This window comes from Eucyclogobius newberryi, unplaced genomic scaffold, assembly GCF_026437365.1.
Source record: "Eucyclogobius newberryi isolate DKJ021-1_F unplaced genomic scaffold, fEucNew1.0.hap1 SCAF_16, whole genome shotgun sequence".
NCBI classification, from domain to species: domain Eukaryota; kingdom Metazoa; phylum Chordata; class Actinopteri; order Gobiiformes; family Gobiidae; genus Eucyclogobius; species Eucyclogobius newberryi.
The window spans coordinates 22,397,459-22,507,857 of record NW_027315790.1 but is presented as its reverse complement, the minus strand read 5'-3'; the positions used below and the strand labels follow the sequence as shown (position 1 = coordinate 22,507,857).

The following is a 110,399-nucleotide window of genomic DNA, read 5'->3' as shown; positions in this document are numbered from 1 at the left end:
CACAATAATTGTAACACTAAAATTTGATATCGTGACATCCTTATATAACACAAACACAAACTAATACAAGCATTATCATCAGATTAGTTTTATTTATAGGTTAAAGGTGTACAAGGAATGAAACAACTTCTAAACTGGCATGTATATTAACTATATAGTATAACCTTTTAATAAACTATAATATTGTTACCCTTAATTAAGCATGACCAAAGACTCAATTCATAATAAACTAATGATTTTGTAAGAATGATTCAGGCTTAGTAAATACATGATTCATATCTGAATTCTTAACTCCTTAATTAAGTAGTTTCTTTGACTGAATCGTTCTTAATAAACTATTTGTTCATTTAGACATAAGTCTTCTTCTCATGCTTTATCAAGGCTAATTAAGTTGTAGTGTTTATAAAGTGGTACTATATTACTATTATATTTTATAATGTCTTTGCATATTATCCTCACAAGGTCACTTGAGCTGAGTCACTTGAACTAAAATAAGTAACTTACTGATTATTGCAATATAATGTATAGTAATTATAGATTGCATTAAACATTTGGTTCAAGTTAAATTTGGGTGATATTGACAAAAATTAATATCGCAATATTTCTTTGCATCGTGTTGCTAACATTATTTTAACAATGCACCAGGAATGTGCTCTAATGTGTCTGCAAATGTCTTGTTTGCGGTTCAGATATCGCACAAAACATGAATGGACACTAGACGTCTGTGTCTCCTTCAAAATCAATTTGAATCGTTCATTTAATTTTAGACGATACACTCAAGATTCTAATTTTGCACAACAACAATTGCGATATCGTACATTTTTCAATACAGTGCTCTTTTTTATTCTGCAGATTTGCTAAAAGATGGATCATTCCGACTCGATGGTATGCACCGTTAATTGTAATAGCCCTAATATGCTAATCATTTGACTAGTTTAACGGTTGCAGATATCGGCTCATCCCTTTCATAAACAATTGTGGCACCTTTCACTATTTTGGTCCGGCGTGTCATATTTCTGGAGTCGCTGACATGTTCACAGACACAGTGCTCTCTATGTCAGCTCGTCTCTGCTGCTTCCACCCCTCCCCCAAACACGTCTCTCCCCTTTTCTGTCCCCCTCGCTCGCCCCGTCCTGCCTGCTAGCTCTATTTCAAGCCTGTGTGCCGCGGAGAGAGAGAGAGAGAGAGAGAGAAGAGAGAGAGAGAAGAGAGAGAAGAGAGAGAGAGAAAGAGAGAGAGAGAGAGAGAGAGAGAGAGAGTGTGTGAGATAAAAAGAGAAGGAGAATGAGAGAAGGGAAGGGGAGGGGAAAGCAGACAGAAATTTTGAGTTCAAGTACACGTGCAGAAAATAGGCTCAATAGTAGAGAGAGGAAGCCAGGAACAGGAACGACAAGGGGTTTGGTAGTCAAAGCTCTTTCTTTGCTCAGGCTTTGAATTCAAGGGTTAACAACACAAAAGCGCCAGTACAGAGAGGAGGAAGAGGAAAAAAATGTATTCCTCTGGTGGCCCCTCCTCTGCTCGCTTGCCTCTGCACGGTGCCACAGTCCTCCTCTCTCCCTCCCTCCTGGACATTTCTCCACGATCCCCCCGTCCGTATCGCTCGCTCTCCCTCGCTCCGAGCTTTATCCCCTCCCACCACTTGGTACATGCTCCTTCCTTCTCCTCACGCGTTCTTACAATCTACTCGTTTGGAGACACAGCCAGCCAGGGAGAGAGTATAGCCAGATACATAGTCGTCGTCGCCTCCTCCGCCGCCGCCGCGCTCATTTAAATTTTACTACTACGCTTACTCCTACTACTACTACTACTACTACTCGTTTACATCTGCGCCCTTCAATGCCAATTGCTCCCACTTTCCAGAACGAACCAAAAACGTGGCGTTCCGTGGCAAATATCCAAGGCGTGGATCGTTTCCCTGAGCTAGAACGCGCTTTTTTTTTCCGTAAAGACACTTTTTTCGCCCAGTTTTTTTGCCAATCGAAAACTTCTCAGATTTTTTTCTTTCTTTTCTTTTTTTTTTTTTTAAACTCAAATCGTATGTGCAGCCACGAGCGCGGGATGAATAGTGTAATGTCGAAGTGTGTATGATAGATGGACAGATCAGGAGGAAGAAAAGAGAGAAGGTGAGAAACGAGAGAGCATGGTCTGCACGAAAAAAAGGACGTGAGAGGTAGGAGAAAGACTACCGGCTATTGGGAGGGGAGAGAGAGACCTGAAAAGGGGGGACCACAAGGGGATTGACTTAGGAAGGAGGGACGATGGATAGGAACGTGCAAAATCGCGGGAAAATGCAAAAAAAAAAAACTGACTCCAAAATGACCCAAATCTCAACTTGGATTGACAACTTTTTTGCCCGTTTTCATTTGAGTTTTTCGACACTTGTGTGTAAGTATACTTCCATGTCATAACGCTTTTACATCCTTTAGTCTTATCTCCGCTCTCTCTCTCCCCGCTCCTTACCCTTCCCTTATGCCTTTGCTGTTTGATCGCCCACTTCATTTTTAAACAGTTTGAAAAATGTGTTCTCTTGGTGGCTAATCCCCCTCATCGTGTTCATCTCTTGTCTGTCTGTTCCCCCACATAGCTCCTCTTTATCTTTGGTTTATCGCTGTTTCCCTCTTTTGCCTCTCCTTCAAGGATTACCCTGCTCAGATTTTGCTTTTGGGAAAGGGATCGGCCAACAGCACCTAATTTCGGGGGGCCCAGCGCACGGGAGACAAGAAGAAGGGTGTGTGTACCGATAGTCGTGTGTGTGCGTGTCTTTCTGCATGTATGTGTCTATGAAGGGGAGTGATTTGTGAGTTAAAGCAGCCGGCAGTGGTCAGTCCGTGCAGCGCATGCGCCCTTTTCCCCTCTGCGTCCTCATTCATAGACTAACTTGGACGAATGCACGTCCGTCGAAATGCGTCAAAAAGCACGACCGAACTTTATGTGAGTACCGCTCTTGCTGAACTTTTCAATCGCTTGCCGTTTTTCCGCCCGCAAAACGGTTCTCTACCTCTTTTTTTCTATTCGATTTTCCATCCGTTCATCCGGGTATCCCCAAGCTCTGTAAGTCTGCCAGTCAGACACACGATTTGATTTGCACACAAAAAATCCATTAATTGTAAAAAGGATTGAAAAAGTAGCTCAAGAAGGTTGTCATATTCAACAAGTTTATTCATTTAGGTTGTTTGCATTCTTTCTCTCCTATAGTTAAAATCTAATATTTTTTGTTTATGTCTTTTTGTTAACTAAAATCAATTATTTTAATACATTACTGTTGAATAATACAACCAGACCTTTTCCATTGTCTAAATACCTCTAAGTTGCACCAGTCTTTCATATCTCGCTGGCTTTACCTTACAGTCCCTCGACGTATCTGCCTTCTCTGTGTTTGTCTATTTACATAGCATCCTCTTATCTCTGCTAACATTTTCTCTAACACTTTCCACAGTTGTTATCGACAGTAGAATCCTGAGATTGCTCAGTAATGTTGCTTCGGAGGATGTTACATTTGCGTTTCTCCGTTGCTCATTTTTAATTAATGTGAGATTATTGTACGTAGGCAGCAAACGGATCGTTTGTGCTTCGTTTTGGCATGGATGTCTAGTTATTTTACAAAACTGTGGGGGCTGGTTATTAGAAGTTGTATTAACAAGAGCATAATAATATTCAAAATTGGCCGCATTCATTTGTGTACGTTCCAATGGGTTATTCAAAGATTTATAGGATGTGACATGACATACAGTATGTGTGTGGGCGGGATTTATTGTATTTTTGATAAACGATGGGGGGAGGTTAGCCTTTGTTTAGTAGCGTCCTACGCTCAACCTTTCTGTGACCTCCGCTGTACTTCTCAAGAAAATAAAAGGGAGACGTTTGATGTCAAATTCATGCTTGTGCTGGCAGTCTGGACGTGCAGCAGAAGACACAAGGGAAAGAGTAGACGAGAGAGGATCATTCCTACAAGCTCCCAGTGTGAACCAATTTGCTTTTTAATCCTGACGTTTGCCCCATGACGTGCTTGAGTGCTCGTCCTGAAGGAATTGTGTGGTGCCTTACTGTTGGACCCTTAGGTTTTGAAATATTACTCAGACAGACCTGGTGTGTGTTACGTAATCTTACATAACTGAGGCGGCAGCTCAGCAGGCTCGTGATCAGCCTATATGGGTCTGCTTATGGTTTGAACTCACTGGCAGGGTCAACACACTTGTGAATACCTGGGTCTTAAAGGGGAAGGGCCCCAAGAGTGGAGAGAGACACATAAGACTCAACACATGGAGCCAAGTTCGAAAGCTGCAAGGCTCAGAGGAGGAGAGCTGGAGCTTGCAAATGGTGGGTTGAAGATCGCCATGGTTTTAATAGAGTGACTACGGCCGGGCAGTCGATTGTAAACTAACCCAAGAGCCATTTTAATTGTCACTGTTTTAAAATCATAAAACGGCAATTATTAATGACCTCTGCAAACACATCGCTATCCCTGTCGTTTGTGCCTCTACAAACATGCTCTGAAATGCATGAGGTTGATAGTTCTCTCTCAAATGTTAATGCTGCAAGTATGTGTTTGAAATATAATTATTTTCTGTAATAAAATATGTTTTTATATCACTTTATAATAACTTCTTTATTAATTCATAATGAACCAATAGTTAATAAAACATGATTCTGTCTTAGGAACTACTTAATGAAGGGCTTAGGGTATTAATTAAGAAGCTACAAAGTCTGAATTAAGATGTCACAACAAAACATTTTAGAATTATTGTCATTGTTAGAAGTACCATCACATTATTACAAAGTTTCATGGTTATTACTACCGAGAAAAACAGAAGTGACACTTTTAATTCACTTTTATTCATATTGTTGCAGTTTTATGAAAGCAACCTTTCTGTAAAATAAATGGTCAACAGCCAAATGAAGGAGCACATTACGTATAGGTTTATTTAAGCGTGAATATAATAACTAATTTTTGGCTTCTAATTCACAAATTTATATTTTCTGGTTCTTACAAATATATTGTGACCTACATAATCACACATGGCCTGAATTATTTGTTATAAAGTATTATATCAGCATCAAGTCTTTCTTCATGCTTTATTAATGATTTATTAAATGTAGTTAGTACAAAGTGTTACCAATTAATTTTAATTAATTTTTTTAAGATGAAAGAAATAAAGTAACTTATGACTGCACCTTGTCTTGTACCACATTAAACCTTTGTTGAGGTCTTCACTTTCGATGATTATTTTGAGGCATTTTCTTTGAATTTATCTCGGCATGGGGTCAGTTATGTTTTGAAATAATGTCTCCTTTTTTAGGAATTGTGCTTCAGACATGCTCCAAAATCAAGGGAGTTTGTTGCATTTAAACAATAATAAAATGTAGCATTAGTGAGTCAATTAATTCTAAGTATAGTAAAAGTTTAAATCAGTGTTTTCCTCAGCTGAACTTCCAGTGCAAATATGTGACCTCATTCTTAACAAAATTGTTTTAATCCACCCTCTAATCTAATTCCTATGCGCTCGCTAACCTGCGTTTATCTGGTTATCAGACTGTTATTGACATTCAGGGCATCATAGTGAAAGAGAGAGCCGTTCCCATGATTCCCAACCAGCGCCGCAGATCTCCTATGTTCCTCATTCATAATTGATGACATTCAACCGCAGCATACATTAATGGCTCAGACAGACCTCAGGAATCCCTATGCAAGCTGCTTTTGTGCGCTGCTCAATTTGTTGTTTTCCTGCTGCAAAGAGACAAACAAAACCAGGGAATTACAGCTGTTAGTTGTATTAAAAAACATATAATTGGAGATAGACCGTTACAGCTGCAAGTTGATATCTGCAATTTTTAGACAATATCTGATGATTAGCTGTGGCAAGAGAATTACAACCCTTTTTTTTTGTCAAAGGCGAGAAAAGGTTCTTTTAGCTTTAGTAAAAGTCACCAGCATTTGAGGATGCTGTACTTAAACTGAACTGTTTTGTTTGTGATCTTGGAGGCATGAAGTAAATCACCGAATCAAATTTGCTTCAAAAGCTGTTTTAAATAATTATACGTTCTATTGCAGAGCAGTTAGCCTTGGATGCACAGTAAATATAGGGAATTAAAAAAGAGAGTTATTAAGTGAAGGTGGACTGATTGTCTAATTAGCAGGTATAATGATAATGTTGTTTAGAATATATGCAAAACTGTAATTGTAAAAATGTGTCTTGTAAACTTCCAAATGGTATAAAGCTTTTTTAGAATAATTTAACATTTCTGTTCAATTTGCATAATATTAATACAGAATACCGAATATCTGTATTGAGGTACTAAAAAATAATCTTCACATACATTTTAGTCCATATCAATTCTTTCCTTACAGTGATAAGATCATGGTAAAGGTGATTTAAAAAATGGGACTGCAGCCAGGAAATATAATTAAAACCTGAAGTCAAACACAAATTAAAGAGGAAATATGTGCTTCTGTTTTCCAGATGAATTGAACAAGTCGTGTTTCTTCAATAAAGATCCAAGTGGACTCAGGTAAGATTATTTTATTTACTTATTTATTGTAGATTATGTTAATTTTAGTGTTTTTGTTGAATTCAAAAGCATGGTCCAATTTTAGTGACATTTTCAGCAGAAATAATGGACAAAATAATTTAAAAATAAATAAATAAATATTTTCTCAATTTTGTCATTTGGCCGCTTATTGTTACAAGAAACTTTTGTAAATGATTTTAAAACTGAAATTTAGGGAACTTTATATAGATTGCTCCAAGAAATGTCAAAAATGTTCATAGCATTTTTAGAATGCTTTTGATTTAATGCAAAGCCAAAACAGTTGGCCCAAAATACATTCAGTTTTGCTAAAATATTTTGTCCAATTTACTTCAAACCACATTTTCATCCTTTTGTCGTTTGGATTTGAGGAATGTGTTTTGACATCTTTTTGAGGCATTACAATTATTGAATAGTGCATCAAAATGCATTAGATTTGACTTACTGACACCTGCATAACCTCTTGATTTCTATATCTTTGCTTAACGGTAGTGCCATTAGAAACACTTGGTCTGCCATTTTAGTCTGTGGCTCAATAAAAACATCAATGCACCATCAGCTTAATTGAATCACTGCTCTCTGACTCATTGTGTTGTGATTAAAGTCTGTGGTATGTGTCTGAATGGGAGAATTACCTGCATTTCTCCCACTCATTCTTGGTCATGTTTCAGTCCATTCATTGTACTTTGGCTCGTTCGGGCTGCAGCGTTTCCTGGTAAGCGACACGTGATGGGGTCAGTGGAGGTTCACGTTGGATTTATCAGATGAATTTCAAAAGTGCGGTTCTGAAAATTGGCCTCTATGTCTCTTTTTTTCTTTCAAAGCCTGACTTCACAGTGCTGCCTTTGTGCTTGTGTCACCCTGCGGGCCCTGTTTGACGTTTTAAGGTACAACTTAAAACAATGAATAATAAAATGATAATAATAGCAACGTCTATAGAGTCAAATGTTGCATTCAAGAAATTAAGAATTGACTAATAAAATATGGTAAAAATAAAAAATGAATTTGTCTCGGTATGTACTCAGATATTTATACAAAGAATTACAGATGGTCGGAAATAGTGCAGACAGTGAAGAGTGCGGGAACAGCAACAACAAAACATTGAACACTGAATACAAAACGGCATGATATGTACATAATAAAATATAAACTTATGTAGTGCAATAAAAAGTGAACAGTGCAGTGAGTGCACGGTGCTCTTGTGGTCCTTATTGACCGTAGTCTCCTGCCTGAGGGGAGTTGCTCAAATAGTCCGTGTCCAGGGTGAGAAGAGGCTGTGATCCGACCTGCTCGTCCCAGAGCCCTGGAGACCTACAGGTCCTGCAGAGATGGAAGTCTGCAGCCGATCACCTTCTCAGCAGAGTGCACAATGCGCTGTAGTCTCTTTTTGTCCCTGGCTGTGGCTCCAGCGTACCATACTCCAAGATGAAAGAGTTGAGGATGCACTCAATGATGGCCGTGTAGAACTCCACCATCATCTGCGCTGGCAGCTTTGCTTTCCTCAGGTGTCGCAGGAAGTACATCCCCTGATGGGCTTTCTTGATGAGGGAGTTGATGGCTCCCACCTGAGGTCCTGGGTGATGGTGGTGCTGAGGAAGCGGAATGATTCACGGTGGTAATGGGGGATTCTGTCTTCTGGGCATTGAGCTCCAGGTTGTTACTGCTGCATCAGGACACCAGCCGGTCTACCTCCCTCCTGTAGACAGACTCATCCCCGTCCGAGATGAGCCCAATGAGGCCGGTGCTGTCTGCAAACTAGATTACTTTTACAGAGTCGTGGCTGGAGGTGCAGCAGCATGTGTACAGGGAGAAGAGCAAAGGAGAAAGTACACAGCCCTGTGGAGATCTTGTGCTGATAGTCCATCTGTCTGAGACATTCTTCCCCAGCCGCACGCACCGCCTCTGATTCGTCAAGAAGTCAGTGATCCACTCGCAGGTGGAGTCAGGCACGTTGAGCTGGAAGAGCCTGTCCTGGAGCAGATCAGGGAGGATGGTGTTGAATGCAAGTCCACAAACAGGATCCTGCCGTAGGTTCCCGGGGAGTCCAGATGCTGCGAGATGAAGTGGAGTGCCATGTTGATGGCGTCGTCCACCGACCTGTTGGTTCTGTAGACGAACTGCAGAAGGTCCAGCAGGGAGGAGGTGGGGAAGGACCAGGCGCTCAAATGACTTCATGACTTCAGACGTCAGCGCCACAGGTCTGTGTGCTCAGGATCCAGTGATCCGGGGATTCTTGGGGACAGGCACAATGATGGACGACTTGAAGCAGGCAGGGACATGGCATGACTCCAGGGAGGTGTTAAAAATGTCTGTGAAGATGGGGATCAGTTCTTCGGCACAGTGCCCCAGGGTGGTGGCAGAGACACCGTCTCGTCCAGCAGCTTTTCGGGGTTGGATTTCTGAAAGAGCCTGCTCACATCCGGGGTTGTGCCACTGTAGTTGGTTTAACTTGATATTTTGATCCAAGATTGAGATGTTTTGGCATTTTGAAATTTGGTCAGTAAGCGTATTAGGGCTGGGCGAGACTGCAAAAATTAAAAAATACCACTTTGGTTCTCTCATAGTTATCAAGCACCGTTTTCAATTTGATTTTTGGGAAAAACTAATAATTATGGCTTTTAACAATACGATTCAGAAACATAAGACATTTTTAAAGAAATGTCAGAAAAGTTAAGCTATAGCGAAGTTTCAGCCTGTAAGACCACCCCTGCTGTCTCACCTACCTTCATCGCCCTGCTCGGCTCTTATGGGCTCAGCAGCTGCCAGTCACCGCTCAGCCTGCTTGTTTTAAACTCCGCCTCCTCTACGCCATTCAACAGTTCAGCTCGCGCAACCCTCCACCCCAGCACCACCTTTTCAGAGTTTAATTTTTCTTTCAGGTTTGATTTTTTCCACCACCACTGTCTAGGCTCCGGGGGGAAGATACCTCTTATATCTTGCTCTGCACCTCTTGCACCAAACCTATAATATATATATATATATATATATATATATATATATATATATATATATATATATATATATATATATATATATATATATATATATATATATATATATATATATATATATATATATATATATATATATATATCTTCTTTCGCATATGCTAAGTAAGTATGGATGACAACATTCATTACTGAGGCCTGTTAAATATGAATATTATTTTGGTTCAAATTAGAGATCGACCAATGTATATATCAATTAATTGTCTCATGATTTATAGATAAAACAATATTTATTTAGGGTTATTATTTATTGTGTATACCTTTTTCTTTGCACTGAAGAATTCGTTTTTTTGTAATATAATAAACTTCTGTGGCTTGTTATAGAGCTACTGTATATTTAATTTTGCAGCTCATGTTTTTAACAAAAAAATGTTTAAAGAGTGTTTTGGAGATTTTTTGCTTTAACATTATTGTATCAGTGGCATGAAGCACTTCAAAATTTGATGTTGTTACAAGCCTGGCTGATTCCGATACTGATTGTTTAGAAACCAAACCAATAAACTCTGCCAATGCTTTTGATAATCTCTCCTTAAACATAAGATTTCAAATTAGAACAAAGTTTTCCACAATCCTACACTGCAAACCCACATGAAAGCTGTGTAGTCACATTTTGTGCACTGCCCTCTTTGTATCAAAATGTTCAAATAAAGCTAGATATCTTTCCTTTTGTCAGGTGTTTAGCCAATCCAACATATCGACTTAAATGCTTGAGTTTAAGGCCGATAGCTGTCCAAATATCGACTCGGTGTATTAGCCAACCAGTAACTTATTCTCTGTCCTAACCCTGTCTCCAGATGTGTTGTTTTATCACCAGTGTTTATCCTGGTGCAGCTGTTCTCATGTCCGTTGCCGCAGTAACAGCAGATTGGCACGGCAGGGGTTGACGTTTGGGACCGGAGGTATGTGTCCGGGTCGGCGCGGAGAATTCCTCAGCCCTGCGCCAGTAGGTCACGGCTCGGTCTGCCACTGGTTTTAGCAAGTACACTGCCCTCCTCAACCCTGCCATCCACACTCTGGGCCCAAACCCAGGCCCACACTCTGGGCCCAAACCCAGGCCCAAACCCACTTCAAGATGTGTCTGTGTCAAATTTTAGCGTGACATTCGACTGTAATAATTGGCCTGGACAATAATTGTAATAAGAAATTATTACAATTTTATAGCAAATAAATATAGCTTTCGATCTTAATTGAATCAACTTAAACAGGATAGTCTTTGAAACAAGGTCATTTAATGCAAAAAAATTTCAAATTTATTCCTCCAATGTCGGAACATGGCTACAATCCTCTTTATCATCTTTCACTACGGATGTCAATTTATTCGGTTGATTGATAATTGTGATTGATCAGGTCACAATATAATCGTAAGAACGTGAGAAAACGCAGCAACAATAAAAGTAAATTCTGTTTAGTCCATACACCAAAATAGTTCCATACTTTCTTTTCACTGCTAACCTGCCGACATTTTCTCCTAATAACCCCAAACCCTCAATAAACATGCTCTAAAGAAGGATGTAGAGAATTTCATCTTCTAAAAGTCCTGCTATTATCCCACCGTGACATTTATAATCGTGAATAATAGTCAAATCTGTTAATCCCGGCACCCTCTCTGCCCTCCTCTCGCTCTCTCTCACCCCCCAAGTGCGCCCTCTTTCTTCCTCTCTTCCTCCCTCCGTCTCGCCTGTGATCGTTTCATCCTTTGTTCTGTTTTGCTCTTGTCTCTTCGAGTTAATATGTCAGTCGTTCTCCGAGACACGCCGTCTATTTGGCTGTCCTACTTTGCTCGTGTTTGTTCGCCGTGTCTTTATTAGTTTGATGTACTTTGTGTTCTTTGTATTCCTCTTAAAATATTCATGCCTTTGGGTGTACCTTCTCTCCCGTTTTTTTTTCCATATTTGCTTCATCACAGTCGTTGAGCTGATAAAGTCGTATGTGCGAATGGTGCAGTGCAGGGGCATGCTATAACAATGAGATGTCGTTTATGTATTATTTATAGAGTCTGTTCCCAGTCGGCCCTTTGTAGCTGATATCTGTATTTGCGAACGTTTAGAGCACTACGTTCTCTCTGATAGGCAGCGTCCTGGGTCGGAGACAGATGGGCCAATTTGCCACGCTCTTAACCCTTTTCACAGGTGTAATGCGTGCACAATTAAATTAACTGAAAGATTATAATCATGAGAATTTTGAAAAGCAAAAATACGTCATTTCAATTCAAACGTCAGTACAAAAATCAACCTGCTCAACCAAGGCCTTATACTCTGCTGTTTAAGTCACGCAGTGATTTGTTTTGTCATGGTGTCAATAATCGTGAGTAATCGTAAAATTGTTATGTTTCTTCTAACGTTAAACGTACTAAAACTAAAATCTCATACTGTGACATCCTAAGTCACTCATGTGTAAAAATCATTTGAGAGAGCCTCCGTTTATTATTCTGCATCTGAATACGTTTTGCAACTAATTAAAACGAACAGATTGTTTGCTGTTTGTTGCGAGATTATTTGTCTCAGTTTTACGACTTGGCTAATTTAAATGCAGTCTTCATCTGGATGTTTGGTGTTAAATCAACAAGATAGTTTGTTTACTGTAACACTGGCTGTCTTTATAATGCTTTTCTTCATTTTCAATGTTCTAGTTTCATGCACGACCACAAAGGAGCACTTTCTTTTATTCCATTTGGAGAAAATAAAGTCCACGAAGATTGTTTCAGATCAGAGATATTCTAAGACTCGTACGGCAGTAAACTTTAACTGACTCCTCATCTGAATGACATCATCTTAATGCTCTTTTATTCAACAATTACATTTTGTTTGAAAGTTACATGATAGAGAATGTCGTAAATGTCTTGGATTGATGATTTCCGACTCAATCCGTTCGCTCCGTGCCTCTTTCACTGCCGAACAGAATGAAAATCCAAAACATACATTTTTTAAAACACTACTCAACACATCAGAAGCTGTCAGCTCGCTACAGCTCATCTCTGCAGCATACTTTGACATAGCGCACATTCATGCAGAGGCTAAACCTCCCGAAATGGATGGCAGTGCCCGCGCCGCTCTGCCACAGACCGAGACAGTGAAGTGAGGTGAGCCGTGAGTAATGCCAACCGCTGATGATGTCACTGCTGCGGCTGAACCCTGCTTTTGAGACGTCGGGGGCGCTGCCAGGACAAGCACTCGTGGGTACGGCATGCCAAAATGCATTACGTATGAGGAGGTGGAGAGGCAGATCGCTGCAGCTCAGAGGGACGAGCGAGGAGACGGGGGGAGGTGTTGTCAGATTAAAAAAGGACTCGGCGATGTTTGTCTCCCCCTGGTCTTTTTTTAGCTGCAGTCTGTAGCACTGCCGCAAGTATCTCCCACTCTCTGTCTGTCCTCCCAGGCCCTCAGCGGGTCCAGCTCCCTCTCCTCTTTAGTTAAAACACAAAGACTTGTCGCATCAAAAGGAAGGAGATTCGATCGCTCTGGGATTACAGAGAAAATGATTAGCCCTTTTAATCATCTGCTATTTTCATACTTAATTATCGACTCAAAACATTTGAGTTTAACATTGCAGATATCTTCTCTGACCCGGAAACTTTTGATTGTCGCATCGACCTTGAGACTGATGTTGTTTCCCTTTTATTGCAAAGTAATTACAAAAAGATTAGGACAAATGTTAGTTAATTTCACTTGGAGTCGACTGCACTTTGTTGCCCTGGGTAATGCCTCTATGGCCCTCTTTATATCTTGTTTCTCCCGGGTCACTGTCTGTCAGCTTCACTTGTGCTGTGAAATTGCCAAAGGTGAAAATGATAGTGTGAGTTCAACATGGGTGAAATGAGTGACAGTGATGCGGCTAAAGACTGCTGAGCTCAACGATTCACACGGGAGTCGCTTGAATGTCCCAAAGATGGCCTCAGATGCCCTCATACTCCTGAATTTCACCTGGTCTACCTGAAGTATGACGTAGTGTAGAAGCTAAACTAATACCAACACGTTAACATACGGTAATATCACAGGTACCCACTGTTTTAGATTGATTTTTAGATCTGTCTTTAGTTTGGTTTTCCCGTGCCTTCTTGTCTGCAGTCATTTTCCAGATTAGTTTGGCACAAGGTTTATAAAAATGACTCCATCCTGTTCTAAAAAATTGGCACAGTTGATAAAAAAGGAAGCCCAGTTGAAGGGGATTTTGTTGTGGATTAATTTTGTAGTTGGCAGAAAAGTATATTTATGGTGGAGAATTAATTAATACATTTTATTTTTATCTATAACTACAGTAAAATACTTGCCTGGCCAGGGGAGTCCACACAATTTTACTTTACTGCACAAAGATGTCTGGTCTAGAACCGGATTATGTCTCCACAATTCCCAGTAGGCGTGATTGACAGGCGGATTAACCAATCAGCGAAATGCATGGTCCAGTTGTGTCGAAACAACCATGGCGGCTTATGAGAAAAAAGGAAGCAAAGAAAAAAAGTACACAGGATTGAGGAGTGAAGCACTAAACTGTAAATTTTAGGTAAAATAAATTATACATTTTGTTCTTAATGTTCCGATGATATTCAAGAGGAGATGTTTTTACATTTGAGAGACACGTTTTACAAATGAGTGGCTGTGATTGAATTGTGAGTTTCGCTCTACATTCTGGCTCCTGAAAGTATGAGGGACTGGAAAACCAGGCAAGTAAATTATCCTTACCCACATACTATGCGTACTAAATACAATGTCTCATTTTCCAGCAAATATTTAGATTTTTGCGGCAAAAAAAACAGTAATGATGTGGCAGCATTCACAGTCCACCTGTGAGTACTGTAATGGAAAGCTGCTCAATGGCTTGTTCACAAATATAATCCTTGGCCTAAATTCTGTTTCCATTTGTCAATTCATAAAACATTCATTTTGGGCTGTTGCTCTGTGTATACAAACTCACTTTTATTGAGTTGCATGGACATTTTACCCGTGATTGCTTAAAGGGGTGCACTTTGTAACTTTACTGGTGGGGGTCCACTCATTTATAAAAATATAAATGAGGAGCGCTGCGTGGGTACTGAAAGTCCAGAAAAAGGTAAAATTAAAACAAATAAAAAAGTAAATTTGTCCTCAAAGTTGTTGCTCAGCTCTCAAGATCTCCACTGATATTGCGTGCTTAAATTTTCACTATATAAATAATCTGTCGTCACATAGACCAGCACATATCAATCAGTGGCTTATGTTTACGAGTTGTTCCACTCTTCACTGCGCCGAGGAAGAAACGAAATATTGTCAAATGTTGAACAAAAAATGGTTACGTTAACACAATAGACAATGTGCGATCAGATCAGAGTTTTTTGTAACTTGATTGACAGCGCTACTAAGAATGTCTCTCAGTAGGACATTGAACTTGATCTATTTACTCAATAACGGGTGTTTCTAAAATAATATCTTATATTATCTTATAACATATTGCTCGCCTCTCCCCAGATCTGACCTGTAACTTGAAACCAGCACGTCTCCATGGTGATACATTAACCGAATGCCATACATTACACAGTCCACATTCTGCTCTTAAAAAACCTTCCCCTTCCCCTAACCTTCCCCTTCCCCTAATAACCTTCCCCTATAGATCTTTATATAAAACAGCAGTATGCCCTTATACATAATAACTACTTTAACACTAATGAAATATTCTTTTTAAAAGTAAAGTGACTTTGAAATTGCTCTGAACTCTTAGTGAATAAATGCACAATATGTAACTTGTAATATTAAGTGATGTTCAACATCTCCACTCCAGTCCCACTTGGACACCAAGGCTAAATTGTTTTGGGAGCATCGCTGTCACTTACTCCCCTCTCCATCCTCTTTAGCCTGTACAATATAACAGCTTATGTTTGCTTACACAGACACGGCACTCCAGCACTAACTCGGGTCTTTATTATTATTGAGATGTCTGAAGTGCAGGAACCTTGAGCAGTCGGCACAAGTAGTGTTTGTTTTGGCTGCTATTACTTTAAAGTCTCATTCACTCTCTCTGCTCCCAAATGGCTCTTGATGCTGTGATCTTGCAGATGAGCAGTCAGACCTCGTCAAAGCATTCGCTCCTTGAAGCAAAAATATTTCATAACTTAAGCAGAAATTACAGCACAAAAAGTTAATTGTAGCATCAATTAAGAACTCGCTTGAATATGAATGTAAAATGAAGAAATGACTTATTTTGCAAATATGCAGACTCTAGTTTATCTTGTAAGCGTAAAGGGTCGCCTTAGCATAATTCATTATCAGAGAAATTCCTATTCGGTTTTGTGTCTTACAATAATACACATTTTGTTTTTTTTGGACTGATTTTAGAACTTGAAATGAATTATTGTACTTTCACAAACAATTCTCAAGGAAAGTTTTAAAGTATATAGTGATAATAATAAAATCTATGCTGTGTGCATGGATGAAATAACAATATAACGACTGACATTTCGCATCATGTTAATCTAATCTTGTGTTGCCTATGTCTCTGTTTACTGACAATTTCCGGTTTGAATTTTGACCCTTTAAGGCTTCTGTAGTGGAGCTCAAACTAAACCAAAATATCAGGCTTTTGATAAATGTTCATAATTAATGATGTGATATAATAACTGTAGGCCTGCACACATATTAAGCATCTGTAATGAAGATACGTAGCTGTAGAGATATAAAAAGACCAGATTGACATCGATAGAGTGGGAATCCATTGCCTTCTGTATGCATTGCGCTGCTCAAAAAAATATTCTCAACAATTGACATTTGAAACCAGATGAATTCCCCATTGGCTTCTCCATCACAGTCTAGACCAATATATACTCAAGCGCTGGATCATTTTTCATTATATGTGCGGATAACCAGAGGTATAGCGTTTCTAAACAATCTCAAAATCTCTGATGCCAGCCATGCTGGCAGGCCACGAGATACTTCAGCCTGGAGACTGAAAGTAGTGAAAGGAAATAATTGTGTAAATCACATAGAACAGCTGTAAATAAGAGTGTTATTATAAGAGGTTTTTTTTTTTTTGTGAGTAAGTTATCTGATTTTATTATTATACTTTTGTTTCTAATCTGTGTTGCAACGGTGGAATTTTCCTATTGAGGACAAATAAAGGTTCTCTTAATTTATCTGGTGTCTCAACACTTCGATAGTTGCTGCTTTGTATACTTCACTGCTACGTATTTATTAATATAAATAATAATAATTTACAGTCAATGGTAGAAAAGTTTGAAATGTGTCATTTGGACAATGAAATCAAGACGTTTCAGTTGCTGGAGCCATTATCTATTTTTTCTGCCATGGATCTCCGTTGGATAAACGTCGGCTACTGAACTCAATCTAACTCATTTTCAACTCACAGTATTATGCAAGTTTTAAAATAAATGATGATATTATCCTGATTTCTACATAATGAAACTGAACTATCCAGTTAATCCCACCAATAGAATGAGTGAAATAAGAAACTGGCAGTATAAAAGAAAAATAAACTGTGGTTGTGTGGTTCAGGGATTAGGGCTGCACTCCTCTTTTTTCCTGCTTTCTTTTCAAATAAATTAAAATGGGAAAATATATCTTAAAGGCGCAATGGACGATTTTTCGGCGATTTGCGGAAGTGCGCATGCGCAGGCGGAAGTGCGCATGCTCACTCTCCCGTGCGGACTGATACAACACACACGTGCGTTTGTTTATTAGCGCAACGGATCGTATCGCATCTCTCGTCTCCCGTAGATTTCCGTCTACTTCTGCGTCAGCTCGAACTGTCTTTCTCCATCTTCATTTTGCCCCGTACACTGAGGGAACTAAATTATGATAGATCCATGCGCTTAGACACGCGGAAACGTGGGGACGAGCCACACGCGGCTGCAGGTGAGCGGTAGGTGCGTTTTATGATTGATACGTGGCAGGACTAATCGGCAGTCCACGCCACGAGGAAATAAGATTTAGATTTGTGCCAAAAAAAATGGTCCTTTCAACCTTTAAGATAATTCAAAATTCAGTTCTAAACAAAATATTTTGGTGCTTAGTTCCTGTAAATTCAATGGACATTTTATTTTTAATTCAATAGTATCTTTGGTAAATTGTTCTAATCGTTGAAAGGCAAGTGCAAACCTGAATTGTCAAGAGAAAGCAATTGTTAGAAAAGTAGAGACCTTTTGACTTGAAAATTAGATTCTGTGAAACAGTATGATATTATATTGGCTATATTCTATTGCAGTGATATTGTCTTGATTTGGACACCACTAAAATAACGGATACAAAAACAAACAAAAGACTCTCTGCTTATTTGGTTTTAACACCTAATACGTTTATTTTTCTGAAACGTGGCGCCTCTAGAATTGAGTTATAAAAGCACACAGAAACATGATGTAACTCGGTGCAACACGGGCTCGTTCTGCCCCCACTCCTCTTCAGAACAGCAGGATTCCTGCTCAGGCAACCATACGTCTCTTTTTATCTCCTCTGCAAGGCTTTTACCATTCGTTTTAACCATCGCTGGACTTATGTGGCTGAGGTTTGGAGCAGTGGACAGGAGCAGGTTCCTCTCCAATTTACACCATTGTATTGTGTTGCATTGTATTGGTGGGAACTCAAAGTAGTACCTTTGTCCACTGCAGCAAATCACAAACACCTGGCACCACATCATAGAATGTATTTAGCTTTGAAAAGGTCCATGTTAACAACAGTACTGAATGGGGACAAAGATCTATGCCTTAACGGTGCACTGCATAACTTTTCTGGGGGAGGGTATGACACCTGCTTATTTAGAATTTATTTCATAGTTTGCGTCTGCTTGCCTCAATGGAGATATATATGTTTAATGCCATACTTTGAAACATTAAAGGCAAAGCAATCCATGGATACAAGCAGGTGGCTCGACAAGAAAACTGTACAGTGCATTTTACATAATTTTTAAATTTTTTTACTTTATTTCATTTATTTCATTTTATTTACAATGACAGTGCATAGTTACACACAGCTGCAAAGCATACTGAGTGTAGCTATAGTGCTAATTCTCTCTAAACAATGGTTGTCAAAAAATCAATACCCAGATACTAATTGATACTAAAACTATTAGTTGTAGTAGTAAACTAGACTATAAACTAGCACTCAATGTAGACTTTAATATATGAGGGCTAAAGAACCACAATAACATGCAATAAACCAGGACAAAAACAGGCATCGACCAGGACTGAACCAGACTAACCCATCAATCACTCACCTGACCCGCCAGCCCCGCCCACATTCTGTTAGAATGCGTAAGGGTCTGGAATCCGAGTCAGAGCCATTGAAGTCGTCGATCCTCAATTTACCTATCCAATCCCAGGCGGAGATACGGAAGTAGCTTTTCACCCCCGTTCCAAAACATTCAAGATGGCGGACCCGGAGTGTTTACTTCTGCTCTCGCTTCGGTTTGAACAATCAGGAAAGTCCGCCCTACTTGCCATGATGAACGTTAGATGCGGTTATGCGAAGGGCGTCATCGCGATTCAGGAAACATTTTCTGCGTTCGGGGACGGATAACGCGGAACACGCCTTGTTGACATGGGCTATGTAATATCCGGTTAAGCGTGTCGCGTTTTTTGCGTCACTTCTGGGTTTATGTGATTTGAGTTGTCTCTGCTCTCTAAACTCGGCCCTAGAAATTGAAATGCAGCGGTCAAGCCCCAGACCCACACACAGTTTTGATAAGTAGTCTGCCAAAACGTGTTGGGAATGGCTGGTCAGGCAAATCAATCACTCACATAACACAATCATTGGTTATTTAGGCTTGGGAGAAGAGTCTCGCCTATAACTGTGGTCATGTGGTCCTCCGGAACTCAGAAATATTAGAACTCGACTCAACAAAAGTTGATGCCCAACTTCCACCTTCTGTGTGGAAACTGACGACACTACATTTATGGGTTTATATAATAAATAAATATATTAACTTATTAGAACAAGGAATTTGCTCAAAAGATAACTGACTCTATTGTTTAGTTAATTACGATATAATTCCTAAACAAATAACGTTTTGCTTTTGAGGAGGCAAGTAATAAGATAAGATAAGATAAGATAATCCTTTATTGTCCCACATGGGGAAATTCCCAAATCATCTTTCTGATAAGCTCTTTTAAATGCTGTTAAAAAGTAGACAATTATTTTATTATCGGTGACATCAAAATCCAGGTTTTCCGAGAAGTATGAACAAAAACCTGAGTACCTGAAGACCAAATTAATGCAGCTTAAGAACACAATGACACTATGGAAATGCACTGGGCAGAGCTTCAATTGGACAGCAAACCATTTTCTCGGAAGGCTTTATTGGACAGGACAGTTTTTTAGTGTGAAACTGGGGTGAGAGAAGGAAGAACCTGCAGCAAATTGTCAGAACCAGGATTTGAACCCTCAGCGCTGTGGCCGGCCGCACATGGAGGTACACGTGCTGCTGCCCACTCGATCAACACCTACTGCAAACCTAGTTATGAGCTTATTTCTCAGCCACCAGCGTCTTTTACTCCGACAAAGCCGAAAACTAAACAGTGGTTCCCTGCCCTACATGATACAAACACTGGTCCACGGTGCAACACCCCACTCTCTACAATACCTCTGGTCTCTCCTCCTCTCTTTCTCCTTCACTTGCAGCTCAATATTGATCTGAATTAATTTGTTTCCTATTGATCCACCTCTCCACCCACTGCCGCATTGAGCATAACACCCAAGGACAGGCACGTTCCCGAACATGTCGACACCGTGCCAAAAAACAATGAACTTGAGATATACTTTGTATACAAACCCAAGGTAAGGCGTAAGGCGAGGCAAGAATTAACAGCACATACATTCCTTGGTTTTAGCTTCTTGTTTATTGAATTGAATTGGTAATTGCCATTTTTTAGGAAGGATTTCAGGAGCATAAACTACAGACATTTAATTTTTCTTTAAAAAATGTCTTTATGGTTTTATCCATTGTTTACTGACAGACGATAGTCTGTGGACTCCCAAATAATTGACCATTTCTCAAGACTCAATCTGTCTTTTGATAAAAAAAAATAAAAATAAAAGATATTTTCTAATCCATTTCAAGCATCTTAATTATTCACCATGATGAATACGTAGTTTTAGATGAACCTCCTGGTTCATGGAACCAAATAAAACGCTCAAATAAAATGCTCTACAATTAGAAGCTGACAGTGTACAACTGTCTTATTTTGACCCTACGAGCTGCTTTTGCAATATATCTGTTCTGGGACAAAACAATTTTTACTTTATTACATGAAAAAAATCGGGTACAGCCACTTGAACTTTAAGACTGGGATGTACCGCATCACAACACTGCTAAAACTTAACTGTCACAAACTATGGCATGCTAATATCAAAATATATTCAGTTGTTTCAGGGACAGTGCATATTATAAACATGTTCTTAAATATGTCAGTATTAGCCAAAAGGCTATTTATCATCTGTAGTCCCATGACAGCTGTTAAAGTATAAAAAACTTTGGACAAGTGCCAGTTATATCCTACTAACCAGCATGTCCATAATTCTCTACTTTTCTTAATTTTCTTTTTTTATGGCCTTCTTATATAAAGCTAGAGGTTTCTTGTTAATGTGATCACTGTATATGAAAAAGTCTTGATCATATCTCATATTTTTCAAATTGCTGCACAGATGGCAAGGTGCTATTTTTAGTATTTTCAGTCCAAGTCTGTTAAGTTTCCCATTCATCTGGTTTGTACTTCTTAAATTTAAAAGTTCAACCAAGCATGCTATATTTATACAAGCCATGCCGTTGGCCTTACAAATGTTCTTTATTTTTAATTTTCGGTCCTCGCTCGAGGCATGAACACAAAAAAAACTTTATCTGTGAGACGTTGGCAGCTCTTCAGCAGGATTAGCTCAGTATTTTCCTCATTTATTTGGCAACTTCTTCATCGCAGATTTGGAGTCACCCTTTGATGCGTTTTCGTGACTGTTTTTTGATCTTGAGTAAACGGTCACATCTCTCAGATCCGGGGGCAGGTGCATCGAGTTGCCATGACAGCAGACTGTTTGTCCTGCCCTCTGACCCTCTTTCAGGACATGCTGTGCTCACTGCATTCAAAGGGCCGAGTTGCCACTGGGAAAGGTTGCTTTTCCAATGAGTAATGTAATAAGTTGATTATTGTGATATTATTGTGATTGATGCAAGCCCAAATTTAGACTTTTTTTTTTTCCTCCAGACATAGTTTGACAATAAATGTCTGTGACAAGTTGGCCACTGTCCAGGGTGTACCCCGCCTAAGGCCCGAAGTCACTGGGATAGGCTCCAGTCACTCGCGACCCCGAAAGGGAACAAGCGGTAGAAAATGGATGGATGGACATAGTTTGACAATAAATGTGAATTATATTAGGGTCATCAGTGATGTCACTGGGTTTCCCCATACATCATATCGATCCGATAAAGCATTTTTCAGGTATTTGTCCGTCTGATGCACTGAGTGAAAATTAAAATAGAGTGCAGTTAAATTAAAACAATGGCTGTATGTTTGCACAATCATGCAACAAATAGGCAATGTTATATTCCAGATAAAATAAATCTAGTTATTATTTTTACAAAAATCAAAAACCGAATCAGTGCTCTGCTGTATCATTTATGACCTGAAAATGTATTTTATGCTGTTAATAATGCATAATTCATCATATTGTCTCTGACATTCTCGGCTGTATACGGCACCATTATCTGGCACTTTGGTCTTTTCACTCTGCTGTTTGAGCTTGTGTAGCATGGGCATATCCTTTCAGTGTTTGAGCTGAGTGCTGCAGCGCTCATCACAGAGCTGTCCATTACCAATTCATTATCTGATAGTAGTTGTGCCTTAACGAGCCCTGTGTGGTTTGAGCGGTGAACGGCACTGTCAGTCCGTTAGGCCTGGACCAAAGCCCAGACAAGACAGAATCTGGGTGGATATTTCCTTCGGTATTTTATGTGTTAGTAGTATTTTTGATATTTTTCATGGCCTACTGTCTTAAAGTTATCCTTCCCAAACGTAGAAAAGTCTTAATTGCTCATTTACCACTACTTTGCTACTTCTTGATCTTCACATACAGACTCTTATATAAAGATATGAATTCCGTATGTTCATTATATCATACTTAACACGCGTGAGATTCATCTGTGTCTCACTCTGAATTTAGTTCTTCACATGAATCAATCTGGTAAGGTTCTTGCCAAAAGCCGTAGGGACAGTGTTCATAAAAGCACAGTCCTCTTTTTCATCCACAACTGTACAAAGTGCCATTGTGTGGACGTTTATGAAAAACAAAATAGTCGGTATTTCTCCTAAAAGAGGCCCAAGTACAGCCGTCGGCGTCGCCATGCTTGTTCTGGTTCGGCTTGTTTTGACTTCCGGCCAAACCACAATGCTGCTCTGTGATTGGTTCCAGTCCTGCCTTTGGGCCCTAAATGCCATGTGATTGGCCCGTTTACCACTGGTGCAAACTGCAAATGAATCAGCGGGAGCAAACAAGATGGATTCTCGAGTTTGTGAACACACAAATATAGCGAGAATTCATCTTGCTGGCGGTTACTTAACATTTATTTCCTCTGCTTTCAGAAATGCCAGCCCTTTGACAAAACCTGCCATGGACAAACTTTTTTTGTCAAGGTAAGTGTTTCGGCAACATCTGTCCCACCCAAACATGCTCTAAATCTGCAGCACAGCTCAAACAAAGAATTTTCATAGCCTTTGTGAAAACAGTCCGCACCTCTCTTCGCTTTAATTCAAACCTCTGTGAGACCAGGTTGTACTTATCGATGGCCAAATGGAGTGAAATTGCCATAGCCCCGCTGCTATAAACGGACGGCTTCCTAAATGTTAGCTCTCAAAGAGTCAAAGCTGCTTGTAAAGAAAAGTCATCATGCATGTTATTCAACATAATTGCATATGGAATCTCACATAACTGTTCACATCATTATTATCCACTCTAGTTGCTCTCAGAGGAGCCAAGTATAAGTATAAAGTATAGTATATTAGACAAACAAAAGGGGCAGAGCCTGGCACTGTCACCCACAGAGTCAGCAACAGGAAAGACTCAAAAACACATTATGCAGAATAATTGCATTATGCGCCCTTGTTACATATAATAGTCCTTTATTTAAGAGTGAGTTGTTAACGTTGCTGTATAGAGAGCAAGCACACTTTCCGAGTTACATATGTAGCCCACCCACACATGCAATCACAACTCTTGTCTCCACGCATTTGGTTTTCAAACCACTCTTTTTCACAAGAGTATTTACTTTTTAATTGCCCTTTGGTTTTTACTTATGATGTAAAACGTATTGGTCACTTTTTTCTACTATTATTTGCTTTTCTAATGTTCCTGCTTGATAATAACTATGTAAGGAATACACTGATCAAACAATGTAGTTTGAAAGTCAAATCATTTTTGAGGGGGTGTATTTGCTTAAACAAGGCAAGAGAAAGCTTCATCACATTATGTTTTGTACAAATACTGCATCATTTTACACTATCATTTAAATCTTGCATTTAGCTATAAATCTAATTTAACCCAGAATGAAACTATATATCAGATGAAAATTGTCCTTTATTTTAATCGTAGCCGTTCATGACAATTTTACTACATAATTGCTACTCCCACATTGCTTGCCTGTATGTATATACAGGCCATGCACGATTGGGCCCACTCACAGCCCAATAGCCACGGACTACAGTGCTCTAGCAACCAGTGGGCATCGTGCCAAACCACAGAGGTAGTTCCTATGGTAACTCTCTCTGCCTTTTTGTAAATAAGGTACGAAAAAAAAGGAAAAAAAGAAAAGAAAAATGGGGTATTGTGAGAAACACACACTCCAGATTCAGCCTCGGGAGCTCTAGTAATTTATGGTTTCGCGAGGAACAAATAGTAACCCTGGCCTTGCACCAAATTGTTATCGGACTGGAGAGGGCCATTAGAGAGGATGGGGAGTCCGGGTCGAAGCCCTCAAAGACCTGTTCACTGTCGGCTGGAGAAGAGCGCGGAGATGAATGAGGTTTTAGTCTAGTCCCATGTTTGTAAGTAATCATAGCATTAGCAGATGGTACTACAACATTAAAAAGCTGTGCATGTATTTTCAAAACATGTAACCACTAGCACAACAACCGAGAAATAAATACAGTACTTATACAAGAAAATAATTGCTCATTTCTAGATTGTATTTTTAGCTTTACATTAGCAAAGTTTGAGGTGTCTAGTTGAAAGTTCAAGGCTTTTTATGACATACAGTAAGACTTAAAATGGAAGTAAACCAAGTTGTAAACCAAGTACTAAACCAAGTAGTAAAGCAAGTGGACTATAAAAAAACTAATCATTGTATTCTAATCTTGAGTAAACAGACTCTAAAACACATAAAGATTATTGACACATAACAAAACAAAAGTGTAATCCTTTTATTTTCCTTTCATTTTAATACATTAGAACTGTTCCAATATTACTTATTATGAGATAAACAGCCCCATAGATAACACTAGGTGTACTTTTTTGGAGTTCTAACTGAATTTAAATTACTTAATTTAGCTTCTAAAATGGTCATTTAATTTTTTTTAAATGTATTTAATATTATTTTTTAGTTCTTCCCATTTTATTTTGACCTGAATAATCACAATGATCAATTTACTGAATAATCTTGACGTCCCTAGTAACCAGTAACCAGTAATATCAATGTTTATTTCAATGAAATGTTTTTCAAATTAGACATCATAAATACATAGAATTTTATAAACATAGACATATTTTTATGGAAATAACTGAGCACCTCTTGATTACATGTTTAGCTTTAAATGAGCCAAGTCTGAGTTGTCTAGTTGAAAGCTGATGGCATTTTATGATATAAGATAAGACTTAAAATAGTAGTAAACCAAACAGTTGAGTATTTTGTGTTGGTGAAATTAGACATAAAGAAGTTGCTGTAGTTCCCTGAATCAACGAGACAAATTAATCAAATTGTGGTTTTCATTGGTCTAAAAACCAGTGTTTGATAAAACACAATTTAATATGCAGTGGACCTTGGCTGCGGCGAACCGCATTCTGGACTCCGTATTCTTGTGGAGCTGGAACCAAGCACTTGATTCAAAGGCGCGGTTAACAGTTTATTAGCTGTCACCGGGCAGATTTCGCTGCTCTGTGCCCCGGCATTGTTTGGATGCTGCCGGAGACTGTGTGCGTCACGTTTTACCAAGACGAAGACTGGTGGAGAGCCCCTCACAACTCTGCGCCCAAACAATCTAGTGCAAAAGTGGTCCATTCAGGCTCGCGTTTGATTAGACCACACGTAATTATCACTCTGGTGTTCCCTGCTGCAGAAGGCAATTTAGTTTCCTCTTTCACAGTTTTTTCTTGTGGAGAAACAGAAATTGGCTTTGGATTTAGATTTTGCTTATTTGAAATGGTATTTTTTGTATACTGTAATTAATTAATTCCTACTTATATTTATTCAATAATAAGCAAAGCTTCTGCAGCCAATCTAGACTTTTATAGTGATCCAATTTTTCTTTTCAAATGTGTGGTGTTTTATCAGTACAAAGCCTTCCTAAGAACATTTTGCAACATTCAACAAATATTAGTTTTTGGAGATTTAATTGCTCAAGCAGTCAATATAAGACGCCTTAAGCGCAATAGCAAACATTTATAGCATTGTCTTCCCTTCATTCATATGACAGATTTATTCATTTATTTTCCAGTCAAACTGAAATTTTTTGTTGCGCCATAAAAATTTTGATAAAACTACAATATTTTCACTCCGCACAAACTTTCATAATTATACTGTACAAGCATAAATCCAGTCTTGTCGCTCTCTGAGACCTACGCACTCTGCGACTATTATTAGCCCCTTAATAAATAATGCATGTGTTAGTGCTATGTTAAGTTAGCGTGGTGTTCAGTAAATAGGCCGCGGTCTCCTTCCTCTGTGTCGTGGTCAGGCTGACATTTAAGTCGCTGGATGAGATTTATTGTTTTTGTGCTTTTCCATTCGTCCTTATTACGTTACTTTTGACATTTATATCATTTATATATAAGTTTAATTCAGCAGGTATAAGTTGTTTCTTTGGACTTATTACCACGTTGAAATGAGACGTTAAGGGTTAAAGAGGAAATATTCTGCACCGCACTCTCTGGCGCACCCTTTTAGCCCTGCTCCCCTTTGGTTTACAAACATTTTGGTCATTTTTGGCTACGAATAGCGGATTATTTCAGCATGATTAATTTGTTTTCGCTCTTTCAAGTGCTCCCACTGTAATCCTTCACGCCGAGGAGCTGTACCTGACCAGACACCAGACAGGGGCGCACAAGGGGCACACCTCCTCCTCCGCACTCCCATGAAAACCAGAGAGCTAACCAGGCAGACAGGATTGGCACAGTTCTGGCATTGGCACAACCATGCCGCATTCAAGCGTGAGGCGACTGCAAATGTAGACTGGGTTTTTGAAATGGGAGCAGAGGAATCAACAAGATAAAAAGCCCAGACTTAGGAGTTGGTGCGAGGAGGAAAAGGGGGGAAGCAAAGTTGTAAAAGATTCTCGGGAGTGAAATGGTCAGACAGGAAGGACAAATGAGAGGCACTTAGAGACAGACAGGAGGAGAAGCCAAACTAAATGAACGTGAGGCGGAGGGAGGGCTGAGAGCCAGAGGGCAGCAGGGCCAGTCCAACTGAATAGCTTTGCATTTGGAAGTGGGCCAAGCTGTTTTATACCATTAGACGGACAACGTTGACACCTACGTCAAAGTTGTCTTATGCTCAGATTAAGATGCTATTTTTTGACGATTTGATTTTGAAGTAACAAAACAGTCTTAAAGGCGGTATGGACGATTTTTTGGCGTTTTGAGAACGCAGGCGGAAGTGCGCATGCGCACTCCCCCGTGCGGACCGATACAACACACACATGCGTTTGTTTATTAGCGCAACGGAGCGCATCGCATCGCTCGTCTCCCGTAGATTTCTGTCCACTTCTGCGTCAGCTCGAACTGTCTTTCTCCGTCTTCATTTTGCCCCGTACACTGAGGGAACTATATTATGATAGATCCATGCGCTTAGGCATGAGGAAACGTGGGGACGGGCCTGACGCGGCTGCAGGTGAGCGGTAGGTGCGTTTTATGATTGATACGTGGCAGGACAAATGATTTATCCACGCCACGAGGAAATATGACAAAAAAATTTGCTGAAAAAAATCGTCCATACCACCTTTAAGAAATGCTTTACCCAGATTGCTTGGAACTTTTACTCGAGAACTCTTCGTGGTTTGGACTTTTACTTTCTGATTAATATTATTTTGTTTAATCTGCTGAAATGCCACAATACTAAAATGTCAAACTCAATTCTATACTAAGAAAAAAGCCACTTGATACTAATCTTAATCGTGATTAATAATAATTCATCAGGCCAATTAAACAACAATATTTAGAAAAGCCTATAGTTTGAACAGGTGAGTTTAAGGCTGTAATTTTGATACCACAATGATCATTTTATAAAATGTTTATACAATAGAATTGAATTTTCAACACAAAAAAGTATTTTTTTATATCTTTAACTATCAGACAGTGGAACCAATTGCAGTACAGTGTAAAATTACCTGTATCTTACTTGAAACTTGTGTCAACATCAAGCTAAATTATGCTGTAATTTTCACTCTTCAAATTTTCACATTTTTGTAATCTTTTTATGAACTCATTTGGTAATTTTAGCAAGCCATGAAATATATTTAATATATGTTAATAATGTGCTAGGTTAGTTGTTATTGTTGTGTGCTTTCTATTGTGCGCACCTTCAAATGGAAAGTAACAGTAGCTAAATTTGCTGCGGATCATCTTTTCTTTTGTAAGATTAAGACATTTGTACATTGACAAATAAAGACTAAACTAAACTAGTAATTTTTCTCCTATATATGTAATTGCATTACCAATTTAAGTGTGATACTATTTTAGTACTGTTAAGTGTTCTTGATTCTTCCGCCCATCTCATTACTGTGAGGTTTTATATCATGAGGCAGATTTTTATTTTAGGTATTCCTCGTTCTTGGCTCGTCAAGTGGATCTGCAGAAGATTATTCACACATGCACATACTTGCCCCTGGTTATCATACACGTTTTCCCTGCAGATTGAAGAGAAGCATTAATGGTATCAATTTCTTAAGCTTTTTCATTGGACACCAAAATATTCCATACAGGTCTAATTTATAATTCTACATTGATAGAATCAGCCTCGTAGTTTAACATTGACCTCGCCTTTTCAGTGGATTCATTGCCGCAGTTCTTTCTCTTTTTTTCTGCTCTGTTTGGCTGCACCACACAACATTTTTTTCTTTTAGTACTGGTCCCAGCAGGGGAAGGGTTAGTCATATTTGGCGAAAATCCGACACCCCTCCTCTGAACCATAGTGTTTTTGGATCGTCCACAGTTGTCGAGGGCTCTAACGCTGTGTTTTTGGTGCATTGACCGTGTGAATAGGAAGCCTAGCAACTGGACTTGCACGGCATCTACTGAGTAATCAATGAGTCCTTGAAGCACACAGGAGCAGTGTCAAAACACAACCATTGACTGCTAACAACAGCCAATTTGCTGCTTTTTTTTGCTGCCAGAGATCACCTTCGCTGGATGTGTGGACTGTGTGTAGGCGCCCCATCACTTATAAAGCATAATGAGCGAGATCGACTGGATAGTGCAATGACTCCAAATTGTCATCCAATTACTTTGCCATTAGCTGCTGTTTTGTGACGCCGAAACTATGACACAATGCAGCAACTTCAGCATCACCTCAAATGCACCCAATTAGAAAGAGTGGATCCGATACAATGACCCACACACCTACGAAACACACAGAAGTGTGTTGCTATCTACAATATAATATAGACTAAGATTAAGATAGAGATTTAAGAGTAATAAGCACACTAACCTTTTTATATCTTTTCCAACAATAGTCCCTCCTATTTTGTTTAACTAACACGAAACCAATTCAAACCACTCATTTAACAATTTTAAACCATTCATTTAAACACCTTTCTGTCTTAAGAAAAAAAAATGCATTTATTTATTTATTTGCGTGTGTGTGTGTGCGCGTGTGTGTGTGTGTGCCTGCCTGTCTGCCTGCGTGCGTGCTTGCGTGTGCGTGTCGAAACTGTCGAGAGCCAGATTTGAACTCGTGTGGGACAGTGAGTTCTATCCACTCGACCACAAGCGGCACTACTTACTTATTCTATACACCCGGACCACACAAGATCTTAATTTGAAGTCAATCTAAATCAGACCATAGTATCATCCATAACAGTTGTTCAGAGTATACCCAGATCTAAACCTGGTCCAAGTAGGGACTAGAATAAACCAGGTCCAAAATAAGACTAAACTAGGTCCAAAATGATATACTAAACCTGTTCCAAGATGATACTTAACCAGTAAATGTAAAAGAATACTAAACAAGGTATAAATTATACTAAACCAGGCCCAAAACACCAGGTCCAAAATCATACTAAACCAGGTCTAAAATAAAACTAAACCAGGTCAAAAAATATACTAAACCAGGTCAAAAAATATACTAAACCAGGTCAAAAAAAAACAGATCCAAAATCATACTAAACCAGGTCTAAAATAAAACTAGACCAGGTCAAAAAATATACTAAACCAGGTCCAAAAAAAACAGGTCCAATATCATACTAAACTAGGTCAAAAAATATACTAAACCAGGTCAAAAAATATACTAAACCAGGTCCAATATCATACTAAACCAGGTCAAAAAATATACTAAACCAGGTCAAAAAATATACTAAACCAGGTCCAAAAAAACAGGTCCAAAATCATACTAAACCAGGTCTAAAATAAAACTAAATCAGGTCTAAAATTATACTAAACCAGCTCCAAGATGATACTATACCAGGTCTAAAATAAAACTAAACCAGGTCTAAAATTATACTAAACCAGGTCCAAAATTATTCTAAACCAGGTCCAGATAAACAGGTCCAAAATCATACTAAACCAAGTCTAAAATAAAACTAAACCAGGTCTAAAATTAAACTAAACCAGGTCTAAAATTATACTAAACCAGGTCAAAAAATGTACTAAAACATGTCCAAAATTATACTAAACCAGGTCCAAGATGATACTAAACCAGGAGTAAAACAATACTAAACGAGGTCTAAAATAAAACTAAACCAGGTCTAAAATTATACTAAACCAGGTCAAAAAATATACTAAACCAGGTCTAAAGTAAGACTAAACCAGGTCTAAAATGATACTAAACCAGGTAAGGTCTAAAATGAAACTAAACTAGGTCTAAAATGAGACTGTGTCAAAAAATATACTAAACCAGGTCTAAAGTAAGACTAAACCAGGTCTAAAATGATACTAAACCAGGTCAAGTCTAAAATTAAACTAAACCAGGTCTAAAATGAGACTAAACCAGGTCTAAAATGAAACTAAATCAGGTCTAAAATGAAACTAAATCAGGTCTAAAATGAAACTAACCCAGGTCTAAAATGGGACTAAACCAGGTCTAAAATGATACTAAACAAGGTCTAAAATGAGACTAAACCAGGTCTAAAATTAAACTAAATCAGGTCTAAAATGAAACTAAATCAGGTCTAAAATGAAACTAACCCAGGTCTAAAATGGGACTAAACCAGGTCTAAAATGATACTAAACAAGGTCTAAAATGAGACTAAACTAGGTCTAAAATGAGACTAAACTAGGTCTTAAATTAGACTAAAACTTGGTAAATCTAATTCTAAATAGTGATTAACTCAAAGGAGGATAAAAATCTGAACTGGTCTCATCTTGGTAACATCTAACAGACCACATAAATCCACTCCTCTTCAGAGTGTGCCCTTGTGTCGTGTTGTTCTGGACTCCACAGGGGGCTTCACACACGCGGCTCCATCAGCTCACTGCTCAAAGGACCTGAGGGCACTGACGTCTCTCTCACGATGTCCCTTTGTTAGTCAACACTGGCTAATGATCCGGAGCTGAGGTCAGGAGAGCATCTTAAAGACACCACTTGGCTATTCGACGAGTGGCGTTGAGGACTCTTATGGCTAATAACCAATACATATATGACACTATACGAAGGCAGAGTGCGATGACTCACATGGTGCGGTGTATACACTTGTTAGCATGTGTTAAATGCCGCGCCTTAAAGCGAACATATTATACATAATACACTTTAATAACCTTGTAACAACTGTATTTCCCAATAGCTTACTGTAGTTGGATTCATGCATGTTTGAGTTACTCCTGTATTGTCCTGCAACTGAGGCACGAGTGATTGGAAAGTTCCTGTTTTCACTTACCCACTATCACCGCCCATATCCTTGTACTTAGTTTGAGATTATTTGAAACATCAAGACTCTTAAATGGTACATGACGAGTTCTTAAATGTCACGTAGCCATTTTTCAAAAGCAAAACATGTAAATGACAATCTGCTGCTTGTTACAGTGAAATGTCACTATGAAGAGGTTCAGCTGCTTTGAACTGGAAGTCAGTGGACCTGTTTCTATTATTCAGCCATTTTAGATAAATTTTGTGGTTTACAATGAACAAAATGTGAACTGATGATCTACAAAAGTTCAACACCTGAAAAAAGCATAATGTAAAAAAAGGAGTGGTTCTCACTCGTTTCTCACCAAGTACCACCTAAGGAAATGGTTGACTTTGGTTTAAAATGAGACTAATCAAGATGTGAAATCAGACTAAACCATCTATAAGGTAGTATTAAAGGATGACAAAAACACGATACATTTATCTCTAAATAAAACCGTAGAAAGCACCATGTACAAGAAACACTGTAATAGAGATTATATAACCCAAACACATAAGGTTAAAAGTCATTTCCAAGCCTCGATAAAAGGGTCCAATGTAAAACATTTTTCTGCAGCAAGCTAGAAGGAAGATGGTATCCATAAACAAGATAATCCAAAAAGAGATAGAATGAGGACAATTTATAATACCATACAAACTAGAAATATTTCAGTCGTCATAATAATACCGTACTCAAATCTGGAATCAGTAAAGAATTGTGTTTATTCTTGCATTAGGCTTATGTGTACGCCTGATTCCCCTCCTTTAAGTCTGTGTCTTGGTATAGAAATAGATCTATACAATTGCAAGAAAAAGCATTAAATATTCATGCGTTATTTTTGCCTTGATGTTTTTCTTATGTCAGGTCATACAGTATTTATTATATTTATGTATTTGAGAGCGTAATGGAGGCTGCCAACAGTTAAAACATTGATTGTAAAGCTGCCATTCAAGACAAATAGCACAAAAATGCTTCTGTCTTTTATTTTTTCCACATCAAATGATGTGGATTTAAATGAAAATACTTGAAATCGTTGTTTTTTTCCACATATGTTTCATACATCTAAGATAAAACAGTATTCTATTGTGCCTAATTAACTCTTTTCTTTTAATACTACACTTTTCCGTTGTGGAAATCATAATTCCTAGCATTTCGATACTGAATTAGCTCTTGATTATGGTGGTTTTAGTACGCTTAAGCCGTGTTAAGTGCAATAGACTGGGAGAAAGGGAGATTGGAGTGTGTCTTGGAGACGGTGAGGAGCGTTGAGGCGGTGGCAGAGGAGGTAGAAGTAGGTCACGCACACGCCTACAGTGAGCAGCGCAGGTTAGTCGCCTTTGTGTTCAGAGACAGGGAAGGTCTGAGGGGTGGGTCGAAGTGCCGCCAGTGTCCACAAGGGGGAGACAAGTCTGCAATAAGCCAACTGAATTATACTGACTTTTCCCTTTAAAGCCTGTTATATATGTTAATTATTATTCATGGAGAAGTAAGTGATAGGATGCTGCTCATGGTGCTATATTTAGACGACGCTGCTGCAGAAGAGAACATGGAACTCATTTTTTGGACGCTTTTTGAGATTTACAGATTGTATAAACAAAATGTTAGTTTTTTGAGTTTTTGATGGCTCTTTATTTTATATATAGTTGTAAAATAATGCAATTGAGCCCTAGTCGTATCAAAAGGAAATCAAATCAAATCAAATCAATTTATTTTTGTAAGGCCCAAAATCACAACAACAGTTGCCTCTGAGGGCCACAGGGAGAAATGAATCAACAATGTCTGTGGTGGCGAGGGACGATGTCCCAGGGTCCTCTGTCCTTAGACTCTCCTTCTCGGCCAGGAAAAACTACAAAAAAAACCTCTTTGGGAAAAAAGCGTAGAAACCTGGAGGAGTTCCAGTGAAGGAGAGATCCGACTCTCACAGACGGACAGACGGACACGAGGAGACTGGAGCTGGACCCACTCTTCAGGCAGATGAGGGACCGACTGAGGCGAACTGGACCCACTCTTCAGGCAGATGAGGGACCGACTGAGGCGAACTGGACCCACTCTTCTGGCAGAAGAGGGACCGTCTGAGGCGAGCTGGACCCACTCTTCAGGCAGATGAGGGACCGTCGGAGGCGAGCTGGACCCACTCTTCAGGCAGATGAGGGACCGTCTGAGGCGAGCTGGACCCACTCTTCAGGCAGATGAGGGACCGTCTGAGGCGAACTGGAAATGGGATTCATTCTCTACCAAAATGCAGTGCGTGAATACAATAAGTTTGGTAATGTAGACATGCATTGTGGAGCCAGTGAGACAGAGTCAAACTTGTGGAAATGAAGTTGCATTTTAGCTTTATAAATCTTGCTTAATCGTCGCTCAATAGTTTAGACGTGAAGGGCATCCGACGTAAAATCAGCCTGATGCCGATAACGTGCAATTTTTATTCAATTGATTTATTGCAACAAATCAATTATTGAAATAATTACCGGTAATTGAAAATAATTTTGTAATCGAATAATCGTTTTATGCTATACACAGACTCCAGAACATGCCTCGTGCTTAGCAAAGACGTTTAATGAATTACCAAACTGACACAAGGAATGTATGCATTTAGTGACAAAAAAACGGTTTTGTTGCAGTTATACTCTATGAAGATATTTTCATCTCTTTAGCTTCATTTTGGTCAAATTCTATTCAAAATCTCATATTCATGGGCCTTTCCCACTCCAAACAACTATTAGATCAATTGAAAGAATAATCGCTTGCAGCCCTAGTTGCAATTATTGAAACAAAAAATTAAAAGAAGAAGCCAAATGACAAAAAATCTGCTGTAATGTAAGGTCAGTCATGTTTTATCCATTTACTTTGTTTAGTTCTTCTGTGCTATAACTTTCCATCAAACTTTCGGTTCAAGATAAAGTTCCACGCTCATATCTTACTCCTTCTTCAAAGTAACCGAGGTCAGTCTGAAGTCGATTCCAGTGAGGAGATCCAGCTGTTTGAAATGTATAAATGTAGGTGTAGCGTAAGTGAGCTGAATGTCTGGATGAAGAGGAGACCCCGGCGATGACCCCCGTCTGTGCTCTGCAGTGTGAGGTAGTTGGTTGTATGGTTTCGCATAATAAACAACCTGGAGATAACTGTACAACCTTCTAGCTTTCCCTGCGGAGGCACGTGCTCTTCTGTGGAAATGTCTCCATCGCGGCGGGGTAAGTACAAAGACATTTTAGACGATGCTTTGAAACTGTCAAAGTTTTCCGTGTGTCTTTTCAGTGCCTGCAACTAGCGATTCATTTAGTAGTGGACTAGTCAAACTATTATTTCGATTGTACATTAAGACTTTTAAAATACAATATCAATCAAATAAAGGTTGAAATGTGATGACTGAATGCTTCTAGATAGAGAATATTCACAAATAAAGTGTAATATTGATGAAAATCTTAACTTGTTTATATTTTTTTACATTTTGATTTAATAATGTCGCTGTCCTTGTTGTAAAAATTCTATTTGCATGTGTTTTAGAAACTGTATAGTGCGAAGCCGACTGATTCATCTTTTTAGCCCGATAAAGTCTTGAGATGTTTTTTTAAGAAAATAAATTATTGAAGCGCATATATATCTTCCAAGGCACTATCATGCAATGGTTATAAGTTAAAGTGCCGACACACAGATTCAAGGGTCATATTCATCTTATTCTTATTACACCTTATTACAACGGAACTGCCGATCTGTGGCAAAAAAAGGGAAAAGTGGGCTGGGCAGAATAAGGTGAATAGTTAAGGGGTGAATGTATTTTTGGCTTTTACACTTTAAAAAAATATATATAATCTGAAATGGGGTTGAGAAGTAAGGGAAGACATTCACCATTTATCTCACAACTCTGAGGCCAAGCATAGACTATTACACAATCATGTTTATTTTTATAAACCTCAAAACTGTTAAGTATTTCTTACTTAGCCTTTAGGAAGTTGTAGTTTTACTGTATAGCCCAATAATGTCCCTTAAAACAGTTGTTCCCAACCTTTTTTGTATCGAGTCATATAAAATATCATAGGGGACTTAAAAACTGTGGATTTATGCAGAATCTGAGTGAAGCAAAACAAAACCTAAACTAAATATATCTTTGACTTATGTTTTTTTCCAAATGTGTCACAGAATTAAACAAACCTGATTGCACGGTTCTGTTCGAGTTTGACTCCAGGCGTAACCGAGGAAGTGTGTATTCCTAGTATTGAAATGTATTGAAATGTGTATTCTGGATCAGGCAACCAAAATCCTCAGTAAATATTTTAGATGATATTAAATTTCACTTTCACTCCCTGGTAAGTGCTCTCGTACCTCCCTTTATCCCTGGTTTGGAGACACTTACTTCACCAAAACCACTATGTCCTCGCTTTACACATTTTATGTTAAAGCATTCATTTTCCCCACCTCATTAGAATGTTTGCGCTTTATTGTATACTCTAGAAACTTGATCCTTTTAAGACTTTTACAACAACAATAAAAAGGTTGACACGGAGACTCTGTGCAGTAAATATCCGAAATAGACAGTAACATTGACATCTTCATTTTTGCCCGACTTCAAACCCTCCACACCTGAATTTCTAATGCGCTGCTGCAGTTGGTCTCGGTCTAATCCAGGCATCGATGCACGCACCTTGCTCTGCAGTGCTCTTTGATTTATTTTATCTGATTCGGCCCAACGCGGTATGCGGCCAAATGTCAATAGTGAATTTCAGCTTTTCTTTGTGCAGAATTTATCTCATTATTAAGATATGTTTCTGCTAAGCCGCTGGTTTAGTGTTTAGTATCTTTATTTAGTTCTTATACTGCTGTACTACCAGAAAGTACTAGAAAAGTAACCATTTATTATATGGCTGGATATATGGATCTATTTAACAAGTGTCTGTGTGCTGACAGTTATTAATCTGCGCAGTTTAACTCATTTGTGACATTATTGCTTACAACTACATTCAAAACTATTATATTTGAATTAATAGGGAGTTGGCAACAGAGAGCAAAAGAAATGCCAGGTACATTTTCTTGTAAATCTAGCCACATTGCTTGCTGTTGACGTGTCCTAGAGCAAGACACTTTACCTTCTCTCTTATGTCTCCATACGATGGTGTCATCAGTGTGTTTTTGAATGACAATTGTCCGCAGAGGTAGACACGTGTGCTGCAGAAGCGCACACATTTTAGACTGAATTGCTCTTTTAATTGCATCGTGTATCAATGGCACGATGCACCTTGAATCCATTCCGTGCGTCTGAAGTCTTGGCTGATATTGACCCAGACTATAGCAGCAGTAGCATTATAGAGCTCTGTCTGTATTGAACTTCACCGCCTCCCCCTTTCTCGTCCCCCTCCTCCTCTCGATCAACCCCCCCCCCAACACACACACACACATTTCCCCCCACTCCCCACCCCCGTCCCCGGTGTGTCTCGCTAGTGGCTCAGCAGACACTGGGTATCCGCATTGCGTTGCAGCGCTCCAGCCGCGAGGAGGGGGAAAGGAAAAGAGCAGATATCAGCAATCTGGCCCAGCGCTGCTCTTTTCTCAGGCACACAAAGAAACGGCTGCCCTGAGCGTGAGACCAGAGGCAGACAGGCAGACCACCACCAGCCACTGTTTGAAACCGCCATACAACAGCACTGTCTGGATAGGCTTTTAATTAGCGTGCCAATTATGACAGACAGTTCACTCATTTATGTTTTCGTTCACTGAGATATGTCTGCAGAAAATTGTGAAGTGAATAAACTGTCCAAACTAATCAAGGCATACTAGGCACATTCAATCTAATAAAGAGTAATTCATATTGTCACATCAATAATCGTAGTTGTTTGTTTAACTACTTCAAATTCATTGCAGTTAATACATTTTCCTCCTCAAGTGTGCTTCAAGTTGCGACTTCCCTTTCTGACAAAACCCTCTGCATTTATCTGTGACAGTTTAATGCTTGTCCTTGATGGCATATTCTTTCAGATGCATTTTTGTTTGTCTATATTGCTTTTGATCCTGATTTTAGTCTGGAATCACGTAATCCATTGTAGCCGTCATTTTGCCCATGTTTAGTTAAAACTGCGTCATAATTTTGAGGCTCCATCTTCCTGGTTTGATCAAATTACATTTTTTGTCAAATATATCCAAACATCGCCTGCTATATTATTGATAACCTCACATTCTACATGGTTATTAAATTGCCTACATTTAAATGCAGCAGTGTTAGTTTTGATCCTTTGTAAAAGAATATCTCATCCCCCTCATTCGCTGCCTCTGTCTTTGTCGCGCGCTGCTACCTCTCCTCTCCAGATGAGTTCAAACAAACAGTCGAGTTTAGGCACACACAACAACGACACACACATACACACACACACACACACACCACGTAGACTGCAAGAGCGGGGCTAGACGGGACGTCACGCCTGGAGAGGGTGGTTCGATGGGGCTGCGAGAGAGGCGGTCGAGGGGGAGGAGGGGGGAGACTGATAATGTTGGGAAAAAAGAGCAAAGTGGAGATGCAGCGCGCTTGCATAAGTGTCTGTGCGATGTATGTAGGTGACACAGATTTATGAGTGGTGCTTCTGGAGGGGGAGAAAGGGGGAGGGCTGTCGGTACAACGCCAGAAAACGGGATCAATGCGTGTCTTTTTTTTAATGTCCGTTTTAGTTGCAATCACAGTCGCCTACCTGCTTCATGGAGAGGTAGTAGTAGTAGTAGAAGTATTGTGAGCTGATTGGTCGAGGTAGAATGGACCAGCAGCGACGAACACAGAGCTAGGGACAGCCGCCGAGAGAGGGATGAGGACACAAAAAAGGAAAGAGAGAGACAGAGGGGAAGGGAGCAGCTTTAGCGTTGGGCGGCGTGTACAAAGGCTGAAGTGATGTGGCAGGATAGGGCTGATCACGCTCGCCTTGGTCTGGATTAATTGTGGCTCGTCTCTCGGGAGAAAGCTGATCGATAACTTGCCGTAAGAGTGCCGTTTGGGTGTGTTTGCTTTCTGCACTTGTTGTTTGCATGTGCACATCGGTACAGCATAGTCCATGTACCGAAGTAAATTGCTCTGGCTAATGGTGAGTTTAGGCTGACTGACCAGGCCAGATAACAAAGCGAATCAGTCCACGTCCTCCTCCACATCTGGGTCATGTTTATGAATTGTGGCACACTTTACTTTTTACAAAGTGCCACCTCATTTTGCCTACAGCTCTTGAGTTTCGTTTTCCTCTTTGTCTGCTGCTTGAGACAAACAGCGGCTGAAACTGGGACAGAGGGAAGTATCAGAGACAAAGCTTGTGTTTGCGTCGTTGTGTGTGGCATGTTCCTCTGCATGTGTGCGCACCTGGACATTCTTGTTCTGGTGGCTGCAGTGGAGGACGAGGATGTAAATGGAGTTTGGAGCTGTTTATTGCGGATGAACTCGCCTCAGCCTCTGCAGCATTAGGCTGTGACATTTATTCTGTCTGGGGAAGAGTAAATCAGTGCTGCTCCCTTAAGGCTGAACATCTTTGTGGTGAGGCTGATTGCATAATCCTGAGCTCACACGGCCTGTAGGAAATATAAGACGACAGTGTCATCTGCTGCTTCAGGCACAGCTGTGTGTCACCACAAATACATGTGTATCTGAACTCAGTGACCGCCACAGCTTGGTGCTCACATAAGCAGCGCTCGCCTCCTTACCCTAAATCCAAATCTCAATACTGTACATTTTAGGATTAGAGTGAGGCTCGGGTGCTCTGTGTCTGCCAGCAGAGGGCATACTTTAGATTTCTCCTCAGATGTGCTCTGAAGAGCACTGGCAACATTTGCAGAGAAGACTCTGAAAGAGTCCTAAAAATGTAACGCAGCTAAACAGAGAACCTGCTGCTGACTTATATAAATGAAGTTGTAGCGTGTTGTCTAATGTGTTTGTGCTTCTTTCACAGGATGACGTTATCTGGTCCTGGTCTGCAGCCGCGTCGAGACTGAACATTTTTTGAGACTGCACCAGCGTCTTGAACAATGGTAACAAAGAAAACTGACTGGTTCGTTTATTTTATCCTCTGTTTGAAGTATAGTACATCTGTTTGTAGACACTGTATGTGAGTTGGCAGGCTTCATACTGTATTGATATATCAGTAATTGATCTTGGTCTTAATGCGTGTATGGACAGCGGCGTATTTGAATCGGTTATGACATGTTTCGGGAGCAGATTCGGGAGTCCCACCGTGTGCCTCATTGTCCCTGAGACCCTTAACCTGTGATGATGAGCTGGTCACAGGTGAGGTCCTTGGGAACACTGTCGCATGCACCACATCGAGACCATCAAAAACATCTGCGCACTGACAGGAGCGCCGTTAACCGCACAAAAGACTGTCTACATTACTTAATATGACTTTTTTTACTTAATAATGTTTTTATGTTTATCAGTATTACCATTTCAATACTTTTTTCAAGCTAACTTTTATCAGTGCAGTTAGTAAAATTGCACTCAACAAGTTACAACATATAGAAGTACTAATAAAATATAGTCAAAACTACTGAAAAATTTCCCTGCAGTATTTTGGGCGAGAGAATGACTTTGCAGACTGGTGAAATAGACGTCATGAGCGGATCTTGAGCTAAGTTTCCAGACGTCACGGCGGCACTGCGGAGCTCGAAAGGGGGCAGTACCTTCTGGCTGCCTTTGTGCCCAATAACACACGCCTCATTAATAAGACAGCCAAAGGTCGTGACCCCGAAAAACGATTCACTCAAGACTTTTTAAATCCGCTCGCAGGCGCAGAACATTATTGGATTGAGAATGACTCTTTTGGCAAGATTTTTGTAACTAATGTTTAATCAATTTAGACCAAGTATTCAAAGAGCTGTTGCATGTATAAAGTATATTTTCATTTCTATTTATTTTTGTTTTTACTTTCAATAAAATTACGCTTGACCAGACCCAGAAATTCTTCTCAGTATTTTGCATGATTTAGAGTCATTAGGATTAAGAGTCATTAGTTTGAATTCAAATGATGGGAAACCTTTTCTTGCAGATTGATATAGTGAATAAACAAAGATATTTTGGATTGATTTAAGAAGTTTTTTTCCCAGATCTTTTTCAGATTTTATTTTTTCACACTCTTGCGTGTACTGAATCTCTAAACTGTACTGCAACAACATTTTCCCTCTGTTTTTATTTGTGGCTTGAGCTTAATAAAGAGACTTGAAACCTCAGTTTGCAGATGACTTGTAAAATCGTTGACAAAGTGCCGGCTGTTTGGGTCTCTGGTGCTGTCTAGTCCCTGGCTCTGGTCCCGACTCCTTCCTCCAGTGTTTGTTCATCCCAGGACATTTGAACATTTGACAGCGATTGTGCGGGAGACGGACCCAGTCGCATTAGTATCCCGCTCGCTCCTGCTGCTGAAAAACACATTAACGGGCTGCATCAGGAGCGCTGTCTGGTAACCATGGAGAAGATCTGCGAGGGCGGGGGCACGAGGTGGGACGGGGGGAGGTGGGAGGACGATGGGGGGGAGGCGGGGGAGACAGGGGCAGTGGGTTCACCTCAGAGTCTCAGTGGACCTGCCTTTCTCAAACCACTCATTTTCACAAAATGGTCATTTACTCTGCACCACAGCCTGTTCTGTCCTTCCTTTTAATGAAGATTTGCCAGGTTTTTAAAACACTGTAAACATTAAATGTGCACACAAAAAGTTCTCCTAAAAATTGCATGGATATTTATTATGAAATCTATACCAACAATACAATATATTTGCAAAAGTCATATAATGAATATTACATACAAGTACATCAGATTCTGTTTAACCTGGGCCTTATACAATGTAGGTTTGATAACGTTACAATACAAAGCACATACATTTCAGGTTTCAATGCTTGGTGACGTTACATTGATTTACATTATTTCCTGTCGACTAACCTAACCTTAATGTAAATCTCAACCTTAATCTTACACATATCTTAACTTTAAATCATGCTGTTGATCTAATAATAAAGGACATGCGTGCCTGAATTTATATACAGTGTCTAGACCCCACAAAGTGATAAATGCCTGCCCACTACTTAAATATATTACACAATCCTCACAAGTACAAGGATCAGATTTATAATCTCAGTTCTGTGCAGGACATTTGTTGCTCTTTCTATTGAGACAATGTTTTCAGAGATCTTAAGCCTACCAACACAATACATATGATGGGATGTGTGTGGAGTTCCCGAGAACAAGACTTCTGTGACACGCCCTGACAATGTCCCCTGCATTCTGCTCTGGTCCTGCTCTGTAGCACTCAGTGATGGATGCTCTCCGCTCAGACTCATGACTGCAGTGGAGCCTCCACAGGCCAGAGGCAGACGTCTAGAGCAGCACAGCAGCACTGCATCCTCTGCGGAGTTTCAAGGAAGAATGAGATGATTGTGTTCTCCATGTTCTGGCATGGGTTTCACTAACATTATTTTAGTTTAGTCAATAAGTGGTGCTTGTCATAATAATTGCACACCTAACTTCTTGAACAACCGTTTAATTTAAATAAGACAAAATACAAACAAATTAAACTAAATATAATAATATAGTTAACATAAAACATAAAATATAAAAAATGAAGGAATAATAGAATATATTATGATATGCACTGTGTAACAATCCAGCCGACAGGTGGCTTCCCTGTTCAGGGGAGAACTAAAGCCGCGCAGTTCTTGTTTCCATCCGGTTTCTTTTCATCACGAACAACCGGAAGTGGCTGCAAATTCAAACAATCATTTCACATTCAGAATAAACGCGATTTTTGTAATCCACACCTCTGGGATTTCATACACCAGCAATTTACGAAGCCATCCGGTAAGTATTGTTAAACATTTTACGGTAAGATATGGACTGGCGTCTTGCAGTACTTATTTAGCAAACCTCAGTTATCGCCATCTCCGTTTATTTTGGAAGCGTCTACTCCCTGAAAATATCATAGACTAATGCTTTTATTCAGCCTTATTTTTATCCTTGTAAATGCAACGTAAATACACACTAGTCGTGTAATTTCGCATAATATTTACAGATTTTTCAATCGCTTCCAAATTATTAACATTAGCTGTTAGTACAGTGTACCATTTGGTCTTCGCTTGAATGTTGTGGACATTGTACATGTGGCTGCTAGACTCCCATTCCCGCCATTAGGGGGCTGCAATCCAGAAAATAGACACCGCCCAGAATGATAACATTTTTGTGATAATACTTCCATTCATGTCCATTATATGTTAATATTTGTATGTATTTATTATAACTCTATTATACAATTGTAGGTAATTCGTTTTTAATGCAGCGTTAACAACATATTTCTGTGTAAAGTCTGATTTACAAAAAATAAATAAACCCAATAAAGTGCCTGGTGGAGTGAGACATTGACATTGCACACAAAGTAACCTCTTCATACTGTCAAACTCCTGTATATTACAATGATTAACTGTGTCTTCTCTCACAGGCGCTAAACCGCTTGTGAAAGACAGAAATATGGGGGACAACGTGACTGATCAAGGAGAAGCCTTCACTGAGGATGGAGAATTGAGTGAAGACAACTCTGAGTCTGAGATGAAGAAGTCCATAGGTCTGAAGGAGCTGCAGGTTTGTGTGACGGACATAAACCTAGTACAGCCTGATGGGACCAATGGAGCATCAGTGAAACGAGGGCGAGGGAGGCCAAAGGGCTCGGCAAATAAGTCTAGCATAAATGGAGACACTAATCCCAAGAAGAAGGGTCGTCCAAAAGGTTCCACCGTAAAGGCTGCTGCAGGAGACCTGAATGGTGGTTCAGCCAGAATATCACCAGGACGTCCCAAAAGAGCAGCAACGCGCGAGATAGACTTCAGTGAAGACGAGAGTGTTGACAGCTTTTCTCCGCCCCGAAAGAGAGGTCGACCAAAGGGATCCAAGAAGCCCAAACATGACACAGAAACGAGCAGTGACAATGACGAGGCTCAGAGTACACCTAAGAGAGGGAGAGGGAGACCATCGAAAAGTCCAGCAAAAGGAAAACGGGGAAGGCCCAAAAAAATAACCCAGGATGGAGCAAAGACACAAAAACCAGCTGCAGATGGCATGCAGCGCTCTCATAAAAGGGCAGGCCGACCGAAGGGCTCCCGAAACAAACCAGCAATCACAGTGAGAGTGGAAAGTACCAGTGGCCGCCCCTCTCGAGTTCATGTTGCGCCTGACAAACTTAAAATCTCCCTCCCCAGAAAATACCCGGGGAAGCGTGGTCGCCCAAAGAAAAGCAACAGAGGTCGACCAAGGAAGACTCCTCTGCCCCCAGAGGAGGAGCTGTACCAGCCCCGAGTGTGGAAAGCATTGGGGCGACCGCGAAAGTATCCCAAAGAGGAGCGCCCCGAGCAAGCACCTGCTCCCGAGACCCCTCGCAGGAGCCGCGGGAGACCACGGAAGTCTGAGTCTAAGAAGGGCGCTCATTTGAGAAAGCTTGACAGCGACGGGTCGCCAAAAAAGCCAGGGATTTCTCCTAAAGCTGCAAAAGAGCAAGATGGTTCCAGGAGAAAGAGAGGCCGTCCCAAAGGCTCTTTCAAAAACAAAGCCCTCAGCGACAGTTCAGAGAAAATCTCCCCTGATTCAGATCACAGCCTGGAGTCGGCACCCCCAGAAGAGGACCTTTCAAATGACAAGGACGACACAGTTGTGGAGTAAAGACTTTTGCACATTTTTAATATTGGCTCAAAGAGTAGTGTAGAGGCTCTTATCACTTAATTTTAAATGTGCTTTAGTCTTTGTTACTCTCATTGTGTAAATTTGAGGCCTTGATGATGAACGCTTTAAAAGGCCATTGTTTCATGATAGTGTTTATTTTCATATGTAGTGTCCTGTTTTAATGTTCTTAAGCTCCATGTTCAAATCATAATGAAAAAGGTGTGGATTAGAGGATGAAAATTGCATGTTTTGCCTTAGTTGCCAAAGCTTTGAATGTAATGTTTTTTATTAACCATTTTTATGTCTAATGAAAAACACAGCTCAAAAACTTTGAATTGCAGTACTGACTGTTTTCTCCTAACCATGTCTTCTTTAGGTTTTGTATTAAGGTTTGTATTTTTTACTTTGTTTTAAAATGGATGCCCTGTATTTCATTATGTCATTGTTGTATTGTTTTGTTTTCTTTTGGTACAACTAAACTATGTTTAGGACTGAGAGACTTGATTGTTTCATCCATCATGCCTCCACAGATGAATTTAAAGTGGCCATGTTTGGATTCTATAATTTGCACATGAAAAAATGACTTGTGAGATTCGATTCCTGACTTGAAATAAAATGTTAAGCTTGTCATACAGTCTACCAAATGGTTTCCTTCTACTTTTGAAGCTTTTTTATAAAAAATAAATAAAGTGTGACCCATTCATTTTATTTATACTGGGAAACTTCAATGACAAAAGTTCTCTTTTTCATGGGTACCCTGTTAAAAAAACACAACACAAATTAAACAACAAACACTAAAACATAAAACAATCAATAAAAGTAGCCAATACATAAAAACGTTAATACACACAATATGAGATACAATTATACAAAACAAGTGCATTTGCACTGTGGGTGGACCCAGTGTCTAGGTTTTCTAAAAAAGAAAATTGACATTACAATCTATAATTCTTTTTTATTCAAATCAATGTCAATACCGCAAGTTTAAATTATGTTGATAAAATCTATCGCCGGAACGTTTGTACCAGACAATAAGGAGCATCAGGCACGCGCCCTCTGCTGGTGATAACAGCGTACAGCACCTGTACTCCCAGACCTACTTGTAGTTAGAAAATGGTGAAACGAAAGTCCTAATATTTATTTAATCAATGCAGAAGAAGAACACTTATTATGGGCCTAACTCAATCTGAGTAGTCTATAGACGTATATGCTTGTTTGTCAAAAATGGCCTTTGAAGGATTTAAAAAATGCAACATATGGGCTGATACTATCATGTTGTAAATTGGCTGCAGGTTGTGATTACAGCTTTATGTAGCCTGTGTAAACACACTTTACATTTTGACCTTTCAAAAACATATCCGAGTAACTTTAAGAACGTGTTTTAGTTCCTAAAACACAAGGACAATGTGGGGAACGTGCGGACTCGTTACGTAAGGACGTTTCCGGTGCTTGGTGTACGTCAGTGGCACCTGGGCACACCTGCGGAGCCTGTCCCACAGGCGAAGCCCGACGAGACTGAAATGATCGCATGTGATCGAAGTTACGGACTTACCGTGTGACATGCGGCATAAACACAGGTATGTGTCGCGTTTTACTCTTCCCTGTGTGTTTTGTTTGACTTTGACTCGGGCAAACTGCGGTATTTATGAAGTAAATAGGCCGAGACTCGGTGCAGAGGCCTGATCTATGAGCAGGACTTTGCCAGGCGCTTTGTCCGTCTCGCTGTTGTGTCACACACGCAGTGCAAGGTTCAATACGCGCTCTCCATTTAGAAGTATTCAAGTTGAAATCTCCACAGTTGCATTGTAAACTTTATGAAGACATTTTGCACCATTTAGAGCTACGCAAAGTCAAGGTAGAAAAACAAGTGAAACTTTGTCTTGACATCTCAGAAAATAGGGTACATTAAACTAGATTTAGATTGTAAAAATATAAAATGTAGACAATTTTGGTTATAAATAGTGTGTAAAATGGTCAGTCAATGAAGTATAAACTCTCAAATACCCTTTGAAAATAAGGTTGTACAGAACTGAGCAAAAAGCTATTGTTGCGTGTTTGTTTTGCATTTCCTGTGCAAAGTAGTTTGTCCCTCGATGGCCCCGCGCCTGAAGAATGATCAGAGTTATTTACTTACATTGGGGGGAAAGACGGTCTGTAGTAAGGGCATCTGTAGTAAATCCTGATGTCTAATCCCAAAACAACTGCGCAGCAAAGCTCCACTGCCTCATTGTGTTGAGCTCTTTAAAGCTGCACTGTGTAACTTTTGTGACTGCGGGTTTGCCACCTGCTTGTCTACATTGAAATGTTGGAATTTTCCACCATGTGGCAACAAAATTATCTAAATCACTGAAAAAAGGCAGGTGACGTTCAGGCCAAGTTACAGGTCAGATCTGTGGAGAGGCGACACGGTGCAGTTGACTAAATGCAAGACAGATAAGTTTAATGCCACGCTGTAAAATTTCAGACAAATCTATAACTTCTCCATGGACAAATGTCCCCAAGTGGACAATAAAGTGTATTGTAGTGTGTAAGAAAAGGATGTGGTCTTCTCTGCTCTGAACTTTATGTTTCTTTCATCAACCAGTTTTAGATCAATGTTGTAGTGTACAAAGAACAAAAATGTATCATCTACATGTGTGTTATAGCTTAATAAATACCCATATAAAGCATGTTATGTAGCCTTGTTCCTAATATTTAAGTCTGTCACAATAACACACGATATACTGTGTATTGCTTAGGAAAATATCACAATAAACCATAATATTTAAACTACTTTATGCCACTGACACAAGGCTGGATATTCCCAGTGAACCATTTTCTAATGTACAATATACCTTAAAAAAACATGAGCAACAAAAATAAAGCTGTTGGCATGAGTCATAAAAGACAGTTATTCCACATTCCACAGCTCAAATCTTATCATTCTAGAAAAAAATACAACGCTCTCTACTAATGCAAAGAAAAGGTACACGTGAATCATGATCGCTCTTGACCTAAAACAATGTAGTAGATCTAGTAGCTAATTATTGAGCGATTGTGTTACTTGTTGCCTATTTGTCTACTTTGCCACAGATTCTCCACCGGAAAACTATAGATGCTGAAGAATCATTTGAATCAAACATGTCTGACTCAAAGCCCGAGGAGGTGAGGCCCGCACCTGTCGCAGAGCATCAAACTGAAAGAAGAGAAAAGTTGGAGGGCATGAAACCAATCGACACTGTTGAAAAGGACGTCGAGGACAATTGTGAAGAACAAGAGGAGGAAGAGGGTGTGTGTGCCGCCATGGAGCCGTGCACCCTGCCGTGGCCTGGCGACAGGAAACCCCAGATGGATCAAGACGAGGGCAACTGGTCTGAGAAATGCACCTCTGAGCCTGAAGATGGCGACACCGGGATCAGCGGCAGCCAGGACATTTTGGAACAGCAGAGCCATGGAGAAGAGGATGGCATCGGGAACAAGGCCAAATGGAGAGAGAGCATGCCAGAGGGCGAGAGGTGGAGGAGCGACGAACTCCGACTCAACGGCGATAAAGGCGGAGGCTCCCTGGCTGATGATGAAGAGGAGGAGGAGGAGGAGGACTGGGGGGCAGAGAAAGAGGGGCCCGGGTTCTCCCCACAGGTCACCATAGTCCGGATGTCCAGTAAAGATCTGCAGGAGGAGGAACAGCGGCCACTGTTCCAGGAGGCACAGGGCTACGGCGAGTATTATCCTCCAGAGCATTCGGTGCAGTACCACGAGCAGCCACAACACAACGACGACGACAAGATCTGTGAGTAACGTCCGGGCGGAGCTGGTGGTGGAGTTTCAATGGTCATTATTACTATTATGGCTGCGGTCCATCACTGAAGCGGTGTTAGTGACAAAACATTGAGAATTACCGATGAAGTGTAGGCTCAAGTTTGATTTGAATTACCTTATTTTCCGAACTATGAGTTGCACTTTTTTTCATAGTTTTGGCCTGAGTGCGACTTATACTTATGTACTTATACTCCGGAGCGACTTATATGTGATATTATTTGTTATTTTCACACTTGCAACTGCATTTCATACTCCAGTGTGACTTATATATGTTTTTTTCTTCTCTATTATGCATTTTTTGGCTGGTGCAACTTATAGTCTGGAAAATACGAGGACCACATCGATTTGGTATATACAAATTGCAAGACTGCTTGCAAGATATTTTGTCTCAAGTGAACATTAAGCAACTGACTGAAAATATTGAGTCACAAACAGATGCAGATTATGTTCACCGCGGCCGACTAAAAGCACAAACACAAACGGGTTGAGTGAACGAGCTCCCCACCGCGCCTCAGGGAAAGTAACGAATAACAAAACCCACTGCCTTATGTTACTGTAACGAGTAGAACTTTCCAGTAATTGTACTTTTTTGAGTAGATGTTGTGTTTGCAATTGAGTCAGATGTTAGTACGTACTTGTAATTATTATGTAACACTTAAAAACCACGTGAGTGCAACTGTCTCACTGCTTTATCTTCTTTTCACAGTAACAAACACTCAAAACGACACTGCATCCTCTTCTGTGATTGGACAGAGCTCAGAGAATGTGTAAAAAACAACAAAAAACATTTATGATAATATTTTCCTTAATGAAGCAGACAATGATTATCTCGTCATCGTGGTGAAGATGGTTCCGATTTAGACTGACAAAAGTCATACAGATCTGTAAACTATGCAGCATAAATAATGTGATCGATTCGATTGATAAATGAGTCCATCCACTCCTCAGTCTCACTAAAAGCCTCGTCCCATTGATCGACTCCTTTTCACAAAGCTCTTCTCTCTGATCCTGCTCTTAATTTGGCACAAGGAAGCAAAAGCTCATGAATCATGGGTTGATTTTCTGGTTACAATCATTTCCTCTTTAGTTTTCTGACCCATTTTTTAGAGCTAATATTGTTTTGAATCAATCACTTGGAGCTGTTTATGTTGAATGAGATGTAATTAGTCGAGTACAAGAATGCCTTTATTACACAGTGGTCTGGGTGACTCGCACTCTCACCTCACAGCATGAAGGTTGCGGGTTCGACTTCAGGGCCAGACCGGACACTTTTAAAGCTGATGTTTGTCAAATGCTCTGAACAGAATAAACGAGAGAGTCATTCTTTATTATTTTGCTTGCACCGGCCTTTTAAACGTCACTCTTGTCCCTCCTCAGACCTGTGCGAGGACGTCTGTGGGGAGAAGCTGAAGCTGGTCCTGTCGACTGTGGCCGGGGCGCTTCTGTTCCCGCTGCTGGTGTGGGGCGGGTACGAACTGCTGCCCTTCGAGTCTCCGGTGCTCGTGAGCGCCCCCCTCAGGGTGGTCTACACTCTGCGCTGCTCCATGTTTGCCATGATTCCCATCATTCTTGGTGAGAATGTTTTGAAAGTTCAGTTAGAACAAGTTGTAGGTAGTGTGTTTTTGGAGGGATCCATGCACGTTTGAGTTGTTTTTACACTCCTGCTTTCAAGACGCCATTGCCCCAAAAAATAAGATTTCCCCTACCCGTAGACACGCACACTTCTCTTAACACTCAGATTTTTTTCTTACTGAGTGATACACATGGGATTCTGCAGTGTCACGTAGCCATTTTAGTTCAAAAGAAAGTAAAATAATCTGCAGCTCTCTGTTGTCGGCATGTAAATCTAAAAATGATTATCCATGGGGTGTTGCTATAGCAGGTAAAAGCATAATATGTCTTCTTTAAATGTACTACCGGTGTTTAAATAATCTAAAAGGGAGCACATATCCTTGATGCTTCTACACACTTGGCCTGACCTTTAACCTCTGTGAGCAGGCGTGCTGGTGCAGGGCGTGGCACGGCTGCGGTACAGCTCGCTGCGCCCGCTGTACGAGGGCCGACTGGAGACGAGGCAAGTGGCTGTCCACGCACACTTCGTCAGCGAGTCTGTGGGTCTGTTCCTCTTCTACTTCGTGCAGCTCGCCGTCATGGCAACCTACGTGAGCCAAAACCTGGTCAAACTGGTGCCGCTGCTCACCATCATCTTTGCTTTTGGGAGGCAAGTACACAAATTCTCCATGCATGAGTACACAAATGCAAATATGTATTAATATACAAAATGTTTAACGATTATACATCTTCTTTTAAACAATATCAGGACAGATTTTTGTTCCTAAATGAAGAGGTACAAGCCTTCAAATAATTATAATTTTAAAAATGTATAAAAGACTGAATGACCGGCTTCACCCTTTGACAAATGTATGTATATACTTGTGTTTTGATCCTAAATGAGGCTCTTTCCTGTGGCAGGCTGATCTACTGGCTGTGCCTGTCGCTCCGCAGCAGTATCCGAGGCTTTGGCTTCAGTTTCTCCTTCGCTCCTGTGCTGCTGATGCTCGGGCTGAACCTGTACTACGTGTGCTCGTCTCCAGGGCAAGGCGCCGTGTTCGACCTGGGGCCGCCGCCGACCGAGGCCCCGCCCAAACAGCGCTGGTGGCAAGGCTGAAAACTCTCCAATGAGAAATGTTATTATAAAAGACGAGACACAAGTTTGTGTCACTACCATTTTATACCATTTAAATTCATAATCCAACGCCAAAGTCCATTTACCAGTAGGTTTATATCTTTGGTATTCATCTTTAATCTCCAAGAATGAAAGAAAGAGCTTTCTGTAAATAAAATTATTTAATTTTATGGAATTGTATGTATATTGTAAAAACACTGAGTGGTTTAATGAATTTTGTATTAAGGGATTGTGTTTGGAGAAGCTGACGAGGGCCACATAGATTCTGTAAAATTATGAATTTATAACTTTTTGGTGTGACCGACTTTTACTTTGTTCTATATACATCATTTTAATGCCACACACTAATACTCCATATAAAATCTGTGCTTATTTCACAGTAAAAACCTGTTTTCTTCTCTTTCGCTCCCGTCTCCTCCTGACCTGATGCCTTCACTGCTGGGAAACTTAAGCTCTATGTGTCTCATACAAAGACCTTTCAGTTGTATTTTGCATTGTGGGCTGGTTTTATGATGATTTTAGCCTGTACAAACTGTCAGAGATTTCACATAAGTTTACTTGTATTTTGTTAAAAATGTAAAAATCCATCAAATGCTGTAAAATCTTTCACTGATCATTATTTTGTTTACAGCAGTAAAGTACTCAAGCCTTGGAGATTTTGTAGGCTCTTTTGTATAAAAGGTACAAAAGAAATATATATTTTGGGCCTGTAATAAAGTTTTGTTTCTAAATAACAATGTTGTTGATTGAGTCTGAAGTATAATATTACCACTAAAGTGCGGTCAATAACATCTCATAGCTCCTGTTCTAATAGCACTATTTTCCAGTTTCTTACAGGGAGGGAAATCCAAACATCAAAATGGGATCTCAAATAGTGTAACAAACCTGATGCATTGGAAAGTCTGACACAAACGCACAAATTGTTGAAAATATTTGTGTAGATTTTGATAATGTCCTTATTCAGTGACCAATGAACAATGGATCTGTGTAATTTCTCAACTTAAACATTAAACAACATTATTAGAGCCCAAGCACAAATGCATTTCATATTGTGAATTATCAGTTTTTTTCATTTTGAGAGATCTGCAGCCAATTCTCTGTCACTGGTTTGGCATTCAGAGGAATAACTGTGGCCATGTTTTGTGTTTAAAGATTAGACATCTGATTAAAAGTCTAATTTTGTTCATTCATTCGAGTCGTCTCATTTATGTTCAGGAACAAAAGTTTGATTGGAGTTGATTTTTTTTCGCCCAGACAGAGTCTACACTGTATAAGAACTAAATGATTCCACTGGTAAAATCTGCAGCAGCTACTTCTAACCTGACGGCGGTCACGTCTGAGCGTCTAAATTTAGATCTTTAATTATCACTGAATTTGTGTGAAGTGAACCTGTGGCATAAAAAAGAAAACAAAAACTTCCAAACGGCTTTAACTTTAGAAATGAAAAGATAATGAAGTAGAGATGAATCCAAAAAAATCTTGAAATATTGTGCACTGGCTCTAAACTAGATGAAAAGAAATAAGGACATTTTAACTGATGCAATCTTTAAATGAAGAAAATTAGGATAAACACTCAGTTTTGTCACTCAGTTTGTCTATTTAATATATAAAATACGATAAAACATACGCAAAAAGGATAAGGTTTCAAGGGACTTGGATACTTTGGTACAACAAACACTTTTTTGTAAAAGCGGTATAGAATTTCAATAACATATCAGTGCATACTTTGTATATGAAAATATACACAAACTGTATCATTCTCAAAAACAAAAGAATATTTCTTTACAACAAAACCCAAAGCAGACTAGCTCAACACAATATATTAGCTATAAATTTAATCTTTAGTATCCATATGCTACATTATTCTGAGTTGACACTCATTTGTGATGCATGTCCTTTGTGTCTGGAACAAACAGGAGTTGATGGAACCTGTAGCTCATGCATTTACATTATTCAATTAATATGAATTATCATTTTCAGTTGTTTCACGTTTTATAAATATATTCTATATCTTAATTAAAACTGCAGCATTTAACTGGTATTTCCTTCATTGCATTTGCTAATACCACAATAATTGATCGTGCAATTTTCAGCAAGTTGTTTCAAAAAAGGAAACCAGTACTATGTTTATGACCAGAGAAATAAAAAGGTTGGCTTTCCTACACAAAAATCGCAATAAAATAAAAGCTCCATAATAGTAATAATTATATCATTATAGTAATAGACAATGGAACCGTCACCAGCACAACTTAATCCAAAAATAGTGAGTTTCTAAAAAACATTGTACACGACGAGTAACAGGGTGCAGGTTCATGTCTCAAAGATTGTCATGTGACTAAACTAGAGCTTGGACAGAGAACCATTGTACAATAAATCTGCCTCTAACAGCAGCCACCGCGCTGTCCTTTCAGTCAAGCACCAGCAGTTTTATGAGATTACAATTTCAGTTTGATTTGAGAGAAAATATGGCCAATGAAGTGGACTTAACATTATTAGCTGAGTCCAAGTCAAATGAGAGCGCTAGATGCATGTTAGACATAAGATGAAAGATTAAATTACACAACACGACAACGGACGGAAAGGTGACTTTTCTTTAAATGTGGAAAAAACACTGGTGTTTGAAGAGTGTCTGACTCAAAGCAATAAAAAGTCTGAAATAGGGATTGGATCCTAAAACCCATTTAAAAAACTAGAGCTGCACATAATGGTCATATATGTATATGCATAAATCCAAGAATTTAGTTTTAATTCATCATCTGCCAAAAAACGCATTTGTTTCATTTCCAAATCAATTCCTCAAGTCACAGAAGATCTAGTTTGTTTTTTCAGCTTTTCACAAATTACTAGTTAATACAATTTTCTTAGTGTGAACATTTAACTGTTCCTGAAACAAATACAAGATTTCACTCAAGTTTGGCAAATAGGATTATAGTTAGTAAATTAACTCAAAAGAACGCCTGATGTGAGCTCGAGTCCCAGTCTGGACGCGTTTGCTTTATTATGTCACTGCTCGTTTCCTCTGTTTATGATAGACTTCCTGTCAATGACTGTGGTGGTGAAATTATGAATGGCATGATTATCAATGATAATGCATTTAGGTGCTTGTCTGAGTAATTTTTTTTTGCTTGTTGTGCCCATCCCAAGTTCCAAAAGACACCGTCCACAACATCAGAGTGTCCATGCTCGGCTTCCTCTCTCTTCATTACATAGATTTAAACGTTGTATTCATATCCATATATAAAAATACTGTCAACAGTCTGCACCCAGAAAACATCAAGAAAAATTGGGAGAAAATTTCCATTAGTTGACTATTACAACTACTCACACACACATGAAATGGCAAAAATAAACAGCACTTTTTCTAAGCCAAACTCTTGACTTACTTTAAAAAACAAAAAGGCAAAAACTATGTGTGCTCATGTGACAAGTCTTAACCGATTAAACTAAGTGTATCTTTATAACTAGACTAAAAGTGAGTGGCAGTGTCTTATTATTTATTCGTGTCTGTTACAATGGACATAGTTTACCGTTAACCGTAAGCTTTGAAAAACATGTGGCATAATAGAGTAGTATGACAACACCACGACCGAGTAGGTCTCCGTGAGAAGAGTGTACACGACCATCCACGATAGCATAAAATAGATTCACGGAGAAAACGTCACTGTAACCAGGCGTCAAGTCCGGCACCGATAACTCCAAAAACATATCAAATTCACACTCATATATGCAAACAGATCCACTGAGATCAACACATTGCTTGTTTTTAGGGATACCTAGCAAAGTCTATGCAAATATTATATCCATATGTACATACACGTCGCTGAAAGCCGCTGCTGTACTTAGTCGCCCCGTAACTTAAAGCGGTAGAAATATAGAAAATGTCTTCTTCTGATCACTTTATACGCCGAAAGAGTAGATAGAGAGCTAAAGAGGACATCAAAGCTTTTGTATAAGGAGTGGTTTATACAAAGTCCTACAGCTGGACATCTACTGGACTGTCGAAACAGATTTTCAAAGTACTAACAGATAAAAGGTTAACACGTGGACTGAAAGAACAAAATACTACCCAAAGAAGCCAAATTTAGGCTTGAGAAAACCCACTACGCCTATCACTGCATGGCATCTACTCCTGGTACTAATCTGGACTTCAGGGATCCTTGCAAAAAGTTCAAGAAGAGTTCAAAAAGTCAAAGGACGGGAAGTGCAGCCGCGCTGAAAACAGCAGGGGGCGCTCGAAAGCCTTGAAATAGTCTTGATCCTGATCTTTTCTGTGACGTCTGGTGTGATGCTTTGTCCCTGTGCCACAAGAGGCATCTGGCATATTTTTGTGTTTTTTTTCAGAGGTTTTGATATTGGCACTCCATAGCTGCTGGGGTGGTCGCGTTTGTCAAATCCAAGTGTTTTTTAGTGCTGAATATAACATGTTTCAGTCTTAGAACCACGTAAAGGCATCTCCGAAAGTGCCATAGGTAAGTGACTTATGGATGGATCTTGATAGATGCTGGATTTTTGAAGAGAAAATGGCAGCGTAAGTGGCATTAAAGTCCAGTTATGTAGCCACTTGTAACTCCAGTGCAGCAATGCAAATACACGGTGTTGCGAAACCATGTATAACCTTGTCATAGTTTGTTCAAAGTCATGACCTATTGAAAAGAATGTTTAAGCTGAAGAAAATCTACTGTTTCTTCGTCCGTCTGAAGCAATCCTCCCAGACTACAATTTTGTTTGTATATTTTTTAAATAGTTTTGGCAAAGTCTGCAGCTAAATTGTATGATCAGGACATGTGATGATAGTGTTGGATGGCAGTGGTGAGGTGAGTGCCGTGAGTGCGCAAGTGTCTCCAAAAACAAAACAACACCACTTGAAATGGGGCGCCTCTATGTGGCCCATGCGTCCAGTCTCATGCGCTTCACGTTGCTTCCTTCTTGCTCCTGCTCGCTGGCCGCCCTGATGAGCAGGTCGGCTGGGTTAATGCTTGCTGTGCCGCTGCCCCCGCCTCCGCCCCCTCCTCCCCCGGTGTCGTCCCGGTCGCTTCCCTCGAAGGAGCTGGCGTTGCTGCTCACGCTGTCCGCCGGGGAGCGTCCGGTGGGGGGTTCGAGGCAGAGCAGAGAGCCAGGGTACTGAGGCGGGGCGCTGAGTATGGCCCCGCTTGTTGACACTGGTGTGGAGGACGGAGGGGGGCAGGGCGTGCTCCTGTCCCGGCCCGGAGACACAGGCTCAGACTTGATGCTCACGCCGGCGCTGGTGTTCACCGTCAGCATGGCGCCTTGAGGTAAATGGGTCACGGGCCTGAAAATGCATGGTGAAGAAGAGAAAATATAAAACTAAATTTTAAAATGGGAATTTAAACAAATTATGTACAGTATTGTGCAAAGGTTTAAGACACGATCATGTTTTAGATCCTAGTGAGTGCCTTAAACACTCATCTAGAATTGAAAACAGCAGTCTCTTTGAAAGATGAGACATTCAGACCAGCCACAAGAGGTCAGTATAGAGATGAAACATTAGTTCCATTGTCTCTGGAGGGCGTTTATGTTCTCAAAGTGCATTATCAGGTTTAGCTGCACACATCACTGACTTGTGTGTTTAAGGATGAAGAGGCAGGCAGGGTAAAGAACCTGGGAGATGAGAGGAAATATACTCAAAACCACCAACAACAAATGTGCCATTAGATTTTTCCTCACTTGTAAAATTGTATGCATTCCTTCAAAACATTTTTGAAACCTTTTGAATAAACCTTTTGCACAATACTGTAAACAGACAAGACTGGAGCAAATGCAAACCAAACACTAAACATATCACAGCACCAACAGGGCAAAGCCACATATTCCCCAACAACAGTTCAAAGTCTGTTCAAAGCAGAAACATTTTCCAGTGAATCGACAGGACAGCCCAGGAAGCATGAGTCATGTGTGAATGGATCAAAATAAGTATTTTGATGGCGTGGAGGAATGCATTATATTTATTGGGTTGGTTGTGGTGGAAAGAAACAGGTCTGTTGTCCGCAGACGGCACATGCTTAAAGGAGCAGCCAAAGCGCACAGACAAACAGGAAACAGGAAGTGAGATACAGTACCGGCCCAACCACTCATCTCTACCCAAGAGCAGGTTGGACGTAGAGCCAACGCTGTGGGGACAAAACAAAAGGTTGGAGTCCAAACCAGAGGAGGGAATGTGCATTATTGTGACAACCACAATAATGCTGTCCTGGTGTGTGTATAAACAGATATTATACTTAAGAGACATGCAGACAGGCGACAATTCTTTTTTAAAGCAGTGGGAATTTTGTCTAACAGCATTAATTTAAATGTCAAAAATAAAAAAAGAAGTATGAGTACAGATCGAACGAGAGTGAAAATACTTCATAGTTTTCAGTCAACCAAAGCTCAGTCAGAGTTTTTCCCCACACACTGGACCAAAGAGATAAACACAATCACAAGCTGCTGTATGTAAGCTGCTGTAAATTACTATTACTATGTGTATGAATGTCAATGTAATAATTGTAGTGTCAATTTAGAGTGATGCAGTAACTAGATAACAAAATGAAAGAGGATCTTATTTTAAAACTTCATGAAAACAAAGTCCTCAGATCCGTTAATTAAAGTGCCCTGTTTTTTTGTTACAATCACAAACTTTCCACTAATCCAAATCTAAAATGTGTTGTATCTCAGCAACAGCTTTAGGCTCATTCTCTCTCTTTTTTAACACAGTCCACTACAAACAAGGGACATTGGACACACGCACACTGGGGCTGTTCACCTCAGATTGGCTGCCAGGCTGGACACCTGGCTGCACAGATCGCTGCTCTGTTTGTCCACGCCCCACATGCTGTGGACAAGAGAGAGAGACACTTCACCAAAAAACTACATTTACTTGACCAGTCGCCTGATAATATCTACTGTACCAACTTCAACAGGGCTCAGAGAGGCATCTTGTCATTTAGATTAGGGCTGATAATGTCTACAGTTGTCATGAAGTCATTTAGACACCAGACTCGACATCACAAACACTCACGTTAACGTGCTGCTGTTCTGTGCAATGGTGCATTAACAACTATTAATTACCTCTTTGGGCTAATTGCACTCATTAATCCATTAAAGGAAATAACACAACTAAAGCAGTGTATCAGGGCCATATGTTAAACATGTCTCTAGAGGAAAAAAATCTCAAAATCTTTACTTATATCTCATTAAACACTTGCATAAAGTGTATAATCTTTGATGTTGTGGAGCTGATCTGCAACTATGTAAAACACTCCCTTTGTTTTCCTCTAAAACTCTAGCTGAAGTCATGGCAGGCTGAGATGGTGAGATGCTGTGGTTACTACAGAGGAGAAGAGGTGAAGTGCTTGCATTTAAGATTATGACATGAGACCATGCAAGCTGACAGGTGGTCAGGAGTGGTCAGGGGTGGCACAGAGGGCTTGAGTTTAAATCAAGGTATAATGTTCTCTTTGGGACAGAAAAGTAAAGTAAACAGAAGGTTGTTCCACTTACACCAGGTTGCTGAGAGATGCCAAGTTGATCTGCTGTTGTTGTTGAGCGGTTATCTGCTGCGGTTGTTGCTGTTGCTGAGGTGGTTGCTGAGAGATGGTCTGCTGTTGTTGCCACGTCGACACGCTGCTTGGTAACAGACCCCCAGGTGATGCCAGAGCATGAAGCGCAGTGATATCCGCACTGGTCAGCTGGTACTCTGCAGGAGGGCAATGGATTCAGGGTAATTGAACATAACTACATTTTGATTTACACTATATTTGATACATTGGTACCTTGCTCATTAAGCACACAAACAAATCCCTGTATAAACTGTAATAACAAGTAACACACAGTATATCAACCTGTACAAACATTTAACACACAGTACAAGCCTGTACCAGCCTGTACTAACATGTACCACACAGCACCAGCCTGTGCTAACACGCAACACAAAGTATCAGCCTGTACTAACATGTTACACACTGTACCAGCCTGTACTAACATGTAACGCACAGTATCCACCCATAATAACATGTAACACACAGTATCCACCCATAATAACATGTAACACACAGTATCCACCCATAACATGATCACACAGTACCAGCCTGTACTAACATGTAACGCACAGTAGCCACCCATAATAACATGTAACACACAGTATCCACCCGTAATAACATGTAACACAGTCTCAAACCGTACTAACACGTAACACACAGTACCAGCCTACATTAACATGTAACACACAGTATTAGCCTGTACTAACGTGTAACAGACATTAATATCCACCCGTAATAACATGTAACACACATTGTCCACCCGTAATAACATGTAACACACATTATTCACCCATAATAATATATAACACACATTATTCACCCATAATAACATGTAACACACGGTATCAACCCGTAATAACATGTAACACACACGATTCACCCATAATAACACACAGTACCAGCCTGTATTAATATGTAACACACAGTACCAGCCTGTATTAACATGTAACACACAGTATTAGCCTGTGCTAACATGTAACACAAAGTCTCAACCTGTACTAACATGTAACACACACGATTCACACACGATTCACCCATAATAACATGTAACACACAGTTTATACCCGTAATAACATGCAACACAGAGTATCAACCTGTATGTTGATAATGCGTGTAACACACATTATCAATCCGTACTAATGTTTAACACACAGTATCTACCAGTAATAACATGTAACACACAGTATTCATCTGTAATCATATTTAACACACAAAATCTCTCAGCAATAACATGTCAACTGATAATAGCATGTAACAACCTGTAATAACATGTAACGCACTGTATAACAACCTGTAAAAGCATGTTGCTTCTTACGTTAAATTTAACCCAAAGTACAATGTAATGACATGTTATCACATGTTATTTTGTTAAGTTATTGTAGGCATTGTACTAGAAGGTACAATCTAGCAAGCATTGTAATGTAAAACCAATATGGACATAACTGTTTAAAGGAGACTCTAGATTCCGGTGTACATCTCACCTGTGTTGTAGGCGGTGGGCATAGCGGAGAAGGGCAGTCCTTGGGCCAGCAGACTGGGCGTGGTCACAGAAACAACAGGCGTGGTGAGGGTCTGTGCCACCTGAGCTCCTGCCGCCAGCCGCTGAGCATTCTGCCAAAAATCATAAAACCCTGTTAAAGGAATAGCTACAAAACTGTTTTAATGAGTCCTGAAGTCCACAGATGACTGTGCCGAGTGCGACATGCTGGGAGTGATGAGATGTAGTGACAGTTTGTAAATCACAACGTGGAGGATTTACCAATAACCAGGAGGTTCTTGATGACATGCATCAAAAACGCTTTATCTTTATTTGAACAATGCATCTTAAGGGCGGATTACATTGAAGGCATTTGAGTTTGTGTAATTTTAATTTGATTTCTTTTTGTACTAAAAATGTTAAAATCAAAGTGTTGAGAAGATGAATAAGTAATATAATAGATTAATAAACAATTAGGTCAAATATTTATAATGCCTGGACTGCTTTTGTTATACAATATAATATACAACTGTTATACAACAATACATAAAATCTGTAATGAGGTTTTGTTGTGGAAACAGCCATGATAAAGAAAATGCATTCAAGAACGACCCGTTTAATTCATTCAAGTTATCTTTAAAGAAGGCGAAATTATTCACAGTAGCATGGTTTTGGGATCTTTTTAAGGTTAAATCTAACTGTTCACGGTTCAAACTATTTGGATGGCACAACATTTGGCAAACAAAGAAACTTGTAAATTATATTAAAGACGCAACAAGGTGTTATGGCTGCACATCTGTGGCACATAATAAAATATATTAACAGTTTTTTGTTAAAGGGATATTAAGGTTATGTGAACAAAAGGCTAAAAGATGCGATCATTTCAGTTCTGAATTACTGCTCCCTCTTGTGATGATTTTCAGAGGAAACATTGGCCTGGGTTATGACTGTAACATTGGATTTGGAGTGAGAGAAGATTGAGCGCAGAGTAGGGCCAGATTCAATTAAGTGCCTTTGTGGAGACGCAAGGAGGAGCGGTGCGAGAGAGGGCATGGAAATGAATCAGTCGAAGCTGGAAAATGAGATTCTGGCTGTTACTTTGAGAAGTATTGTAGAAATATGACAGAGTGGTGATGGCTCCAGCTATGAGAACAAGTCAACTTTTTGGGAGGTTGTACTTTCACAGCAGACTTTGGTTGGCTACAAGGTTTTGTTTCTTTCTTGATTGCATCAATTAATTATGGTCACTAGTGGTTCTAGAGAGTGTAAAAAGTGAATAGGTAATCTGCATTTGCGAGCACAAAATAATAAATGATTAACTGATATAAGAATGACATGCTTTTTATAACATTATCAGAGGTTAGGGTTGATAGATTTTGTTATTCCATGGACACAGATGTCTTCTATTTTACATTTGGATTGTGATTGGTCTTGCAGCTAGTTGTGGGGGATACTGACCAAAATTAATATATATAATATTCAGACATTATTATTCTCACAATGCATCAGGCAGGTGTTCAAATGTGCCTGTAAATGTCTAGGCAGAGGTTCAAGTATAACACAAAACATGAATGGTCCAAAATATCACTTTAAACCCTGATTTGGGAGATCAGTTATCTTTGCTGTCCTATTTATTGGTTTAAATTATAGACAATAAATATTATATATATTATATTATATAAACACTCGATGTTCGCAATTGTGATATTAACCATTTTTCAATGTATCTCCCATATCTACTTACAGCCTGTAGCTGGCTTTAGTTATAAAAATGCCTTTAATGTAATATCAGATTTGAACACATCTCTTTAACGTTTGGGAGAAGTGACAATGGGGATTGGATCAGTAAACCAGGTGGTGATGCACCCATGCTTTAGTGGCATCTTCAGATAACTCCAGGATCAGGGTTCAGGGGATACCGGCTGTACATAGTAGTGCTAAATACAGATGGACAGGCTCCGGGTAACAGTACTTTGTAGTAAGCTTTGGGCAGTAGTGGAGGAACAATAAAGTAAAGTAAGTCACCCAAGTCTCTGCTGTTTAGAAACAGACAAGTTAATGTACCTTAATTTATTCTATAATGAATACATGTTTTTTTCTTACAAATTAAAAAATGAGTAAACTGAAATATTTGGTAATATGGAAATAGCAGTTCCCAAAAGACAAACCACAAAAGCTTCAGGTTGTTTAAGTTTATTTTTTTTACAAAAGCATATTTCTTTACCATAGAGGTTTGTTAGTTTACTGTATCTCAACTGCCCACCAGGAGCCCATCCATCTACAACTACCATGTACAACCTTCACCAACATCCTGTATACTGTAGGCACTGCACGCGAGGTTCATCTCAATATCTGAATCATAAATCACAACTAAAACACATATTCTGTTTAAAATGCAACAATTATGAGCCCTGATCTTCATGCAGTTGAGTTTCAAACCAAAAAAACGATCCTGAGAAATGTTTGTGGCACAAGACCAGAACAATGAGCACTGCAGTGGGACCATGCTGCTAAAATGTGTGACCAGTGACTGTCCTGGACCCATGCGAGAGACTGAAGAATTCACCTCGTTTACCAACTCCAGCTCTTCCTCTGTCTGTGGAGGGGGCAACACAAGGGTTAAGCTCTGAGTGGTGGGGTACAACAGCAAGAAAAATTATCTAAATCTATTAAAATAACTAGTTAGTTTTGGCCTTCATTCATTCAGTAAACAGGACACAGAGGTTATCAGACACATCATATGTCAGTGGGAACTGGGGATTAATCAAAAAAGTCACTATGTGGTTAAGTAAACAAAGCTCTGAATGAAAAGTATTCTTTCTACATCTGAAATCATGAAATTTGCCCAGTAAATCCAATATACAATATGATGCTTACAGTATGTGCAAGGTTGAGTGTAGGAAAGAACTTATTGGATTCTGTGCTTGCCGCATGTTTCTATGGTGACACTGGACTGGGGAGCTTAATTAAATAATTCCTATTGAATAATGTACATTATAGAGTGAAAATGTCAGTTAACGTCCCATTCAATCGTGATGCTGTCTTTTCTTACAGGAGCACTATGCACAGGCTATACACAGTTTAAAAAAAAAGATTTTTAAGAATACCGTTTCAAAAAATGTAAGAACTTATTGTAATTGTAAGTAAAAAACTTAATAAATACCCATAAAATTGTGATAGACTTTTTGAGGGCCATAATTTCAGTTAAATTAATTGATCAACTTTGAATCCTTTTTAGGAGATCTAACCTGTAACTTCACCTGGTGGCATGTCTTCGTGGAGATAGATAAGTTTGATGTCATACGGTGAAACATTCTAGGGCAAAGCCTCAAGCGGGTCATAGTGTACCTTTAACCAATCTAAATAGTTTTTAACACATTTTAGAGAATAAAATAAGCTAATCATCACCATCTGTTCAGCATATCATTAGATAAGGAGGGACAATTAGACTGTGGAGGGCACCGTAGTCCTATCTACATATGAAAAACACTGCATTGAATGTTAAATGATATCCATTTCCAATTTAGGATTGCTCCATTGAAATTTCAGAGGTTTTGTTGATCCAGTAGTATGTTTTAACATGACAATAAAAGTCTTGTGTACAGGTTTGAACAGTTGTGAGAGCAGACCGTGGCTCTCTCCAGCACTCACCATCTGCATGAGGCTCTTCCCGCCCTGTGATGTGATGACTCTCAGGTCTGGTTTGCGGCTGTTGGCCATCTGCGGGCTCGGAGGTGGAGGTGGGGACTTAGCCGGGACTACTTTCCCCAGACTGTTGCCGTTGGAGACGGTGAGCAGGCCCGGCGAGGCCCTGGCGCTGGTGTATCCATTAGCTGCAGGGGAGACAAAGGTGTGATCGCTCGGAAATCAATTAAATCTCACAAGTGAATGAAGCAGACAGAGGGGAGCAGACAATGGAGGCTAAAATAATCAGAGCTGGGGCTGTCTGGCTGCGTGTAGAGCTATTTTGAGACACTGAAGAAGATTCAGGAAAAGTCAAAAAGGGATTAAAATAAATCTTCTCTATGAAGAATTCAATGTCAAGGTCCTTCCTGTTTATTACAGGAATCTGACACTAGTCTAGTTCCTCTTTTACATTTTCTACTTTTGATGATTATTTTACTTTTTTTATACAATCTGTAATCTGCCTCCTATTTCAGTGTTTTGTAAATCAATTTTATTTATTTCGAGTGGGTTTTGTAAGTGGTAAGAAGACAACACCCGCTTGCGTCTCCTTGTTGCTACATTAAGCACTTATAAAATCATTTTGTTTTCCTTCAGATCCTTGTTGAACGATAGGGCGAGCTGGAACGTTATACAGAACACGGGCCCTTTCTTGTCCGAGCGTAACATAACAAGAGCCAAGTGCGAAGACAAAACGGCTCTTTAATGTGGCTATATACTAAGTGTCGGCAATACTGCGACTATCTTTTGTTTTTACTGGTGGTGGCTTCCCCTGATTCATTTCAAGCTGAATCCCAGATGGTGCAGAGGAGGAGAGAGAAAGGATTTAGCCGAGCGAGCACATGTGGTGTTGAATAAAGAAAGAGTGTAAAGATTTAAAAGAGTACTTACGAACTGGGCTAGGGCACCCTCCGTTTGAATTATTCAGATCGCCGCCAAGAAGAGCTCCTATTGAAGAGAGGACATGAGTAATACCGTTGTGTAGTGAAGTGCCATCTCAAAGCTTTTTAATGCACTGCCAAGGGGCTTTATTATCGAAAACGACAAACGCACTCTACCATCTATTACTTCAAATCCACTGTTTCATATCTCAAAGTCAATGGGTAATTAGTGTAATGTACGTGCGAGTAAGTGAGGATCATTATCATCAGCTGTATGGATAATTTAAGAAGAAGAACTGTGCAACGAACAAGATTAAGATTCACTCATTTCGAATAGAGAATGATCAGTTTGTGTCTTTTGAATTGAGAGGTCCACAGTCAATCCTCCGTCAGTAAAAGCATAAGGTTTGGAAGAGTTCAGACTTTATAGGGTGGAATTAGACCATTTTCTGATAAATGGCATAACAATTAAAGTCTGTATTGTTTATGTGCAGGAAATTACTTTTGAAATATATTTTTCTTTGTTTTTAGTAAAACAGAATTCAATTATGTGGACCTTTAGTCGGATAATAGTGTCGACCATCATTTTATTTTTATTAGTCAACAAATTTTAGAGGGATTTTAAAGGACTACTGGGGATCTAGAGAAATAACACCTAAAAAACCTTTTTTGGAGTTTGGATGCTTTGGAGAGCATTGTGAGTTTTAACTACATTTTTACTGATAAATACAGACATTTTTATGTTTAAATATGTGTAATTGTGTAATCTCCTGTAATCCTGTGGTCTTTTTAGTGCACTTTGGGTACAGCTAAATATTCTCATCACAGAGATACCTAATAAGTCTGAGAGCTTTTGCCAGCTTTTACCACACCACAGGGCCTTTTAAGCATATCTTTGGTCGAACAAGAATGAGTTTAGTCAAATACAGCCAACAACGACAGCCAACAACGTGTAAAAATTGTGATACATTTTTTGTGGTCTAGCCCCAGTGTGGAGGAGGCAATCTACAAATGTCACACAGTAGATTAGTCCAGAGCAGAGGAATGTTACAGGTCCTGAGGGAAAAAAGGCTCATAATGATTAGGAGATACATGCAACGTCTGTGTTTTAAACTGAATCATAACCTTGACATGTTTGAAATCTCAGTTTGTTTTTTGTGGTGCTCACTTTGTAGAATTGTATGTTAATATGTTATGTGGCTGGCTGGGAGTAGTATCGCTGAGCAGCTTTGACATTATATTCTACGCAGTGAGAATATGTATATTTTTGTAATGAATGTACATTTCTTTGTTTGAAAAGCGCTTTATAGCCTTTGATTGAATGAACATGACTGCAGTTTATTGTATGCCTACTCTATTGACACCATAGCCAATATAGTATTTTAATTTATGCTGGAGCTTTAGTCATATTGCTGGGTTTCAGAAGATAAAACATAATTTTATAGGCCTGTTCTAGTTGTTTGGGTTTTTTCCAACCAATTTTGGCGTTCTGTGACCCGCCCCAGCCCGCCCCACACCCTGGCATCAACTTGCCATAAAAAATATTACGTATTGAAATGCAGTGTAGTTTTGTGCTGCCCGGTGGTCTAGTGGTTAAATCACAGCACACATATGCCTGGCTCCAAGTGCAGCCGGCCGCTGTGAGTTTGATTCTTGACTCCGACTATTTACTGCATGTCCTCCCTTCTCACTCAACCCCATTTCACAATACTTTTCAGTAAATACAGCCTATCGGCACAAAATCACATTTGACTATGACATTTGACTATGACATTTTAAATAATGGCACAATTTTCTGAAGCTTTTGTGAAGTATTTGACTTTTGTTTATTCATGTGAAACTTTCTGCTAGTTTTCTCCAGCAGTTTTAAATACTGATACTTGGCAGTGACATCACACTGGGGGAACAGCATGTAAAAGAGTTTTCGCATTGTAGGAACTGTAATGTAATTTGAGAGGGACTTGTTTAACAGCCCACCTGTCATAGTTATTAGCTATTAGCTATTGTTGGGTTTCAGAGGACAGAGGAGAGAGATCACAACATTCTATGGACCAATCTTATGTTCTACAGACGGGAGGCAGCTAAAATGAAAATATTTTGCAGGAGCTAGTCAATCGTAAAAATTACCCAATTCAACATTATTATTAGTTTAGACTATAGAGTATTCAATTCTTTGAGTATTTAATGGCAAAGTACAATGTAATCAATCAATAGGAAAAGCTGGTTCATGCCTTCCATCTGGTAGTGGCTGTGTTCACGTTCTAGACTTTATTTATGTGATAATCTCAGATGGTGTGGCAATGGGAGATTTACAGTTTTTTTTAATTTGTATTATTTTTTCTGCTGGCCAAGAGGACATTGAACTCTGTGCCCTTTTTGATTTCATGCGGATGGGCCCTGATATATGAGATATGAATCATAACGCTGGTCAATTCCACAACTGCATTCTGACTTGACCGGTTCCAGCTCAGCGTTTAAACTAAACTAGAAGGCTTTGAAGTCATGTGAACGCAGCCCATTAAAGTCTAACTTGAGTGACAGCGCTTCAGTATCAAAGGGATTGTAGACAGTTGCGACGTCAGAAGTAATGGCCCCTGTTCTAGGACCTGAACCACTGAACAGCCCGTTAAAACCAATGACACGACTGACGAAATGCCAGTTCCAGTTCCGTGGACGACGCCACGCGCTCACCTGCGCTGGCCGGTCGCTGCGGCAACCCGGGCGACACTGTGTTCCTCTGGTGAGACGGCTGCTGCGGCGACAGGAGGTGGGTGTCCGTGAGCGATGACGATGTCACATAGGAGGAGGTAGTTACCAGGGCGTTGCCAGTGTTACTGAACTGCAGCGTGCTCGGGTTCGACGTCTGAACCGTCACCGGCATCGTGAACGTCTGGGGCGGAGCTGCCGACTGCTGCGGGAGAGACAAGTGTTAAATCACAATAAGTAAAACAACAACAGGAAATGTAATCTTTACCAGTAGATTTTTATCATCTCTTCTTTTCCACAAACAATATGTAAGAGACTTATTGGATTAAAATATTCAAGCAATAAGAATGTAGGGCTGTGCAAATAATCAAGTTTAAAAATGTGATTTAAATTATATTGAATTGGCCCAAATTATAATATGAATTACTGTTTACTGCCAATTTAAGTAATTCTGCAACTATACCTCATTAACAGCATTGTATCTCAATAATGATAGTGAGACAATATAACTTTAATCCAATATAAATGTATTAAAACATGTCTTTAAACGTATAAGTTGAGGTTTAAAAATTGCAGGAACATCATCATATGCCCTTATTTGAGAGATCACAGCATAACCATTTTTATTTTTGCAGCATTTTTGCAACAAACAATATACTCACTATTCAAATGTTGCATATCTTGAAAACAACATTCACATTATCTGAATTTCGAAACATTGCCCACCTCTAACTGTCATACGGACCTAAAATTTAAGTTTCAAGCCTTATTAACGGTACGGTGGCTCTATAAAGGCTGTGATTGTCGCATTTAATTAAGCAGCACTATAAGAACATTTACTAAACTTGGACCACCAGTATTATTTTAGAAGTTTTATAGTATTATTTTACTGTTCATGCTCATAATTGTTGGAATCCATTGTCAACCAATCATATTCAAACTAGCACTGATGAAGAAACTATTGTTTATTGTCTAGGGAAGTTGTTGCATGAAGTTAGGTTGGTTTAAAATGAGTCAACTGATGTGGTTGGTACAGTCTAGTTTAGTCTAGAGTTGGTCTTGACGAAACAATCACACAGTTTTGAATATGTTGTTATTGAAGTTTAAATTCTGAGAAATGTGATCTACAGAAATGTGTGAAAAAAAACAACTTTTTGAGGAACAAACTCACAGCAGTTTCCTGTTAATACTCCATATTCACAGACAAAAAAAACATATGTTATATCAGATTATACACTACTGGATCTAATATGGAGTCTTACATTGAGACTGTTTAAAAAATAATAATAGCCCTTGTTCTTTTGAGTCATGTAGCCAACATCAACAAACAATCCAAAGCGTCATCTTTAACAATATGACAAAAGAATTACATAACGATTTACACAAAACCACAATAAATATCAATGCGCGAGGTTAACACAGGGATAGTATCATTGATTTGGATGTTGATGCATGTTTAATAGATGATTTGTTTCACTGTGACTCACCCCGTAGCGTTTGAAGAGAACGTCCAGGTCCTCTGTGGTCTTTCTAAACTTGTCGTCGTTCAGTGGACTTTGATCGATCGAGTCTTCTCCGTCGGGCTCAGGGCTGTCGCACCCGTTAAACCCTTTCTTTCTCAAAGTCTGTGAAAATGAACAAAGACAGTTGGAATTAGAGTTTGAAAGACTTCCAGTAAACAACATTTCTAGATTACGTTTGTTTTAGACTTTTGTTCTTTCGTATTAAATTTAAGTCTAAACTAATATTTGAATGCAAAAGTAGTTTTTCCGTCCGCGTGGCAGTCAATATGTGTATCTCAATGGTTTGAAATAGATGTTTAAACAAACAAAACAAGTCTTTATCATGTTTTAATAGTCAAATGTTATGATCTAGTCTTGTACTCTATCAAAGCTGGAAACTGAAAATAAAATGTCAGAAAGGAAAAGCTATATTATGATGATTTTACTGTATAATTTGCAATATCTATAGTAGCAGTTTCACCTCTATGATGTCGGCATTGGTCCGGCTCTCGTGCGGCTCGTTGTACTCGGTGTATTTGAGCAGCACTTTGTCCATATCGGTGCTGGCGTACTGGAACAACTTGTTGGCATGGTTGAAAATGATGAGGGCGATTTCACAGTCACACAACACGCTGAGCTCGTAGGCTTTCTTCATCAAGCCGAACTTTCTCTTCGTGAATGTGACCTAAAGCACAGCGGACGACACAGTGGGGAACTTTATTAAACAGTGGTCATGAAGATGCATTTGAAGCAGATTGAGAGGCAGTTTGGTGAAAAATATTAGGTCAATCCAACAGAAATGTGTTAAAAAATGTCTTTAAACATATTAGTTGAGGTTTAATTGTCAGGCAAATGTGAAATGTCTGTAAAATGAATCACAAACGTTCTGAAATATCACCCTTATTTGAAAGTTTATTAAAATGTCTTAATTTTTACTTTTAATCAGCTCTTTTTGCAGCTTTTTTGTTTTTGTTTTTAACAATTAAAATGACTCAATATTCAAATATACTCAATATTCAAATTTTGCGTATCTAAATTTCGATATATTGCCCACTTCTAAAGGCATCAGTGTTGTAATGATAATGACTGAACATCTCTGTTCGTTTTAATCTTTAACAATAGACAGAGACAAACTCACAGCACAACTGGTTTAAACTGCGTCTTGGACCACAGATTTACTTTTGTCTCCAAACAGTGTAAGTGTCAGTTCATGCCATTTTTGTCACGCTTAATGCCTTTTTTATTGTAACTTTGCAATATCCAATGTAATTATGAAGGACTGGAGTACTTGGTTAAATCAGATTCAGCTGCTGCTCTCATACAAACAGTTTGGAAGGAGAGACGCTGGTTTTAATCACTGACACCAAGTCATGCTGTGAACGAGGTGGCAGCCTCACGCCGAGAGGAGAGAAACAAATGACACTGGAAAAGGCAAATCCGGAGGACAAAGTGCTTTAGAGACATGAGGCGCATCACTGCAGAAAAATCAATCTGAATGTTTGAATAAAGGGCCCAGAAATGTCAGAATGTGTGAATGTCCAGATCTCTAAAAGTGTACAGACAGGCAAGTTTATTTCACAAAATCAAATTTTTGAGTAATCCCATGCTTTTTCAATGTTGACTGCCGTGAAACAGCAAAGGATCATTTAATGTGATGGTGCAAGAAACAAGTGCATTGTTAGATCAGAAAGTCAGAATATAATACATACAGTACATAGTTAGAATATTTTTGAAGTCTGTGATAAAACGGTCAACATTGGCACTACTTTATTACATCCTCATCACAGAGTTTGGTCTTATAAACCATGACAACCTCAGAGGAAGAATGTGTGGCCACCAAAAAATAATTTCTCCTATTCCTTGGAGCCTGTTGTAAAACATATATTGAGACAGACAATTTCACTGTGTTTTAATGTAAGTGCAATGAGCAGGTGGATTTAAAAAAAATATGGGATTGAGATGTGTGTTTACAAAAATGTCTGTGAAAGTTTGTTACTGCTCTTAGTAAAACCAAGCCTGTTTTCAATCTCTTTTCAGCGTCAAAACTATATTTTTTGTTTGATTATATAAAATGTTTCATCAAATTATTATCTTCATTATTAGATCATATATTTGTCAATTTGAATAGTCATTCATTTTGAATAACATTAATTGTTGCTGTTGCAACAATGCTTTCTGATATACTTCATACAAAATGAAGGTTATTCTTCACAATACTTGATTAAATAATAAGTCTGTTTTCAACGCCTCATAAAGAAACGGTTTATGAGTTATAGTTAAAATAGATTTTGGTACTAACAACCAATGATTCTACAAACAGTAGTATTAGTATTAGTAGTACTATTAGTAGTAGTGCTAGTATTCGTAGTAGTTCACAATAAACAATAACTGACCTGCTTGTTTCTTTCGTCCGTGATTCGTTGGATCTGGATCTTTTTCCTGCCCATGGTGCTTTCAGTTGCGAAGCTAAACGCTGAAGTCAATCGAGTGAAGAAGAAATGGCTTTCCCAGCGGTGAAAGGGAAAAGTGTAGACCTCTAAAACCTCTTCAGAGCGGTCCAAAAACAGGCAGACAGTGGCGCGTTCGAGGACACACACACATTTCTCGGTGGTGAGGCGGTTGGACGGCTTTATCGGAGGAAGTGTGAGAGGGGCTCAGTTCATGGGGCCGAGACCAACAGGCTTCCTGCAGCTGCTGTGGTCAGGAGCAGGTCAGTCTCCTGCAGAAGACACACACAGTTTCCTCAGACAATGAATGACATCCTCTCTGTGTTGTGCACGCAAAGCTCTGACAACTGCACGTGCCACCGCTTCTGTGCTAAAGTAGTGCTCATGAGACTACAGTATAAAAGAATAAATATGTATGACAGCAGGACTTGTAACTCCAAACTATTCACCACCCGGACTAGACCAAGACTAAAGTCACACTAAACCAAGCAGGATTGATATCGATTCCACTCCAATGTTGATTATAAAACGCTATTGTTCTGATAACAGAATGGAATTTTGAACACAAAATAATAGTAGTTTCTTTGATATTATTTTGTATAGATCAAGACAGAATATTGTAAAAGTATTCAGGAAAGGTCATACTATATAATATTTATGTTTTGTTTTTGTTGCTGTTGTTTTTCCACTAGTGATATTAGCTCAAATGAAATGAGTATCAAGTTTCAAAACTATCTTTAGTATCGATTAATATCTAGATAGTATTTTTTTTGACAAGCCTAAATAAACTGGAGTTAAAACAGGAATACATTATTTTTTTTTAAATCACAAATCGTGGCGTAAACAAGAAGAGATCTACTCATTCATATTGTAAAAGGTGTCAATGGACCTATGTCAACGTAACAAGAAATAATAATAATAATCACATTTTAATTGAAGGAATTACAAATATTTCTTAATAGTAACTAAGAGCTTGAAAGTAATTATGTCACCAACAAACCAAACAATTCTAAATGGAAAGATACTTTGACATACTTCATTCGACAATGGATTTAAATATTAGATATTGAGAATTATGCTTTAAATCAAAACGAAAGTCGATAGATTGCATGTTATAGACCACCTCCATTAACCTCATGTAACAGGTCATTACGGTCGGATAATGGCACATTAACCTTTGGTAAAAACATCAGAGGATTTTATGCAGCAAATGAAATATATTGATGGCAGTAGAGCTAAATATATAATTATACTATGCCATACTAAACGCTGTAGCAACACAATCAGCTATATCTTTTAGTAAGCAAAACAAATATAAATCTCAAACTATCTCAATATGATTATGACTATACATTTTTTAAAGGATTACCGACTATACAAGGTTGAAAAGTTAGGAAAGAAATAATATCCAATTATATTCCAAGTCCAAAAATCATTACAAAGCTGACTATTTGCACCACTTTAGACCATAAACGTTTTTCCTCTCAATCCCATCCATTATTTATTCATGCTATTAATGTTTTACCGATAAGTCAGAGCCACTAAAGCGCTGGTGACCTTTACTTCTCAATTACTGCGACCAGCCTCTTCTCGTCCAGTCGATGCTTTCCAGACAAAACTCAGCCTTTTGGCAACTGACTTAAGCTTTCTCCTAATTCTTGACCCTCCACTTCCAACTTTATCCTGTGGGATTGTTGTGAAAGTGGATGGAAAAAGTGAAAAATTGTCCTCGGTCTAAGACTTGCGCACAGGGCCGTCCCCCCAAAACCAGAGCTCAACACTTCAAGAGTTGCCAGCTTGAAAATAAATCAAAGTTGTAACAGTATCCAGACGATTAGGCACAAGTCAGAAAACCTGTGTCTCACTAAGCGCAGCCAAGTCTGACGTCAGCAGGCCAAACTACTCCCACATGAACATTTACTTTTAAATCTTGGCTAATTTGTTTGATCAGTTTGTGTCTGTTAAAACAAATACGACCCAAAATGTGTTCAGATGTACCACTGTCTATGCGCTTCCTTTCAATACACGTCATAGGTCACTCTTGTGTATATTTTCACATTTGCAAGTTTATTTGTTGGCATCTAAACTAAATATTTTTGTTTTCTCAGCCCGGTTCAACTGAAAAGAAGGCGGCGAATGGACACAGCAACAGGAGAAATTTATCAGACAGACGAGGCTAACTTGTTTTTTTGTGATCAACGGATATTGTGTCGGCTGATATTGCAAACCAATACGCGATTTCATATTATCCAAACACAACTGATAGAAAAGCACATCCATCACACAATGAGCCAGCAAGTACATAAAAGGCCATAAAAACAAATGTGACTTTTATTCACTAATAACTCCCACACAAAACGTAAATAAATGTATGATTTCGTTTTTTATTGTATTTTAAATGCGTCTGTTTTCTATACAGGAAAGCACTTTGAAACTAAGTTCTTGCTCAATAGGGCCGGCACCTCTTATTGATTGACTGTTTGATTGATATTTAATCTAATCAATTTTATTATTTTCTGTTTTGTTTTTTGGTCATTTCGCTCTCAACAAGTCCAACTGTATCCCATTTATATGATTTAATACAATATCGACTGACACATGTTCAAATGAGTGTCTCGTTTTGATAGTTTTAGTGAAGATTACTATATATAGTGATAGGGTGATATAAGTGGAGGGGGTTCGTTTTTTTTTCTCCTTTTTTTCCATTTTTTGACAACCAAGGTGAGGCAGAAATTGTTCAGAAATAATTCTAGAGGCGGCTACTTTATAGAACTGCAATGACCCACATTATGGCTCTCATCCACACATGGCATTACTTTAACCACACTTAAAAGGCCCCAGTTTCAATCAATATCACCCTCCAAAGGCACAATGCCACTTAATCATAAATACTGCTTTCCAGTGTGAGAAAAGTGATGACAAAAGCACCAATAGAAACAACAGAAAATATATGATGCAATTAAAAACACACAATAGTTTTTTTTTTTTTTTTTTCAGCTTTAGCACACAACAATACAACATCTGATCTGTGTGAATGCAAATAAGGAATTGTATATATTTTTTCTGACGTGACAATTGGGTTGGCAAAATTGTTTCAAAAATCAAGATTCAACAGTGTCTAGGAGCCTTCACGTTTGAGATTTGAAAGAGATTATAATACAAGAGACATTTAAGAGCATGTTTGTTAAAGTCTTATTTGTAAAAAAAAATACAGATTTACAATAACCCAAGGAAAAAAATACAACCTTTACAGTCATTACCAATTATTTTTAGTAGAATTATTTAGCAGTTTTAGTCGACTAGTCAGTAACTATTTTTCAATTAGTCAATAGGTCAAACTAAATATTTCTTCTGTATATTGATATTTTATATAATTTATAAATAAAGGCTCAAATATGACCATTCAATGCCTTCAATATAGATTGTATTCATAAATATTCTCTATTATTGATGATTTTTTGACATTTGGATTTAATAATGTCACTGTCTTTGTTTTAAATGGTCCTTTAGTATGAATTTTACAGCCGTATAGTCCAAATAACGAATATGAAAGCACAACTATTTTTATTTTTTATAGTCGACTAGTCACGATTGGTCAATTAATTGTCTCAGCTCTAGTAATTGCTACCATTGAAAGTGCAATTTAGATCTTCTAGCCCTGAACTGATCATGGTACAATAATGCATTTACTCTGATATTCAAAATACCAATTCGCCTTCATTTCGGTTTATGTTTTTGCTGCTGCATGGTTTGGTCTTAGTCCCTTTCCCAAAATGCCCTTTAGTTTGTGGTTGTCCCCTCACTACTGTAATTGACGCGTCCATCCCTTGTCTTGGTCCTTGAGGCGCTGATGGCTCAATTAGGGACTGGCCCAAGAACTGATTGGAGGCAGAGATAATGAGGTTTTCTCTACGGCAAAAAATGTCATTCATTGCGTTTCAGCGTATGACAGAGCAAAACACTACAAAATAAATCAATCAGAAGGTAGACTTTTTCAAATTCTTCATTTCCTTAAACAATCATCAGTATTATGCAATTGTTGGATAATCTTACGCGGAGAAAGAGCAATCAGCCCTCGAGTCTGTTTTGGAGTAGTGTAATTAGTGGCGCTGACCTTTCGCGGATTATGCATTGGCCAATGAAATGTGACAAAGCCCTGAGATAAATAGTCCACGCGGCTCAGACGCTACATGCACAAGGGGTTTCCACCGAGACCGTGGAGGAGCCAGGAGCCAGGGTCCAGAGCAAAGGGTTGTTTGGATACGAGTTGTAGCTGCTTCCTTAGAAATTAACATTGTTGAGAGGCACTGTGGGAAACAAAACCAAAACTACACCCTGGGATAGTAGAGACAAATGTGCTGTCCTCAATTCACCCTACTCTACAGAAAAACATATAAAAATGGTTGTAACTTGTAGCTAGGGGTGGCGATATTATGTCAATCCAACAGAAATGTGTTACATGTCTTTAAACGTGTAAGTTGAGGTTTTATTATCAGGCAAATGTGAAATGTCTATCAAATTGATCACAAAAATTAAGCAATGTCACCTTATACACTTAACAAAATTCCCCATTCCCCATTTTTATTTTCAATCAACTCTTTTTGTACAAACAATATATTCAATATTACAATTTTACAAATCTTCACAACAACATTCACGTTATCATCTAAATTTTGATATATTGCCCACCTCTACTTGCACACAATTTGATGTATATTCTGTGTCAAATGATACTGTCATCATTTAATTGACAAAAAAATTACCAATAAATATAAAACAGTACAATATTATTTGATTGACTCGTCCTATAAACAGTGGATTCCTTTCATCTATAGTCATTTGATTTCCATCTCAATCATAATTAATTTTAAATTTTCTTGGTAGTACACGTTCGGTATGGATTTTTATCAACTCGTGTGCAGTACTCGTGTGAATATTCATGGTGTTTTGCATGGTAAAGTGTGTTGAGAAAATACTACAAGATCATCCACTTCACTAATGGCGTTTTAGTCCGACGTACAAATCAATGCAGCGCAAACAGATCACCTTTTACTCCGTTTCATGAATCATTTATTTTTGAAGGCAGCACATGGCATAAGATATTCACAAGTTTAATGTGACATTTAATCAGATGTTGAAGGGGCTCCGTCTTCTCACAGCCTATCACTGTCAATTTGCCCTACTTAAAATCTAACACATAAGCTTTATATATAGCTATTTGATTGACCTTCAGGTCTATAATGAATTGTGGACAAATAAAGCTCATCAGTGTTTCTCATTAAGAGACTACGGTGGCTCCCCTCGTCTAATTTTGGCCCCCATAGTCTAAAACAAATGAACTACATTGGTAATACTCTATTAATAGTTGCATTTTGTTTTATTCATTGATGTAAACTCCCTGTTTAGAGGTTTTTGGAGGACTTAAGCTCATTCAAAAGATATATTTTATTCTGAATCATCCATTACTATGGCAACTGTGCTAGCTCCTCATCACTCTGACACCCATGGACTCAAAAATGAAGAAAAGGCTACGTTTTGCTTTTGTATTACCATTTAAAAAACAAACGAACCTGAAATAACTTTATTTAATCTTTAGTCTTTTTGACGCTGAATTTATTCCAAAGAATATTCAACACAGTTATTAAAACAAGGAGGGTCTGTGCCACCATCGTCATTGTATAAATCAGTGGGGAAACACAAGATTAGCAACATAGTAACAAAGCTTAAAATTGTAATAGTAATGTTAATAAATTCACTCTATACAAGTCAATCATTACAACGAGGTCATGGAAACACTTCTTGCTTTTTCAAACAACCTTCTGTCTAAATTCTACCCAATCAAAACAACAACAAAAAAGCTATTATCGTTCATTTCTTTACAGTGGAACTTGTGTACATTTGAACACAGTTGTTCCCCCGGATAACAGACCTGGGACAGTACATTTAAATAGGACTTCCATGATATTTTGCATACAGTGGAGCGTGGCTGTAGTGCATAAACAGAGCTAACATGGCATATGGGGCACAGGCACCGAGTAGGCCCGGGGACGCAAAGGACAGGTAGCAATCGCCTTCTGCTCTTGACAGGCTCGCGCAACTCTGACCACGTCTCGAGTCCTGATTTAACAGCGCAAATGTCTCCAGTAAGAGCAACTCGATCGGGTTGAATTACAGGGCTACAGGACGAGCCGCTCCAGCCGCCGCCGCAGCAGCAGCAGCAGCAGCAGCACAGGCCATTTCACTTCTTTTTTTTTTTTTCTAGCTACGACTCCGCCGACAGCCATTGCCTTCTTCAACACTAATATCCGCGGATTGACGAGCAAAAGCAGTCGACGTGATAACAAAAAAACTCGTGTCTGATTCCAATTGAGCGTGTCATTTCGCGTGGCACGTTTGATCAAAGGTGTTGCTTAATAGTTTGTGATATTTAAATAATAACCCCAGCTTATGAGCGAGGCAAAAAGACGCAGGAAGGAAATGTATCACTCCACTTACCCTGAAATATTGCTGATAAAAGCCGACAATAGGCTTGCCACCACTTGCTCCAAAGGCGACGCGTCTTAATTATAACGCGTTAATTAATTACGGTCCGACTACGCTTTTATTTACACGAATCCGAGGCATTTTATTCCATTTAGTGTTGAAGTAACTATACTGTCCACCCAGGCGATACAGTGTACCCAGCGTACGATCGACGTCATAGACATTAGAGCGTTGCTGACATGCGTGGCGGCCAATGGGAGGCCGGGAAGTCGCGCCGGTGTCCAATCAGAGCGCGGTGTAGCTGGATTGGGCGGGACCGAGGGAGAGGACATGACGGAGGTGACGGCCATGTTCTGTGGTGGTGTGTGTGTGTATCCCTCCGCCTCAGTATTTACCTTTTGCATGATTTTGCATGTGTGGTAAATGTCACTAGTCTTTCTGTGCCCTGCCTGCTTTTCATGAGGCGCACAAGCCAGGACATTTGTTTTTTCTGTTCACAGTTAACCACTATGACAGTTGTAAATTGCACATAGCAGTCTGTAACAGTTAATTGCATTGGGTAAAGGAGCTTTTTTGTGTTTAAATGGCCATCACAGATAATGGCACTGGGGGGATTGGCTTATCTCACTTATGCTATATTCAGACAATTGGATTTGTACGCATGTGTAATGAAATATATGCTAATTTCCAATAATTCAGAAATTAACAGACTTGCGCATTAAGTTGTATAGGCTTTTTGTAAACCCACTGTAAGCTCAAAAATGCCTTCATCAAGATAGATTAAATCAGTATTTGAGTTGCGGCACACGAAAAGTAGCTGTGACGAACCATCCAGTAAACGTCATTAAAAAAGAGGTGTCAATAATGTCCATGTCACAATGTCTCTTTGGACTTTGCATTAGTGGTCATTTGCCTTCTGTTGTTCAGAAATTTGCTTAGAGCATTCCAAAAGGGAAATGTATTAAATTAAATAACTGTGTCACCTAGTATAATTATTTTCCAAGGCACACCTGACAATCCCTCAAGGCACACTAGGGTTCTCTGCAGCACACGGTTGAAAACCAAGGGACTAAATGAATGGTGTAAAACCTAAAATATGCCAGCAGTAAGATGCACACACAAAGCATTTATAACATTTGTATTTTATTTTAGCATAAGTCCAATACAATCCTAGGGCACTTGTTAGTGTGTGCCAGTTGAATGAAGTGAGATTGATGGTCACAAAACAAGTACTAGTATCTACTTCATCAATAGAAAGAAGAGGTCTAAAGGTCTAAAACTTGATTTCGATACTAAGGAATATACTTTTTTAATACAATTTTGTCCTATTAATGTGCTTTTTTAGTATCAATACTTGCTCAAATGACTATCTAGTTTTGATACTAGGTTTAGAATCAGTTAGTATCTTTGACAACCCTATATTGTCAGTTATTACAATATGTTTTTATGTTTTAATCATATTGATTGATATATTGCAAAATCCTCTAAAACATTTCAATTAAATATAATGTATATAGAACGCTTTTCCCAATTCAAATACTATTCAATTTTACATCCTTTATAAATCCTTTCACTTGGCGTACCACGGGGTTCTCGTAAGTACCGCTGGTTGGAAGCAACGGTAAAGGCTGTTCTGATTTAAAATGTAATTTCAGCAGCAATTAAGGAATCAACTATTATAAAAGTTTAAACACCGTTCACTCTCCACCACAGAATTGGCCAGTTGAAGTGAAAGCCTACATTATCACAATACCTTAATTCATTTGAGAGTTTACAGCACAAGTCAACATACTAGGCTCCTTTACATTGCTTTACAAAGGTCATCTTGTTTTACTTTGGTAACTTGAAGCTGGAAACAGGTGTTGGTAATAAGAGTCAGGCATCCAAACTGTGTAGTTGGCACTTGTATGACACATGCGTGAAAGTTCTTAAGCCAATGTGAGGTTTATTCAAACTCCAGAAGCGACGCGTTTGTTACCCTGGATTAGAAACGAGGAGGGATTTGTTTAATACATAGAAACCACTAAGCGAGAGGGGAGTGTCTTACAAAAAAAATCATTCAAGACACAAGTATTCTGCCATTTTGGCTTCGGTGGCACTAGTGCAATGCTTAGATAGTTCATTTTGACATGTGGTTGAAAGTTGGAAAATGTCCTTGTATCAAATAAATAAATTCTGAATCATTAAGTTGCCAGCAGCAGAAAACAAAATAAATGTTGTTACTCAAAGGTCAGATACACTGTGCAACAAAAAGAAGAGAAAGTCAAGCTGAATAAACTTACAAATGAAAGATGTGACCCCAGGCTTTTGAAATGCTATTGGAAAACTTGTATTTGAGAAAGGCTGGTACTCTGACCCATAGACAGTCTAGTGTTTAGAAATAAATATTTGGCATTTTAAGATAAAGTGTATGTATGGTCCTTCTTGATGCCAGACTGGAAGAGCTCGGGAAAGTGACATGTAAAAAATACACTTAAATCAAATCAAGGGCACACATTTATTGGGAATACTGTCTCAAGACGTACGTTCACTTTAAGATCGTTCTTTTCATTTGCCTATGAGCTGTAGATCCACTACCATTTATTTATAGGCTTTGGAGCAAGTATGAATAGACAGCAAATAGTGATCTAATTGGTAAAGCAGGCTTATCTCACAATGTTGCTGCAATAATGGCAATACAATTTGAATGTTCTAGTTCAGGAGTAAATGCTTAATCTGTTGAGCTACAGAGATGTTCCTTTACTGGCCTCTGGTGGCCGCCTTGGAGTGATATTTTACACCAAATTTCAAAATCCGTTTTACAAATAAAGGGGATTTGTTGTATTTTGATTGATTCATGCATGTCTGAGTAATCCTGTATAGTCCTTCCACTTGCTTATTCTTAGTGCTCAGAAATGTCCAGTTCTCACCTACTCCCAGTTCAAATCCCTCTACAAAGCAGTGACATAACTACTACAAGTGACAATCTGCTGTTTACTACGGTGAAATGTCACTATGAAGAGGCTCTGCAGTTTTGAACAGGAAGTCAATAGAACTGTCTATTTACTACATTATTTTAGATCAATATTATGTTTTACAATGAACAAAATGTAAAGGTTATGATCTACTTTTATAATTATCTACTGTTCAACTGGTCGCAAAACATGGACATACTGTAATGTACAAAAACAGCAGGATGCACTGGACACCTTTAATGTCTGCTCCATGCTTTTGAACATGTTAGTCGATTGTGTCCAGAGTCTTCTTCTCTGCAGTTGTGTTTTGGGAGGGCAGCGCAAGGAAAAGGGACATTCAGAAGCTGAATCAGCTCATAAGGAAAACTGGCTCTGTAATTGGACTGGGCCTGTACTCTGTGGAGAACGCTGGCCAGGATCAGAGCAATACTGTCAAAATCATTCAGCTCAAAGCACCCCCCTGCACTCAGTTTTCTCCCACCAGCAGAGCTCCGTGAGGACAAGACTCCTCTCACTGAGCTGCTCCACGGACAGGCCTAGGAACTCTTTTGTGCCTTGTGCCATCAGATTGTTTAAATGGGAGGTTAAGCTTAAACAGTGGCTTTGTTCCATGCTTATAACTCCTAGCACTTTATTAACATCTATCTATCTACTCTTTTATAGTTCAACACTAGCTATACTGCCAATTTAAAGCAGCACTAAGTAACTTTTCTAGTGGGGTGCGACACCTGCTTGTCCCCATGTTATTGTTTTGCCTGTATAGATGGATAAGTTTAATGCCACAGTCTGGCATTAAACTTAAATCTATCCCCATGGAGACAAGCAGGTGGCACCACAAGGCCAGGTTCCAGGTCAAATCTGTGGAGAAGCAAGCCCACCCAGAGAGATAGCAGGTTATTTTAAGCCACACAACACCAGGAAAACAGATATAAGTTTAATACCATACTGTGGAATATTCCGCGCAAAGCAATAACATCTCCATCACTTATGACTGAATGACAGAAAATATACATAAACTACAACTACTCCAGAGACAGAACTCTCCACCAGAAAAGTTACATTGTGTACCTTTAAGGTAAAATGAATTGTTACCCAACACAAAATGCTGGTCCCTCTCATGGACACCAGAATGTGCTGTGTGTGATTATGTGGGATTGACAAAACAGACCAAAGTGCTCTTAAAGTTGGTCTGCCCCTCTCTGCGCCCACATCTCTGCCCACGACTATTCCACTGCACGCTACGCCTTTAACAGCTTGTTTCATACAAAAGGCTGGAGTGACTTTATCTCCTGATATATGGCATGACCTTATTGACAAATACGTTCAAGCTACAGGCTGTTATACCATTCTTCTGTGTCATCAAATTAAATATAAAACAATTAAATCAGATTTGATAAGTTTACTGAATTTACGGAAATTGTTAGATTAGTAGATACAATTAGATTATAATATATTTACATGTTTTATAAATTAATATATAATATAACTTTTCCCATTGGGACAAATAAAGGTGCTCTTTTCTGATATCAAACAAATCACATTGTGATTTGGCAGGATTTCCTGTTGGATGCCTTTCCCAAGCAAGAAGGCACAACTCTTCTTATTGAGATATTTGTGTAAGATGTTTTGAAAGTCAGCTTTTCAAAACATCTGCATTTAACCCTTTTTTTGGAGCTGCAGTTATGCATTCAGGCTGTTGTTGGAGATTCAAGACATATTATGGCATGTTTATATGGCATGTGCGTGGGAGTTTAAAAATATGACACGCTCTTGTATGGGGAGGAGTGACTCATAACATTTCTTGTATTAAAATCATTGGCATCTCCTGATCAAGTGTGGGAAGGGCGAAGTCATGGATACTATTGTCTTATGTGTCTCCTCTGAAAGAAAAATGTTATAAGCTAAATTCATGATCAAAATAGTTTAAAACGACTGAAGGATTGCATCATCTTGAAATCGACTAATTACACAGAGCTTGAATTGGCCCACTGCAAAACGTTATTCAAACTGACTGTACTCCAATGTACTATTTTCGAAGAATTAAATAATAACTGTTCCAAGTGCGTATGTACAATGCACATTTATGTACAAATGTTATTCCCATGTTGTCCACACAGAGGCAGCAAAGGTGACAAATACAATACTTTCATGATGTGACTGCAGTACTCAGTGGCTCCACTTGGTGGCAGCAATAGAGCACACTAAAGACTGCTCATTGCTGCCTTGCATGCTCCTTGACTATACACAACATATTTTATAATCCTGAAAGTCTATTTGGCGTGGGATACTATTTGGTTGAACTCGTGAGCTTCCAGGGCAGTTAACGAGTTCGTGGTGTAAGAAAACTGAACCATGACTCACGCTTTCAAGATTTAATTCCGTGTGTTGAGAGGATATGCTACTGTGTAAAACATCACATCATTTGGTATGATATTTGAGTCCAGAAAAAAAAACACTTTGAGTTGAGATGTAGGCCAAGTGTGAAACGTAGACCATATGCTTAAACTAAAATATTGTTAGGGCTGTGTATCTTTAACATTTAGGCTATACATTTACTATATAGGCTCATATTATGTATCTAATTATGTATCAAAGTTGTTTTTTTTGGAAGACTACTAGTTCAAAGTCAAAATATGAATTAAATTGTGTGAAAAATGCTAATTATTTACGAATAAAAGCATGATACACATACTGCCCCATTCAACAAGTGAAACGAACACAACACTTTTACCACACACAATATGCGTCATTTACACACAGCCAAAACGTTGCCGGCAGCAATTAAAAGTAATTAAAGTCAATATTTCCATCCTTGCCAACATCTCTGGTCCGTGCTCAGCTAAGCAAAAAATAGCGAAATGATATATATAATTTTAATTCATATAAATTTAGTTCATCAAAACGCAAAAAGTCATAAATATTGTTTCGTTTATTTTAGAATAACCTAAGAAACCAAGACACAATACATTTATTTTCAGTTTGACCTGGATCTTGAGTCATAAAATAGAACATAAATTTAAATTTGCTTTTGATTATAAAACAGCACAATGGTGGTGCTATTGTATAATAATTAGCTGTATGTGCTAATGATGGCTTCGTTTTCCTCTGGGAGTTGTAAAGGCAATGCGACAGAAGGCTACTCCAGCTCTAAAATATAGGCTAAAAAGCCCACAGACCTACTTCTATCCTGTAGTGAAAGAGTGGACATAAAGGTATAACAAAATATATATATGTCAATGTTTTTGTTTTTTGTTTTAATTGAGTCTTGGCCAATGCAGGTCAAGTTTAATAAAATGTATTGACGTTTAACTTTGGTTAAAACTTGTCTGCATATTGTAGCCTTCGTCTTATAGATTTTCTTATTTTAAATGCTTATTCTAAGTTCAGTGCACTATCTTGTTTGTATTGTTGTATTGTTTTTAGACAGATTTGAACTTAAGCATTTAGCCACTGAAATCGTAACGCGGGCATGTTAGAGGCCTTTTAGCTCACTGTTACAACTATCTAAGAAATATCCAAACATCTGCAACCACATTAATCTCAACGAAGTCTCCACTCTTTTATTAAAGGCTACGCCACAGTCTCATTACGCGCCATTGAACGCATCAGGTCCATTTGAATATTGGCGCGACGTGGGGGCGGGCGCGCGTGCCAGCGCAGGGAGCTTGTGCGTGAACATGGGCAGTAGGTCTACATTTATATTTAGAGAAATTCCGTTCAAGTTTTCAGATGTGTTCTTGTGCCCGGTGTAGGCCACGGTTACGCGCCATGCAGGGTCTTGTTCGTGCGTAAAGGGCGGTGTGTGTCTAATACGCGCGCCCGCTGCCTCTCATGTGCACTCAAGCGCTGCGCGGTGTCTGGACGGGCAGCGGTAAAACAATGGGGAGATGCCGAGGGTGGTTTACTGCTGTCGAAAAGTCTGAGACGGATTGTGACCCACGTCTGTTTCTCACGGCCCGAGTGCCACCAACACACCTCTCTCCCGCGCAGGGCAAAGCATTATCGATCACCACCAACACATGGGCCAATTAAAGCACGGGGTATTCCAAAACAAGTTATTCTTGTTATTTTACTTTTCACGTTGTCTATAAAAGTGTCTTTTTCATAGCCTCTTGGTCAATAAATACAACATTTTAAAATGACTTAACCTCTTGTTTATGTTTTTTCCCACCTCAAAACAACTTGTAAAGTTTGGAGTTTGGCTTGAAGGTGCAATTCCATAGGCTGACTGTATCAGCTCTCATGGGACTACAGATGAAAATTTGCCTTTTGCCTGATTCTATTTACAGAAAGATTTATTAACATGCACCGTCCCTGAAATAAATAAATAAAACAATTGTATTTTAAAACGTAACCTATGCAATCTTTCACTTTAACATAACATTTTGTTTTGTAGGTGTTTTATAAAGCACAAACAAATACGGTAAACCCTGAGTGAAAATTGCATTATCCTCAACTATTAAAATGGCATAATTTGACTGTAGGTTTTGCTTTCGCAAGTATGACACTCCAGGTATAGTCTTCCAACATTTCCCACTAGTTCTTTACACATCTGTGACTGAAGCAATATTTGGGTTCCCTAAAAGAAACGTGAATTAATTTATTTTGGATGATTGGGGTAAAGGACACAATACCACTTTATCGGTTTGCTGATTATCAGTGCTTTGTGTTGATGGGAACATTATGTAAATTCGTTTTTCTATCTTGCATTTCTAGCCAAAAGAACAGATTATGACCAATTTCCTTTTGTTTGTCAAGTGGGTGCATTAGTGATGTTTCTTGGCAACAAATAGCAAGGTGCTTACAGTATTTTAGAGTTTGGAAAGCTGGTAATTAATATCTTACACTGATTTCAGAGTCTGATTTGGTGTATCAGTCAGGTTCTGTGCAATATGTGCTTCCATTTTAATAGGTTTTTGAGGAAACATGCTCACAAAAATACTTATAACAGTTTATGGTGCAAAGGGTTTTTAGAATGTCTTTATGCCTAAAGTGTTTGTTTCACATTCACGTGGCTGTATGCATCAAATGCAGTGTTTTGTCACACATTGTTCACTATTATGACAAGTAATAGGTCAATATGAAGCCAGTAGGAAATGAGTGTAATCTGTGTTGGATGAGTGACGGTGCCACCCTGCACTCTGCTTGCATCTGCTGGGGGCGTGTGCGCCACTGCCATAGGCCTGATTAGAATTACATCGCCCGCCTTGCATAATATCCGAGCTGTGAGAGGGTGGGAACCGTGTTACCTCACTGGCTCACGAGGGGGTGGGCCTTGGACGGCTTATATGATTCCGGACAAATGAGATGTTACACCATTGGGAAAGGCATTGGCGTTGGAGATGTAACCATCCCGGAGCAGACCAGCCCCTCACTCCCCCGATGCTGATGCTGAGGGGAGGACAGGGGCAAAGGCAACGGAAACATGCACCTGAAATATGCGGAGAACAACACGAGGATCCGTTATTGAAAATGGACGGTACCGGCAGAACGTCACGATGCGTCGTCGCCACCGAAGCGTAATACGGCGCTTATGAACAGCGACCAGCACGTCCAGAGGAACCAGTGTCCCTCATGGTCAGTGCCAACTGCCTTGCTGCACCCGACAGTGAGTACAAAGCGTTTTTACAACCTCAATCTTTGTCCAAATGCATGTGTACTGTGGCGCCTCCGAAAGAGCGCAATTGTGGGATTGTGTTGGGGTGAGACGCACGAGGGCATGTTTAACCCTATTGTCACAAGTGCGCGCACAAATGGCTCTCACACTGTGTTCTGTGTCCTGTTCTGTGCTGCGTGTTTCTGGGATGGTTCCTTTACACGCTGCAGCATCACACAAAGGGTAAACACGTTTGTGCTATCAGTTCAGAGACTGTGCTTGTAACTGCGAGTCATTTGGTTTGGAAAATATGCACAAAGCAGAAAATGACATGATAATGAGCTAAGTTAATTGGAGAGATGTGTGTCTGTTTAAGGCCCTTTGTTTTACTCGGGTCACAGGTGCAGGTGGACGTGCCTTTCAGTTAGTCCTCAGTGCTTAGGGTTTTTTCTGAACTTTTTTGTCCCCAACAATTGCTTCATAATTTATATTTAGTTAGAAGTGACAAAGAGATACATTTTGTCTTAAAGTTTGAAAGATTCAAGGCACATTTTACAATCTTGTCGCCGTTTCAAAACATTAACTCTCGCACTAAGTAACTTATAGACACATACAAGTTTGTAATTTGCATAATAACTTTCCAAGTACTGGTAGCTGTGTCTTATTGAGTCGTAGTGTTGCAGGCCTCCGCTGGTGGCCACTTGCCTCGAGGCTATTGCAGCTCCACACAGCACTGCATTGTGTTTGAAGTCAACAGATTAAACAGGGCCAGAACATGTAGAAAGCAAAGGTGATTACTTAACATCAAGTTCACAAGAGCAGCAGCTGCGGAGTCTCGGTGCAGGACGCGGGATTACGCACAGATTTCACTCTTACGTAAACTAATGGGACGCTGAGCTCAAATGCGCTGCTTCTGTCATAATGAATGCACATCTATAATACTGCATGCTTGATTTAATTATACACTGAATGCGTACAGATTTACATAGCAGATTGTAACTTTACACAGAGAGGAATTGCGATCATAAATCAAATAAACCTAGTTTGTTTATTTTAGACGACAGAGTTTAGATTTACTGTAGGTGATTATTGAAGTGTTAAACTGAAAAATAATTCAATAAATAACCAAACACTGGATATGGAGATGTATGTGCAAAGTGTTGAAGGAAAATGAGCGTCACTCTTGTCTATTAGTGGTCATTAAGTCAGGAAAAAGGTTTCCCTAATTGGCGCCTTTGGCTCAATCGCACTCATCAAGTTCAGGCGCAATGACGCACGGTCCAACGTGAGAGGGGCGTGTTTAATCAGAACAGGCCATCATGTTAGTATGATTTGATACAAGTTTACAGTAACATCATTTTATGAGATGTATAAGATTATGTTGGATTTGTCTGTACTGCAATAAGCGCATTTGAACCACAAAATACAAAGTGATATGTCTAAAACTATAAATTATACTTTATAATTATGAAGAAAACTTAACCTTCAATCGTGAAACAGGTGGATCAAGTGGAAAATGACCCGTTAACCATTTAAAAAGAACAAAGAATAACTTATACTTCACAAAAGAGTCAGAATTGTATACATGGTGTGTATGTGCACTATTCAAATAAGTCTCTACAATAAATGATGAGGACTTAAGTCCAAAGCTTCTGGGAAAATCCCAGAAATCAGCATGAAATGACATGAGGATGAATGATGATAATGATAAATAATATTCTTCATATACAGAAATTTAATATGACTATAGAGCTTCAGTTTTGAGTGGCACAGTCGTTTTGCATTGGAAGGCCCCACTGTCCCAGCTGCTGCTGAATTGGACTAGGTCAGGACCCAGTGGGCTACTTTCCCACGAAGGACTTTCCCAGAGAACATGAAGGGATAGCCTATAATTAATTTAGATTAATATAGGCCTTGTGAAGGTTGAAAGACACTAATTTATGAAACAGTTCATTAGTGAGACCTATTACTTTTTGTAATGTTAAAAAGTGTGTAGGCCTTTGCAGAAGTGATTTTGACAGCAGTGAGATACACGAGTGGCACTTTTCACACTCAAGGGATCTGTTGGCCATTATTAGTATATTCAAAATATATAAAATACATTTTATCTGAATATATAACTAAAGAATAGTTGTGATTTAAACACACTCTATCACTCTAAACACAATCTATTTGTCTGTTGCAGGATCAAAAAAGGATGTCCATCAATGGTCCTCAACCAGTTTCAGGTAAACATAAAAGTCTTATGATCCGTTCATTTATTTGCCTTTCTTGTCTCATTCTCATTTCTCATTATCACATAATAGCTTTATCACGTGACTTTCTTGAATCATGTGTGTAAAGACCTCAGGTAAAACCCAGGCACGTCCTTTACGCACAGCTTTACGCACAGCTGTGAGTGCAGACACGCAGCAGCAGCAGCAGCACACGCTGTGGAACCAATTGATTACCTCTGGAAATCATTTTAAAATCCTTTCGGGATCCTTTTGTGGACGCGCACATTTTGCACCATTTACAGCCTCCCTTTATACTCCTGACAATCTATTAGCGTGGGACATTTTTCGCAGCAATATCAGTCACTCCAAACTCTGAAGTTTAGTGACGCATGCTCATTAGCAGCACAAGGTCAAAAAAAACCCTCACGATAATAAATAGATATGCCTGTTTAATACAATTATGAAGAATTGAGGAAACATTTAGCTATGGGTTTTATACTGGACCACGTAAAGAGCACAGATCTATAGGCCCAACCATGTGCACGCTATAGCCAATTTAAAAAAAGATTACCTAATTAAAACACATGCAGCACATGAATAGGCCTAATAGGCACATTATTTATTAATCTTTATTTTACATTTGTGGGCATGCTTGCTAATTACTTAGAAATAGGCTGCAGCAATGCAATATCTTTGGATTAATAAATCCTATTTAAAATGTTGTTGTTTTTTAATGCATATTTGAATACTGCTTTTCTGTAGATTTTGCCCCGTTCTTTTCTGAAAACCCAACGACACACAACGTTAATGACGCCATTCATTTCCTCCTTCATTTCGCCACGTTCCGTCTTCTGATGCCATATTTCCATAGGCCTTCATCATTTTGTCTTTTAGAAAAATCACCCTCTTTGTTTTACCCTCAGTTAGGACGCATTTACACCTCGCAGACTGGTCCAGGGCATAAAAGCCTCGGCCCGGCACAATGGTCTCCTCCACTCCTGTCGCTTTTGGCACAAATCCAAATGCATCCTATAATGCAATTCATTTGGGTGCGATTCATCTCAGCGCGCCTCGAGAGCAGATGTCCGACGGCGTAAAGCGTGTTTAACGTTACAGTCTTTTTGTGTTGTTTTACTACAGACCCTCAACTAAAACACCGCATAGATGTGTGTGCTTTGCTTTAGCCTCGTTGGTTTGGAAAAAAAACGTGGCCTAGTTTTACGCAGGATCCTGTAATGGTGCGTGTGTGCGTGTGCGTTAATTAGACATCACACCTCAATGCTTTAATTGAAAGGCAGCGATCCCCGTGACGTCAGGGAGAGAGAATGAGGCGCAAGTGTTTATGGGAAAAAAGGCTGATTTAATTATTATTTCAGACACAGACACACACACGCATGCACGCACACATTATTTAATTTATTCCGCATACTCATTATATCCACCTTCACACTAGTCAAAGTAAATTTTGTAAATACGAATTGCCTCTTATAATGTTGCACAAATTATAATCATCGCTTTAATGAAAAACAAACAATATACAGTCACTTTGAGCTTACTTTTTGGATAAATGTCCTCAAAAGTAGAGGTACACACATTTAATCAGACATAACATTTTGACATATTACCTTTAATTAAACATTCTACACACATACGCCTCTAACAATTTTGGAAAACGCTAGGTCAAAGACTTTTCAAAATAAGAAATATTAAACAATTTGAAAAAAATATGGATTACAGTCATCCTAGAATAAGACGTCCTGCCTTGTCTTTGTGTAAAAACAGTTCCATGAAAACCAACAGATTGGGTAAGCAATGTCACTGTGTCACTGTAATGCAAAGATTCAAGTTCGTCCACGTGTTTATTCATTCCTAGATGATACAGAACAGAGCAGAACATGGGTTGAGGATGCCACATTTCTCTTGTGCTAAAGTCTATCGGTGACCAGGGAGTATTTTAAAATAGTGATGGCTTATGCTCTGGGCTGGAAAAACATTAAGCTGTTTTTATGCGCTTTTGCTTTGAAGAATCACCCTTCCCGGAGAGTTAAAATAATTTCACATTTGACCGTAAAATACCTCTCCATATTTTACATCACCTGAAATGGTACTTACATTTTCAAGAGGATTTTGTGTAATATTCTTCCTTTAAAAGACAGTAAATTATTTCCCCAGGGGCCATTTCATCTGCTGCTGTTGATGCCCTTATAAAGCGCTTTGTTGTCTTTAGCTCAGTGAACAGTCGTCGCACGCTAATGTTTTGTTTTGCTTTGAATTTCTATATGGACTCATTTCCCACTCCTATAAAAAAATAAAATAAAAAAAATACTTAATAGCTTGGAAAATGCGTTTTCCCAGCAGTATCCCTTTGCGAATCTTTAGTCATGCTTGTTTTTCATCCCATTTCACCCAGGCATTTTATAAGACAAATATGATAAATCATCTCTTTTAACAAAAGTAATGTGTTTTGTAAATGTACACATGTGAAGTAGAGGCTGAGCAAACTGGCTTTGTTTCAGTGGATTAATCCCTTAAGTGCTCTCTCCTTGTCCATGCAGGCCTTTTCGGAAGATGCGTTTTGTTGCTAAGAAGATGTCTCGTGATTTGCAGGCAGAGGGGTTGTCTGTTATCTTTGGTTATCTAGCTGTATGAGTGACGTACATTCTTCATAAAGCTAGATAACCGAAAGTAACAAGAATCCCATTACACGCCTGCAAAAGCGCCCTAAAAGAAAAAACAAACAACCACAAAGCATAAAACCTGGAAAGAGGAGATTTGGACACAGCCACTGATGATGTAAAGGTGAGTCGTCACCAGCAAGATACTTATACATAATGTTGTGTCAATGCATTGCATATTTAAAACGTGTATACTTTTAATTGACTCAAAATCAAAATTGCGAAACGCAAAAGCGTCTGATAAGCTGCACAATACACGTGTTAAAAGACGGATGACTGAAATAAAACTAAAATATAGGATGACGTCATTCAAATTGAGTCCACTAAACACTCTAAATTATACTAACCCATAAGACAATCTATGGCACACCAAATGGATTTTGAGGCCTCCACCCTTTGAAACACACCCTTTTCACATGTTTCCCCCCTTTCCCGCCTTCTCCTAAAATAAACGTCTAATAAATAGCACTTAGAACAATAGGTCCAGCAAACATGGAGATTGAACAAAATAACTTAAATAACATCTCTTAATAACTCCTATCCAATTTAGCTCTTTCCACAGAAAATTGTACCAGTGCCAGTGAGGCTTTAAGCTTTCTTTCAACAACAACTTCCATTTAAGACTATATATCTTGTAACATAGGCCTTTTGTACATAAAAATCCAAAAATGTGTTCAAAAAAATAACATCATGGAGCAAGTACATGAAATCTGAACAATATCTTAACCAGTGCTGTACATTTGTATAGTGATTTATGAGATTTATTTATTTGTTGCACACATCTGTATTTTCCACTTTTCTGACATTCTATCCTCTCCAAACTTTTCTATGAGCTAGACCAGTTTAGTTTTGGTTTTTCAATGTCACTGATACAAATATGACTAAAACTGCACATACTTTTTCTCTGGCTTGAAGCTGAAAAGTAGCTGTTTAAGACCATTTTTTACATTGCGCTGAACAGACTTCATAGACACAGTCGCAATAGCAGCGAACTTGATCCACATATTGCATCTTACAGCTTGTTTGTGTTTTATAACTTAACTTTGCTGCAAATGCTGGAAAATGTATATAGCTTAACAGTTTGAGACCGAATCAAGCCGAGACCTCTGGGGCTTCATTAACAAACAGCAGCCAACAATAAAGAGCTGAGCATTCATCTGGAAAAGCCCCTCGAATCAAATAGCAACAATGCACAACTAGAGACTGCATCTGTACAGAGTGATGTCTTAAGACACTCAATTTAATGCTACATTTGTGATACCCCAAATATATGATCATAAAAAATAATTTTAAAAGTTTTTTAATTTCTTTTGTAGAACTGCTAAACTTAACCACACACAAGTACACTTGAAACTACAATCTTCAACAAATGGACTTGTCAAGACTTTTCACATTCTCCTAATTTTATTCTTTTAGTTGTTTCCCAGCTCAGATTCTCAGATGGTCGGTTCTGATTTGTATGCATTTGCATAATGAATGTCATTTGCATGCTCAGGGGCAGACTATACCATGAGAACGGCTGGGTTAGTTGTTTGTGAGCGTCCACATGTGCCCTGTATATTAAGCACATGTAAATGGCACCTATTTTGCCCAAACAGACGTCACATTGTGTAGTTTCGAGCCCACTCTGTGTACATATAGCACTTGTTTTGCTCCATTGGCAGAGGCTCATGTGTCTCAGGGCTTGGCTTTGTGTCCACAGTAAAGTGCAGCATGTAGGGCAGCACTGACAGTGCTCATGTCTCTTCCTGTCTCTGCTTCACAAACACAAGCGAATAATGAAAATAACAGACTCCCTGCTCAATCCCACAATCCTTCTCTCCAACCCCTCCCATGCCAGTGTCCTCCTCTCCCACACGGCAAGTCACAGTCCTGCCACCATCTTAGGTGTAAGACTGGCACAAAATGGCAGCTGCACAGGGAACTAGCCCGTGCTGCACCTTCCCCCACTTCATGTTGGCTCCTGAGCTTTACGCGCCATTGGCCGCCTCGAGACAGTGTTAATTACTGCCAGTGTGTTAATTGTAGAGATCGCCCCAAGAGACGAGCGGGATGAGGATGAGATAGGGGGAGACCGCAGTAGCATTTCGAGTCGAAAAGCGGGCATTTTTAAGGGCAGCTGTGGCTCGTGCCCGCTTAACGCTGCGGATAGTTGCACGCGACCATTTTGTGGGTCTTGGATGTGTTCGAGAAGCATTCGCCAGTGAGTCGATGGTTTCAGAGAAAATAATTGCGTTAATTCCTTGAGGTTTAATTAAACCTGTTAACAGCGGTCTTCGTCATATCTGCATTTATGTAGCACAAGATGTGCAGTGTGCAAGTGCTTGGAAACACCTTGATGCCTCTGACATCCTCAGAGGTGTAATTAGCGACATCTAGGATTTGTAAATGTATTCATTATCACCTTATTTTGTGAGAAGCATTCATCCAATTAGTCCTGTATAGATGACACACACAGGCGCAGGGCAGAGGGAGCATATTTCAAATTTGATGAGTCCGGTTGGCTGATTTAGTCAAAAGTCAGTACATCCTGAAAATGTTTTAGTAAAAATGTAATTTTATGTTTTATAGTCAGTGCATATGGAGAACTTGCTAAATGCTACAGTTTCATAGTCATGGGTATTGTGTGAGTAGAAAGAGTCTTTTACTTTTGATCAGGGCAAACTTTGTCTGAATACTTCCTGTGCTGTCCTGTGCCGTGCTGCAAAGTGTTCAGTTCTTGATTGGGGCATCCTGCAGAGGAAGAGCAGACAGACAGGGCTGCGACAGTGAGATCTCAATAGTGAGAGGCCTCTTTGTGTGGTGTGTGAGGTTTATTTTGGGGGGGCACAGGGCTCAAAGGCGGGGGTCCTCTCTGGGTGCTCAGACAAGAGGCACATTGTCCTCTCCAATGTGTGGCGGCACTTGTGGCGTAACGCCATTATTTAGGCCAGAGGAGGGACGGGGGTCTGGAGACCAGCTTAACCAAAACGCCAATTAGAGCCGGATCGTCCTGATTAATGGACGAGGGAGATTGGTAAACAAAGGCAGTCATTGTTAAAATCAGCCTCAGTCTCTTTCAGAGCTTCATCCAGAGACTTCTGTCAGGCCTGCTGTTAGAGCGCCGCTCTAGTAACTACTTTAATATATCTATCTATCATTTAAAATATACAAAAAAAATGAATACACATTAAAATTACATTAACACTAATAGTGTTTCAAACAAGTTTACATATACATGTATACACACACACACACACACACACACAAACACACAAACACACACACACACAGAATTATATATATATATATATATATATATATATATATATATATATATATACATATATATATATATATATATATATATATTCTATTGGTAAAATGATCAAGATATACACATTTATGATACAGTGTTTATTTCATCGAATAACACACCAACACAGTAGACAAAAATAAAGATAAGTGTTAGTTTGGCTCAGTTTCTGGTGCGAGGCTCATATGTTAATCACACACCATGCGGTGCTTGGTTCTGCATTTCAATACGTCCCACTTTATTGTTTTTTTTAAGCATATGCACTGAATAATTAGCCACCACCACACACTCCAATCAGGGCCATGCCAGTGTGGTTTCCATGACAACCTCATCAGCTTTACCCATCACCCCCTTTTCACTGCGCGCTTACCCCTCCTGCTCCGCGGCGCAAACAGGACAGAGAAAAATAAAGCGTGGGAAAAACAGTTTGAGGCTCAACTAAAGCTGGAGGGAACGCGGACGTCCCATGTCAGAGATCGAGACAGAAGCTTATGTTTCGAGCAGGACGTCCTGGATGGTTTGGGTTCTGTATTCACTACATGTTTAGACAGCTACGGGTGCTGATTGGGAGCTTACAGTAGCAATAATAACGAGAGGCGTTGGAGGTGACACAGAGAGGAGGACCTCCCCCATCTTTAGATGCTCATGAATATGCTCAGGCTTAACCAGGCTTCATGCATAGATTACTGTGTTCAAGGACGGTGCGTTTTGACCCAAGAACAATGCAAAATGGCCCTCATGTATAATCCATAATGTTATTAGGGTATTATATGGTGTCATGCCAGACCAATGTCTCAATGTTGGCTCATCAAGCAGCACAAGTTTGAATTCACAGTTGGTTAAATGTATTGATGTTGCAATGAAAAATATGCTTCTGTAGAACTTAATCTCTTTTTTTACCTAAGTGACAGAAACTTTCACTCTCCAGTCCACACTATCCATATATTTCAGAGTGATAAATAAGTAAAAAGAATCTCTCTTTTGAATGGTTAAATATACTCAAAATGGTGCTTATAACAGGGAAACGTACAGTGACTGCGACTCCCAAAAATAGCTGAAGAATACATTTAAAAGGCAGGAAAGGAAGTATGCAAATATTAAGAGAAGAAACTAAAGATTTAGGTTACCATCTCAAATTGAATATTGGATATTTTAGTATCTGTATGTTTGCCTTAACAATCTGTTTTCTGTCTCTTGTTCTAGAAATGGCATTTACCTGGTCCTGACCTGTCACCACGACGCTTCCCGCTCCACATTATTCACACCTGACGATATTCTCTGCAGCTGGCGTCTTCAACACATCTCTGCAACAAAGGAAAGTGTGAGAACGAGACAACAAGCACAGCTAAAGTCTTTCCAACAAATGTGGATTTACAAAATTCACCAGTGACTGCAATAAATGCCAGACTAAAGACAAAACTATGTAGAAGACGACAGACTGGACAAGCAAGATTCAAGATTTCCATAGACACACTTCCTTGGATTTGCATTTTCATATATTATTTTGTCAAAACCTGAACCAGTTGTATAGTTATTGCAATACCAGTTTGAATTATTACTTCTGATATGTATTAGAGAAGTTAGATTTAATTTAGTCTTGAAATATTAATTAAATATAGTAGAATTTTATATTTTTTGGTTGATTTTATGCTATTTTATTGTTGTTTGTCTCATTTGTAACATACTTGAATATTTGTTGACAATCTGTGTGACTGGGATGAACTTGAAACAATGTTGAATTTGCACTAAATGTTTTTATAATATTCATCGCACGTTTGGATGAACTGCAATGACTAACATGTGCACTGACCTAGATTTAGTATTATCTTATGCCTATGCAAGAATATATGTGTAATAATTGCACTGCTGATATTAGCAGCAGTGTCGTTTGCACAAAAAAGGATAATTGAACGGGTTTATAGAGTTTTGAATATGCAATGGAGGAGAATAAGTGCAATGTGTTGATCAAGAGTTGAATGGAAGACTTTTTTATTTTCTAATACAGTATATAATGTGGAATTGTTACTGGTAATTGTAAGGTTTCACAGATTTATTTTTCTCACCAACTTTTCTCTAATCAGCATTTGACAATGTGTTTATATAATATTTGCTGACAGAAATGTATATGTATAATAGGAGATGCACTAATGTGTTTTTTTATCAGCTCAATTAGCACCAGTTTTTGTGCTCTTTGCTTGTACTATGCAAATCAATGTTTGTTAACGGGTTTTTAAATAAATCAATAAAGTACTAATGTTTACAAAGGGACAAAAAGGTATCAGCAACTGTTTTCTTTTCTCCCTCTTCTAATTCATCACATAATTATTATTAATTATAGTATAGTATATGTAGTATAGTAAAGTATATCATCTTCAAATAGGTTTTAATTAAGATGCCCTCACTTTACCTTTATCCTTCACACGGCCTTGTGACCCTCTGAATGGCCTTTTGACAATTTATAGTTATAAGAAAGAAATAATGTTACTTATAGACCCTTTAAAAGTTTGTGAACAAACACACTTCCAATATTGAGGCACCTGGAGGCAGAAGTATAGCATTATGTGATTTTAATGGAGAAACTGGGATTAACCACAGAATATCACAAAACATGAAAAATCAAGGAGTTTGACGAATGAAAATCACTCAAATACATAAAAGTGATATTACAGCCAAGTTTAAAGACATTACGAGACTTCTAAATAAACTGCACATTTTAATGAAGGAAAAATCATGAGTTTAAGAATTTATTGGACAAAAACCTACAGAAACACAAGATTTTTTCATTTTATTTACAGATATTGTAAGAAAATTATTTTTTTTTAACACCATTTGCAACAGTGGACACATACATTGACAAAAAGTCAATACGAACACATTTTCCTTCCTTCTTTTGGATGCAGTGAAAGAGAACAACTACGTTTAGTGTCAAAATGATTCAAATGATGAAGTCACATGATACAGTTTGATTTGCTTGATGTTCATGTTTCTCTCCTCATTTCATCCTGTTCGGCAAAACGATCCCACAAATGGCCCAGATATATATTTAAGATGCAGCTATTGAAAATGCAGTTTCTATAGACACAAGAGCAGCTTTTCCAATAATAAAACCCTCTCTACCTCACAAACTTATATAACCAAAGTGACTGAGCGAGAGGCAGAATTCTCTGAACCTGAAATATTGTGAACTGAAGTTGAAGCAGAGGAGTCACATCTGGACAAAGTGAAGGGGCACAGCTGCTCACAAAATCTGAAAACGGCTCCTTCAACACAAACCCTCAGAGGATGAAGACCAAATCTGGTTACTACTGCAGACCTTAGCTGATGTTGTTATGAAAGATAAAACGTGCCATCAAATCAGGCTCCAAATCAAACCTTTTTGGGTAAACAATGTTTGCTGTAAGCAGGCAAAACGTTGAAGCATAATGAAAAGTAAGCACAAAAGTGACAGAACAACCACAGTAACTTCTGGATCTCTCTATTGATAGACACGAGCAGGTTCTAAGCTGCATCTTAAAATCTCCGTAACTTGGAATTAATTGAGGTGTGACAAGACTAATCAAAACTAAATCAAAAGGAACGTTTTCTCCCAAATTATGCATATTTTGGACATGACGCTTCACCTAATATTCACAGAGGTCTTTGGTTATCGATGCCAAAGAGACAAAGAATGGATGTCACATTTTTGCCCATCAGCAGGACAGAGATTTTTAAAGACTATAAATGTTTGTATCACATGATTATTATCGTGAACTTTTAGTAAATGTGACAAAGGTGTGAAAAATTAAATTTGAATATTAGTTACATTATAAAGAAAGCATATCTTAGAAAATTTGGTTTTTCAGGTTTTTACTTAAATTGTACCAAACAGTGGAAAGAAACCAATCATCTGCATAAATTATTTACACTTATATTGTGCTCGAAGTTTGAACCAACACAAGACATTCAGAAGTCAGTCATTTGAATGTTGCCCTGGGGCAGCTCTCAGACATTAATAATGATGTTGTTGAGGGCCAGTATAGCGGGACATGAGAAGGGCCATATGACAGGTACAGGCCTCCTCCGCCGCGGGACAGGCCTCCAGACAGCAGCCCTGTTACGGGAACCACACGATTATAAAGGAATCAATAACGAAACAAAAGGCCGTGTCTGGGGGAAAATCGTGGGAAGTGCCGCGCGAAGCCTGATTAGCATTCTGTATTGCCAATCTCAGTGGGCCGTCTCCGAGAGCCCCCCAGTCCCCGAATGAAGAATGGCCGTCCTGCGCTGAGGAGGGGCAGCGGAGGGCCAGACGAGGGGTGCACAAAGTCAGGGAGACAGGCTGACAAACGGGACCATCAGGGGAGGGTCCGGAGCCAAGTTCAAGTTCAACAGCACAGCCTCATCTGCATAAAGGAGTCAAAAGGTTTATAATGGGTGTGTGTGTGTGTCCTCAGTGACTCTAAAAACATAAATCTGTCACCCGTAGCATTATCCGGAACATCTGAAAATATTTATGCATTCATTTTTCTATTCAAAACAATAATTATTGCAGATTAATGTTCAAACCTACATTAACATTGTTTATATGTGACTCATAAAATAACAAAACATCCAAAACAATGAAATAAATCATACATTTTTTCACGATATGTAACTCAATGTGTCATAAATACTCTATTAAAGTCAACACAATGCAGCTGATCATTACCATAGCAAATACAAATTTGAATCTAAAGATTCTATCTTTTGAATGGAAAAAAGTCCTCAAACTGTCCGGAAGCTGAAACCCATGAATCGGAGCGTACCGGTATTTGTTTTTCTGAAGGTGTGCAAATTATGAACATCGACTAAGAATTACAAAACTTGTGTCTGCCAGTGTGATCCAATACATTTGGTTTTCCATCTGGCGGATCACTAAGCATGGATGATTCATATCAGCAAAATTGTTAAACTGAATGAATAGAAATGGATTTCTGTCATGTTGTGCTCAACAAATAAACTTAACTCGTCTTGTCTTGCCTAAAAATGAAATAGCAAACTAATGTTTCAATTTCTGCACATTTGAAGTTTATTTTACATTATTGGCCTTGGCATAATAAATAAATAAACACTTTTGTCAATATTAGCCAGCCAATCCTTACAAGACATAACTTAACTTATCTTGATAGAAGCTATTATTCTCCAAGTAATTAGTAAACTAATATTCTAATGTTCATCTTGTTTTAATCTGATTTACGTAATTTAGCAAGTATATAATAGTAAATAAAGCCCTTAGTTGAAGTTTATAATGCAATATTGTAAAATATGAGAAGTTAATCAATCAAAAATCAACAAAGGAAGTCAAATATATTTAAAAATGTGTTTATTTTTTTCTCAAACTCAAAATGGGCTTGATGGAAGTAATTGATTAAAGTCCGGTGCTCCAGAGTCGCACATGAGTCCCAGGAGAGGACAAGACCTGTTTAAGGTCAGACATTAAGTGCGACACAGCGAAGCGTGACCCAGAGGTCGACCATTATTCACCCTCAGTCAGCGCCGGACCCTCTAAATCTGTGACCCCTGTTTGATGGCCCTTTAAAGACACAAGTTGTTTGACCTGTGACCCCTTTGTGGCTATTTTTGTCCTTTGGGATTTCTGCCGACCACGACATCTCACTTGTCAGTTTTTCAGTTACCGGTAATATATTTTCCAACTAGCTAACAAAAAGGGGGCTATATCGCAATCTAAATCTGTAAGGTTTTCAGTTCATAATATTTTACCCATAAATGGGAAAATAGACTACAAAATAATGTAATTAATAGTAGCACGTCAATGTATGTTCAGTTTTTGCAGTTTAAATGCAAACCAATCTTATTTCTGGACCTTTAAAATAATTTAACATGACAAACAAACCAGACAATTTGATGTGAGTACTCTGAGGGATCATGATGAGAAAAAATATCTGAGGATTTTTCTGCTTAAATGTCATTTTAATAATAACTTTTAATCAGATTTTGAGTGCACATGTAACTGCAGCCACTTAGATCTGATGGGAGTAATCTGATCTCTTTCTGCTTGTTTGCAGGAGTTGAGATCTAGTTATTTTATCTGACTATCTGACCATTTTCTGGCCATGTAAATGTACCCACCGTTATGAAACTAACCTTAACTAATCTTGACACAAATCATTGAAGGGTTTTGCATCCTGATGGGCCGAGCGTGCGGTTGTGGGGTCACAGTTTGGGAAAGAGGCGATTGACCTGCTGCTTCCAGAGTTTAACCTTTGCCCTCACTTTGACGGAGCTCAGTGTTGGTGGCCATGTTGGGACGGGGTCAAGGGGAAGTCCTCCCGCGTTCAGGACAGAGGAAGTGTGTCATCGTCCAGAGGGAAAAGATAATTTATGTCCCTACACGTGTCCATTGATCAGCACATACAAGATTTATGAGCTATTCAACAGTAGAGGAAAAGATTCACTACTACAAGTACATCGGCGTACGTTGTAGTGTAAAATGTGTCTGTATGCTATTGCTTTGCCTACAATGTTCCACAGCAGGGCATTAAACTTGCCTATCTCTATGTGGACAAACAGATGACGCTACCAGGACAAGTTACTGGTGACATCTGTGGAGAGGCGACCCCGCTCACAGTAAGAAAGCATGTTTTTTAGGTAGATTTTAGCAATTAAAACCTGTAATTCATAATGAAAGATGGATAACTTTAATGTCATAGGGAACAATCAAGGCAAAGCAATTTCAAACACATAACAAGCCCTCCACATAAAACATTACATAAATCACCTTTAAACATTAGAAGTATTACACAACATGTTGTATAATTGTTAAAATAAATAATTTTTAGATAAATCACAGAAATTCATGGGAAAATAAAAGTGTCCCACAATGGGCCAGAATAAGAAGCAGCATTTACAACATAATGCTGTTTTCTCACTATCACCCATTGTTTAAAAATCTGTCGGATACAGCGCCTGGGAATGTTCCGTTAAAGTGTCCTCCACATAACCAACAATATACACCACTCTGCTCAAGTCTAAAAGTCACACACTCCTTCAAGACCGTCTAGTGAAATCTATTGAACATTTTGCAAAATGTCCCCTCAACGTTTTTCACACAATTGACAGAAGGTTGCACCGGGCTCTCGATGCCAGAAAAACAATGGCGTATAGATTGCGATATAAAACCTTTCCATCCAGATGACGACACGGGGACAAAGCAGGAGCTAAAAATCAGCGATGAGTTTGAGACGGCGTGATGGAGGGCCTGACTACTTAATTAGATGGATAAAGAGCGCGGGTCACGGGGATCAGACAGCCAAAGAAAGGCTGGGGAGATGAGGCCCTCCAGAAGCGCAGTGAAGGGGTGATGGGTGTGAGCGAGTCTACCGAGGGCTGTGAGAAAGTCCTCATGTCGTTTGCATGTCTGGTCCGCGTCTGACTTCAGGAATGTGTCTGTAAACATCTTTGCATAATTTAAAGTTCAGATGATGTCATGGGGTTCAAAGTCAGGTATACGATTCAAAGTACGGGTGGGCTTATCAATAGTGATAAAAAATTAATATTGCAATATTTTTTTTATTTATTTTGTGTCAATCCAACAGAAATGTGTTAAAATATGTCTATAAACATATATCTGAATGTTGACATATTGCCCACCTCTGATTCAGTCATGAAAATGTACAACTTCGGTGTTTCAAGCAAGGATCCTCAAAAGTTTTGACATTAGAAATGTGTCTGCCCATAAATATGTTTCAATAATTCATTAGGCAATCGATACTTGGGGAGTTTTGAGCGCTGTATAGTTTAGGAATGTGATATAAAAGTGTTATAAGTTAATTACTGACTGTTGGTATGTGAGGAATTGCTATTTCATATCTGGCCCAGGTGTGTTCATGCAAGTGTGTAAATAATAAAATCATTAATACCTGAAATTAAATATTTGTCAATCTGTAATCCTAAATCTTCCATATTGAGGTCAGAAAAGTGTTTGGTACAACAAGAAGTGTCCGCGGGTATCATTTGGTCAAGTTTATTTATAAAGCACATTTACACAACAACTACAGCTGCCCAATGTCATGGTCACCGTCTGTCCGGTGATGTATAGTTTGTCTTGTTTTACTCACGGTGTTTCTGTCTCTGCTCCTCTTGGTTTCCCCCCTCCCTTCTTGTTCTACTCTCTGGTTACCGCCCTCTTGTGTCTCAGCTCATCACAGGCTTCCACACCTGTGAGTGGGTTCACAGCTGTATCTGCATATCTGTATATTAGGGTTTGGTTTCCTCTGTTCTGGGCGAGATTGTCTGCGTTACCTGGTCGGCCCCAGCTATCGAGCCCTTATCGAGGTTTGGAGATTTTGATTCTTGTTTTCAGACCCTGACTCTGTATTTTGCGTACTTCTCGTGGTTCCTGTCTGCCGTCGTCGACCCTGGACCGTCCTGAGATTACCCTTTCGCATATCCTCTGACAACGCTGTTATTGCCTTGTGTACCGAACCTGGAAGAAGGATCTTTTGTTTTTTGTCACTCTTATCCAAGAGACTTTGTATTTGTCTGTTCTGTGCCATTAAAGACTGTTAATTCTTCGCCTGTTTCCAGCCCGTAATTGGCTCCGTTCTGCCGTTCGTGACACCCAAAGTGCTGTACACATTTACAGATTGTCATGGTCTTTTGGATTTAAGATTGAGATAGACATCACATTTTTGCTTGAATATGGCTTTGATTGTTTTCTAAACTATAATAAACTATTTGTTGTTCGGCCCCTGTCAAATAAACATGTACAAGTAAAACTAACTATTTGCACAACATTTTAGGTGGGGACAGTGCATGTTAATGAACATACATGATACAAAAACTGTAAACATGCCAGACTGTAGCCACGGTCTATGTTCCATCTGTTTCCCCCATTCATGAGCATACATGGACACAAAGTGAGTGATGCGTTTTGCTCAAGAGCACAAGGACATATCCACTGTGGCAGTTGGCATTCCAGTGGTCTCAAGTACTAAACAGATCCATCCAGGCTGAGATCTGATGAGACATTGACCTGCTGCTATGGCCCCGGTCCATGGAGACAAGCACCGTCAAGCCAAGCTTCTGGTCAGATCTGTGGAGAGGCAAGCCTGCTCACAGTAGGCATGCAAGTTTTTATTTCATTAGCAAAAAAAAACACCCACAATTAAATAAAGGCATATGTTTAATTCCATACTGTGGAACACTCCAGGCAAAGCCAAAGGACAAGCTGGTAGCCAGAAAAGTTACACAGTGCATCATTAAGAGCATAACACCTGAACTTTGGTCAATTACTTCAATCGACACAGACGCAAGTCTGAAATATGCATCTGCGTAGGTTTTATATGAAACTAGTGGAGTAATGATGGAAACAAGGTAGAAGAGACCAGCGGCGGCAGCAGAAGATGAACTACAACTCCCAAAGGTTAGCGATTCTAATCCTGCCACTGTCATAGCATAGCGCCCATGAGCAAGACATTTGTCTGTGTTGTATGACAGTAATTGGCTATTATCGGAGAAGTCGTTAATATAATTAACGACTTCTTAATATTAAGAACATCAACTACATCAAACTACAACTGCCCCAGTCAGCCCCTGGGCATCTGTGGCTAGAGAAGTACCACACTACTACTGTGGGTGACCGAGGAGAGATAGAATGTATAATAAGACTGTTGCGAAAGAAGACAGTTGTTAAGTGCAGAGGTTATAATTAAATTAAGTTGTGTTTTTTTGTAAATTAGACACGAGGCTGGAGATACAGTCTATCAGAAAATGTATAATATCGCATTTGTTGTTTTGGAGGTATGCAAGATTATAATACTGAGTGATTGATCACAAAAGAGAAAAGTGCAGTAGTAGTGTAATCTCCCAGTATCAAGTGATATTTCTGCACTTAATCCATGTTTTGTGTGATACTTCAACCTAATCCAAGACATTTACAGACACATTTGAACACATGATGCTTTGCTAAAATATCATATGAATATTGTTATAGAGATAATGCTAAAATGTATTAAGATATAATTTTTTGTCACTATACCCACCCTACATTGAACCACATTGGACTTGGCCTTAATAAACCAAGATGAAACTGCATTAATAGTGTTTCATTTAGTAAACATCTTAATGACATTTCCAGGTGTATTCCCAGGGTCTAGTGACTCGGGTCTGCTGCGGTTTAAGTGTATGAGACGAGTATATGCATCTCATTATGTCATTAAAGTCCAAAACAGGCCACTTGTAATAATCACATTGTAGCTGTGGGCAGACATCGTCCCGGACCGATCTGAACCACAGTCTATGGGTGAGAACCAAAAACGGGACCCTCCGTCGCAGCTGCATCTATTTGTCGTCTACGGGACACAGAGGAGAGGTCAGGGGTCAAATAAGTTCACAGGAACCAGGGCTTTCACATGTTAATGCCTGCAAGGGGCGTTTGAAAAACACTGCAGTGATTAAATTGTCGTCTGTTTGTGTAGCCGTCAGCGCCGCCACAGTCTCACGGTGATGTGTCGAGTTAGTGATGAGACTTTAGAGAACTGCACCGGGCTTTTTAACCAGTCGAAGGATCAAACAAGAGACATGAGGCATGACACAGAATAATGGGAAGACAAAAAGAAGTCCTGTAAATATTGGTGTGTATAGCAATATTGCGATACTGAGGGATGGTTTTACATCGGTATCAGTGATATTTCTGCACTTTTATGCTCCATTCATGTTTTTTGCAATACTCAATGGACATTTACAGTTTTGTTGTAAACATATCATCTGAAGATTATGCAAAAACATATTGCAATATCAATTTTGTCCATATCGCTCACTTCTAGTCCCAATATCTGTCCGATGTTTTTCTATATGCTAGTGGAAATAGAAGAGCTAAAGAGGTGGCTAATATCTGTCTTAGTCACATCTGCAGCCAGTATTTCCCTGCTCAGAAGGAGGGGCTATGTATAAGCGCTGTCCTAGTTTTTTCTAAGCTCCTGTTTTCGTAAAATCTCAAATTTTGTGAAGGTCTACTTGTGAGGCGACTGTAAATACGGGCTCTGCAATATGGTTACAAGATAATTATAAAAAGTACAACAAGTTATATCAGAGAAAATAAATTATGTTAGCATTTGTTTTTACAAAAGAGACCAGTTAATTTGTGAACTTAACTGAACTTTACTTGAATTTGTGTCTTGATGGATGATAACAGTTATCGGCCACAACAGCAAGACAAATATTGGATACAGTTATCGCCTGGAAAAATACATATCAAACCATCCATAAATATATAATTATAGATCACGTTGACCAGCACAGAAAATCATCTCTTTTTGCATTGGCTTGACAACAATATTTTAACAATGCATTAAAAATGTCATAAAAAGTGCCTATAAATGTATTGCGTAAAATTTGAATGGACTGTAAAATAACATCACTTTACTCTCTCTTTTGGGAGACTACACTAGACATTGCATAAGACATCAATTTTTGAGGACATTTTGATAGATTAGTTAGAATTATAGATAGATATTCTAATTTTGCATTGCTCCAAAACAACCACTGCAATACTACACTATTTTTCAATACATCTCCCATGTCTAGAAAACAGATGTATTGGCCTAGTCAAGTTAGTTGGTGAGTTAAGTTAGAACATGAGAAAATGCTCAAGGGCAAGACAAAAAAAAGTTGGAAACCAGTTTTGTAAATTAATCCTGTAAAGTGACCTACACGACTGATGATTATTGACTTTAAAATTGCGTTGGTAATGGGCCAAGGTGATCCAAATAGAATGGGAGGTTATACATTGTTTTGGCATTACTGTTTTGATGATTTAATGATTGAAATGAACTTATTGAACAATAAACAAAAAGAAAAGGGTATAAATAGATATGGATAGAACACAGGCCAAAATGTTCACAAAACAACAAACCTCCCTCATAAAAATGATAATCTACCTCATGCTGCCTTCACACTGTGCCACTTTGGCATCAATTAATGTGGCACTTTTTCAGTTAATAGCGCCCTCCACTGGACAATCCATAAATTGTTTAACACGTGTCATATACATCGTCTCAACATCGCAGCATGATGCAATACTGAAGGAAAAAGATAAAGAGGTTGTAATTGCTCTGATATGTTTAGATAATTGTTTTTGTCAGTTTTGGCCCAGTTTGAACAAAACAACAGACCGATAAAATGTGCTGATGATTGATTGAACGTTCTTCTCTGGAATTTGCTAAATTATTTAATTAAAAACACAATATACAGGCAATAAAACTTTATGGACAGGCATTTAGGGTGCGTTCACACTTACACATTCACCACATCATAATTCCGACTAAACCAGGTCTAAAAACAAAACAAAAACAAAACCAAGACAAAAAAAGGCCTAAATGAGGACAAAGTCTACATCAGGATAGGGATAAAGTGTGAATGCACCTTAAATGATACATGTGTGGACACAGGCCTACAACATGTCTGTGGTCATCTGAGAGAAAAGCATGCAAACATACTTAACAAAGAAAGGCATACAACATAGTGTTACGTATATTTAGTCATTTTGAGATATATACTGAAGCATATGGCAAAAAGAAAGGTGCAGAGCTGAAATAGTCCCACAATTAACCAGAATAAGAAGCAGCACTTATGACATAATGCCGTTTTCTCATTATCACCCATTGTTTAAAACGCTGTCGGATACAGCACCTGGAAAGGCTCAGTTAAAGGGTTCTCCACATAACGAACAATATACACCACTCTGCTCAAGTCTACAAGTCGAACACTCTGTCTCAAACACTGTCTAGTGAATCCTAAAGGGGCTCTCAGTGCATTAAAAAATGTTGGGCTGGGCAATACGGCGAAAAATCTAATTGTGATCCTACTCTTACGCTCACCATTTCATGATTCACTAATATCTGTTTAATGCAGCTTTGCGCTTAAAAACACACAGACTCCTTTTAGTCAGTCTCTGTCATGCTCTGAGTAAGTCACAGGATGATTTAAACAATTTCAGAAAAAGAGTGAGATTTCTCAAGAAATAGCTACAGATATGCCCTTGTATTTCACTCAATTTCAATTTAAAAATAATTAAAAAACAATGAACGAGCCCACTACACCCAAACGCTGTATAAAGAGTATAATATTGTAGTGGTGTGATTTGTCGTCCACATTGTGTCTCGGCAGGTTCACAGTGAAACCTATTTGTCCCTGTTTTCACACAACCGCTGCCTGTCAATCACAGGCGACGCCCCCAGTGCAAACGACCAAGACCCGCCCTCTGCCTTTGCCCCTAATTGGCTTGGATTAAAGCAGCCATTATCTCACTAAAGCTGATCTAAAGGCTGACCTAAGTCCACGTTTCCCTCTCGAACTAAAGCACAAGCCGCAGTTTTAAAGGGTTAAATCTACAACAGCAGCAAACGGTCGCCACAGGAAACACTTCGAGAGCTGAATCTGAGATCAACGACGCATGAATCTGCACTGTACAGGGACAAGCAATCCATTTCCACAACTACTCATAGTTCTCACTCTCTACTGGATTTACTATTCAGTTTGAAGGGTCAGGTGAATTTCACAGTTCAGGGTTGGGGAGTGCAATGAGCTAATCAATACTTTTTTAGTAATAAAAACTATATTTGGAAAGCTTGTCTGGATATCTTCAAATAGAAAGCTGCCTCCACCCATAAATAGTATTTAATCATACATTTATGTTAACAAATTCAGTAGCTTGAATTGCTTATATCATATATCATATGTCAATATAATAAAAGATATATATAATACATAAGTGAAAACTGGTCATTTATTGGTTTGAACATGTTTAACACTAAAAGCTGTCACTTAATTATTATAAATTATTATTGGCAGCCCCCCCATCGTGTGAACAATCTAATTTTAGTATGATAAAATGGCAAAAGACATGTTTAACCTTATAACTTATGGATTAAAAAAGCAGCATTGTGAAGATATCAAACTTCATTTTTCTACTATTTCCTCCTATAAATAATTTGGACAGCAATTATTAGATCGAGAATAAATACTTCATAAATTCAATAATTTGTGTTTCTGATATTAAATGTGATAAAACTTGTGTCACTCAAATCATGGAGCAGTGTTGTTGGGGCACAAAAGCTGTTTGTTTGGGGCAGAGTTGTGGATGGGTGAAGGGCGGTGGGTAACTCGTCCTCAGGAGGTTCCCAGACCAGCGCCTTCAACTCCTCTGCACGCTTTGTCTTTCCATCATCCAAATGAATACAACACTTAGGCTCTGTTTCAGACAATTAGGACAAAATTATACCCAGTGAAAGTCAAGTCCCATCAATAGTTTAACTGCTTGGGTTGAGTATTGAATTAGAGCATGTTGTGCTTCATTATTAGCTTGCACTGTTGTTCTGTATTTTTATTTAGTCAATTTTGATTCAATCCCTTATTTTTTGCAAGACTTTATCACAATTTTTATTTGACTGTTATTATTAAGTGTTACATGTTGCACCGTACTGCCAAAGTAAAGCCATAGCTTGTGAATTTGTTCACTGACAATGGCAATAAAATGTTTCTGATTCTGATACGAACCAAGTCTTGCTATTATGACACTGCATAAAGTCATGTTATGAATTAAGTCATCCTTAAAAATATGGGAAATAGATGACTGAATGGTAGAAAGAAGTGAGCAAGTTTACTGAGAAAGAAAACAACTAAACTTTAGAGGTATCAAAAAAATTGGCTATGTAAAAACATACAATCTAAAGCTTTAATAAACATAAGAAGTTTTATTCCATAGGTGATTCATGTACAGTTCTTATGATATAAAAGTTCACCCATGAAAAATTCAGATGTACTTCAGAGGCTCAAAGATGTAGACTATACTCTATAAAACATAGTGGCTTATTACCTTGAAAACATGTCAATTCAAAAGGTTCACTCCATTAATTAGCTGCTGTGGGCTTTGGGACAGTCCTCCACATAAATGCGTGGGCTCGCTCTTGGCCACCTGCTGTGCTCTGCACTGGTCAAACTGGTGTCAAGGACCTCGCACTTGGTCTTTGGGAGGTGGACCCTCAATTAGTCGGAGCCACGCGTCCTTTTGGAGAAAGAGGAACTGCGGCATGAGTCTCTAAACACTCACCTCTGACCTCCCTGTGTCAGCCTCTGAACCCTGGGTCCCAGGCCACAATGCCATCCCATCTGGAGCGGCCTGAGCGTGTCTATGATGGAGGAACAGACCACAATCAAGAAGAAATGTGTGAAGCTATTGAAGGGCTGAGAAACAGGACCTGCCCATGCCACAGTCCTGAACCAAACTCACCTCTGATCAGAGCGAACAACGCGGGACGTCCCGTCTAATTGAGCTGGTATATGAGGGAACGAGGGTTTCTCACGAATTCTCGCTCTGCAGGGGCTCCACCGCAGTGACAATTATCTGGTAGTTTGGGCAAAACAGAAAGCTCACTGCTCTGGGATATGAGTGGTGTGGAACAACAAAACAAAAAGAGAATTTGGGTTATTTTTGCATGTTATAAGTTTTTGTGTATAAAATTAATTAACTAAAATATATATCAATGCATAATCAATATGGGGTGTATTCAAATAACCTCAAAAGGGATTTAAATCAACGTTCCAAATACAGACAATCTTATCCCTATGAAACAAGTTAAACCAATAATCACAGCGTCACAACAGTCACATGGAAGAAATTAAGTCGACCTTCTCAATACTAAGCAGATCGTTGATTAGTCTTACAGAAAGATGTTTTTTTATGTTTATTTAAATATAAAACAGACAAAAAGACTAAATATTAGTTTGTTTGATTGATTGATTGATTGATTGATTGATTTATTGATTGATTAGATTTTCGGTATGAATTCAATCTTACATTTAATATCACCATTATCAGAGGTATTTGTGCCTCAGCCTCCACTTCAAGTCTTTGCACCAACCAAACGATTAATGGCTCACTGATGCCACCTGGCGGCCATTTACACTCATTTTTTAACACAACAAAATGACTGCTTACACTTTTGTATAAAACAACCTTCAAACCTAGTTTTTAGTTTGTGAACGATCT

At 39.0% G+C, this 110,399-nt stretch overlaps 3 protein-coding genes and 2 long non-coding RNA genes across 12 annotated transcripts; 4 read left to right on the top strand and 1 right to left on the bottom strand.

Moving 5' to 3' along the window:
- Nucleotides 1–6,453: 6,453 nt before the first annotated feature.
- On the top strand, nt 6,454–39,774 carry LOC140361561 (uncharacterized). Its single transcript, XR_011927026.1, has 3 exons — nt 6,454–6,507; nt 23,074–23,124; nt 39,702–39,774. It is a non-coding gene; the product is annotated as an uncharacterized lncRNA (long non-coding RNA).
- A 2,658-nt stretch (nt 39,775–42,432) lies between these two features.
- LOC140361990 (uncharacterized) lies at nt 42,433–45,067 on the top strand. Its single transcript, XM_072447962.1, has 2 exons — nt 42,433–42,592; nt 43,227–45,067. The coding sequence occupies exon 2, from the start codon at nt 43,256–43,258 to the stop codon at nt 44,435–44,437; it is 1,182 nt and encodes a 393-aa protein (XP_072304063.1). The 5' UTR covers nt 42,433–42,592; nt 43,227–43,255; the 3' UTR covers nt 44,438–45,067.
- An 822-nt stretch (nt 45,068–45,889) lies between these two features.
- On the top strand, nt 45,890–51,467 carry LOC140361989 (uncharacterized). The gene is made up of 5 exons (XM_072447961.1): nt 45,890–46,014; nt 47,510–48,206; nt 49,613–49,807; nt 50,234–50,456; nt 50,708–51,467. The coding sequence occupies exons 2-5, from the start codon at nt 47,558–47,560 to the stop codon at nt 50,901–50,903; spliced, it is 1,263 nt and encodes a 420-aa protein (XP_072304062.1). The 5' UTR covers nt 45,890–46,014; nt 47,510–47,557; the 3' UTR covers nt 50,904–51,467.
- A 1,031-nt stretch (nt 51,468–52,498) lies between these two features.
- Nucleotides 52,499–77,858, bottom strand: LOC140361982 (myocyte-specific enhancer factor 2D homolog). Of its 8 annotated transcripts, none has more exons than XM_072447948.1 (13): nt 77,649–77,858; nt 71,100–71,425; nt 69,188–69,391; nt 68,692–68,829; nt 67,190–67,409; nt 64,509–64,565; nt 63,585–63,766; nt 62,500–62,529; nt 59,938–60,067; nt 58,419–58,614; nt 57,682–57,750; nt 56,999–57,049; nt 52,499–56,211 (listed from the first exon to the last, which is right to left on the bottom strand). In XM_072447948.1, exons 2-13 carry the CDS (start codon nt 71,151–71,153, stop codon nt 55,800–55,802), a joined length of 1,743 nt encoding a protein of 580 aa, XP_072304049.1. In that variant the 5' UTR covers nt 71,154–71,425; nt 77,649–77,858; the 3' UTR covers nt 52,499–55,799. The 8 variants fall into 8 exon arrangements, with proteins under 8 accessions (XP_072304049.1, XP_072304050.1, XP_072304052.1 ...); XM_072447949.1 differs by having other exon boundaries at nt 67,190–67,406; XM_072447951.1 differs by lacking the exon at nt 56,999–57,049.
- Nucleotides 77,859–85,892: 8,034 nt separating this feature from the next.
- Nucleotides 85,893–96,314, top strand: LOC140361988 (uncharacterized). The gene is made up of 4 exons (XR_011927044.1): nt 85,893–86,198; nt 88,372–88,414; nt 90,958–91,201; nt 95,576–96,314. It is a non-coding gene; the product is annotated as an uncharacterized lncRNA (long non-coding RNA).
- Nucleotides 96,315–110,399: the final 14,085 nt, after the last annotated feature.

Bases quoted from the DNA above. Each gene is read 5' to 3' on its own strand.
- LOC140361990 (XM_072447962.1), top strand. From the start codon at position 43,256: ATGGGGGACAACGTGACTGATCAAGGAGAAGCCTTCACTGAGGATGGA.
- LOC140361989 (XM_072447961.1), top strand. From the start codon at position 47,558: ATGTCTGACTCAAAGCCCGAGGAGGTGAGGCCCGCACCTGTCGCAGAG. The intron at 49,808-50,233 runs GTGAGAATGTTT...CTCTGTGAGCAG, and splicing joins CATGATTCCCATCATTCTTG to GCGTGCTGGTGCAGGGCGTG. The intron at 50,457-50,707 runs GCAAGTACACAA...TTCCTGTGGCAG, and splicing joins ATCATCTTTGCTTTTGGGAG to GCTGATCTACTGGCTGTGCC.
- LOC140361982 (XM_072447948.1), bottom strand. From the start codon at position 71,153: ATGGGCAGGAAAAAGATCCAGATCCAACGAATCACGGACGAAAGAAAC. The intron at 63,767-64,508 runs GTAAGTACTCTT...TCTCCCCTGCAG, and splicing joins AGGGTGCCCTAGCCCAGTTC to CTAATGGATACACCAGCGCC. The intron at 57,751-58,418 runs GTAAGTGGAACA...TCTTGTCCACAG, and splicing joins GCATCTCTCAGCAACCTGGT to CATGTGGGGCGTGGACAAAC.